The sequence below is a fragment of the Canis aureus genome, chromosome 27 (genome assembly GCF_053574225.1).
Source record: "Canis aureus isolate CA01 chromosome 27, VMU_Caureus_v.1.0, whole genome shotgun sequence".
Classification (NCBI taxonomy): Eukaryota; Metazoa; Chordata; class Mammalia; order Carnivora; family Canidae; genus Canis; species Canis aureus.
Window position 1 is genome coordinate 47,611,105 of NC_135637.1, and position 121,780 is coordinate 47,732,884.

Genomic DNA, 121,780 nt, shown 5'->3' on the forward strand with positions numbered 1-121,780 from the left:
AAAACGCAGCAAGGAAAGGGAGATAATATGCTTGACAGAGAACTTAAAATGAAGATCTCTGGAAAACTGTGTGGAGGTTCCTCAAAGAGTTAAAAATAGAGCTACCCTATGACCCAACAATTGCACTGCTGGGGATTTACCCCAAAGATACAGATGCAGAGAAACGGCAGGACACCTGGACCCCAATGTTTATAGCAACCATGTCCAGAATACCCAAACTGTGGAAGAAGCCTTGGTGTCCATCAAAAGACGAATGGATAAAGAAGATGTGGTCTATGTATACAATGGAATATTCCTCAGCCATTAGAAATGACAAATACCCACCATTTGCTTCAACGTGGTTGGAACTGGAGGGTATTATGCTGAGTGAAGTAAGACAATCGGAGAAGGACAAACATTATATGGTCCCATTCATTTGGGGAATATAAAAAATAGTGAAAGGGAATAAAGGGGAAAGGAAAGAAAAAGAGTGGGAAATATCAGTGAGGGTGACAGAACATGAGAGACTCCTAACTCTGGGAAATAAATAAGAGGTAGTGGAAAAGGACGTGGGCAGGGAGTTGGGGTGACTGGATGAAGGCACTGAGGGGGGCACTTGACAGGATGAGCACTAGGTGTTATGCTATATGTTGGCAAATTGAACTCCAATATTTTTTTTTTAAATGAAGGTCATAAAGATACTCATTGGACTTGGGAAAAGATGGAGGATCTCAGTCAGGCTCTCAAAAAAGAGATAGAAAACATAAGAAAGAACAATTCAGAGATAAAGAACTCAATAACTGAAATTAAAAATATACTAGACGTAAAGAATATTAGATGAAACTAAAAACAGATGAGCAACCTAGAGGACAGAATAATGGCAATCAAGCTGAAGGAGAGAGAAAAATGAGAATGACAAGTGAGAATAGAAGGGAATTCAGCAACATCATGAAGCATAATAATATTCACATTATAAGGATCCCAAAAGGAAAAGAGAGATAAAAGGGAACAGAAAATTTATTTGAAGAAATAATAGCTTAAATTTCCCAAATCTGGAGAAAGAAACAGAAATCCTCATCGGGGAGCCACAGAAAGCCCCAAACAAAATCAATCCAAGAAGGTCCACATCAAGATACATAGTTACTAAACTAAAATGGCAAAAACTAGTAAGAAAGAAGAAAATTTAAAGCAGCAAGAGCAAAGAAAACAGCTATATACAAAAGAAACTCCAAAAGGCTATCAGCCAATTTTTCAGCATAAACTTTGCAGGCCAGAGGAGAGTGACATGATATTCAAAGTACTGAAGGAAAAAAAAATGTTCAAGGAGATTCGTTGAGTGGTAAGGAAAGACTGTAAGCAGGAGTATGAAAAGTAGGAAACACAAAAGCAGTAAAGTTAAGTATATCTTTGAAAATTAGTCAATGGATTCATAAAATAAAAGGTTGGAAAAGTGTGACACCATATACCTAAAATGTGGGGGGAGAAGAGTAAAAATTTAGTTTTTAGAATGCATTCGAACTTAAGCAACCATCAGCTTGATATAGACTGTTATATGCATAAGATGTTATATATAAACTAATGGTAATAGCAAATAAAAAACCGGTAATAAATATGTTAAGAATAAAGAGAAAGTAATCCAAGTATAATAACTAAAGAAAGCCAGCAAACCAGGAGAGAAGAGAGCAAGAGAAGAAAAAAAGCAAGAGATGAACTTAAAAAAAATCATAAAACAAGTAACAAAATTACAGTAAGTACAAACCTATCAATAGTTTCCCCTGAATATAAATGGACTAAACACTGCAATTAAAAGACATAGGATGGCAGTATGGAATAAAACACAAGACCCATCTATATGCTGTCTGCAAGAGATATATTTTTTTACTTAAAGAGACCTGCAGATTGAAAGTGAAGGGATAGAAAAGCTTTTATCATGCAGATGGAAGTGAAGAGAAAGCCAGGGTTGCAATGTGTATATTGGACAAAATAATCTCTAGAACAAAGATTGTAACAAGAGATAAAGAGGATACTATATAACAATAAAGAAAACAAAACAGGAAGTCACAATTATTGTGAATATTTATGCATCCAACATGGGAACACCCAAATACATTAAAACACTGATTAAGAAACATGAAGGAGGGACACCTGGGTGGCTCAGTGGTTGAGCATCTGCCTTTGGCTCAGCGTGTGAACCCGGGGTCCTGGGGTGGAGTCCTGCATCAGGCTCATGCAGGAAGCTTACTTTTCTCTCTGCCTATGTCTCTGCCTCTCTCTGTGCGTCTCTCAAGAATAACATAAATAAAATCTTTAAAAAAATAAGAAAGAAACATGAAGGAAAAAATCAATAGTAATACAAATAATAGGAGATTTTGACATCCCACTTACATCAATGGATAAATTGTCCAAACAGAAAGTTAACAAGGAAACAGTAGCTTTGAATGGCACACTGGACCAGATGGATCTAAAAAAATATATTCAGAACATTACATCCTAAAACAGCAGCATAAACATTCCTTTTAAGGTCACATGGATTATTCTCCAGAATAGATCATATAATAGGCCACAAAACCAGTCTCAACAAATTAAAAAAGACAGAAGTCATGCTACACGTATTTTGTGACCACAATGTTACAAAACTAGCAATGAACCACAAGAAAAAATCTGGAAAGAAAACAAATATATGAAAGTTAAATGACATGTTATTAAACAAGGAATATGTCAACTAAGAAATCAAAGAGGAAATCAATACACACACGGAGACAGAAGAAAATGGAAACACAATGGTCCAAAATCTTTGGGATGAAGCAAAAGGTGTTTTAAGAGGGAAGTTTATAGGAATACAGGCCTACCTCAAGAAGTAAGAAATATCTCAAATAAGCAATCAAATCTCATACCTAAAGGATCTAGGAAAAGAAGAACAAACAAAACCCAAAACTAGTAGGATGGAAATAAGATTGTAGCAGAAATAAATGAAATAGACCTTAAAAACAATAGAACACATCAATGAAACCAAAAGCTGGTTCTTTGAAAAGATCAACAAAATTGATAAACCTCTAGCCAAACCCATAAAAGAAAGAGGGGAGGGTGGGATTCAAATAAGCAAAGTCACAAATGAAAGAGAAGAAATAAAAACTGACACCCCAGATATACAAACAATTGTAAAACAATATTTTTTTTTAATTTTTATTTATTTATGATAGTCACAGAGAGAGAGAGAGAGAGAGAGAGAGGCAGAGACACAGGCAGAGGGAGAAGCAGGCTCCATGCACCGGGAGCCTGACGTGGGATTCGATCCCGGGGTCTCCAGGATCGCGCCCTGGGCCAAAGGCAGGCGCTAAACCACTGCGCCACCCAGGGATCCCTGTAAAACAATATTGTGAAAAAAATCAATAAACTGGACAACGTAGAAGAAATGAATAAATTACTGGAAACATAAAACTTCCCAAAACTGAATCAGGAGGAAGTAGAAAAATTTGAACAGACCAATAAAGAGCAATGAAATTGAATCAGAAAACAAAACCTCCCAACAATCAAAACTATGGGACCCAATGACTTCACAGGTAATTTCCATCAAACATTTAAAGAAGAATTAATACCTATTCTTCTCAAACTATTCCAAACACTAGAAGAGAAAGGAAAGTTTCCAAATTCATTCTGTGAGGTCAGATTACCCTGATTCCAAAAACACATAAAGATACCACATAAAAAGAGAACTACAGGACAGTATTTCTGATGAACATAGATGCAAAAACCCTCAACAAAATATTAACAAATTAAATTGAAAAAATATATTAAAAAATCATTCACTGTGATCAAGTGACATTCATCCCTGGGATGAATGGGTGATTCAATATTCCAAATTAATCAATGTGATTCATCACACTAATAAAGGAAAGGATAAGAACCATATGATTATTTCAATAAAATCAGAAAAAGCACTTGACAAAGTGCAGCATTCATTCATGATAAAATCCCTCAACAATATAGGTTTAGAGGGAACATAAGAAAAGTCAAATATTGGGGATCCCTGAGTGGCTCAGCGGTTTAGCGCCTGCCTTCGGCCCACAGCGTAATCCTGAAGGCCTGGGATCGAGTCCCACATCAGGCTCCCTGCATGGAGCCTGCTTCTCCCTCTGCCTGTGTCTTTGCCTCTCTCTCTCTCTCTCTCTCTCTGTGTGTGTCTCTCATGAATAAATAAATAAAATCTTAAAAAAAGAGACACCTAAATTTATGAGGAATAAGTAAAAGTTCCACTATTTGCAGATAACAGATACTGTATGTAGAAAACCTTAAAGTCTCCACCAAAATACTACTAGAACTTATAAGTGAATTCAATAAAGTCTCTGTATACAAAATCAATATACAAAAGTCTGTTGCATTTCTATTCCCTAATAAGTAGCAGAAAGAGAAATTAAGAAAACAATCCCCTTTACAGTTGTACCAAAAATAATAAGATATCTAGAAATAAACTTAACCAAAGAGGTGAAAGGCTGATGAGATAAATTAAAGACAATATAGACAAATGGAAAGATATTCCATCTCCATGGATGAGTAGAATGGATATTGTTAAATGTCTATACTACCCAAAGCAATCTACAGATTAACTACAATCCTTTTCAAAATAGAATTAGAACAAATAATCCTAAAGTTTTTATGGAACCATAAAAGACCATGAGTAGCCAAAGTAATCCTGAAAAGGAAGAACAAAACTGGAGATATCATAATCCTAGACTTCAAATTCTATTACAAAGCAGAATATTCAAAACAATATGGTTCTGGCACACACACACACAAAGACACATCAACTGAACAGAATAGAGAGCCCAGAAATAAACCCAGGGTTATATGGTCAATTAATCTATGACAAAGGAGACAAGAATATGGAATGGAAAGAAGTCTCTTCAACAAATGGTGTTGGGGGGATCCCTGGGTGGCGCAGCGGTTTGGCGCCTGCCTTTGGCCCAGGGCGCGATCCTGGAGACCCGGGATCGAATCCCACGTCGGGCTCCCGGTGCATGGAGCCTGCTTCTCCCTCTGCCTTTGTCTCTGCCTCTCTCTCTCTCTCTGTGACTATCATGAATAAATAAAAATTAAAAAAAAAAAACAAAAAAAAAAACAAATGGTGTTGGGAAAATTGGACAGCTATATACAAAAACGAAGATGAAGGAGAAGGAGAGGAAGGAGAAGGAGAAGGAGAAGGAGAGAAGAAAAAGGGGAAGAGGAAGAGGAAGAAGGAGGAGGAGGGGGAAGAGGAGAAGGAGAAGAAATTGGGCCATTTTTTTTACACCATACACAAAAATAAGCTCAAAATGGATTAAAGACCTTGAGACTTGAAACCATAAAAATCCTAGAAGAGAGCACAAGCAGTAATTTCTCTGACATTAGCTATACCTACATTTTTCTACATATGGCTCTTCAGGCAATGGAAACAAAAGTAAAAGTAAACTATTAGGACTACATCAAGATAAAAAAAAGAGCTTCTGCACAGCAAGAAAAATACTCAACAAAACAAAAAGACAACCTACTTAATTGGAGAATATATTTGCAAATAATATATCTGGTAAGGGTAGTATCCATGATATATAAAAAACTTACACATCCACATCAAAAAACCCAAATAATCCAATTAAAAATGAGAGAAGACATGAGCATTTATCCAAAGAAGACATCCAGATGGCCAGCAAACACATGAAAAAATGCTCAACATCACTCATCATCAGGGAAACACAAATCAAGACCACAATGAGATATCACCTGACACTTGTCATAATAGGTAAAATAAAAAACAAGGAACAACAAGTGCTGGTGAGGATGTGGAGAAATAGGAATGTTTGTGCCCTGTTGGTGGGAATGCAAACTGGTGGAGCCATTTGTAAAATTCTGAAGCTCCATACTGTGGAGGTTCTTCAAAAAATTAAAAATTGAATCACCATATGATCCAGTTATTCCACTATTGGTCATTTACTCAAAGAAAACGAACATAATGTCAAAAATATATATACTCCTTGTTTATAGCCTAATTATTTATAATAGACAAATTACAGGAGTGACCCAAGTGTCCATCCATAGATGAATGGATAAAGAAGAATATGTTTATATATAAATATATATATAGGGATCCCTGGGTGGCGCAGCGGTTTAGCATCTGCCTTTGGCCCAGGGCGCGATCCTGGAGACCCGGGATTGAATCCCACGTCGGGCTCCCGGTGCATGGAGCCTGCTTCTCCCTCTGCCTGTGTCTCTCCCTCTCTCTCTCACTGTGTGCCTATCATAAATAAATAAAAATTTAAAAAAATAAAAAATAAATATATATATAGAAGATTAGATAGATGATAGATAGATAGATAGATAGATAGATAGATAGATAGATAGATAGATTTAAGCATCTGCCTTTGGCTCAGGTCAAGACCTCAGGGTCCTGGGATGGAGCCCTGAGTCAGGCTCCCTGCTCAGCAGGGAGCCTACTTCTCCTTCTCTGTCCCTGCCCCTGCTGCTGTGCTCTCTCTCAAATAAATAAAAAAAAAATCTTCTAAAAAGAGAAATAAAAAATAAAAGCAGATTGCTGACTTGGCTGGATAAAGGATGAAGGCGCCTAAACAGGGTGGTAGCAGCGGGATACAGAGACCTGGAAGGAGTCTCAACATGCATAGGAAATGAAATTAATAATCCTTAGGAGAAGGGGTGAAGTAGTAAGAATGATACCCAGCTTTCTGGATGTATGGGGTGGCCCCTATCTATGGAGATGAAACACACGGGAGGATTCCACTAGGGCTAGTAGGGTATCGTGAAATTCTGGGAGCTCACAGCTTCTGTTTTAGGATAAGCTTTAAGTGTCTTTGTGACATTTTAGAGACTCTGACAGAAAAGCAGTGGGAAATTAATTTCTATTCAGCACTGATCTTCCAAGCAGCTGCTATGTATTATACTCTGTGCTAGACACTCTGGATGCAGAATAGGGAGTAAGAAGATGCAGAAAAATAAAATAAGGCAAGCTATTTATTTATTATTTTCTAAGACAGAAAGAGTGGAGGGAAAGGGCAGAGAGAAGGGGAAAGAATCTTAAGCAGACTCCACACCCAGTCCAGGGCCTTAGGTGGTTCTTGATCTCATTACCCTGAGATCAGGACCTGAGCCAAAATTAGGAGTCGAATACATAACCCACTGAGTCACCCAAGCACTTCAAAATAAAGCATGTTTTCTTTTTATCTTTTTTTTAAATCTGTCCTCATGATTCCTACTATCTCAGAAGGTTGGAATAAGTAGAATGACTAATCCCAAATGTACTGAAAAATGCTATAAAAGGTAAAGTATAAAATTATGCAGGAGATGTAACCTAATTTGAAGGAAGGGGTCAAAGAGGCCTCCTTAAAACAAAAAATAGATCTTAAATTATAAATAAATGTCATGCCCACTTGTTAAGTTTTATTTTAAAATTTACTTTCAGAATATGACCCATCAAACTAGTAAGTTATTAAGCTTTGAAAGATGCTGTAGTTCATAAGCCTGGTGGCAAGAAATCGAAAGGGATGGGTATAAACTAACTTGCTTTTTGCAATTTAACCATTACCTAAGCTGTTTATGTGTCAAAAGTAGTTTTGAATGACTTTTATCAGTTAGTTGTATAGTTCTGAGAGAGTATCAAAGATGTTATTCAAGTAGTAAGAGATAAGATTGGAGCTAAATTCTTGGAGCTTTGCTACAGAATGTAAGTCACTGATTTGGTCAGATCGACATTGTGGAGTCCTGAGAAGTGTGTGAGCTGGTAATTGTCATGGTCAGAACTCTGACATAGAAAGATCGACTTGGAAAAGCTTTCCTGACAACCACATGCTAGCCTGAGGGTGTTTTGATGTGTTTTAAACCTGTATCCATCTCACACCATTGTCTAATATTATTTTTGTGGCATGTGGCACAAAATTTTAATTATAATTATACTTCCACATTCCTTACCAATTTGATCATTCATTTCAGAAAATTCATTAACAGTGCTTATCATGAAGGCATACACTTAATTTTATTATTGATATTCATGTAGAGATCTAATAATAAAATGCAACAGGTGTGTGTTGGAAGGGGCTTTCCCCCCTTAGTTCAATGCTCAGCAGAATATCAGGAAAAATAAAGGGTGTGCTTTCTTGTTTCATGCCCAGCTAACTAACCAGAGTTCCTCTCTTAAAAGGCATACATAAGACCTTCGAGTGAGTTCCAGCACCTCTGTACACAGGCCAGAGATGATGGGAAAGTAAAGATTCTGCATCTTTTCATATGTGGCCTATGAATGAATGATTTTTAGGACTTGTCATAAAGTCCTTAAGAGATCTAGGTCAGATTCTTGAGGATTCTATGTGGTGCCAAAGGTCATGAAGTTCAATAACGTGTTAGTATTAGCAAGGATCAGAGACCACTCAGACAAGAGTGACAGCTGTGTCAATTACCACACAGGTAGGGTGGAGAAAGTATGGATAGAGTATCAAGAGTGGAATGGTATAGGTGAAGACCTGGGGGTTTGGAATCATATAAAACCTCATGAAATTCTTGCTCTCTGATCAGGTTAGACCTGACCCTTTCTTGACTTCATCAATGGCACAGAGGACAGTTTAGAGCAAACTTAAATCTCCTAACCCCTTGTATATATATATTTTTAGATTTATTTATTTGAGAGAGAGAGCGAGAGCATAGGAGCACGCTAGCAGGGGTGGGGGCAGAGAGGAAATCTCAAGCAGTCTCTGTGCTGAGCATGGACCCCAACACAGGGCTCAATCCCACAACCCTGAGATCATAACCTGAGCTGGAATCAAGAGTCAGATGCTTAACCGACTGAGCCACCCAGGTGCCCCTAACCTCCTCTATTCTATATTTAATTATCCAGGACAGGAGGAGACCTGATTATAGGAAAATCGTTTCTCTAACCATGGGATTAGGGAGATTTCTATTTTTGTCACCTGTCTTCTTCATTTAAATTTTATACAATGAACTTATGATTCTTTTATAAACAGGGGAGAGATTAATTCATTTAAGATTCCCTCTGTCACTTAGCATATATAAATATTTCAAAAGACTCAAAATTATCTACAAGTCGCTTAAGGCTACTATAATGTTAATAAATTCCTAGGGGCAACATTTTATTTTTTGAATAGTTTAAAATCATAACCTGGACAGAGTATACTGTGACAATACAAATGAAATAGCAAGCGATTTGGAAGCATTATTAATAGAATGTTTTACCTTGGAGGGAAAAGAAGAAAACTGTCTCAGAAACAAAATTAAACGATAGTAGGTACCAGAACTCTCCATTTGATTGAAAATTCTAAAATTTTGTGTTTTAAAATGTGATAAATTATCTGGCTCTTCAGAGACTCACCCAAACTATGCAATAGAACAGTTACTAGGCAATGAACTTAAAGATCCATGATTAATAGAAATGGTCTCCCTGTTTTGAGAAGAGGATGAAAACAGCATAGTTTGTACACTTGTAACAAGAACATTAATATTTTTATGAACGTACAAAGATCTAACCATTATCCCTAGTGTAGATTTTAGGCCTCATCTCGATTAATCTTCACCACAATCATATGAAGAGGTTATTTACTCCCTCCCTGTGTTACAGATATAGAAACTGAGGCTTAAAATAAATGAATGAGTTGCCCAAAGTAGGGCACAAATAGTTAAGGAGTACAAAAGGGATTTGAACCAGGCTCTAATTCTTGACCCCACTATCTAAATCACTATTATCACTTAAATGTGTAGGGGGAATTAGTAGATCAAAAAATATGTTTATTTACCATTATTTAGGATCTTAAAAAATCCATTCATAGTTGAATTGGTGACATTTCAGTGACTGATAAGTTGGAAACTCTCTGTAACTTACATGTTTACATATAAAAGTATTCATAAGTCAATGATTTGCATATGTTCTTTGCTCAAGTCATGTTTCTTCTGTGACTTTTTCTGATACTCCACTATTCCTTCATTTCTTAAAGAGTATCTCAAACTAGAAGTTCTTAAATGAAAAAAAAAGAAGTTCTTAAATGTTCTTTGAAAATAGACCTGTTTTAAAAGTTGTGTAAAGATTGGAATATTCTCCATGAATCTGTAAATATACAAACAAACATAAAAACACAGTGCTTAGAATATTTCAGGTGGTTTATGGCTCCCCTGAAATGACACATAACATATAACTGGTTTGCCCAAAACACCTTCCCAAATTATGTGAACTCCTTCCCTAAAAACTGCTCAGGTTAAAAATACATATCCATTCCTATTTTAATTTTCTACCTGGTCAAGATTGTCTTTGCCTTTCTTCTCATGTTATTGTCATCCATTGGTATAAAGTAAAGATGTGAACAATGGAAAAGCATTAATCAAGATGAAGAAATAAGTATCTGAGGTCATCACCCTTGTTGCCAGACTCTTCAAAATGTATCCCTACTTTGTCAATTTTCTGAATATCTTAATATTATCAGCTGAATTGTATCTATCCAAAAATTCATTAGGCTGAGTCCTAAACTCCAGCACTTCAAAATGTAACATTTAGAGAAAGGGTTTTTAAAGAGGTAATTAAGTTAAAATGAGGTCATTAGGGTGGACCCTAATCCAAAATGAGTTGGTGTCCTTGTAAGAAAAGAAAATTTGGACACAGCCTAGTGCAGAGAAGATGATGTGAACAAAGATGGAGACGATGCCATCTATAGGAGAAGGAAAGAAGTCTCAGAAGAAAACACACCTACTAACACCTAGATGTTGGATTTCTCAAAATTCTGAGAAAATAAATAAACTTTTTTTATTTTAGTGTCAGCCAGTCTGTTATGACAGCCCTAACAAAATAATCCACTTAACAATTGATCTTTATGTCTCTCATTATAAATACAGTTATGAAAATTCTTTTTTGGATAACCAAAGCTCAGTGTTGAACTAGATAATAAAAGTTTGGTAGCTGTCTTTTTTGTGTTAAAGGATGATTTACTTCCCTCATTTCCTAGGCTTCAGATCTTGTACCTGATAGGATATTGAGCCTGAAGTATTTAAGGTTGTAATAAGCTTTAGGTGCTGAAATGCTTAATACTACTACAGAGAAAGTATCATAGTGGGACATTTTTCAGTGCTAATTTTGAATAGGAAATAGTTTTTTTCCATTGAAGATTTTTAAATAGGACTATCATCAATCTCTGGGCAGAGGATGCTGATCAGGATTGCGGAAACCCCGTTGGCCAAGAGCACAGAGAGGAACAAAGGCTAGAGCTTCATGTAGACATTCTTGACATCAGCCAAAGAGCTAGCATCCAGAATTTTGAAAATTATATTTGAATGTAGCAAAAACCTTTCTTACAAATTCCTCTCAAAAATTGTGCTAAAAGGGAGAAAAAATAAGACAAAATCAGAGGAGACACAGCATAAGAGACTCAACTCTAGGAAACAAACAGGGTTGCTGGAGGGGAGGTGGGGGGAGATGGAGTAACTGGGTGATGGGCATTAAGGAGGGCACATGATGGAACGAGCACTGGGTGTTATGTGCAACCAATGAATCACTAAACTGTACCTCTGAAACTGATAATACACTATATGTTAATTAATTGATTTTAAAGAAAATAAAAAATAAAGTTACTTAAATTCCCCCCAAAAAATTGTGCTAAAAGAAAAATTTGCTGTAGCAAATGCCTCTAGGTAAGTTATGCAAGTGTAAACCAAGTATTTACCTCTCATAAAAGACTGGCAGATAAACAGACATCTGAAATAAATAGTAATGAACAAGGCAATGTGTGATTCACAAGAGACAGAAGATAAATCTACTTCAGCATGGAAATATTTGCTTAATAACACTGGTTAAGGGGTATCATCTAATTTCAAGTAAGGAAAACCAGACTCATAACAAAATCTATTTATATCCTTGATGTGTTATTACATATATATCTGAGTTTTAAATAATATATAATTGTCATTAAAGAGGATGGCAAAATTATCTTCTCACATATTCTTAAAATCCCAAGACACCTTCCAAATATCATAAGAAGATGTCAACATTCTGTCTTGACCATGAAGGCTTGTGCCCATACACGGCAAAATCAGATAAGCAGACTTCTTCATGGATTCATATCTTGACAAATGAGATAGACAAAGCAGGGGGAAAATCACTAAATGCCTGAATATGCCTCTGTGGAATCTGGAAATAACCACTGTCAATTTCATAGAGAAATGGCCCTGTATATTATAGAGGTAATTTTATTAATGAATTTATTTTCCTTAACGTTAATGAATAACTTTGAGAAGCAAAATTTACTCTCCTGTCTCAGAAAATAATGTGCATCATTGCATATTCTGGCTTTACTTAATATTTTGTGCTCTTGAACATTTTTTCTCAACTTTTCACAGTAAAAGTTCTCTACAGTGGAAAATCCGATCAAGTTTCAGTTCAGTAACCAAGTTCTCCCATTCTGATCATTTCACCTTGCTCCTAGATGTACTTTCAACTCACTTCTAATTGCGTAAGAACTCCCACATTTCCTACCAACATATCTGTGTTTAATCACAATAATGTGATTGTTAGGCCCTTAAAAACTTCAATTTGTGATTTCTTTTTAAGCTTCTTACAAATGCAGATAGGATAATGACTTGAATTAACCTTCAAAATAAGATTTAAACATTTTAGAGTAAAGTTTATTTTTTATACATTTGAATGAGACACAATGACATTTTATTTTTCTAAAGATTTTATTTATTTGACTGAAAGAGAGCGTAAGTAGGTGGAGAGGGGTAGGGAGAAGCAGACTCTCTGCTGAGCCGGGAGCCTGATGCAGGGCTTGATCCCAGGACCTTGAAATCACGACCTGAGCTGGAGGCAGATACTTCACCAACTGAACCACCCAGGCTCCCGGAGACACAAAGACATTTTAGACAAAGCCTGAGCAAGCACTAATTTTGGCATAAATACTTTACAGTCAGTCTGAATTTGTTAAACATTTCAACTATCTCAACTTAAAGCTGAGAATTTCCCTGTCCACAACTTAGGAATGTAGTTTTTTTGCAAGTTTAAAGGAAAAAGGGTAACAATTTTTTACCAATAGCCAAAGAAGGAGGAGGATGTCGAGGATGGAAACAGTGACTAACACATACTTTATATTTATTACATGCTAAACATTATTCTGACATTTATAAATATTAAGCCATTCTTTCCTCTCAACAGCCCTGTGATGAGTAACTTCATTATTTTCCTTTTGGAAAAGAGGAAACTGAGGGAAAGAAAGACTTAATAGCCTACTCAAGTTCACAGCAAGAATAGAACAAGAAATCCTCTCTATTCCCAAGAAAATCTCTCTCCAGTGCCCTGAGATATCCTCTCTTCAGCTCCTTCTGCAGGATCTGCTCTCGTGAAACTCACTTCCCTTAGTATAGTGTCAAAGTCAAATCCCCTTACTATGAAAATGTCATTAATTGCAGAGTGAATCATAAAGGTAATAAGTTTTTCAGGAAACAAAAATAAGAGAAATAGCTAGCAAGTTTCCTTTGACAACAATTTTAAAATAATCTTGGTTTATGAAAAATTTTAAATGTAAAACCATGTGCAAAAAAAATGATGCAAGTCACATTTTGTATTTCCAGATTTCTTAGTGAGAAAAAATACGGGAAACTGTTGCTCTACTAGCTATTTGAATTAAGCTGCCATTTTGATTAATCAGGAAATTTCCAATTTCTTAGTACTTATTAAAAAGGACAGGACAAAATGGCAGAGACAAGGAAAGGAGGAAGGAAATGAAGAGGGTGAGAAGAGGAAACTACGTCAAGTTCCCAGGGGCTTCCCATTTCTGTTGCACAATAATCAAATTATACCATAATATTCAGAGTCATAAAGAAATAGTGACAACATAAAATCTTTTTAAAAAAGGGGGGGAGGGCAGCCTGGGTGGCTCAGCAGTTTGGCGCTTGCCTTTGGTCCAGGGTGTGATCCTGGAGACCTGGGATCAAGTCCCACGTCGGGCTCCCTGCATGGAGCCTGCTTCTCCCTCTGCCTGTGTCTCTGCCTCTCTCTCTTCTGTGTCTCTCATGAATAAATAAATAAAATCTTTAAAAAAAAAAAAAAAAGAAAGAAAGAGTGACAACAGTAGCAATATCTGAGAACTATTTGAATGATGACTCAAAACTAACAAAACTGAACCTTTAAGACAGACATACTCATGACTACATTAAACACTGGGTTACCATATTCTGTTATCTCTGGGGTGTGAGTGTGTGTTTTCATAACTAAAACAATATTTTCCTGTGAATTCTCCAGCTCTCACACATCAGTAAAAAGTTACTTTACTTAACTTTGGTGAAACCCAACTTTGCTTGGGGAGGCTGCTGGGACAACTCATACTTTTTTTGAGCTTTAATGTTCAGGAAAAGTACTAGTGACAATAGGTTATCTTATTCTACCCAATGTCTTTTCCTATTCAAACACTTCATTTTTTTTATTTTTTTTTTAATTTATGATAGGCACACAGTGAGAGAGAGAGAGGAAGAGACACAGGCAGAGGGAGAAGCAGGCTCCATGCACCGGGAGCCTGACGTGGGATTCGATCCCAGATCTCCAGGATCGCGCCCTGGGCCAAAGGCAGGCACTAAACCGCTGCGCCACCCAGGGATCCCCTATTCAAACACTTCAAAACAATTCTCAAACTCTACCCACTACTCCCCCAACACACACACACACACACACACACACACACACGCACGCACACACACATTTCTTTTGGGGAACTGTTTCTCCCACACCATCCATACTCATGTCATTCTGGCAGGGCTTCTAATCATTTTATCATATTCATTAGCCATTGTAGTTATTCCAGAGTTTGGGCTGATGTCTCAAGAAAGAAAGATCTACACCCCTTACCCCACATTTTTTATACTGATTCTGAGAAGGATGTTTTCTGTGTAAGGTCTGAGGCTACCTAATTGTAACAATGCAAGTTCGGGGCTATGTGCATCCATTTCTTCCCTTCCACCTGTTTCATATAGAATCATCTGTCGGCAGAAGAGAAGTTAAAGGATGAAAAGAGTTTAGGGGCAAAAATATTAGTCAACTGCCCTAAATTAGAGGGCACACAGCTCTCCACAAAGTACCTTCACTCTTGACACCAACTGTAAACTCTCGGTTTTGAAAACCACCCACATTTTGGGGGATGCACAGAATTCATAGGATAGGATTCTCACAGTTGTGTTTATTTATTTTTATTTTTTTATTGGAGTTCAATTTGCCAACCCAGTGCTCATCCCATCAAGTGCCCCCTTCTGTGCCCGTCACCCAGTCACCCCCACCCCCTGCCCACCTCCCCTTCCACCACCCCTAGTTCATTTTTCAGAGTTAGGAGTCTCTCATGTTCTGTCTCCCTTTCTGATATTTCCCACTCATTTTTTCTCCTTTCCCTTTTATTCCCTTTCACTATTTTTTATATTCCCCAAATGAATGAGACCATATAATGTTTGTCCTTCTCCGATTGACTTATTTCACTCGGCATAATACCCTCCAGTTCCATCCACGTCGAAGCAAATGGTGGGTACTTGTCGTTGCTAATGGCTGAGGAATATTCCATTGCATACATAGACCACTTCTTCTTTATCCATTCATCTTTCGATGGACACCGAGGCTCCTTCCACAGTTGTGTTTATTATAGGAAAAGGAGCCAGAGGGCAGCCCCGGTGGCTCAGCGGTTTAGCGCCGCCTTCAGCCCCGGGCCTTATCCTGGAGACCTGGGATCGAGTCCCACATTGGGCTCCCTGCATGGAGCCTGCTTCTCCCTCTACCTGTGTCTCTGCCCCCCACCTCTGTCTCTCATGAATAAATTAATAAAATATTTTTTAAAATCTTTTAAAAAGGAGCCAGATTAATATCAGCTAAGGAAGAAGTGCATAGGACAGAGTCCAGAAAGGTTACAAATGAAGGGTTTCTGTTGTCCTAAGCCCCAGAATCGGGATGCATTACTCTCCTGGCACAATGTTTGACAAGATGCACAGAGAATTGCCAACCAGGCAAGCTCACCTGGGCATCAGTATTGAATTTTTTTGGATCCTCATTATATAGGCATGATTGACTGTCCATGTGGGTGATCTCAATCTCCAAGAAGACTACACTATTATTACCTAAAGCCCCTCATCCTCAACATACACAGCAACTCACATTGTTGGTCATCCTGGCATGGCCACCCCCACCCTAAAACTACACAGGTGTGTTCCACCTCCACCTTAAATCACATTTCTAAGGCTACTCATATGATCTCCAGCAGATGAAGATATTCCTCTCAGGCATACATTCCAAGAGCCCAGTTATTACTTCCCAGAAACTGAACAAAGGCCAGACTTCTCTTTGGGCAAGGCTAAATTGTTTATTACCTAGAGGCCCACATACAGTAAGAAGTGAGAGAGAGAAGCAGAGAAAGAGAGCATTTTGGGAGTTCTGTATATCAGTGCTTAAAGACCATACTACTTCTATCATTCCAAGTTACATGTCAGCAAATTCCCTAAACAAGTCTCAGTTGGGTTTCTTTTACTTTTGAACAAAAATAAAGAGAAAGGAAAAAGTAGAGAAGGAGGGTATTTAATTGTAATCAAAGGTTACTGTGACATCCCTGCCCAATAATGGTATTTTAATATCTTTTCAGAAAGTTATTGTATAGTTGTCTGTCTGATGTACAAATAGCCATAACCATAAAACCAGTTAAGAAATATCTTGCATATAAGTTAAAAAGTGAAACAGAAATGAACTCCATAGATTTATTCTCATTATAAGAAAATAAAGTGTTAGCTACTCTTATCCATTGGACATTCCTCAGTATTTCTACCCAAAAAGTCAAGATTTCCCTGAATGTTATAGAGTCCTCCATGCTCCCAATAACTGAGCAACTGAAAGAATCCTAACCACTCATTGACCAGGTACCTCTTTACTGTTATGTTTATGGTCACATCACAGTGATGAAGTGTGGGAGTGGAAAAGCACCAAAGGACTTTAGAGCCATCCTAACTGGAATGCCTGAGAATACAGAGTTCGCTTTTAATCAGGGTTGTGTGTGTCAATCACCCGAGGAGATTCTGTAAAGTGCATATTCTTTAGGTCGCACTCCAGACTTTTTAAGTCAGTGGACATATGTGTGCTGGTAAAGCTCACTCAGTAATTTCACTGTCCTCCTCAAGAACACCTGCCAGGTATTAACTGATTTTTCTCTATGCAGGCATCTCAGCAGAGATACAGAAAAACTTCACTGTGGGACCAGGGGCACTTTCAAAAGCAGTAAGTGACCTAGTGGCCAGTGTGTTGTAAGCCTTCAACAAATGTGTCTTATAAATGAACAGATAATATATAACAGAAGTTATATGCCATTATAGGGTCATATGTCATTTATCTATCACAAGCTCTATTATGAATTTCCTTAATACACAAGCAAACAATAGAATTCTTGGTGCTGCCAGGTGTTTTCATCAAATCTAACGCTGGCTCTAGGATTGGGATCCTCTTCTCAAATGTTTGCATCCACAGAACATTCGAGATTCTAAGACACCTTTCAGTTCCACCTATATTCACTAATTATTCACTGTGTGTGATGTAAAGTAAAAGGACCTAGTGGGACGGGGTATGAGGTGACACAGAAGGCTTAAAGTTATAGGGCAGAGTCATGACCTCCAAGGTTTAAAGTTACAGGGCAAAGCCATGATCTCCAAGGAGCTTCCAAGGAAATCTCCAATTTCCTTCCACTGCCTGTGTCCACCCTTGCTAGATCGAGTCTGGCCGGGATAGAAGGCAAAGGGTTTATTTCCCAAAACTTCAGTGTTTTGATCCAGGAAGTGATGGTGGAACCACTTCTAAGTGAGAAGGCCAGGGTTGCTCGAATTCACCTAAGTGCACTGTAGTAGACAGAAAAATGGCTCTTCCAAAAATACCGATGTCCTAATTCCTGGAACCTGTGAATATGTTAGTCTACAAGGCAAAAAGAACTCTGACAATGTGATGAAGTTAAGCATCTTGACTTGAGAAGATTATCCTGAATTATCCAGATACTTCAGAGAGGCCTAAAATAGACACAAGGGTCTTTATAAGAGGGAAGCAGGTGGAGGAAAGTACAAGAAGATGTAAGGATGAGAGCAGAACTTTGACTAATTAACTTGGAAGAGGCAGGAGGGGTAATGAGCCAAGGGACACAGACAACCTCTAGAAGGTAGAAAAGGCAAAGAAACAACTTCTCTCCTGGAGCCTCCAGAAAGAACACAGTCCTACCGACACTTGCTTTTACTCCCATAAAGTTTGTTTTGGATTTCTGATTTTTGCAACTGTAAGATAATAAGTTTGTGTGGTTGGAAGCTCTTAGTTTCTGACATTCTGTTTTGGCAGAAATTGTAAATCAATCCACTTGCACAAACTCAGTCTTTAGAGCAAGAGGCCCGAAGTAGTATTCCACACTTTGAGGAAGCCCTAGGATGCCTGTGACCCTTCCAGTGTAGAACGTTGGGCCATGACGGGCACTCATTTATACCACTTGTAGGAAAATAACACCCTTTTAGTTTACACTTCTTCTCTCTCCCTCATTCCATATTTTCTTCTATTAACCAAAGCAGCAGAACAGTGAACAGCATGTGTTTGGTTTGTTTCCCAGTGATGTTTTGCCCACCATTCACTGGCCATTCTTTATTTTTATCTTCTTTAAGGGAAACGCTCCTCTTCAACTTCTGTCTGTGTTCTCAAGCTGCTGCCAGTCCTGCTATAAAGCTCCAGAGACAGGCACATGATGCTGTGTGTGTATAATCAGAACATTCTGTACCTTGGCCTACAAGGATCATAGGGATTAGCATGTGATCCCACTTAGTCCAGGGAAAATCGTCCTTAGACTTTTAGCTGGTGCCAAAGGAAGACTGCAGTGCTCGGGTTGCCAGGGACTTTCTTTATCCCTTTCTGAGAAATGAAAGTCATGCCAGGAAAAACCTGGGAAAAAGACAGGGAGCAGGAGACAGAGAAACAGAGAGACTGAAGCTCAGGTGCCAGCTGTGTCCAGACAACAGCACGTCTTTGAACTCCAAGTTAGGAACCACAAAATTCAATTCTTTTCTTGGATTAAACAAACGCCGAATGTAGGTTTTGTCATTTGAATAGCGAGAGACTGACTAACACAAGTGATACAAGTGCCCTCAGATCACAGCCGTGGAAGGCAGGTTCAGGGCATGGCTGTATCTCAGGAAGTGCAAAAGATGCCAGTTTCTCCATCTTCGGCTTCAGCCTTCATGGAAATAGTCACAGGCATCCCTTCCACAAATGAACAAGCACTTATTCATTGATGCCTGAAATTTCTTTACAGAATGAGGAGTTTTGCTAAACTAGAGATAACAGCTTATCATTGAACACCATGAGAGGGGAGAAATTTTTTTTTGAGGTCACACAAGAATTCTGTTTATTATGATAGCAAACACATTCATGGCATTTGACAAAACTCAGAAGTATCCCTGTGAGATGGTTTCAGATCTATGAAACTAACCCAGCCAGGATGAAGTCTTTACTTAGGGAAAAAAAAGAAGAAAGAAAAGAAAGAAAGAAAGGAAGGAAGGAAGGAAGGAAGGAAGGAAGGAAGGAAGGAAGGAAGGAAGGAAAAGTAATAAACAACCAAAAGATACACTTCACATAATAGCAAAATATAAAAATAGAAGCAAAGTGACAGAATGAAAAACACCGCAAAGCAATGGATTTAAGAAACTCTGATTCTATTCATCTCCCCCATTGAGAATGATCCTCTTTGTCCTCTCATAGTTGTAAATGTAAAACAGGTGGGAAAATAATTAAAGAAAGGCCTTGCAAGACTTCTAGGAGGTTAAAAGGAATTACTGAAAAAGTGTTCAAATACTTTATAAATAGTATTAACAAAAATATCTACTTTATTAGGCTTTTTGTCTTCCTTCAGTGAAGGTGTCCTTTGAAAATCACACTGATTCTTAATACTGTTCCAGATTCTTAGCTAGAGAGATGTTAGCTTTCCTCCAGAGCAACAGTCCCGGGGCACCCGATAACTCTGCTGAAGAAGGATGACATCAGAACTGAGAGGGGAGAAATTTATGGAGATTTCATTAATGTTGCCAACATGACTTTATCATTCAAACTTGGACGCTTTGGAAATGAAAAGGGACACTAATCATCATCATGGCAATACAGTCAGGCGACAAGCATCCTGGGGTACAGGCTATGGTCCTCCTACCCAGAAAGAGAATGGCATGCAAATTGCTTTTTGTGTCAGAGGCTTGAGTTCAGGTTTTGAACTCAAAACCTGCCTCTGTAACTGATGGGTTGTGGGCACTTTTATTCCCTCATTTCAAAGGAGTGGAGATAAAACTGCCTTAAATGTTGGTGTGAGGATGGAAAGCTCTTACTGAAGTGCTTACCAGCCACGAAGCCTTAGGCCGATTATTTTTCTCCTTATTAATTAAAATCTGAATTTATTAGAAGAAGGGAAGAAGAAAGGGTGGGTACTTCAGAGAGGAACTGAGACAACAGAGGATGAAAGGTGGTCCAGGGCTGCTCTAAACACCTGCTCAGCACAGATGTTTTGCCCGTGTCCCCTGTGGCCTCTCTTGAGGGCAGAGGGTGCCACCTGGAGGCTTCGCAGGTACACGAAGCTGCATTGGCACAGCTACCATGTCCCCAAAATGGGGCATTTTGTAGCAATCCCATCAAAGGAATTAATCGTTGAAACATGGGCAGTGTGCTCAGCGCCAACTGCAGGGAACTCTGGCACCGTTCTGACCCATTTAAATGTGATGTGATCATCTCGAGAAAGCTCCTCTCAGCAAGTCTCTGATTGCACTTTCATCCTCTTCACTGAGGTGCAAACCCCAGCTCTCCAGCCTGTAAGCTGTAAAACACTGTCTCCTAAAGTAAGGGCATATCAGAACTGTTAGCAGAACATACTGAGTTCCGACTTCAGTTCAACATCTGGCTCCCTAATTAGCCTGCGAACATTATTCGCCCTTAAAACCTTTGTTTCCTCAGCTATAAGGTGCGAATAACAGTAGTCCCTATCTCATAAATTGTTACGAGGATGAATGGGATCCTGGATCTAATGCAGGCAGCACACCACCTGCCTAATGGAACCCGTGCTCGGTGGCTGATTATTTTCTTTCCGGGGTCCCTCCCAGCCAAAACCTTCTACGTGTAAAATAATTTCATCTAAGCTAATACAGTGGAATTTATCTAGTTTTTACAATTTTTGTGGCCATTGGCTTAACAAGCCCAGCTTGCTCAACAGAATTCTCTTTTTTATTTTTCCTTCTTGGCTGACTTGATGTGTTAGCTTGTCAACTGCTGACGTACAGACTCATGACCTGCACCCCTCAGGACAACTATTTAGCATTGGAGCAAACCTAATTATACAACTAAGCTCAAATAAAACATCCAAGGAGAAGCCCATCTGCCTCCAAATAATCTCTGCCTCTTAATTTCATGCAGATCAGAATTTACAATGGAAATGAGATCAGTGCCTTGTGTATTTTTAGTTCAGATTGTCCAAATGAGTATATTTCTTTGGATTTAGCATGTACAGTATTTTAAACAAAAACAGTTATTTAATAGAAGAGTTCAAATTTCTTAATGTAGCTGCTCCTTTCAGCTGCTATAAAATAAGAAATTTTAATTATACGATGAAACATTTTCATTAGGAGCATCTTAAAAATATCTTTTCCAGTATAAAAGTTGTCTATTTGTGCTATTTCATCTCATTGCTCACTATTGAAAATTATTTGAAGTCCAATGCAAGTTACGTAACTTAAAATAGGTTGAAATAGTGAGTCAATGGGCAGCCCGGGTGGCTCAGCGGTTTAGCGCTGCCTTGGGCCCAGGGTGTGATCCTGGAGACCCGGGATCCAGTCCCATGTCGGGCTCCCTGCATGGAGCCTGCTCCTCCCTCTGCCTGTGTCTCTGCCTCTGTGTGTGTGTGTGTGTGTGTGTGTGTGTCTCATGAGTAAATAAATAAAATCTAAAAAAAAAAAGAAATAGTGAGTCAAAAAATATGAGGACCCAATTCAAGCTATTTAGATTTTTTTTTTCCTTTTTGCTCCAGCCCCCACTATTCCATCACTCAACATTGATTGAGCAATTAGTGTGTTCGATCTTATGGAGTTGGGCCTGCAAGGTTCCTTGTAAGCATAACTTTTAAAAGCATAATTTTTCTTTTAAAAAGTGGGAAGGAAAACAACACAAGAAATTTCAGCATTATTTTCATCTTTTCTGTTACATTTACTATATGGAGCAAACCAGTGATCACAATTTACTCAAAATATGAAAGAATTTCTGTAGTTTTTAAAAGTGTAGAGACAAAAGCTAGTCTTTTCAAATAAACTAAAAAAGAGAAAAATCAAGGAAAATTTGTCTCTTAAGAGAGAAAAGCCCTGCAGATACACAGAACTATCCATTTAAACTCAATTTTAGAAACCCATATAAAAAATGGAAGATCTGAAATTTTGAAAATTAACTCAGGCTAAGGATGCCTTTTTTCTGGGTTAATTATTTCTTTCTTTCTTAGATATGTTTAAAAGCTAACTATACAGAGCTTAATAAATATATGTTGTTTGTGCAAGTACTTTTCATTTATGTCCATCTGACTATGCCTTATTGTACATCCACCCCAAACCTGACATTAACCTAAGAAAGATGAAACTCTGGTGGTTAGCGGAAAAAACCCAAACTGACCAAGAAATGGGTGGAACTACCATCTAATGAGAGACCATAACGGATAGAAAGAATGATGACGTAAGCATGATGCAAAGTCTATGAAGGCACAGCCAGGGCCTTATGAGCCCTATGATCACATAGTAAGACAACTGACATTTGACTGTTTGGAGAACACCTGGTATTATAAAAGGCGTTGATTCTGAAGTCAAGTTATAAAGGTTACACTCCTAAGGCCCAGATTAATTAGAAGTCTATTCTAAACAAGTTGTTTGACTTTGTTTGACCTCAGACACCACTTACATCAGTCAGTCGGGGTAACTTTCTTTGAATTTTAACTCAAGGAACAAGGAGGGATTTAACTGTATCAAAGAGAAAAAGCAGCGGTGTTCTGAGGCCATTTACAACCTCTCTAGATGACATAAACTAAAGCAAATGTGCTGTTCCACAGTGGATCCCATGGTGGTTCTCTAATAAACCATTCAGTCTAGCAAAGCATATGTATTGATTAGGATGGAAACTGAATACAGAATACAGAAGTCATGGATGTGAACATTTTATGAGAACAGTGGGCCACTCCCAAAGACATTTCCCCAGATGTCTAGGATAATTGTTGGTTGTTTGTCATGAGAAGACTGAACTTTACTTGTAAAACATACCAGAAGATAAAACTTAGTGCTCGGCAAAATTCCAGAGTCCACTGTAATGCTGTTGTCATTTGTAAGCTTGTATTCACGTGACACTCCTGCTGTTTCCCGTAAGAGTCTTTCTGACTCTTTGGATGAGACTCAAATCCAATTATGTCTTCAAATAGCTGCCCAGTGGCTGTATCTGAAGAAGAAAAATCCTGCAAAATCATTTCTACACACAGTGGCTGCTATAAAACACAAAACTCCCATTCCTCTGATTTAAATTAGAATTTCCATTACTTTGTTCTCAACGTATAAATTTCCAGATTTTACCTAATACTGTGGCAGCTTTAAAATATACTTTACTTTTCTCATATGTCACCTAGGACTTATGTGATCCCTAAGAAAAGGAGAGTATGTGAATGTAGCTATATATTGCATGTTTGAAAGTTGCTAGGAGAATAAATCTTAAAAGTTTCTCATCACAAGAAAAAACAGTATGCACCTCTGTATGGAGAGGGATGTTAATGAGACAGGATGGTAATCGTTTCACAATATTTACAAATATCAGTTCATTATATTCTACATATGAAACTAATCTAATGTTGTATGTCAATTACATCTCAATTAAACAACAACAACAACAACAACAACAACAAGGAGTACGGTTGATTTGAGCACCCTTCCCATTGCTTCACTGCTCACCAGTTACCCTCCTGACTCACTCGAGCCAGCACACTGTACATCAGTGTCTCCGATGAAAAAATAACCATCCGCGGCAATATAACAATTGAGAAGGTGACTTATCCCATTTCAATTTAAAAAACTGTCTTTCACGGGCACCCGGCTGGTTCAGATGGTGAAGCCTTTGTCTTGGGCTCAGGTCAGATCTCCGGGTCCTGGGATTGAGTGTAGGGTCAGACTCTGTGCTCAGCAGGGAGTCTGCTTCTCCCTCTCCCTCTGCTGCTCCCTGGGCTCATTCTCTCTCTCTCTCTCTCTCTCTCTCTCCCAAATAAATAAATAAAATGTTTTACAAAAAAACTGTCTTTTAAGCAGATCACAGCTTTTCTCTGAAATACTTTTTTAAAGGCCCTGAAAGAAAACAGTTGAACGAAGCAAAAATAAAGTGTGGAAAACGGTTGTAAGAATAAGGAGGATAAAGTGTTAGTTCCTCTTCTCCAATTGTTTTAGTTCACTCCTTCATTTTCTATATCCCTACTGCCAAGCCAAACAGAAAAAACAAAAACTAAAAAATATTCCAGGAAATCTACCTCCCCAGAGCCATGTGCTCTGAAGAAACACTAAAATGTTTAGTTTTGTGCAAGAAAACATGAATGAACAAAATTTTTCAGTGCTTCTATCACAATGGCACCATGACATTGTACATCCTTGCCCTTACATCTAGAAATTCCTCTACTACCACGTCCACGAGCAAAGACGTTCCACCTTCAGAACTCAAACATTCAGTATCTCTTCTAGAAATGAGTTCTCAACACTCCATCAGGGTTTTCCAGGGCAATAAACTGACTGTGTTCACCCCCAGATCCATATGTTAAATCCTCACACCCAATGTGATGGCATTTGGATGCAGGGCTTTTGAGAGGTGATTAGGTTTTGAAGGCAGAGCTCTCAGGAATGGAATTAGCGCCCTCATGAAAGAGGCCCCAGAGAATGACCTTGCCACTTCCAACCTGGGAAGACCCAACAAAAAGGGAGCTCTCTGTGGACCAGGAAGGTGGCCACACCAACCAACAAATCTACAGGTGCCTGGGTCACCAGAGACATGACAAAACAAATTTATTTTGTTTGTAAACCACCTAACCTAGGTATATTGTTATAGCAACCTAAACAGATTAAGACCAGCAGTGAGACTAGAACTACTCATTTGGGCATCTTCAATCATAGCATTTGTATTATTTTATTACAATAATACATTCATTGTTATCTCTCCAACTAGATTATAAACTCTTGAGTAGTTTATCTTACCCATTTTTTCTACCCTAAAGTTTTACACTATACCTGGCATGGAGTTGGTATTCCATAATTATAGAATAAATTATACCCCAAAATGCAGTGAAGCCATCATAATGAGCAAATTTATATTCAACTTTTTATATATATTTTTATTATTATTTATGATAGTCACACAGAGAGAGAGAAAGAGAGGCAGAGACATAGGCAGAGGGAGAAGCAGGCTCCATGCACCGGGAGCCCGATGTGGGATTCCATCCTGGGTCTCCAGGATCGCGCCCTGGGCCAAAGGCAGGCGCCAAACCGCTGCGCCAACCAGGGATCCCTATATTCAACTTTTTAAAAGTATTTTTCAAAACTCATGAATTGTAAACATCTTCAAGGTCCTTTAGTTCTACCCTTTGTGTTATACACAAGAAATTTGAGGCCAAGAAAATGTACATGATTTGCTAATGGAATACTCCTGTTTGGGATTGATCTCCATTAACTACTACACCACATTTTCTTTCCCCTTGTCATTAGATTTGGAAAATCCTTAAAATAATATGGAAATTAAAATCTTTTTGTCATTTTTTAAGAAATATTTTCTCATTAAAAATGATTTTTTTGAGAGTTTGCCAAGAGCAAAGTACTAAACTAATCCCTAAGAAGTGAATGAAATGAAAAAAGTATAATAATCCATTGTCCCTGAGCTCAAAGAAGTAGTCATCATTGTGGCTGAATAAAAACTCTGCTTTGACTTGTATGCTGGTTTCTCTATAGCCATTATTGTAGTAACTAAGGGAAATTATCTGGGCATTTCTTCTTATGACATCCTTAAATCAATGTCATCATGTTTACGTGTCATAAATGACATAGCTATTTATCATTTCACATTACAGAAAAAGGGTGGAATGAAGGGGAGAAAGGAGGAAAAGACAGAGGAAGGGAGGAAGGAAAACAGTGAGTTCTTTCTTTCAAGTCTTAAAATAAAGACCTGGCAGGGCACCTGGGTGGTTCAGTTGGTGAAGCGTCTGCCTTCCGCTCAGGTCATGATCTCATGGTCCTGGGATGACGCCCAACATCAGGTTCCTTGCTCAGCGGGGAGTCTACTTTTCCTTCTCTCTCTGCCCCTCCCTCAGCTCGTGCTCACAGTCTCTTGCATACTCTGTCTCTCTCTCAACTAAGTAAATAAAATCTTAAAAAAAAAAAGACCTGGCATAGAAATTTATTTGTTTTTGTTTTAACCTGTTTTTTTTTATTTTATGTTTGTTTCCTATTTCCTGTTCCCTTACCTCTTAATTAATTTTTTTCTCGTAGCAATAACAGTTGATTATATTGCTACCCGTGCTGTCAAAATTTGTATACTTTTCCCCCCATTTGGAACTTCACAGTAAATATAATTACTTCCTCTTATCGATGTTTACTGTTGTGTTGAAGTAGCTCATTTATATGCATATTTCCTTAAATTATTTTCTTGCTTGAGATTTGGAGAGTAATTAGATTACATTAGTTTAAATCTACAAATATTAATTAAAAGAATAATTATAAAATATATTGATGACAACTCTTCCCTAAGAAACTTAAGTATATTTACCATCCAACTAATCATCCCAGAGAAATAACTCACTGCTTTCCAAAATCTGCAAATTATTGAGAAAAGAGGATATAAATATAATAATAGAATGGAATGGACTTGGAGAAAATCAGTTAGCATAATACCCCAAAATGAGAAAATAGTCAAAATGAGAAAAATAATTTAAAAGTCCATGACTTTTGTAACAAATACATTGAAGTGCATTAAAATGCCATAAATTTTATTGAATTTTAGTGTGAAATATGAGAATGATTAACATAGGAAAATAATTTAACCAAGTTCTCTTTAAGTCACAAACATTTATTATATACATAGTAAGCCCTTTCTTTACTACATATTATGCACAAAATTAACCCTTATGGAAATATTGAAGTTCTATTAACTATTGTAATTCTTTTAAAAAGTATTTAAGGGATGCCTAGGTGGCTCAGCGGTTGAGCATCTGCCTTTGGCTCAGGTTGTGATTCCAGAGTCCTGGGATGGAGTCCCACATCGGGCTCCCTGCAGGGAGTCTGCTTCTCCCTCTGCCTATGTCTGTGCCTCTCTGTCTCTCATGAATAAATAAATAAAATCTTTAAAAAAAAAAGTATTTAAAATAGGTGGCTGAAAAGTTCCTTGACCATAACAGTTAAGGAACATAGAATGTAATAAAATAGATACAACTAATGTCAGTGAGAAATGGCACACTATTGCTCTTCTATACTATTCTCAAGTTCCCTTTTTCAAACAAAAAGGACAATGCCCAGGGTGAGAGGACACCCATACATGAGACGATAATGTTGCTGCATAATATACTTCATTGAAAGAGGCTTGTGAAAGAGGCAATGCTCTGTTGTTCTTTTGTCCATGAAAATTCTTAAGATAAAATATAATGTTAATATTAACAAGTCAACCAGATGAGATTATTTCCTGGAATCATAGTTATGTATGATCGGTAACAACAGCATATTTTTCTTGTGAAAAAATATCACATTGATCCGGTATGACCTTAAAGAAATGGGATGAACTTTTAACAACTCTTCTACTCTGCTTCTAAATGGGCACCAACTTTTTACAGGCAGGGAAAGCTGAGAAAACTGCTCAGATTGCAGTAGTGCCCTAGTCCATGTGGCAAGGAGCAGGGAAAACAACAACCCGGAGGATTAAGAGAAGAGCTGTGGAAAACAGTGAGCTGCAGAGCCACCCCCGAAATCAGAACTGGGTCTCTTCAAGAAATAGTCTCCAACCTCAGAGTAGGAAGACTCAGCTAGATTTCAGAATTACTATGGACAAATGTCTCCTATGCAGTTTTCTTTCTTCCTTTTTTTGAATGGATATGTCTCTCATGATTATACTGCCCTGGGTGTATGTGGTATTAACAAGCTTGTCCATAGGTCTCTGGATTAAGAAGAACACATCCTGACTTAAAATATACCATAAAATACTGGACTCTTAGCCTTATTTTGTAATTGGATAAGATTCTGTGAGGACTTGAAGGGGATAAATGTATTCTACATATAAGAAGCAATAAATAATTTTGAACAAAAGATGGACTATGGCAGGTTGATTGCCTAATGCCATCAATTAATGTTGTCCCCATATCCACACACTTTGTCCTGTAAATTCATAATGCCTTCCGTTTCTGACTCTGAGATCAGCATGTGAGTTGCTTTGGCCAATGAGATATTTAAAAAAATCTACTGTAATCAGAAAACTAAAAAGCACATGTGCATTTCCATTTGCTATTTTACACAATGATGCTTGCTCTGTCTCTCTCTCAACCTCTGTCATCATCAAAGGAACAAGCAAGCCTGCCAGAAGTGTATGACAAGCACTTGGAAAAAAAAGCTGAGGTCGTTATAGACAAGTCAACAGCCAGCAGACAGCAAAACATGTGAGAGAACACAGCCAAGACCAGTTAATCTCAGCCCCGTTCAGCCCAGTACATTATACCAAGCTAATACATAGATTTGTGAGGAATAATAAAGGTGGTTGTTTTAAGTCACTAAGCTTTGAGGTAGTTTGTTAAGAAGTAATAACTAACTCAAAAAAAAAAAAGAAGTAATAACTAACTCATGTATCTTCACTGGCATCACCCGGGATTAAAGTTCCAAGCCCTATGGCTAACCGGGATTAATTATTAGACTATAACCAGTTTCCACGGAGTTTTGTTGATTCAAACCCGGATTTTGTATTAGACTATAGCCAGTTTCCACGGAGTTTTGTTGATTAACCCGGATTAATTATTAGACTATAGCCAGTTTCCACGGAGTTTTGTTGATTCAAACGAACGATATCAACACGAACCTCTCAGTCCGCTACCCTGATCACAGAATGTGTCCTCTACACAGAATAACCCATTCCATTATCAATCTCCTAAAAACTGTGAGAGTAAGCACTGAATTTTCCAAAGAAGATACTAGAGGATTGTTAGCAATGCCTGAAAACCACCCTCAGGGTGTAGATTATTTCCCCTAAGATTATTTCCTCTAAGAAAGAGGGTAAGACCATTTTTATGAACAGTCCAAAAGGCATCCACTACCTCGTATGGAAAGGATTAACAAGTCTTCGAACCAGATATAGCATGAAGGTTGAGAAGAGTCTTCTGAAGACTTCTGCATCTGCAATGATCTCTATCACTCTGGAGAAAGAGGGAGCCATTCCAAATGACTTTCCCTTAAACCTTAGGATCTAAGATCCACCTCTGACAATCACTTTCATTTGTCATTCTAGGATATATAGATCAAGTTTGCTAGGAAGTTTTAGAAGCACAGTAAGTGTCATTGCAGGTGCTGGAAATGTTCTCTCTCCCTCCCCCTTGTTGAAAGCTCAGAGACAGATGAACAAAAATGTCACCACCCATTAAAATTTCAAGAATTGGGGATGGTCTCATGGCAGTTCTGGAGAAATCCAAGGGCAAGACAGTGTGTGCCCATTTCTAGCCTCCAGTGAATTCAGTGATCCTGTCTTACTAGGCAAGGGTCTTTTTCTTCTTTAGAATTTACCCATAGCCTCATTTCCATGCCCAGAGCGGTCACCTACATGGGGACTAGTAGCTCCTTTATTATTATTCTTGCTCTCTCTTTGACCTCTGCCATCACCATAAGAAAAAGCCAGCCTTCTGGAAGCATGTATGAGGCATCTAGAAAAAAGCTGAGGTCATTCTAGACAAGCCAACAGCCAGCGGACACCCAAACATGTGAGAAAACAGTGCCAAGACCAGTTAATCTCAGCCCAGATCAGTTAACCTTTGCTACACTAATTTGAACTCATCCTACAATGAGACAAGCCAGTATTGTGCTTACATGGCATAATGTTTGGACCTGGAAAAAAAAAACTATCATATAAAACAGGACAGAGGTATGGACACATCCTTAATGAGTATATTCCATCCAAGAAGGGGTCATCAGGAGTGTTTCTTCTTATGGGGGTACCCTTAGTCTCCATCTACTTCATGGCCCAGGATACAGCCAGACTTCTGCCATAATCAAAGTCTCCAGAGACAAGGTTCTGATGAGACATATTACCATTGTTTCTTAGTCACTAATCACACCAGAGGGGCTGGAGCTTCCCTAATCATAACTTAAAATTCCACTGCCAAATTGTTAGAGTGCCTCTTGCCAAGTCCGATTTCCACCCCAGCTGAATTCTTGGCACTGGCCTAGAATTCAATGAGCAACAGGAGACTCACACACTTCTGTTACTGCTGTCTCCATAAATTTTCCCTGATAAATGCCGTTCCAGCACATTTAGTATGTGTGCACTCTTGCCATTTCCCCTCATTTCTATGAAATTTAGCAAGGTGAAATATATATCTGGGCAGGCATTCACTACGGCTTTCTAGAAATGGGCTGACCCCCCATCCAGGTGATACCCACCACCATTGAAGATGGGAAGAGTCCAATTTCAGCCAGATCAAAGTCCAAATCACCCAGCCTTTGGGATTTGTAGCTAAGGTATGCTCACAAGAACCAGCCCCCACTTAATTTCTAAACATAGGAAACTGATGGGGCACCAGGGTGGCTCCACTGGTGAGGCGTCTGCCTTTGGCTGGGGTCATGATTCTACGGTCCTGGGATGGAGTCCTGCACTGGGCTCCCTGCTCGGTGGAAAACTCTGAGCTTTCCTACTCTCCCTGCTCCTGTGCTCGCTCTTGCTCTCTCACTCTCTGTCAAATAAGTAAGTAAATAAATCTCTAAAAATAAATAAACATAGGAGATCGTGACCACTGAGATCACCTGAAATAAAATTCCTTAGCTGTGATTAACTGTTGAGAGAAGTCCTTCTGAGAAATTGTGTGCATGTGCAAATCTTTCTGTGTGCACACCAGCAGAGAGTGCGCAGGCCATGGTGACTAACGGTAGGCTCACACTGATGGCTTTGTACCCAACAGACTACCTGGAAGTGAGACACAGGAAGAGATCTTAAAATTGCCCAGTTACCCTATGAGATCAGTGCTGAGTCTGAAGTCGTAGTCTCTATGGCTTCGCTGTCCCACACCTCTGTGTACATAAAGTCACTCAAGAATCAGATGCTAAAGGAAAGTCAATGTCTCTCCAATGACACACTCTGCGGCACATGAATACAGGAAGGGTACTTCATACCATGGATCACTCAGCCAACCAATGAAAGTCCCTTCAGTACCCAAGAAACCCAACAGTAAGTATGTCTTTATGGGATTAATAGTTTTTCCTTGTCCCTTACCACATGCATAGTGAGCATACAGAAGACCCATCAGAGCCAGGTGTTTTCTTCTCTCCCTACCTCCATTTCTTCTTTCCCTTGTTCCTTGATTTCTCTTTCTCTCTTTTCCCTATATTTCATCTGCAATTTTCTTCTCCCTGAACACTCTGCTTCCAGTGATTTTTTTGCTTGCTTTCTTTGCCTTCCATATGTAAGGTATCCTCAAATGTCTGGTAATTCTTGCTTACCTCTTTTTGTATAGTGGTTCGATAAAAAGTAGATTAGAATTTCCATGTCCATGAGTGCGGTGTATTGATTATGAGCTTTTGGGGTTTCTTTTTAGAGATTTACATATTGATTGACATAACTAAAGAGAGAGAGAGAGAACAGGAGGGGCAGAGGGTGAGGAGGGAAAATCTCCAGCAGACTCCCTACTGAGCAGGGAGCCCAACTTGGAATTTCATCTTACGACCCTGAGATCACAACCTGAGCTGAAAGCAAGACACTTCACCAACTATGTTTCTAAGGTACCCCAATTACAAGCTTTTTTAAAATTAAATTTTAAAAACTTTAATTTCAGTATAGTTAATATACAGTGTTAATATTCTTTTCAAGTGTAGAAATAGTCATCAACAGATGTATATATGACTCAGCGCTAATCATGATAATTGTACTATTTAATCCCCATTGCTTATATCACCCATTCCCACCCCACCCCACCACTGGTAATCATCAGTTTGTTGTCTCTAGTTAAGACACTGTTTCTTTGTCCCTCTCTCTCTCTCTCTCTCTCCTTTGCTCATTTTTTTATTTCTTCAGTTCCACTCATGAGTGAAATCATATATTTGTCTTTCTCTGTTTTATTTTGATTGGCATAATACTCTAGCTTTATCCATGTCATTGCAAATGGCAAGATTTTGTTCTTCTTTATGGCTCAGTAATATATATATTACTGATATATATTATATATTAATATATATTAAAAATATATATTAATATATATTTATTAAAATATATTTAGAAATATATTATATATAATATATAAATATATTATATATTAATATATTATATTTATATATTATATGACCATATATTACATAATCATATAAATTATGTATTATATAAATGTGTATTAATATATTTAATATAAATATATATTAATATATAAAATATATAAAGATATATTAATATATTATATATATTTTTATATATAAAATATGTTCCTGATTCATTCATCAGTCCATGGCACTTGGAATGGTTTTGTGAAGAATGCTGCAGTAAACATAGTAGTGCATGTACCTCTTTAAATTAGTGTTGTATTTTTTGGGTAAATACCCAGCCATTACTGAATCATAGAGTAGTTCCATTTTTAACTCTTTGAAGAGCTTCCATATTGTTTTCCACAGTGGCTATACAAGTTTGCATTCCCACAAACAATGCACAAGGGTTCCTTTTTCTCCACATCCTTGTTAACACATGTTATGTCCTGTGTTTTTTACTTTAGCCATTCCGACAGGTGTGAGGTGATATCTTATTGTAATTCTGATTTCCATTTCCCTTATGATGAGCGATGGTGACCATCTTTTCATGTGTCTGTTGGCAATTTGTTTATCTTCTTTGGAGAAATATCTATTGACATCTTCTCATTTTTAATTGGATTACTTGTGTTTCTTTGGTGTTGAGTTCTATCTATCTATCTATCTATCTATCTATCTATCTATCTATCTACCTACCTATCTATCTATCTATCTATATTTTGGATACTAACCCTTCATTGGATGTGACTTTTACAAGTATCTTCACCCATTAAGTAGCTTGTCTTAGTTTTGTTGACTATTTTCCTCTTGACACAAAAGCTTTTTATTTTGATGTAACTCAAAGTTTATTTTTAGATTTTACTTCCTTTGCCTCCAGAGACATATCTACAAAAATGTCATTATAGCCAATGTCAGAGAAATTAGTGCCAGTCCTGCCTTCTAAGATTTTCATAGTTTCAAGCCTTACATTTAGGTCTTCAGTACATTTTGTTTACTTTTGTATATGAAGCTAGTCTGCTTACATTGTTTTACATGTGGCTGTCCAGTTATCCCAACACCATTTATTGAAGAAACTGCCCTATTCACACTAGATATTCTTTTCTCCTTTACTAAAGATTAACTGACCATATAATTGTGGGTTTATTTCTGGGTTTTCTATTCTAATGATCTATCTGTCTATTTTTGTACTGGTACCATACTGTTTTGGTTATATTAACCTTATAATATAATTTGAAGTCTGGAATTACAATGCCTCCAGTTTTGTTCTTCTTTTTCAGGATTGCTTTGGATATTCAGGGTATTTTGTGGTTTCATACAAATTTTAGAATTATTTGTTCTAGTTCTGTGAAAATGTTATTGATATTTTGATAGAGATTGCATTAAAATTGTAGATTGCTTTGAGTAGTACAGACATTTTAACAATATTCATTCTTCCAATCCATGATCATAGAATGTCTTTCCATTTCCTTGTGTCATCTTCAATTTTTTTCAGCAATGTTTTATACCTGTCAGATTACAGGTCTTTCATTTCTTTGGTTAAGTTTATTTCTAGGAATTTTATTATTTTTGGTGCAATGCCAAGTGGGATTTTGCTAATTTCTCTTTCTGCTGCTTCATGATTAGTGTATAGAAATCCAAGATTCCTATACATTAATTTTGCATCCTGTTTCTTTACTGCATTCATGTATAAGTTCTGGTAGTATTTTGGTGGAGTCCTGTGGATTTTCTATAGAGAGTATCATGTCATCTGCAAATAGTGAAAGTTTGACTTCGCCCTTACTAATTTGAATGCCTTTCATTTCTTTTTGTTGTTTGATTGTTGTGGCTGGGACTTCCAGTACTATGATGAATAAAAGTGATGAGAGTGGACACCTTTTTTTGTTGTTGTTCCTGATCTTAGGGGAAATCTCTCAGTTTTTCCCTATTGAATATGATGTTAATTGTAGGTTTTTCACTTAAAGCCTTCATTATCTTGAGGTATGTTCTCTCTAGACCTACTTTATTGAGAGTTATTATCATGAATGGATATTATACTCTGTCAAATGCTTTTTCTGCATTTATTGAAATGATCATACAGTTTTTATATTTTCTATTATTGATGTGGTGTATCACATTGATTGATTTGAGAATATTGAACCACCCTTACATCCAAGGATTAATCCCATTTGATTTGTCTTTTTATTCTTTTTTTTTTATTTGAGAGAGAGAGAGAGAGAGAGCATGAGCAGAGGGAGGACAGGGAGTGAGGGAGGGAATCTCAAGCAGACTCCACACTGAGTGCAGAGCCTTATGTAGGGCTAGGTCTCATGACTCTGAGATCATGACCTGAGCTGAAACCAAGAACCAAATACTTAATTGACTGAGCCACCCACATGCTCCTGATTTGGGTTTTATCAAATGATGAATGATTTTTTTCTAATGTCTTAGATTCAGTTTCTGGTATTTTGTTGAGGATTTTTTTTTTTTTGCATCTACATTCATTAAAGATATTAACTTCTAGTTTCCTTTTTTGTAGTGTCTTTATTTTGGTTTGGGCATGGGTTTCTTTCTTTTTTTTAATAATAAGTTTATTTTTTATTGGTGTTCAATTTACCAACATACAGAATAACACCCAGTGCTCATCCCGTCAAGTGTCCCCCTCAGTGCCCGTCACCCACTCACCCCACCCCTACCCTCCTCCCCTTCCACCACCCTTAGTTCGTTTCCCAGAGTTAGGAGTCTTCATGTTCTGTCTCCCTTTCTGATATTTCCCACACATTTCTTCTCCCTTCCCTTATATTCCCTTTCACTATTGTTTATATTCCCCAAATGAATGAGAGCATACAATGTTTGTCCTTCTCTGATTGACTTACTTCACTCAGCATAATACCCTCCAGTTCCATCCACGTTGAAGCAAATGGTGGGTATTTGTCATTTCTAATGGCTGAGGAATATTCCATTGTATGCATAGACCACATCTTCTTTATCCATTCATCTTTTGATGGACACCGAGGCTCCTTCCACAGTTTGGCTATTGTGGACATTGCTGCTAGAAACATCGGGGTGCAGGTGTCCCGGCGTTTCATTGTATCTGTATCTTTGGGGTAAATCCCCAACAGTGCAATTGCTGGGTCATAGGGCAGGTCTATTTTTAACTCTTTGAGGAACCTCTACACAGTTTTCCAGAGTGGCTGCACCAGTTCACATTCCCACCAACAGTGTAAGAGGTTCCCTTTTCTCTGCATCCTCTCCGACATTTGTGGTTTCCTGCCTTGTTAATGTTCCCCATTCTCACTGGTGTGAGGTGGTATCTCATTGTGGTTTTGATTTGTATTTCCCTGATGGCAAGTGATGCAGAGCACTTTCTCATGTGCATGTTGGCCATGTCTATGTCTTCCTCTGTGAGATTTCTCTTCATGTCTTTTGGGCATGGGTTTCTACTGGTCTTCTAGGGAAGAGGCCTAGCACAGTGGATATAAAGATAATACTGGCCACATAGAATGGATTTGGAAGTTTTTTTTTCCAATCTCATTTTTTGGAATAGTTTGGGAAAAATAAGTACTCTTCTTTAAAGGTTTGATAGAATTTACCTATGCCAAGCCCTGTTCCCCTGGGGTCTGGCAAGACAGCTCCTCTATCAAGCTTGCTTCAGAACTACCACAGCAGGCTCCTCCTCCAGAAGGTCAGAACAAGCCCCAATCTACCCCATGTCTCTAAAGTCTCCAGTTTTATAGGTCAGCAGGTGTGGCTGGGATAGAGCCCAGAGGGCACTGCCCCACTCCTGGAGAGAAGGCTACTGTATGGAAATGACAATCTAAAACATTTAGGACATGCAGCAGGAAGATCATTTACTCTTCTCAGAGGGCTTCCCTGAGAGGCAGCATTCAGGGAGTTCCTCTCCAGGGACAAAGTAGCTGGCTCACATCATTTCACTCCCTCACCCTTCAGCATGAACACAGAGCCACCTGCAGGAAGCCACACAGGCTACCTAACTCGTTTCCAACCAAGTCCCACACCCCTGATCTCCGGAAGGACTCCCCTTCTCAGTCAAGCTTGCCTCAGTCCCAGAATGATGGGCTTCCTCTTCAGATGACCAGTAAAAGCCTCTGCCCATAGCACATCCCCAGCCAGAAAGTCCTGCAGGGCTTCGGTTCTAGTGGAAATAGTCAGGTCTCATTTAACAAGCACACCAGAGCACACCTAATTGAAACCAACCACATCCTGTCCAAGGACAAAACAGTACCCACTGCAGGCAAGGAGAGCCTCAGCACATGACAATGGACAAGAGCAGAGCACCTGCAGCACACACCAGAGATATTCCCTGAAGTGCCAGGCCCTGGATACTAGATGACCTCTTCTTCATAAAGCCACTACTCTCAAAAACAGGAAACATAACTTTTTTCTAACACACAGAAGAAGGAGGTATTTAGATAAAATGCCAAAGGGACAAATTCATCCCAAATGAAAGAATAAGATAAGGCTATGGCCAGATATCCTATTAAAAGAGGTATAAGTAACATCCTTGATGGAGAATTTAAAGCAACAATCATAAGGCTACTCATTGGGCTTAACAGGAGAATGGAAGACATTAGGGGATCCTTATCACAGAGGTCCTAATTAAAAAAGAATCAGTCAGCAGTCAGAGATGAAGAATACAATAACTGAGATTGGAAACAGGCTTAATGCAATGAATAGTAGGCTAGAAGAAGAAGGGGAATGAATTAGTGACCTAGAGCACAACAAAATGGAAAATAAGGAAGCTGAGCAAAAGAGAGAAAGAAGAATTAGGGAACATGAGAATAGATTTAGGGAATTCAGTGACTTTACCAAATGTAATAGCATTCCTGCTATAGGGAATCCCAGAAGAAGAAGAGAGATAAAGAGCAGAGAAAATTTATTGGAAGAAATAATAGCTGAAAACTTTAATCCATGTTAAAAAGGGAGGGAAACAGACATCCAGATCCAGGATGCACAGAGAACTCCCATCAAAATCAACAAGAGTGGCCCACACCAAGACATATTGTAATTAAATTTCCAAAATACACTGATAAAGAAAAAGTCATAAAAGTAGCAAGACAAAATAATTCCTTGATGTACAAAGGGTGACCCATAAGGCTAGCTGGAGTTTTCTCAATAGAAACTCTTCTGGCAGACCAGGAGAAAGTGCATGTTATATTCAAAGTGCTGAATAAATCAATCAAATAAATAAGTAAATAATATCAGTGTGAGGGGAGAAATCACAACCAACACAACAGAAATACAAACAAGTAGAAGAGAATATTATGAAAGACTATATGCCATCAAATTGAACAACCTCAAACAAATGAAAAAATTCCTAGAAACTTAAAAAGTACCAAAACCAAAATAGGAGGAAATAGAAAACTTGAGCAGACCCATATCCAGCAAAGAAACTGAATCAATAATCAAAAATCTCCCAACAAACAAAAGTCCAGGACCAGATGGCTTCACAGGCAAATTCTACCAAATATTTAAAAAAGAGTTAATACCTGTTCTTCTCAAACTTTTCCAAAAAATAGAAAAGGAAGGAAAACTTCAAACTTCATTCTACAAGGCCAGCATGACCCTGATATCAAAACTGGATAAAGACTCTAATAAAAAAGAGAACATGGATAGGAAATAAAATCTCAATAAAATACTAAGCAAACTGAATCCAACAGTACAGTAAAAGAATCTTTCACCATAATCACATGAAATTTATTCCTGGCCTGCAAGGGTGGTTCAATATTTGCAAATCAATCAGTGTGCTACACAACATTAATAAAAGAGAGGATAAGAACCATATGATCATTTCAATAGATGCAGGAAAATCATTTGACTAAGTACAACATCCATTCATGATTCAAAAAAAGAATCCTTAACAAACTAGGGTTAGAGGAGACATACCTTACCATAATAAAGGCCATCTATGAAAAACCCACAGCTAATATCCTCATGGGGAAAACTGAGAGCTTTTCCTCTACGATCAGGAACAAGACAGGGATGTCCACTCTCGCCACTATTGTTCAACACAGTCCTGGAAGTCCTACCCTCAGTAATCAGACAAGAAAAAGATAAAAAGCATCCAAATAGGCAAGGAAGAAGTCAAACTTTTGCTCTTTGTAGATGACATGATGTTTTACATAGAAAACCTAAAAAACTGAACCAAAAATTGCTTAAGCTGATACATAAATTCAGTAAAATCACAGGATACAAAACCAACATATAGAAATCCACTGCATTTCTATGCACCAACAATAAAGCAGCAGAAAAAGAGATCAGGGAATCAACCCATTTACACTTGCCACAAAAACCATCAAGATAACCTAAGAATAGACCTAACCAAAGAGGTAAAAGACCTGTACTCTGAAAACTATTAAACACTGATGAAAGAAATTGAAGTAGATACAAAGAAATGGAAAAATATTCTATACTCATGGATTGGAAGAACAAATATTATTAAAATGTCTATACTACTCAGAACAATCTGCAAATGTAATGCAATCCCTATCAAAATACCAACAGTTTTCACAGAGCTAGAGCAAATAATTCTAAAATCTGTATGGAACCACAAAAGATGCTGAGTAGCCAAAACAATCTTGGGGAAAAAAAGAAAAGAAAAAAGAAAAGCCAGAGGCATCCCAATTCTGGACTTTATGTTATAACACAAAGCTGTAGTGATCAAGATAGTATGGTACTGGCACAAAAACAGACATATAGACAAATAGAACAAAAGAGAAAACTCAGAAATTGACCCACAACTATACGATCAATCTTCTTCAAATCAGCGAAGAGGGAGAGTTTGACTTCTTCTTTGCCAATTTGAATGCCTTTAATGTCTTTATGGTCAACTAATATTCGATAAAGGAGGAAAGACTATCCATTGGAAGAAAGACAGTCTCTTCAATAAATGGTGCTGGGAAAATTGGACATCCACATGCAGAAGAATGAAACTAGACCCCTCTCTTGCCCCATACACAAAGATAAACTCGAATTACAGACCAATATCCCTGATGAACATGGATGCAAAAATTCTCAACAAGATACTGGCCAATAGGATCCAATAGTACATTAAGAAAATTATTCACCATGACCAAGTAGGATTTATCCCCAGGACACAAGGCTGGTTCAACACCCATAAAACAATCAATGTGATTCATCATATCAGCAAGAGAAAAAGCAAGAACCATATGATCCTCTCATTAGATGCAGAGAAAGCATTTGACAAAATACAGCATCCATTCCTGATCAAAACTCTTCAGAGTGTAGGGATAGAGGGAACATTCCTCGACATCTTAAAAGCCATCTACGAAAAGCCCACAGCAAATATCATTCTCAATGGGGAAGCACTGGGAGCCTTTCCCCTCAGATCAGGAACAAGACAGGGATGTCCACTCTCACCACTGCTATTCAATATAGTACTGGAAGTCCTAGCCTCAGCAATCAGACAACAAAAAGACATTAAAGGCATTCAAATTGGCAAAGAAGTCGTCAAACTCTCCCTCTTCGCCGATGACATGATACTCTACATAGAAAACCCAAAAGTCTCCACCCCAAGTTTGCTAGAACTCATACAGCAATTTGGTAGCGTGGCAGGATACAAAATCAATGCCCAGAAATCAGTGGCATTTCTATACACTAACAATGAGACTGAAGAAAGAGAAATTAAGGAGTCAATCCCATTTACAATTGCACCCAAAAGCATAAGATACCTAGGAACAAACCTCACCAAAGAGGTAAAGGATCTATACCCTAAAAACTAAAGAACACTTCTGAAAGAAATTGAGGAAGACACAAAGAGATGGAAAAATATTCCATGCTCATGGATTGGCAGAATTAATATTGTGAAAATGTCAATGTTACCCAGGGCAATATACACGTTTAATGCAATCCCTATCAAATACCATGGACTTTCTTCAGAGAGTTAGAACAAATTATTTTAAGATTTGTGTGGAATCAGAAAAGACCCCGAATAGCCAGGGGAATTTTAAAAAAGAAAACCATATCTGGGGGCATCACAATGCCAGATTTCAGGTTGTACTACAAAGCTGTGGTCATCAAGACAGTGTGGTCCTGGCACAAAAACAGACACATAGATCAATGGAACAGAATAGAGAATCCAGAAGTGGACCCTGAACTTTATGGTCAACTAATATTCGATAAAGGAGGAAAGACTATCCATTGGAAGAAAGACAGTCACTTCAATAAATGGTGCTGGGAAAATTGGACATCCACATGCAGAAGAATGAAACTAGACCACTCTCTTGCACCATACACAAAGATAAACTCAAAATGGATGAAAGATCTAAATGTGAGACAAGATTCCATCCAAACACTAGAGGAGAACACAGGCAACACCCTTTTTGAACTTGGCCACAGTAACTTCTTGCAAGATACATCCACGAAGGCAAAAGAAACAAAAGCAAAAATGAACTATTGGGACTTCATCAAGGTAAGAAGCTTTTGCACAGCAAAGGATACAGTCAACAAAACTAAAAGACAACCTACAGAATGGGAGAAGATATTTGCAAATGACGTATCAGATAAAGGACTAGTTTCCAAGATCTATAAAGAACTTATTAAACTCAACACCAAAGAAACAAATAATCCAATCATGAAATGGGCAAAAGACAGGAGCAGAAATCTCACAGAGGAAGACATAGACATGGCCAACAAGCACATGAGAAAATGCTCCACATCACTTGCCATCAGGGAAATACAAATCAAAACCACAATGAGATACCACCTCACACCGGTGAGAATGGGGAACATTAACAAGGCAGGAAACCACAAATGTTGGAGAGGATGTGGAGAAAAGGGAACCCTCTTACACTGTTGGTGGGAATGGGAACTGGTGCAGCCACTCTGGAAAACTGTGTGGAGGTTCCTCAAAGAGTTAAAAATAGACCTGCCCTGCGACCCAGCAATTGCACTGTTGGGGATTTACCCCAAAGATTCAGATGCAATGAAACGCCGGGACACCCGCACCCCGATGTTTCTAGCAGCAATGTCCACAATAACCAAACTGTGGAAGGAGCCTCGGTGTCCATCGAAAGATGATGGGTAAAGAGGATGTGGTCTATGTATACAGTGGAATATTACTCAGCTATTAGAAATGACAAATACCCACCATTTGCTTCAACGTGGATGGAACTGGAGGGTATTATGCTGAGTGAAGCAAGTCAATCGGAGAAGGACAAACATTATATGGTCTCATTCATATGGGGAATATAAACAATAGTGAAAGGGAATATAAGGGAAGGGAGAAGAAATGTGTGGGAAATATCAGAAAGGGAGACAGAACATGAAGACTCCTAACTCTGGGAAACGAACTAGGGGTGGTGGAAGGGCAGGAGGGCGGGGGGTGGGAGGGTATGGGTGATGGGCACTGAGTGGGGCACTTGACAGGATGAGCACTGGGTGTTATTCTATATGTCTTTATTGAACACCAATAAAAAATAAATTTATTTTAAAAAATAAATAAATAAAATGAAAGAGCCTGTGAAACCCTGTGATCCTTGACTTTTGGTTTGTTTTGTTTGTTTTTTTACAGATGCAACGCCCTTGCTGATAGTCAGTCTGTTCTAATTTTCTATTTCTTCGTGTATCAGTTTTGGTAGTTTCTGTGTTTATAGGAATTTATCCATTTCCTCTAGGTTGTCCAATTTGATGACACACAGTATTTCATAACATTCTCTTAAAATGTCTGTATTTCTGTCGTGTTGGTTGTTATTTCTTTTCTCTCATTTGTGGTTTTGTTTGAGTCCTTTCTCTCCCTCCCTCTCTCTCTCTCTCTCTTTCTCTCTCTCTCTCCTTTTGTTGAGTAGGCCTAGAAGTTTAATTTTGTTAAACTTTCATAAAAATCATCTCCTGGTATCATTGATCTGTTCTATTGTTTGTTTGTTTTTAGTTTCTATTTATTTATGCTCTAATCGTTATTATTTCCCTCCTTCTGCTAGTTTTGGGTTTTGTTTTTCTTCTTTTCCTAGCTCTTTTAGTTGTAAAGTTAGGTTATTTGAGATTTTTCTTGCTTCTTGAGGTAGGCCTGCATTGCTAAACTTCCCTGTTAGTACTTTTGCAGCATCACAAAGATTTGCATTGTGTTTTCATTTTCATTTATTTCCATGTAATTCTGATTTCTTTAATTTCTTGGTTGACTCGTTCATTATTTAGTAGCATGTTATTTAGCTTCCATAAATTTGTGGTCTTTCCAGATTTTTTTCTTATGATCTTTCTAGTTTCATAGTGTTGTGGTCAGAAAAGATGTATGGTAAGACTTCAACTTTTTGAATTTTTTGAGACTTGTTTTGTGACCTAATGTGTGCTTTATTCTGGAGAATGTTACACCTGTATTTGAAAAGATTGTGTATGCTTCTGTTTTGGAATGTTCTGAATATATGTTAAATCAATCCAGTCATTGAAAGCCACAATTTCCTTGTTGATTTTCTGTTTGGATGATGTGCCCATTGATGTAATGGGGTAATAAAGTTCCACTATTATCATATAACTAATGATTAGTCTTTTCATGTTTGTTATTAGCTATTTTTTGAGTTTGAGTTCTCCCAATGTTGGGTGCATAAATATTTACAATTTTTATCCCTCTTATTGGATTGTCTCCTTTTTTATTATATAGTGTCCTTCTTTGTCTCTTATTACAGTCTTTGTTTTAAAGTTTAATTTGAACAGATGAATGACTGAACTCTACATCTAACACTAATGATACACTGTATGTTAACAATTGAATTTTTTTTTTTAACAATTGAATTTAAATAAAATAAGTTGGGCAGCCCTGGTGGCGCAGCGGTTTAGCATTGCCTGCAGCCTAGGGTGTGATCCTGGAGACCTGGGATCGAGTCCGAAGTCAGGCTCTCTGCACGGAGCCTGCTTCTCCCTCTGCCTGTGTCTCTGCCTCTCTCTCTCTCTCTCTGTCTCTATGAATATAAATTTTAAAAAATCTTAAAAAAAATAAATAAATAAAATAAGTTGTGCTCGCTTCGGCAGCACATATACTAAATAAAATAAGTTAAAAGAAAAGAATATTGGGATATCATCTTACACCTGTCAGAATGGCTGGTATCAAAAATATACGAAATAACAAGTTTTGGTGAAGATACAGAGAAAAGGGCACACTCTTGGTGGGAATGCAAATTGGTGCAGCCACTCTGGAAAAGTATCAAAGTTTCTCAAAAACCAAACCAAAACAAAACAAAACAAAACAACAAAACCTTCCATATGATCCAGCAATCCACTTCTAGATCTATCTGAAGAAAATAGTCTATTTTGTTTGATGTAAGGATTACTACTCTGGTTTTCTTTGACATCCATTTGCATGATTAATGTTTCTCTATCCCCTCACTTACAATCTGCAAGTGTCTGTAGGTCTGAAAGAGTCTCATGTAGGCAGCACATAGGTCTTGGTTTGCTTTGGTTTGGTTTTGGTTTGGTTTTGTTTTTTTCTTTCACCACTGTCACCCTATGTCTTTTGATTGTAGAGGTTAGTCCATTTACATTCAAAGTAATTACTGACAGATATCTATTTATTGCCATTTTGTTATTTGTTTTGTGGGGATTTTTTGTTTGTTTCTCTCTGATCCTTTCTTCTCTTGCTCTCTTTCATGGTTTGTAGGCTTTCTTTAGTGATATGTTTAGATTCTCTTTATTTATTGTATATCTATTACTTTTTTTAAAATTTGTGATCATCATCAGATTTATATATAACATTTTCTGTAGATAGCCGTCTATACAAAATTGATGGTCACTTAAGCTTGAATTCATTCTTTCCTCTTCTCCCTCCACTCCGAGTTTTAGGTATACAGTGTCATATAGTATATGCTTTATTTTGTGAAACCCCTGACTGATTTTTACAAATATACTCATTTTTATTGCTTTTTTGCTTCCAATGTTTTATGCTCTTATGGTCTTACCTTTCCACTCAAAGAGTCACTTTTAATATTTCTTGCAGGGCTGGTTTAGTGGTCATGAACTCCTTTAGTTTTTGTTTTTCTGGGAAATTCTTCATCTCTTCTTCTATTTTGAATTATAGCCTTGCTGGATAGAGTATTCTTTTTAAAAATTTTTTTATCTAAATTCAATCTGCCAACATATAGTATAACACCCAGTGCTCATTCCATCAGGTGCCCTCCTTAATTTCCATCACTCAATTACCTCATCCCCACACCTAACACCCCTTCCAGTACCCTTTTTTGCTTCCCAGAGTTAGGAGTCTCTCATGTTTTGTATCCTTCTCTAATTTTTCCCCACTCAGTTTCCCTCCATTTCCTTATAATCCCTTTCACTATTTCTTATATTTCCCATATGAGTGAATAGAGTATTCTTGATGCCAGATTTATTCCTTTCAGCACTCTGAATATACCATGCCACCTTCTGGCCTGCAAAGTTACTGCTGAAAAATCAACTGAGCCTTAAGAGATTTTCCTTGTGTGTAACTACCTTTTCTCTTTCTGCTTCCAAAATGTTTTCTTTATCGCTCCTTTTGCCATTTTAATTACTTTGTGTCTTGCTATGGACCTGCTTGGGTTGATTTTGTTAGGGGACCACTGCCTGTTGGATCTGAAAGTCATCTGTTTCCTTCCTCCAGATTACCAGATTAGAGAAGTTTTCAGGTTTTATTCCTTTAAAAAAGTTTTCTGCTCCTTTTCATTATGTTTCTTCTTCTGGGATCCTTATAATGCACGTGTTATTACACTTGATGGAGTCACCAAGTTCCCTAAGACTATTCTCATTTTGCATGATTTTTTTTTTCCTCTCATCGGCTCAGTTTGATTACTTTCTATTATTCTATCTCTAAGGTCATCAATTCATTCCTCTGCTTCCTCTAGCCTGCTATTGATCCGATCAAGTGTATTTGAAATTGCATTTGGTGTTTTTTTTTTTTTTCATCTCTGATTGATTATTTTTAAAAATCTCTTTGTTAAAGATCTCACTGATATCTTCCACTCTTTTCTCAATTGCAGTGAGTTTCTTTATGATCATTGTTTTAAATCTCTTTCTGGAATACTACTTATATCCATTTTTCTTAGGTCTCTTGCTGTGGCTTTGTCCTGTTGTTTCATTTGGGACAAATTCTTGTCTCTTTTCATTCTGTCTCTCTGTGTCTGTTCCTGAGTGTTTGGGAAGTGAGCTCCATCTCCTCTTCTTGAAGGTAATGGCCTTATGAATAAGACGTCCTGTAGTGCCCTGCAGTGCAGGTTCCCTGTCCCTCAGGACCTGGCAGTTCAGGGAGTGTCTCTTATGTGTCTCACGTCTGCCCTGCTGAGGGGTCCTGGCCACTTTTTCCTTCAGTCCAGTTGTCTGAAGAGGCTCTCCTTGCCTCCTGTGGGCAGTGCTGTTCCTGGCTGGGTGCAGTGTATTTTAACAAGACCAGTGTGCTGGTTTGTTTGCAAAATGAGACCTGCTGCCACTAGAATTTCTTCATTGTGGTGTCTTCCCTACCTTTCATTGTGGAGTATTTTCTGCTAGTCTTTGGGTTGTTTTCTGAGTTATTTACACTGATGTGAGTGTTATCTAGCTTTATCCATTGGACGAGGTGAACTTGGGTCCTCCTATGCCATCTTCCCAGACTTCCCCCAGTTATGAGCTTTGCTGAAATATTCTGATTCATTGGGGGAACTCTGATCTCAGCATTGTTAAGTCTTTTCTTCATAAGAAAAGACTCCATTCCAAATTATTTTATTATCCTATTTGGATGATATAACCTTTACTTCCAATTTTCTAGAAATCAAGTGAGCAAGGATACAGAGTCTCCATAGTCACTGTGTAAATTTTCACTCTGTCCTCATTTCTAGTATGTAAACTGTACCTCGCATTGTGCCTTTTGCTCTCAGTCTAGAGATCTGTTTATGCTCTTCAGAGAAATCTCAATAATAAATCTTTATAACTTTGGCAGGAGACAGCATGGCAGTCATTTAGGTTAAAGAATAGGGATAGGATATGGGTCTTGTAAACAGACCTTAAAACAAGGCTCCTCTCATTAGTCTTAACTTTATCCATCCTTCACATAGGTCTTGAATTCTAGCAATCCCAGAGCCTTTTGGAGATTCTAAGGGGGACATAGTTTGACTTTACCCATTGCCAGGTTAGAATCCAACCTTCTTGGACATGCTAAATCATCACAGTCATCATCTTCCTTCTGAATCTTCCTTCTTGTACTCTGTCATGGTCAAGCATCTTAAAAATCCTTTTCTTTCACTTTAGTGGTGTTTCTTTTTTTTAAGATTTTATTTATTTGAGAGAGAGAGAGAGACCGGGACAGAGAGGGTGAAAGAGAGAGTATAAACAAGGGGAACAGCATAGGAGGAAAGAGAAGCAGACTCCCCGCTGAGCAGGGATCCCAATGTGGGGCTCAATCCCAGGACCCTGATATCATGACCTGAGCCAGCAGATGCTTAACTGGCTGAGCCACCCCTTTCAGTGGTTTCATGAGAGAAAAGGCATAAATGTGTTTGTTCAAACCACTACTTTAAAGCGAACCAATCCAACTTATCTTAGAAAAAAGTTCTGGCACATTGGCAAAAATGTTCAGTGTCTTAAGCTCAGAGAAATGATGTGGTTGTAGTCATGCATTTCCCAGAATGCCAAGCAGGACAGCATGAAATATAATCATTTCAAAGATGCTTCTGAAATTCTTCCACAAAAACTCTATTTATTGGATCTGTTAATCTGTAATGTGTCCCAGAAGCCCTAGTAAAAGCAGAGTCCATAGACTTTTTTATATTAGAAGACTTAGCTTAGGGAGGGAAAATTTTCCATTATAAGAATAGTGATTAAATCCTGTGCCATGTGTACCAGTGTATCAGTGTCTTGAAAATCGAAATTACGAGGCACCAGTTGTTGGCTCTAACATTTAATATCTTTGCAATAAAAAATGGTACAAGATGTAGGACAGTACCGGCTGTGAATATATATGCATGGCTTTTGAATGGTTTTCAGTCACTGCAAACAGATAATTCTTGTTAAGTACACATGACATATTTCTTATGTAACTCTATGTTGTGGCCAATATGAAAGCTTTGAAGTTATACATGTTACATGAACTTTAAATATTTTGTTAGTAGGATTTCTTACTACAGGACTGAAAAGTAAAACTGGATTTGAGCAGTATGATCTTTATTTATTTATTTATTTTTGAGCAGTATGATCTTTAAATCCTGTCCAATTTGATCAAATAGCAGTTATTGTTATTTCAATGTAAAAACCTTCTCAAGTCTTTTTTTTTTTTGCAGCATTTAAAGCAACATCTGTTTGAACTTTTTAAAATCTGATTTCAAATTGATTTCCCTGATTTCATGAAAACAGCAAACCACACTTTCCAATCCTCAGTCCACAGGGGTCAGATCTTCAAATTATACTTGTGTCTAGCTGCCAATAAGTATTAAGTCAGCAAGAAGCTAGGTAAGAAAAATTAAATATTAGAGATGTTGCTTTTTTAAAGTATTGCTTTCTAGCAGGATCTACACTGGATCTACTATTTATGAAAACAAATAATAGGGCAGCCCCTCTTGCTCAGTGTTTTAGCACCACCTTCAGTCCAGGATGTGATCCCGGAGACCTGCGATCAAGTCCCATGTCAGGCTCCCTGCATGGGGCCTGCTTCTCCCTCTGCCTGTGTCTGTGCCTCTTTCTCTGTGTGCATGTAAAATCTTAAAAAAGAAAAGAAAAGAAAGAAAAGAAAAGAAAAGAAAAAATAAATTATAAATAAAAAGTAACTAAACAACTTTCCCACTGTTTTTAGAGATTAAACACTGTTGCTATAAGGCAAAGTCTTCACAAACGCTTTCAGATTAATGTTGCTATAATTAATCCTTATAAAGGTGGAATTACAACAAAAATATGAATTACATGGGACGCCTGGGTGGCTCAGAGGTTGAGCGTTTGACTTTGGCTCAGGTCATGATCCCGGGTCCCAGGATTGAGTCCCGCATCGGGCTCCCTGCAGGGAGCCTCCTTATCCCTCTGCCTGTGTCTCTGCCTCTCTCTCTCTCTGTCTCTTATGAATAAATAAATAAAATCTTTAAAAAATATGAATTACAACCATAGGAACTAATAAAGAAAGCACTTTAGTGGGATTCTACTTTATTGCCTTTGAGGCTTACAACAGATTTTAAATGTGATTCAATTTAAATTACAGGTGAATATTAGCAATCTTTATCATCCATAAATAGTCTGATGTTTTGATAAGGTTGAATGACCTATAACAAGTTAAAAAGTAAGGCTTTTCAAAAATTTAACATCGTCAATCTTGCTGACTCTATCCCGGACCTAGATGTTAATTAACACATCTTTTATTTTGATCTGCTCTTTATCTTTGTTGGGGTTTTAATATTCACTCACCTTTATTAATTTTATCCTGAATGCCCATACAACGTGTTCTAGATGGAAAACAGGTTATCATTGTATACTTAAAAATAATGACCACATGATTCCTCACATCAATTCTTGCCCCGAAGGTGATGCAATGAAAGCCAAGTCAGATATCCTACATAAATTTAAAAGTCTATATTACAGGTGGGTATTGGAGAAAATTTATTTTTTATCTGCTTATCTACAAGAGAAAGAGACAGTTACCGCCTTCTCCCTCCTTGAAAGGCAGGAGAAAAACCTTTGCTCTTTGGTGACAGGATGTAAAGGATCCTGAGATCTCACTCTAAACTTTTGGGATATAAATATATATCTCCAAGGGCCAGATAAAGCCAGTGTCTCTGGCTTTTCTGACCTAAGATGGCTCCACGATTCTGAGCCTTATCTTCCCTTAAGAGATTAAGTATATACCTCTGGAGTTAGAAAAACCTGTCTGGAGTTCTCTCAGTACCTATACAGTTGTGAATTAACTTCCCACATCTTGTTCTTAGCCTAGCCTCACAGGATTTCAGCGAAATTTATTCAAAAAGCTGTACGTCTACAGAAACACAAAAATATTTCTTCATATCTCACACTCTTGATAGCTCCAATTATTGGCACTATGAACTCTTTTTTGCATTACTGATAGTGTTTCTCACATAAGTAATAAACAAGCATATACAGTCCTTCCTTTAGAAAATTCATATGTTATACATGACATATTTACTTCCTATCATTAACAAAAAGTCATTTTTAACCTAATAAATCAAAGTAAGTTATCATTATCTTATTTTATCTGACAGGATTTCCAGACTTCAGAAGGAAATTTGTGAAATAATGCATAATGTTACTAAAGAGACCTTTTTAAACCTCCACCAGCAGGTTTTCCTCATTTTGAATCAGTTCATTTTTTCCTTTCACATGAATTTGACAATGACATGCCTTTTCTCTTTTTCTTTATTATAATTAACTTATTTCTGAATTTGTCATAACTATGACATTTTTGGAACAGCTAACATATTCTTTCTTTAATTAAGACTTGAAGGCTTATTCCTGCTCTTTTTAGCAGTTCATTTCATTACCTTTTTCAAATTTCTATGTGACTAAAAATTATATTTTCTAAGTTTCATAAAACTAAATTTACATTTAAATATAATTCATTTTGCAGAAAAAAATGACAATCCTTTAGAAGTATGGTTTAGTCTAGCTTCAAATGTACAGTTACAAGATTATGTCAAATGTATAAAATGGAGCATTTTTTATTAAATGTAATATATTTCTGCATAGTGCTACCCAAGCTAATCGAGTGATTACCTCTAATTCATGATTTAGCAAACTATGCCAGATTAGTCTTTGAAAGGAACTCAGTGCCAACAATAAGAAAAATATAAATATCACACAGTTTGTCCAGAAATGTTATATTTCACAGAAGGTAAAGAAGATGCTGATATATTCAATCTTATCAAACAATAGATCTTTGGCTGCAAATTTATCTTCTAATTTATCTTTAGATTCAACATTTGAAAACAATTAAGTGCTTTGATGTATACTTAATTAGTGTGATTCTAGTGGCTTATATAAATATACCAGTTGAAAATAATAACTTTTTAATAATCTTACCTGGAAACAAAATCAGTAGAATCAAAGACATGGACCTAGCTAAGTTTTATATGTCATATGTCTATTATATAAATGTGATCATGATAGAAAACAACATTTAAAACCAAGCAATAATAGGAGTCAATTATAGATAATCAAGTATAATACATAATTCCCAAATAAATTCAATAAAAAGTTTGCTATTTTCTCTCAAGTGAATGATACACTGACATTTACTTTTATAAAATGAGGATATCTTAGTTTGCAAGGAAGACATGTACAAACACTTATTTCTATTAAGTGGTTATTATAAGGATTTGTGGATATAGGAGATCATTAAGATGTTGGATGAGTAGTTGTCTGGTCCCTGAAATTTGGCTACATAGTTATCAAATCATCTGAACACCTGAAAAATCAACCAGAAATCAGAGGAAAGAACTGCTACAACTCTACAAATAGAAAGTGACCACATTTTGTAAGACAGGAGCTGCAAAGATGTGCATCTGAGGCAATATATCTGAAGGCAAACCACAGGGGAAGGGAGCTTCCATAAGCTGAGTACCAGAAAGTGTTATTAGCCACAGAGTGCAAAATGAGAAGGTTTAGAATTTTGCCTGAAAAGCGCCCAGGAGGCAAAGCAGAATAGTATCCCAGGTGGTACAGCATGTTCTCAGGATCCTAGGGGTAACAAAAAGAAAAGGGGTGTCTGAGTACAGTGCAGTTCCCAAGCACTGGAGGGGGAGGCTGGCTGAAAATAGTGAGCCCAGGTGCAGACTTTCTGTCCAGTGTTGCTGTAAACCCAGAACTGTTGCACAGTCAGGTGACTGCTCTCCCAGCGAGGGCCCAGCAAAAGGCAGAAGCAGAGACACCCCCCTCCTTCCCTGGAGGAGCAGCCTGGGTTCTTATCACAGGAGTCCTTAAGGTTTGGACACTCAGCATGGGATCCTGTGCCTGAGATAAAAACACTGGATCACAGGCTGGACAAACACAGAGATTGGATGGAAACCAGGAGAAAAGAGTGGTTGACTGCTTTTCTGGGAGGGCTCGCTGAGGAATGGGGGGCACAAACTTTCAGCTCTGGGCTAGAGCTTGGGGCAAAACCATTTTCACCCCCCACACCAGTTCCAAAGCTGCCTACACTCAACCCAGCCTTGGGGGTAAGGGTGGTGCCAGTTCCGCCAGGGAAGACACGTGAAAATCAATGCATGGGGTACCACCTGCAGAAGGCCAGCGGGAGATTCCAGCATACAGATGGGCGTTTGGTGGGTAAACTTTCACTGTGTACATATTTAGGTTTTTCTTTCTGTCGTATTTGGGATCTGTTTTTTTTTTTTTTTTTTCCTAAAAAACAAACCAAAATACACCCAGGATCTAGTTTATTATTCTGTTCAACTTCTGGCTTGATCTTATCTCTCTCTCTCTCTCTCTTTTTATCCTTTTCTTTTTATTTTCTTCTTGGTTTCTGTTCACTTCTGATTTGTGTAGTAAATTTTTTTCTGGTGTCATTATTGCTATTTTTTTGTATTTTCTCTCTCTTTCACCTATTCTTTTATGCAAATAATGATAAGAACTCAGCCCAAAAAAGAGAACAAGAGGCACTGCTCACTGCCAAGGATTTTTTTTTTAGGTTTGATTTATTTATTCATGAGAAACACAGAGAAAGAGAGGCAGAGACAAAGGCAGCGGGAGAAGCAGGCTCCATGCAGTAAGCCCAATGTGGGACTCGATCCAGGGACTCTGGGATCATGACCTGAGCCAAAGGCAGATGCTCAACCACTGACCCACCCAGGTACCCCCCTGCCAAGAATTTAATAAATATGGATGTAAGTAAGATATTGGAATTAGAATTCAAAACAATAATTATAAAGATACTAGTTGAGCTTGAAAAAAGGATGGAAGATACTAGAGAATCACTGGAGAAATAAAAGAACTAAAATCTATTCAGGCTGAAATTTAAAAATGGTATTACTGAGATGCAATAAAAAATGGAAGCTTGCCACCCCTGGGTGGCTCAGTGGTTGAGCACTTGCATTCAGCTAGATAGTGATCCTGGGGTCCTGGGATCTAGTCTCACATTGGGCTCTCCACAGGGAGCCCCCTTCTCCCTCTGCCTATGTGTTTGCCCATGTCTCTCCTGAATAAATATATAAAATATATATATATTTTTAAGTGGAAGCTTAACCATTATGATAAATGAGACCGAAGAGATAGTCAGTGAAATAGAAAATAAAATGATGCAGTATAAAGAAGTTTAGAAAAGGAGAGACAAACAACCAGTGGATTGTGAGGGCAGAATTTGATAGTTCAACAAGAGCATAAAGCAAGACAATATTAGACAATATTAGAATATTAGAATAATTGGGGTCTGAGAGGAAGGGCAAAGAGAGAGAGGGCCATAAAGTATATTTAAACAAATTATAGCTAAAGCGCTCCCCTAATCTGGGTAAGGAAACAGGATTCAAGACCAGGAGGCACAGAGAACTTCCCTCAAAATTAATAAAAATAGTTTGACACCTCAATATGTAATAGTGATTTTTGCAAATTTCAAAGATAAAGAGAAAATCCTGAGAGCTGCACAGGACAAGAGGTCCTTAACCTACAAGAGTAGAAACATTAGACTGGTATCAGACCTATCCACAAAGATCCAGAAAGGGCTAGTATGGTATATTGAGTATATTGAGTATGAGAAAAATAAGCAGCCAGGAATACTTTATCCAGCAAGACTGTCATTTTTTTTATACTAGCTGTGTAACTTTATTTTTTTAAAGATGTGTTTATTTATGATAGACATAGAGAGGGAGAGAGAGGCAGAGACACAGGAGGAGGGAGAAGCAGGCTCCATAACAGGAGCCTGACACAGGACTCGATCCTGGGACTCCAGGATCGTGCCCTGGGCCAAAGGCAGGTGCCAAACCGCTGAGCCACCCAGGGATCCCCAAGACTGTCATTCTGAATGGAAGGAGAGATAGCTTCCAGGCCAAACAGAAACTAAAAGAATTTGTGATCACTACACCAGCTCTGCAGGAAATATTAAAAGGGATCCTTTAAGTGAAAAGACAGCCCAAATGTAACATAGACCAGAAAGGAACAGAAAATCTACAGAAACGTTGACTTTACAGGTAATACAGTGGCACTAAATTCGTAACTTTCTATTGTTACTCTGAATGTAAATGAGTTAAATGCCCCAATCAAAAGACACAAGGTATCAGATTAAAAAAAAAAAAAAAGCAGGACTCAAGACTCACCAATATGCTGTCTGTAAGAGACTCATTTTATTTTATTTTTTAAAATATTTTATTTATTTTTTTTGACAGAGAGAGAGCACAAACACATTGAGAGGGAGAGAGAGCAACAAAGGAAGAGGGAGATGCAGACTTCTGCTGTGCGGGAAGCCCAGATGTAGGGCTTTCTCCAAGGACCCTGGTATCATGACCTGAGCTGAAGGCAGACGCTTAACCAATTGAGACACCCAGACACCCTAAGAGACTCATTTTAGACATGAAAATACCTGCAGATTGAAAGTGAGAGGTGAAGAACCATTTATCATGCTAATGGATATCAAATAAAGCTGTGGTAGCAATTCTTATATCACACAAATTGGATTTTAAATCAAAGACTATTATTTGCAAAGTATATATCAGATAAAGAACTAGTATGAAATATCCAAAAGAACTTATAAAACTCAACAGCTCCTTCCAAAAATAATCCAGTCAAGAATTGGGCAGAAGGCATGACAGACATTTCGTCAAAGAAGACCTACATGTGGCCAACAGACACATGAAAAAAATGCTCCACCTCACTTGCCATCAGGGAAATACATTTCAAAGCCACAATGAGAATACCAGTGAGAATACCAGTGAGAATGGATAAAATTAACAAATCAGGAAATGACAGATGCTGATGAGGATGTGGATAAAGGGGAACCCTCCTACACTGTTGGTGGGAATGCAAACTGGAGCAGCCACTGTGGAAAACAGTGTGGAGTTTCCTCAAGAAGTTGAAAATACAGCCGCCCAATGACCCAGAAATTGCACTACTAGGTATTTACCCCAAAGATACAAATGTAGTGATATGAAGGGGCACCTGCACCCCAATGCTTATAGCAGCAATGACCACAATAGCTAAACTACGGAAAGAGCTTTAATGTGCATTGACAGATAAAGAAGATGGATAAAGAAGATGTATCATATTTATGTGTGTGTGTGTGTATGTGTGTGTATATAATGAAATATTACTCAGCTTTCAGAAAAATGAAATCTTACCATCTGCAATGAAGTGGATATAACTAGAGGATATTATGCTCAGTGAAAATGGTCAACTAGAGAAAGATAATTATCATATAATCTCACTCATGTGGAATTTTAGAAACAAAACAGAGGATCATAGGGGCAGGGAGGAAAAAATAAGTAAGATGAAATGAGAGAGGGAGACAAACCATAAGAGACTCTTAATTACAAGAAACAAACTGAGGGTTGCTGGAAGGGAGATGGGCGAGGGGATGGTGTCACTAGGGGATGGGCATGAAGGAGGGCACATGATGTAATGAGTACTGAGTGTTATATCCAACTGATGAATCACAAAACTCTACCTCTGAAACTAATAATACACTATATGTAATTTAATATAGAATTTAAAATAAATAAATAAATAAATAAAGTTTTAAAAAATAATTTGGGGATATAAGAAAGGAAGCAAACAAGTTCTCTCAAGAAACAGAATATATTATGAGTTAATTTCCCAATATCTCTAATCTTAGAGGAGTTCTGATGGCTGAAGTATCATTATAAAAAAATTAAAAAGAAAGAAAAAAAGAACAACTCTAGCTACTGTGTTTTCTAAGACAGGTATCTACTATTCCCTAGACTCAGCCCATCACTATGGTGATAAATAAACTTTTTCCCTCTCTCTGTCTTTCTGCCCACCAACTATTCATTTAGCTAAGATGTTTGCTATTTAATTTTTTCTTATAATTTATAAAAAATTAGTTCAAGTCTTCAGGTACATGATTATTTTCTCAATTTATTTTAATTAAAAGATGTTAACACACTCAATATTCATCTCATTATAGTATGTTATCCTTGATTTTTTTTGTGTTCCATGTAGCAGTCAGTAACTCAGGCTCACTTCCTGGATGTTGAGTCCACTCACTCAACACACAATTGAAATCTTAATTTTGTTTTTTGTTTTGTTTTGATTTTTCCATAGGATCGCGTTTTCTTTCTCTCTCTTTTTTTTTTTTTTAAATTAGGTTTTGGTTATCATGGTCACTGAGAAGCTTTAACCATTTCTTTTACTGTTTCCTTAAGAGAGAAGACATTTATTTCCCATATTATATTCTTTAGATATTTCAGTTAGATACTCTATTTGTAAAAGTCATCTAAAAAATCGGCAATGATCAGACAATCAGATGTAGGCAGTAATTTCATTTTATGCACTACTGATTATAATAAATATTCCCTTTACTCTTCTCTATATAACACCTTGGTTGGGGGGTGTAGTGGGAGTTACAACACTTGTTTACTTGTTTATATTTTCTCAGTGTGACTGAACTCAAAGTCACCAAAAAATAAATAAATAAATAATGAATAAATAAATGTAATAAAATATCTGTGAATAGCAAATGAAAGACATTCTAGTCCAGTTCTGTTGCTTGTTGAATTTTAGTACCAAATTTATGAGAAAAAAATGTATTACAGAACTATTCAGATTATGGAGTGGTTCTCATGTACTTGAAGCAGGAAATGAAATTACTATCTCCATTTTACAGATGAAGAAACCAATATAGAAAAATTAATTAAATTATCTTCATCATGCACACAGTATAGACTGTAGAGCCAATCTTCAAACTCAGACAATCTGGCTCCACTGACCTGTTCTATGGAGGGTCTATGTCTCTCCAGCCATTTCAATTTCTCTGTTTTCCCTGGTTGTTTCTTTATCATGTTCCTCAATGGTCCAGGAAGTCAACACTCTTACCTTTCACTGTGCCCATGAAAGTGATTTAGGATATGACCACATTCAAGACAACACTTACTGAATTTTACATAATAACTGATTATCATTTAGCACAAACAATAGTTTGGGTTTCATTTCCATTTAAGTACACAGATATCTAGGTTTGATTTTCAAATTTTTCTATCTATGAACGTATAGACATGTAGGTTATGATTTGGAAGGTAAAGAAGAAATATAGTGATACAAAACAATCCCATAACTGAATATTAATGTGGGAGAATTAGAGGGTCAGCTTTTGCATATTCTAAAAATCATGAGGAAAAATCAGATGCTCATGCAACGATATAGGCCTACAGTCCTGTTCCTACTTTTATGCTATCAAGAAACTTCTATGCCATTCCATTTCTTTTTATTCATAATACTAATAAGCGTACACACAAACCCACACACAAAGAACATACAAAATATGTATACATTTTGCCACACAATAGCTCTCATTGATTTGAAATGTAATACTTATGTATTTGGACTCTCTAAACTTTGGATTTCTAGGTCTTGTTTAAGAGGTTATCAGTATTTTTTTTAGGTTATCAGTATTTTATGGAAGGTAATATACTGTTTAAATTTTTATACTGATACAATTAATCTCTAAATTTTAGAACATATTGCCTTCAAATACCATCATTGTTAATCTCCTGCTATTGCAGAATGACAACACATAACTTTTTAAGAAAAAGCATGTTATTATGGAAAATACATGGAAATAAGTTTGGGTTCTCACCTTTTATCCTAATACTGCTACCAACTAGCTACGTGAACCTTCTCTCTGAGCAATTTAGATAATACTATGATTTCATTTTATTAAAAATGAAACTTGCCTACAAAACATAATAAAATATATTATGTTATGATTATTAAAGTAATGCAGGACATTTGGAGAATATATAAAAGCATAAATTAAACCATTAAAAAATAAATTAGCTATTTTTAATAAAACAGAAGCCCCAGATAATCAAAAGAAAAATACAGTACGATAATATATACTTTTTGTTTTATCTTCCTCTCTATTTTCCCTATTCAGTTTCCCTCACTCTCTTATGGTACCTTTCACTATTTCTTATATTCCACATTTGAGTGAGACCATATGATAATTGTCTTTCTCTGATTGACTTATTTCACTCAAAATAATGCCCTCCAGGTCCATCCACATCAAAGCAAATGGTAGGTAGGTATTCATCCTTTCTGATGGCTGTGTAGTATTCCATTGTGTGTGTATGTGTGTGTGTGTGTATACCACATCTTCATTATCCATTCATCTGACAAAGGACATCTCAGCTCCTTCCACAGTTTGGCTATTTTGGACATTGCTGCTATGAATATTGGGGTGCAGGTGTCAACATCAGTTCCATTCATGTATTTTTATACATCTACCTTAGTCAACTCAGTTGCCAAAACAAAATACTACAGACCAGATGCCTAAAACAAAAGGAACTTATTATGCAAACTCTGGAGGCTGGGAAGTCCAAGGACAACCAGGGGATTAGGTTCCCTGGTCAGAGTCTCCTCTGGGCTTGCTGATGGCCACCTTCCCAGGCTGTCATCTCATGGCAGAAAGAAAGAGAAAGAAATCTTGTTGGTATGTCTTCTTATAAAGGCACTAACCTGATCATGATGGCTTCATCTTCATGATCTCATCTAAACCTAATTATCTTCCAAAAGCTTCATCTCCAAATGCCATCACATTGGGGGTTAGGGCTTCAACATATGGAGTTTGAGGAACACAATTCAGTCCATAGTCTTCTGTTTCTGACCCCTGAGTTCATGTCTTATCACTTGCATTCCATCCTAATATCCACAGAAGTCTTAATTCATTCCAGCATCAGCTCTAAAATCTAAAGCCCAAAGTCTTATTTAAATAAAACATAAGTCATATAAAATGAGTGAGATTCCAGATCTGAGGCAAGATTCCTCTCCAGTGATGCACCTGTGAAACAAGAGCTGTGCTTCTAAAATATAATGGTGGAACAGACATAGGATGGACATTCTTTTTCAAAATAGAAAAAGGGAAAGAAAGAGGGGTGATAGGTCTCAAGCAAGCCCAAAACAGAAGGTTAATTGCTAGATCTTGAAGCTTGAAAATAACCCTCTTTGGTTCTGTACTATACGTTCCAAACCCACTGGAGCAGGTCTTATTTCCCGAAGGCTCTGCTAGGCCATGGGCAAACTCCTGAGATTCCAAGAAGCTCACCTCCCAGTGTTCCAAGTGGCAATCGTCTCACCTATTGAAACCAAAACAGCCCCCTCCTCTCTCATACACACACACACACACACACACACACACACACACACACACACACTTTGAAATCATGAGGGCAGCTCCAGTGATCTCTAAATTCCTTGGTTCATTTTTCCCCTTGTCTTGGAAAAGCACACACAATCACATCCAAATAGCCCCATGGCCCAGCCCTGTCATATCTAAGAAGTCTGACAACCTCCCTTCACTTTATCCCGTCTCTGTCCCCTTCAGTTCAAATGCACAGTGTTTCTGATGGGATGACCCCATAATCTACTTATCAAGTGACAGTCCAACATCTTCGGTGCTGTCTTCCAGACACACTTTCTCATTTTCTGCAATATAAATAGAATTATTTATTATAATAATATAATAATTATTTATTATTAATTTATTTATTTGAGAAAGAGGGAGAGAGAGAGGGAGAGAGAGGCAGAGACATAGGCAGAGGGAAAAGCAGGCTTCATGCAGGGAGCCCGATGCGGGACTTGATCCTGGGGCTCCAGGATCATGCCCTGAGCCAAAGGCAGACACTCAACCACTGAGCCACCCAGGCGTCCCCAGATTGAATATATATATTTTAAAATAGTTAGTAGTTCTGATTTCTTTTTATTTAATAATTCCTTCTTCAATTTATTTTTTTCTTCATGTATTTTACTAAAAGCAGTTAGGAGGAACCAAATGATTCCTTCAACACTTTAACATCCACATTTCTAACTTGCACTTCAAAACTCTTCATTATCTAGCTCCAGTCATTTCCACATATTGAGGTATTTGTTACAGCATTGCCACACTTCTCAGTACCAATATTTTAATCTGCTCAGGCTGCTATATAACAAAATACCAAAGACTGAGGGGCATAAGAAACAGGAATTCATTTCTCCCAGTTCTGGAAGCTGTCTAAGATCCAGATGCTGGCCAATCCAATTCCCCAGTGAGGACTCTCTTAGGATTGCAGAAAGCAACCTTCTCCTTTTGTCCTGTCCTGGCAGAAAGAGAGAGAGAGAGAGGAAAGCTCTTTGGTGTCCCTCCTCACAAGAGCAGTAATCCCATCCTGAAGTCCCCTCACTCATGATCCCACTTAAATCCAATAACCTCTCAAAGGCCTCAACTCCAAATAACATCACACTATGGTTACTCCTTCAACACAAAAATGTGGGGACAAAATTCAGTTTATAGCAATGCCTAATAAGGCTTTCATTTTATTTTTTTCTCTTTTTTATTTTAAAACTTAATTTTACTTCATTATAAACATGTTTACATTCAATTTTAGAGGCATAAAATTTTCAGAAAGTCAATGGTATTCCTTAACCTCTTCAATCCCACTGCGAGTACCTAAAGTTGACAGGTTGGACTGCGTTTTGTTGTTGTTGTTGTTCCACGGGTTTTATATATTTTCACTAACATAGAGAATTATGTATACACTTCTGCAGGAGATTTTATTTAATTTTTTAATGGAATCATGATTTACATAGTTTTCTATAACATTTATGTACATTTAGTTCTCATTCTTTTTTAATAGTTGAATGATAATCCTTACTGTGAATGTAATAAAACTGCTCAATCTTTCTCCGTTGCCATTTAAAATAATTTCAAACGTTTTCAGTGTTGCTACTAAAAATCCTTATACACAATAAAAATCTTTATATACATATACTTAGAAGAATATTTTAAGCCAAATGAATATGTCTTACCCTTGTATTTAATGTACTTAATCTTTTCTCCAGTAATCAAGATGTATTTTATCTCTTGATGGATAGGTTAGGGGGTGATTAGAATTGCTCAAACAAGAATTCAAAGAGGGGGAATTACTATTGAGTTTCTTATACGTAACATAAAGCTGTTGAATCCTCAGCAAGGTAATAGATTTGAAAGATGTTTCATTCCCTCTATAGAGACAGACTAGAAGATTGGATTATAGAGTTCTATTATACACCCAGAATCCAACGGAGGAAAATATGAAATGTAGAGATGGAAACCCAAAGCTTTCCTCTTATGCTTCACTTTTATTGTAGAGAGAAAAGGGAAAGAAGAACGGGGGAGGGTTCCCTTTCCCCCTGGAGCTGAGCTTCCAGGCATGCTGGGAGGTAGGAAGATTTATTCTCTAACCTACAGATAGGTAGGGGAAAGTCCAAATTGTTGGGTCTGATGGCAAACTTGACTGGATTTGGTAGGGGAAGCTGGTAAGCTTTTGGAAAAAAAACCAACTGTGGCTATTTCACACATGACCTAAGGCGGTGGCACACCACCCATAGTAGAAGAGGTAAAATGGAAGCACTGTTCTTAAATTTTCAGTGGCCATATAGATCAAAAGACTTAGAAGATGATATCAGTATAGTAAAGAAAAGAATAGTAAAGAAGCCCAGAGGTATGGGAGGCCCATAAACCCTCAGAAGCCTAGAGTTAGCTTGAAGAAGCCACTTTAGAATTAGAGTCAACGCCTGGACCATCCAAATGTCCTTCAACAGGTGACTGGATAAACAAGCCATGGTCTACCTTTTAGCTCCCCAAATTCTAACACTGTTTTCTGAATCACCTCTCCCATGGCTTTACTATCTACTCTTACCCACTTTGCAGTAGCTCAAACTCACTCTGTCTGCCTCTTTATTTTATTAAAGCCACATTAATAGCAATATTCAATGAATTAACAAGAATCACTTTCATCCCTCATTCCTACCTGCACAATATTTTACATGGCCATGATTGAAGTGCTCTGGCTGCTACTTCTTCCCACATAATACAGCTGATATGGCTGACACTGAGAGTCTATCTGCTTTCCCAGCTGTCTCACTGTGATAACACAGCAGCCTCAGATCCATACATAAAACTGCACATTCAGTCACTTGCTTCAGAAGAAGAAAAATCACCTTATATCTCAAAGACCAAGAAAATAGGGATCCCTGGGTGGCGCAGCGGTTTGGCGCCTGCCTTTGGCCCAGGGCGCGATCCTGGAGATCCGGGATCGAATCCCATGTCGGGCTCCCGGTGCATGGAGCCTGCTTCTCCCTCTGCCTGTGTCTCTGCCTCTCGCTCTCTCTCTCTCTCTCTGTGTGTGTGACTATCATAAATAAATAAAAGTTAAAAAAATTTAAAAAAAAAAGACCAAGAAAATAAAGGTTTCTTTCTTAATAGAAAAGATTGTATATTGCTATTACGCAGCAAGCACTAGGTTGCAAAAGGACTTTACTATAGGAGACAACTAACTTTTAGGATCCATACTTTCTGCACCAATAAAATTAAAGTATGTTTTTAAAAGCATTAATTGAAAAAAAAATAAAATAAAAGCATTAATTGTTAATTATCAAGGCCAAATATATTAAGACAAAATGCCTCTTAAAAATGTATTGCCAGGGATCCCTGGGTGGCGCAGCAGTTTGGCGCCTGCCTTTGGCCCAGGGCGCGATCCTGGAGACCCGGGATCGAATCCCACGTCGGGCTCCTGGTGCATGGAGCCTGCTTCTCCTTCTGCCTGTATCTCTGCCTCTCTCTCTCTCTCTCTGTGTGACTATCATAGATAAATAAAAGTTAAAAAAATGTATTGTCAGACAAGGTATAACCTATTCTCAATATTATATTGTCAAAGGTGTTCGAGTTCACTATGGTGATATATTTAATTAGAAACACATTTTTTTATGTTTCCAGAGGTTGGATCAAAGATATTTTTTTTTTCAACTGAAAAATTTGCATTTTCTAGTTCTCCACTGTCTTTCTAAATTAACAACTGTTACTTAGGAAAAAAAAGTATAGTTTATTTAAAATGAAATACCAGCATATTTTAAGGCTTGGATATTGTTGAATATAGTCATTATTAAGTCAGCCCAGCATGGAGCCCAACACAGGGCTCGGTTTCATGATCCTGAGATCATGACCTGAGCCCAAATCAAGAGATGCTTAACTGACTGAGCCATCCAGATGCCCAACAAAGTTTAATCATTTACAATTTTCAAAATGCCAGTATTTGTTTAAAAAAAAACACTGTATTATCATCATATAATGTATTACATATAAGTGTAACAGATATAGTTTTTAATTTGGCATATACTCCCTCTTCTTGTATTGCCATTTGTTGCTGGTTGCTACTTGAGAAACTGGGAATCTCTGCTTAAAAAAAAACAAAGAATTTCTTGTAAAAGAAATAATCATAACATCTAAACCACCTTTTTTTTTTCCTTCCAGAGTTCAATGTTGTAGAATTTCTTTGAGAGCTTAAGGTAGTCTAAAATGGAATCATCCACAGGAAAGGATTGTGATACCTTCTTCCCACTGCTCCCAAAGAAGGGAAGCACCGGCACCCAGGGACCTGTTACAAACTCAGTATATTGCTGAGGTTGCAAAGCTCTTTTTCCAGCACTGTGGCGCTGTTGGCAAGCCCAGGGCTCAGGAAGTCAACAGGTTCCTCAAACCCTCAAAACCATATCTCACAGGGAACTAAACGGGTTAGGTGAGGAGGATCCTTTTCTTCCTTCTCCTTCCTACACCACTCAGACCACTGATGCTAGCAGAGACCCCATCTCAGAAGACCTGAGACTCTATTTCCCTCTGTACAATGCTGATTCTTTTCAGGATCACTTCTACCCAGGAGCAACACAGTCCACAACTTCCCTTTCTTCAAGTTTTCTTCTGTGAAGGACACTTAAAATGTGCTCTTTCATGGGAAGTTCTTTTTTTTTTTTTTTCTTTTTTTTTTCTTTTTTTTCTTTTTTTTTTTCTTTTTTTTTTTTTCTTCTTTTTCTTTTTTTTTTTCTTCATGGGAAGTTCTAAGAAGCCCCGACAGTGGTGTTGGGCAGACATGGAAGGGGTCCTTGCTTATTTTCTACTTGTTGGCAGCAAGACTCTGGCCAGAGACTTGGCCAAGGGTCCTTTTAGAAGCAAATATTCATAAAATGGCAGGCTGTAGCACCTACTCCAATAGATAGGAAGGAATATTTGAGAGTGAAATGTTGGGTTTAGGAACCTCAAAGATTATTACTCTAGACAGGCTATCCATCTGAAAGAGAATATTCTCTCAGATAAGGCTAAAAGTATGGAGCCACTGATTATTATTATTATTATTATTTTAAATTTTTGTTTATTTATGATAGTCACACACAGAGAGAGAGAGGCAGAGGCACAGGCAGAGGGAGAAGCAGGCTCCATGCACTGGGAGCCCAACGTGGGATTCAATCCTGGGTCTCCAGGATAGCGCCCTGGGCCAAAGGCAGGTGCCAAACCACTGCGCCACCCAGGGATCCCTAATATTATTAATGTAAATAGGATTTCATTTTTACCATAAGCTAGCACATGGGACATAAGTTTATAATAGTATTTCTTAACTCTAATTCTGCCCCATAATAAAGATAATGGGAAAATTTCTTGGCAGACAATTCATTGAAAACTGAAAAAAAAATAATTTTTTAAAAAGATTTTATTTATTTATTCATGAAAGACACACACAGAGAGAGAGACAGAGGCAGAGACACAGGCAGAGGGTGAAGCAGGTTCCACGCTGGAAGCCTGATGTCCTGGGACTCCAGGATCATGCCCTGGGTCAAAGGCAGGCACCAAAGCACTGAGCCACCCAGGAATCCCCTAAAATAATTTTTAAAAATATGCAACCACAGTATAATTAATTGAAAAAAGATACAGATATGAAATCAGAAAACTCAAGCTTAAATCCCAATTTTACTGACAACTCAATGAGATTTGAACAAATCACTTAAACTCTATAAGCTCAGATTCTTGGTCAATAAAATGTGAATGTGAGTTACTATTCTGAATGTTTTTTATAATATTTAAATGAGATAGTCAGCTCTTGAAATATATATTAGTTTTCTTATCTAGTTTTCCAATCATATTGTACTTCAAAATAATCAGCACTTTTTTTTTACATTTCATGTGCCATCAGTAAGGAAATGTGTTATAGTAACACTTAGTAGTAGATGCTTAATATTTATATAATAAGTTTTAATACCAGAGTTGGAAGCAGAATTACCTGGATACCCCTGCTATATTTACCAATGAAAATATTAACTCCTACTTTGGTCCAGATTCAATCACAATCTGAAGCAACACTGTAGATTGAACTCCTTCATGCTAAAAGCACACAGAGCATTGAGCCAAAGAGTTGTAAATCTTATAAAATCATATTAAGTGCGATTAAAACCGAAACCCATGTAAAATCAAGAAGTCACTGGTACACCCACTCTCAATATCACCATGATAGAAGCCAAATTTTTAGAAACTAAAATTTTCCTACAGAGTTGAGGATTTTAGACTTCAGCTCAGATTTGGGCTGGCTTAGAGGACAATGTGATATTAGTTCAGCGACCTTCATGCAAAAAAACCTGTGCCTTCTTCACTTAGCAAGGAAGAAGGAATTTAATTAAGGTTATCTTTTAATCCTTTGAGTTCCAGCAAGTGGTGGGAAACATGGAGGGATACCAGGACCATGGAGAGAGCCCAAACATGGAGAAAGCCCAGCATGAATCCAACTCTCCAACCCTAATCACATGCACAAGCATGTTCTCATGCCAACCCAAGATAGGAAAAAGGTCTGTTATCTGACCTGTTGGATCTCTATGCAATTGGAAGGGGAAAGGTGGTTAGAAATAAGAGAAACAGTGTGACAAATAACTGATATGTTTTTCTTTTTCCAAGTATTCTTAATAGATAAAGAAGGAAAGTAACTGCAAGTTTGCACTTGTTGCCTTAGGTAGTAGTGGTTTTTGTCTGTTTTAGTTCATTGATTGGTTTTAACTTGATGCCTGAGATGAAATTTACATAGCCAACAAACAATAAAATCCAGAACACAGGAGACTAAAATTAAGACAGTTGAAGTTTAGTGCAGAAGACAACCAATAGATAGGTAGATGATTGATTGATGGATAGATAGATACATAGACAGACAGACAAATGATGTAGAGATAACCACAAATATGCTACTTTCATCTACTGCAGACTTTTGATCATCACCCCCTCATCATGTTCAGCTAAAGGACACTGACAGAGCACCTAAGTTTGTATTTGCACAGCTTTCAAAAGGTATTTATTATATTCATCTTTTAAAGGGAGATAATGAAAACATTCATAGTGAAAAAAAGTTGATATAAAATTGAAAATGATGATGTCAATTCACTGTTCAATCTTTTAAGCAAAGAGAGAGCCTGAAAGTAACACAAGCCAAGAAGAGCAGAGGCAATCTATAGAAACAGGGACTTTATATGTAGCACAATGTCATTAAATTCATATCTTTCAATACTCTGAATGTAATGAGCTAAATGCTCCAATCAAAAGACATAGGGTATCAGGTTGGATAAAAAAGTAAGACTCACCAATATGCTGTCTGCAAGAGACTCATTTTAGACCCAAAGACACTTCCAGATTGAAAATGAGGGGGTGGAAAAATATTTATCATCCTAATGGACATTGAAAGAAAACTGGGGTGGCAAACCTAATATCAGACAAATTAGATTTTACCAAAGACTGTAATAAGAGATGAAGAAGGACACTATATCATAATTAAAGGGTCTATCTAAAAGAAGAATTAACAATTGTAAATATTATGCCTCTAAGATGAGACAGTCAATTGTATATATCAGTTAATAACAAAATTGAAGAAACCCATTGATAATAATACAATAATAGTAGAGGACTTGAAAACCCCACCTATTGCAATGGACAGATAATCTAAGCAGAATATCAGCAAGGAGACAATGGCTTTGAATGACACACTTGAACAGATGGGCCGCACACATATTCAGAACATTCTATCCTAAAACAACAGAATACACATTCTTCTCGAGTACACATGGAACAATCTCCAAAATAGGTCACATACTGGGACACAAATCAGGTCTCTACTGCTACTGAAAGATTAGGATCATTCCCTTTATATTCTCAAACCACAATGCTATGAAACTGGAACTCAATCACAAGAGAAAATTTGGAAAGACTCAAACACACGGAAGGTAAAGAGCATCATACTAAAGAATGAATGAGTTAAAGAAGAAATTTAAGAAGAATTTTTTTAAATTCATGGAAACAAATGAAAATGAAAACACAACTGTTCAGAATCTTTGGGATGCAACAAAGGCAATCCTGAGAGGGAAATAGATAACAATACAAGCCTTTCTCGAGAAACAAGAAAGGTCTCAAATACACAAGTTAATCTTACAGCTAAAGGAGCTGGAGAAAGAATAGTAGATAAGCCTAAACCTAGCAGGAGAAGGGAATCAATAAAGTTTAGAGCAGAAACAATGAAATAGAAACCAAAAAACCAGTAGAACAGACCAACAAAACTAGGAGCTGGTTCCTTGTTTGTGTTTTTACTTTTTAAAGATTTTATTTATTTATTCATGACAGATAGAAAGAGAAAGGCAGAGACAAAGGCAGAGGGAGAAACAGGCTCCTTGTAGGGAGCCCAATGTGGGACTCAATCCCAGACACTGGGATCATGACCTGAGCCAAAGGCAGATGCTCAACCACTGAGTCACCCAGGTGTCCCCGGAGCTGGTTCTTTGAAAGAATTAATGAGATTGATAAACCCCTGGCCAGACTTATAAAAAGAAAACAGAAAGGTCACAAATAAATAAAATCATGAATGAAAAAGGAGAGACCACAAGCAACACCAAAGAAATATAAACGATTATCAGAACATATTATGATAAATTGTGCTGGGGAAAATTGGACAATCACATGCAGAAGAATGAAACTGGACCACTTTCTTACACCATACACAAAGACAAACTCAAAATGGAAGTAAGATTTAAATGAGAGACAGGAATCCATCAAAATCCTAGAGAACAGGTAGAAACCTCTGACCACAATAACTTCTTGCTAGACATGTCTCCAAAGGCAAGAGAAACAAGAGTAATAATGAACTATTGGGACTGCATCAAGAGAAAAAGCTTCTTCACAGCATAGGAAACAGTTGACAAAATGAAAAGACAACCTACAGAATGGGAGAAGATATTTGTAATGACATATCAGATCAAGGGCTAGTATCCAAGATCTATAAAGAACTTATCAAACTCAACACTCAAAGAACAAATAATCCAATCAAGAACTGTGCAGAAGACATGAACAGACATTTCTCCAAAGAAGACATATGAATGTCTTGAATGACATATGAATGACCAACATATACATTAAAAAATGCACATCAGGGAAATACAAATCAAAAACCCCAAGGAAGTACAAGTCAGAACAACTAAAACTAATAAGACTGGAAACAATAAATCTTGGCAAGGATGTGGAGAAAGGGGAATTCTCTTACGCTGTTGTTAGGAATGCAAGTTGGTGCAGCCACTGTGGACAACAGTGTGGAGAGTCCTCAAGAAGTTAAAAATAGAGCTACTCTATGACTCAGTAACTGCCCTACTGGGTATAGACACCAAAGATACAGATGTGAAATGAAGGGGCAACTGCACCCCAATGTTCATAGCAACAATGTCCACAACAGCCAAACTGTGGAAAGAGCCTCGACGTCCATTGATGTGTGTGTGTGTGTGTATAGAGAGAGAATATTCATATATTGAACATTCATATTGAATTAATATATATTCATACATATATATATATGAATACTGTTCAGCCATCACAAAAATGAAATCAACCATTTGCAACAATGTGGATAGAACTAGAGGATATTATGCTAAGCAAAATAAGTCAATCAGAGAAAGACAATTATCATATGGTCTCACTCATATGTGAAATTTAAGAAACAAAACAGAAGATCACAGGACAAAAGAGGGAAAAATAAAACAAGATGAAATCAGAGAGGAAGACAAACCATAAAAGACTCTTAATCATAGGAAACAAACTGAAGGTTGCTGGAGGGGAGGTTGTTGGGGGATGGGGTAACTGGGTGATGGACATGAAAGAGGGCATGTAATGTAGTGAGAACTGGGTATTATATTAGACTGATAAATCACTAACCTCTACCCCTGAATCTAATAACACATTATATTTTAGTCATTTGAATAAAAATAAAAATAAAATAAAATGAGTAAAAATTATTTCTTACTCCTCCATATTTGTTACCCATTCTTCTCTTATTCACATATCCCAGTCCTGACTGGTTTTCTTTAATCCAGCCTGGCCTTTCCCACAACTTGCAGCTGACAACACATACCCCACCACCCTCATCTTTCTTTCTTACCTCCCCTCATTTTTAAATCTATCTTCTCCCAGGTTCAAGCTTCCTTTATGCTCCTGCATTCTATCTCCAGTTGGTTTTGGTGGTAATAAAATTTTTCCCTTCTCTCTTTTTTCAGACTAGTCAACTGATCTTCATTTTTCCCATATTGATCTGCAGTATTCTCTAAAATATTTTTCCTCTGATACTTTCCACTCCTGGCTGCTGCAAGGAATTTTACTCACACCAATTCAGGTATTATAACATAATAAAACCCAGGGCTATTTCCCATAGCCAGCAATCTTCAGTCAATACAGGGGAAGGAAGAAGGGAAAATCCAAATAAATCTTTTCATTTGCCAAAAGGCCTTTTTCTTCTAATTCCGAATCTGCAAGTCCAACATATTAATCTGGGTCAGATTTATTTGACTAGTGTCAGTATGCTCCTGGTGCAACACTGGCTATCCAAGTAACTGCTCTGCATAACCCGCCCCAAAGCCTCAGGTTCAGTCTTGAACATGTCTGACACTTGATTTTACCTTTCCACCATCAGGTTGAGCTCTGTGGGCTCCAAGCACTGTATGCTCCTGGTACCTGACTACTACATATCCTCTCATATCTCTGTGCCTTTGCAGGGGACTCTGCTGCAGACTAAGCCTGAACACAACTCAGCATTCACTGAATGTTCTATGTTTGGGACACTGTGTTTAGTCCTGGGGATAAGAAAATCACTAGGATTAAAATCCTGTTCTCAAGTAGGTCACAGTCTGGAAAAGGAAAATAGGTGCATCGAAAGTATGTAAATTACAAAAAGGAGTTGATATCTGACCCAAATATTGGGAGATGAGTAGAAATTTGTAGAAATCCAAATTCAATAGGCATTTCTCTTACTGTGCCTTGAGTTCTCTGAAGAATTCAACTTGATTTAATTCTTAAAACAAGGCCATCCTTTTGGTATAGCAGAAAATAGAAGTTATGGCTTAAGAGGTAAAGTAGAGTGAGCGATACTGAGCCATAATGAAGAGTACCTCTGAAAAGGCAAGGTCTTCCAAAGAAAAGAGATAGATCAGGAAATGGCCAAAAGAGCTGAAAGGTAACATGATGCTTTACATAGCTGTGTGCAAATGAGATTTAAAAATATATTTCAACTCATGATTTCTTTAATTGAGAAGAAATTGTACCATTAGAGAATCTCTTTTTGATTACTGTATTTATCCCACTAGCACTTTCTCTAACTAGGGATAATATTTATATTTGAGCAAAAAAATAAAAATTTTAGTGATTCTTTTCTAAAACCTTCAAGAAAACATAAATAAAGTGGTACATTTTTAAAATATGATTACTCATCTACAACAGGAAATATGATTCAAGTTTTTTATACTTAATACACGGATTATTTTATCAGATCAACCTGCATAGGCCAAAGCTGAGATGCCTGCCCTGCTGGGTGAGATATTTTGTATACAAGTTTATTGCCAAACTACCAACATAAAAGCCAAGACCCTTTAATGATTTCTTTCCTAATTTAAAACTGCTCACTCTGTTGAAGGGTTCTTACTTGATTCATATTCAGTTATTATCTGATTAGGACCATTTCCCTAACTTAAAGAAGAAATAAATCCTGAGCAAATTCAGTCAATTCTTATTCTGGTTCAGAAATCTTCAGTCTTGTCAGCCAAATGGCATCCCTTCTCCCATCTGTGTTTCTACAGTAGCTACAAAAAGCTTACCTGGCCCCACCTCTGGTTTTTTGAATGGTCCTGGGAATGGCCTCTGGTTAAAGCTGAGCCAATCAAGTCTTTCATCAAGGACTTGCTACCTGGCGATGAGGGAAGGGATTCAGTGAGCAAAGAAGCTGTGAGGTTTGCTGCTTGAGAATGCTTGATGCAACCTCTCCCACCAGGTAGGTGAAGTTGGCCTGCAGGTGAGAAAGTGGGTGGAACATAGGTGGAAAGTAAGGCTGCACATGGAGTGTGCACAACATTCCCCACCTTGCACCTGGTTTCATGGGCCCCTAAGGTTTAACTCTATCACTGGTGCAGGAACCCACAATTTTCCATGTTTGTTTTTCCATGTTTTAATTTTATTTTCTTTATTTACAGCCATAAGAGTTGTGAATAATAACCATTCAAACACTTAAAGGATAATTGTATTCATTATCACAAAACCTGAAAGTAAGTTACAATCTCATACCTTTATTATATAAGGTCACCGGTACTACGATATGTTATTAGATATTGTATCTATGATTTATTTTAAGAAATTGGCTCAGATGATTATGGAGGTAGAAAATCACAGGCCAGCAGGCTGAAAGCCAGGCAGTATTTGATGCTGCAGCTTTAAAGCAGAATTCCTTTTCCAGGAAACCCTAGTCTTTGCCCTTAAGGTCTTCAAATAACTGGATAAGGCCCTTTCATGGGGCCTTGTTATGGAGGGAAATCTGTTTTTTTTTTTAAGTCCACTGATTGTAAATATTAGCTATGTCTATGAAATTGGTGTTGGATCAAACAACCATGTACTTACTACAATCTGGCCAAGCTGGCACATAAGACTTACTATCATGCTGTCTTTATTCCACAAATATCTAAATAATTGGACAACTTTTAAGTATCTTTTTTTAAAGACTCATTTATTTGAGAGAGAAAGAGAGAGAGAGAAGGGGTGAAGGGTGAGGGGCAGGGGGAGAGAGAATCTCCAGCAGACTCCACATTGAGCAGAGAGCCTAACGTGGGGGCTCTATCCCAGGACTCTGAGATCATGACCTGAGCCTAAACCAAGAGTCAGAAACCACTAAGGCTGCATCATCTAGGCACCCCAACTTTTAAGTGTCTTTCCTGTTCCCTAATTTGGGTAAATAAAATATGTCCATAGACCTAATACTCTAGAGCTTTAAATTGAGCCTTATGATTCTGAAGCTAGTAATAAAGCACTCAGATAGTATTTATGCAATGTATAAGGTCAGCAAAAATCCCTGAAGTGAATTACATCCCTGTAGGCACAACAGGACCATCAGTGATTATTCTGAATATAAATATCAAGTATTTACTCAGTAACAGGTAAAAGCTTTTGTGTAATGTTGTTTTGCTGCTGAGCATTATAGGTAAAAACATGAATATTCCTTCTGAAATAATGAGGTGCTAAATCAGCATCCACCAAAAAATATTTTAGAGAATCGATATTCATTTATTTAATCTTGCTGCCTTTCCTAACCAACACCCGAAAGCAAGGTTACTTTAAAACATTTGATAAATAGTGTAACATCAAATGGGAAAATTAATCAGTGCTTTTCTTCTAACGCATAGCAATCCATCATGCATGGACGATTTCCTTTCTTTTAAAATGCTGCTTATGTACTACTGTTCAAATATTTACAGGTGTTCTTCTTTATATAGTGTTACTTGATCCATGGGGTGGATATTCAGTAGATTGACTTTGGATCAATAATTTAGCATAATAATCTTTAAATAATACAGCAAGACCAGAAAAAAAAGTCAGAATAGAAGTCAGGAGATGGATGTGCTTGTTTAGACCTTGGGCAAATTATTTCATCTTAAAATAGGTCAAGAACATTTGATGGAAGAAAAACTGGGTTTAAGTTCACACTTAAACTCTCGCTAGCCATACAATCTATGGAAAGGTTAGACCTTCATTTTTTCTCCACTGTAAAACTTTGATAGCTGTAGCAGCTTTCCAGAGTGGCCGTGAATATGAAATATGAAGGCATTTAGCACAAGGCCTGGCACAGACGGCATTCAGGAAATGCACACTAGTTTAATTTTCCTCTCTTGGTGTTAGTTTTTCTCATCACTATAATTTAGAGGATGGGCCAAATGACTCCTTAGGTGCAGTCTTCTCCCAAATTTGTGTGTTCTAAAGACTAATGATAAATTTATTTGCACTTTGAATAGTCAGTTCCATGAAGTTTTCTATTCAACTGTGCCCTTTTCAGAGAAGGCTTAGGATAAAGACCCAGCAAAGACTCCTAACGTGTCCCTTGTTAGGAGACAGTGCTATGGAAGATATTTAGTACTTTATTTATGACAGCAGGCATCTATCTTAACTGAATTAGTCTCTGATAACATGAAAAACATGGCTTTGTAGTGAGTTGCTTTGGAGCATGAATATGTCTGGATCCAGCTATTCCTGATTTTAACCAATGACTTATGTTCGCAAAATCTTAGTGCTTTTTCTATTAATCACCAATGTCTCTTTATAGATAGTAAAGCAGAAATCAAAGTTAACCAATTAGTCTTATAAATCAAGGATGAATGAACCTACCTCTTTGAAAATAACAAACTTGTCCAACTACCAGGGTGATGCTCTGGTCATGGTTACAAGAACTTGGGAAAGTTAAATTAAGAAAATCATTGTGAAATTTCTGTTCATGTCTTTTGCCCATTTCATGATTGGATTGTTTGCTTCTTTGCTGTTGAGTTTAAGAAGTTCCTTATAGATCTTGGAAACTAGCCCTTTATCATCATTTATCGTCATTTGCAAATATCTTCTCCCATTCTGTAGGTTGTCTTTCAGTTTGGTTGACTGTTTCTTTTGCTGTGCAGAAGCTTGTTATCTTGATGAAGTCCCAATAGTTCATTTTTGCTTTTGTTTCTCTTGCCTTCATGGATGTATCTTGCGAGAAGTTGCTGTGGCCAAGTTCAAAAGGGTGTTGCCTGTGTTCTTTAGGATTTGGATGGAATCTTGTCTCACATTTAGATCTTTCATTCATTTTGAGTTTATTTTTGTGACTGGTGTAAGACACAAAATTTCATTCTTCTGCACGTGGCTGTCCAATTTTCCCAGCACCTATTATTGAAGAAATTGTCCTGCTTCCAGTAGGAATGTGAACTGGTATAGCCACTCTGGAAAACTGTGTGGAGGTTCCTCAAAGAGTTAAAAATAGAGCTGCCCTATGACCCAGCAATTGCACTACTGGGGATTTACCCCTAAGATAAAGATGCAGTGAAAAGCCGAGACACGTGCACCCCGATGTTTATAGCAGCCATGTCCACAATAGCCAACTGTAGAAGGAGCCTTAGTGTCCATCGAAAGATGAATGGACGGGGATCCCTGGGTGGCTCAGCAGTTGAGCACCTGCCTTCAGCCCAGGGTGTGATCCTGGGGTCCCGGGATCAAGTCCCACATCGGGCTCCCAGCATGGAGCCTGCTTCTCCTTCTGTCTGTGTCTCTGCCTCTCTCTCTCTCTCTCTGTGTGTGTGTGTGTGTCTTTCATGAATAAATAAAAAACTTAAAAAAAGAAAGATGAATGGATAAAGAAGATGTGGTCTATATATACAATGGAATATTCCTCAGCCATTAGAAACGACAAATACCCACCATTTGCTTCAACGTGGAGGGAATTGGAGGGTATTATGCTGAGGGAAGTAAGTCAATCAGAGAAGGACAATCATTATATGGTTTCACTTATATGGGGAATATAAAAAAATAGTGAAAGGGATTAAAGGGGAAAGGAGAGAAAATGAGTGGCAAAAATCAGAGTGTGACAAAACATGAGAGACCCCTAACTCTGGGAGACAAACAAGGGGTAGTGGGCAGAGGGATGAGTGATGGGCACCGAGGGGGGCACTTGACAGGATGAGCATTGGGTGTTATAATATATGTTAGCAAATCGAACTCCAATATAAAAGTATACATATATATGAAAAAAAAAAAGATGGGGATCCCTGGATGGATGGCTCAGTGGTTTGGCAGCTGCCTTTGGCCCAGGGCACGATCCTGGAGTCCCAGGATTGAGTCCCGCCTCAGGCTCCCTGCGTGGAGCCTGCTTCTCCCTCTGCCTGTGTCTCTGCCTCTCTCTCTCTCTCTCTCTCTCTCTCTATGTCTCTCATGAATAAATAAATAAATAAATCTTAAAAAAAAAGAAACTCATTGTGATCAACTGCACATAATTTTCTAAGTGTAATCCCGCATTAATTTCCAATCTGAAAACAAATGAAGAAGTCACAAAGTGTTAGCTCTTGGAGTCCCTTCACCCATCAAGTAAAACCTCCTCTAGCCCATCTTTTGAAATTCTATGTCTGCTGAGATTTCCTCGTCCTGGAGACATAGGAGCCATGGAACAGAACCACATCTCTCACCCATGGAAGGTAGGTACAGTCTCAGGGTCACTCGCTGGCCCACAGACTGTGTCCTCCTGTCACTCTTGGGTATGTTCTTCTGAAGCTGCACCATGTCATATAGTCAGTAAGTATAGTCACTGTCCACAACTCTCAAATAAATTATGCAAACAAAATATGTGTATAGAGGGGCACGTGGGTGGTTCAGTGGATAAGTGTCTGCCTTCAACCCAGTGTGTGATCCTGGAGAGCTGGGATCGAGTCCCACATCAGGGTCCCTGCATGGAGCCTGCTTCACCTTCTGCCTGTGTCTCTGCCTCTCTCTTTGTCTCTAATGAATAAATAAATATAATCTTTAAAAAATATATGTATAGAAATGGAAATGGAGGAACAGTACATTTTAAAATGGTGACTTGTGATTTGAGGGATATTTGCAATATTCAGGGGGAAGGGGGCTTGTCAGGTAGGCCACCCTTCCCCTGGCCTTGATATTGATGGCAAAAAAAGTTTCAAGGGAAAGAGTTTCTTATTCACTATATGCTTCTGCTCTTGTGGTCTGTCTTTCTGAATTATTGCACAGCTGCTCCTAACCAATAGCACTTTTAAGTGTGGGGAACAAATGATCTCCCAATTTTGAAATGTCCTGGGACATTCTTTCCCAGAGTTCATTTCTCAGAATGAGTTAATAGATGTTATATATGTTTAAAGGGGGCAGTTTCCTGGGCATGTGCATTTAGTAAACATAAAAGTTTTGTTGTTGTTGTTGTTTTCTAGAACTTCTCAGAACCTAGAACATGCAGACCTTTTTTTTTTATAAATTTATTTTTTATTGGTGTTCAATTTGCCAACATACAGAATAACACCCAGTGCTCATCCTGTCAAGTGCCCGCCTCAGTCATGCAAACTTTCATTATGAATATCTAAGAAAAAGATAAAGAATATTTCCAAAGTTTATTTGGCCATTGTTGTGGGTTGAATCATGTTCCCCAAAAAGATTTATTGAAAGCTAAATCCCTGGTACTTGTGAATCTGATCTTATTGGAAATAACCTTTATAGATACTATGCTCTGAATTGTGTCCCAATATTTAAATGTTAAAGCCCTAACTACTAATGTGACTGTATTTGAAGTAAGAAAGTAACCTTAATTACTTAATTACTTAATTACTTAATTAAGTAACCTTAATTACTTTCTTACTTCAAATACAGTCACATTAGTAGTTAGGGCTTTAACATTTAAATATTGGGACACAATTCAGAGCATAGTATCTATAAAGGTTATTTCCAATAAGATCAGATTCACAAGTACCAGGGATTTAGCTTTCAATAAATCTTTTTGGGGAACATGATTCAACCCACTTATTTGAATTTATTTAAATCATGTAAAAATTTTATTCATGAGATGATTGGAAGTTTGAACACCAACTGGTATTTCATAATAATAATGAATCTTTGTTAATTTTTTAGGTGTTATTATGGTATTAAAGTTATCTGTTTTAAATAAAAAAAAAAAAAAAAAAAAAAAAAAAAGGTTAACTGAGTCCAGTAGGACTAGTACCCTTATAAAAAGAAGCACCAGACATGCTTCCTCTTTCTCTCTCCTTCTCCCCCTCCCACTCCCACCCTCCTCTTCCTCCTAATTCTTCCTCCCTTCCCTCTCCTTTTCTCTCTCCACCATAGGAGGGCACGGCAAGGAGGCACCCATCTGCAGGCCAGGAATAGCACTTTCACTAGACACAGAATCTGCCCATCCCTTCATCTTGGACTTCCCAGCCTCCAAAACTATGAGAAAATAAACTTTGGTTTATGCCTCCCAGCCTATAAGTGTTGTGTTATATCAGCTAGAGCTAAGACGCCAGTTCTAATCAAGCTACAATGAGGTCACACTAGATTACGGTGGGCCTGAATACAGTGACTGTGTCCTCATTAGAGGGAGGTTTAGACACAACCCACACAAAGGGTACATGACCTTGTGAACTTAGGGGAGGAGAATGGAGTTATGTGACACAAGCCAAAGAACATGAAGGATTGCTTCAACCAGCAGAAGCTAAACTAGGCAGGTGGATGATTAGTTTTGGAGGAAGCACAGCCCTGTTGGCACCTTGATTTTAGACTTGTAGCTTCCAGAGCCATGAGAGAATAAATTTCTGTTATATAAATCTATCCAAGTTTGTGGTACTTTGTTATGGCAGCCCTCGAAAATTAACTAAGCCATGGAAACACCTTGCTCTGTGGAAAAATCTAGAGAATTAAGAATCCATGGAAAAGTGTTGGGAAACATTGTCTTTAAGCCTACAACCCCTCCACACCATAACTGCCCTTTAAGACATATATTAGTTCCTTTAGGTTTACTCTAACCCACTTACACTCTCCCTCCTCTGAACTCTTATCATCCCATATCATTGGCCATCTTCTCATTGCTTTGTAATATTCTTGAATTATTTTATCTTAGTAAATCTTACAGCTGTCCTTGATGCAAGCTTGCAATTTGGGATTTAGCTCAACAGATCCTTACATGAGCATGCCAGTTCACTCTGCTCCCACGCACTCAGATTGTTCCATCTTAAATGCCCTGTCTTTGTTCTCTCATCTCCCACTCTCCACTATCCATTTCCATAACTCTAAAGTTTTCCAAAGTCCAACTGAACTGTCACTCCCTGAAATCCCTCAGCATTCCTAGTCAGAAATAAACTCTTCCATCTCTGAAGCCACAAAGCACGTATTCCTTTGATAAAGCACTTTTTACCGTGTTGTATTTGGACTGAATGAACTGGCCCCGTGTATCATTATCTGTGGAACATGAGGTCGCATCTGCTCATTTCTATGGTTTTGCTTTGCCGAGTACAATATGCAGGGTGGAGAAAAGCCCAGTGCTCTGGAACAGGACAAACTTTGCAGAAGAAAAGAAAACTGAAAGTGATGACTGGACACTTGTATGGCTAATTAGAGAGAAACATGGAAAACAGAACAAATGGCTAACTATCCACGTGAATTCACGATGTGCTATGTAAACTTCTCCAGCTCCTAAAGAAAACATCAGTAAAGTTTACGTGAATCACCAATGCAAGAATGTCCCTGTGTGTATGTGAATTGACAGATGAAGCAAAAAGCAAAGTTAAACTCTAAGATGGGTGAGAAGTAAAAATAAAGGTTATCAGCTGTGTTGAGGTTGCACATATTATTTACATGTTTTCTGTATAAACTGTAAACTACCAGAGGTTGCGGTAGTTTCTGAAGGAACTTTAGATTCCTCACAGTTGCTAGCATGATCTTATTGCATATTAGTAAACACTTTTAGTGTTCCCATGAGCTAGATGCTATAACGATAATTTGATTCTTGATGCATGAAGTGTTTGTAAGGAACAAAGATGGCTCAGGTGAATCACCCAAGTTATATGGATTATAAGTGGCAGATGAGGGTTTTGGACCCATACAATGACACCAGATCTTCCACACTTGGCCAGCTGTCCTGAGCCCCAGTGTGTAAGCAGCTGCTGAATAAGTGAAATGAATAAATGTTCAATGTTTATTAAATGCATGCTGATGGATTGATATTTAGGGCTTGTTCCTGGCCTTTTTAGATAAAATCATAGGAAAAGATTAGGTATTTTCCTCCAAATACTTTCATGGTAGAGGTAGAGTATTGGCCAAAAAGAGCAGTGGTTCTGATTCTGGTCCTCACGTTTATATTCCCTACTGGAATTTCTATTGCAGCCTCAACAAGAAGCTGCTAAGAATAAGGTTTACTTATGATATGGCATAATAAGCAATGAAAATGGGTAATGACTTAATTTCCAGCACAAATCAGAAGTCTGGAGTAAAACCACAAGACCCATGAAATCTAGCAGAACCAGTCAAGTGAATAATTATTTGACTACTTGATGCAAGGCATGGGGTGAACTCTGAGACATCAGTGATTGTCATAAGTTATCCATCTTCCTTTTTTTCCATATTTCAATCACTTCAATATTACTAAAAAATAGAGGATTGACGCAGGCAGAACATGCCCAGAAACTAAATAAATCACTAGTATAATGACTCAAAAAGGAAAGAAAAAAATTAATATAAGCCAAGAGAAATTTTGGATTAGTTCTGAAAGACAAATAATAATCAAAAAGAGGGATCCCTGGGTGGCGCAGCGGTTTGGCGCCTGCCTTTGGCCCAGGGCACGATCCTGGAGACCCGGGATCGAATCCCACGTCAGGCTCCCGGTGCATGGAGCCTGCTTCTCCCTCTGCCTGTGTCTCTGCCTCTCTCTCTCTCTGTGACTATCATAAATAAATAAAAATTTTAAAAAAATAATCAAAAAGAAAAATAACTTAGCTAAAAGCTAACTAATCAGATTAATTAATAACTCTCCCTGCATTAGATTATTTGTTCCAATAAGGATATAGCAAAAATAAAGTGAGGGGACACTATATCTTATCTGGACCTGCTTTAGAAAGGTTTGCATAAAATTGAGAAATTTATCTTACTGATAAAATACTAGAAACATAAAGAAGGAAAAATATTTTAAGATAATGGAAATATAAATTAAAAATTAGACTCAAAGAAAATTTAGATCCCACCCCCAGGTCTTATAGCTCTGAGTTTTTCACATTAATATTATTTTCTACACTTGTACAAAAATTAATAATTACATTTAAAATACTTTTTATTTTACTGGTTTAAGTCCAAGATGTTACAATTTTCATATAATGTGTTCCACAAATATTAAGGCCTTGTTTTCAGAGATATGGTTATTAAAAAAAAAATTCTAAGGGCACATGGGTGGCTCAGTGGTTAAGTGACTAACTTTGCCTCCGGTCATGATCCCGGGGTCCTGGGATTGAGTCACGCATCAGGCTCCCTGCGAGAAGCCTGCTTTCCCTCTGCCTATGTCTCTGCCTCTCTCTGTGTGTCTTTTGTGAATAAATAAATAAAATCTTAAAAAATAAAAAAATCTGAAAAGAGCAAAAAAGAAGAGTTGACTGAAGATTTTATTAAATAATGACTGGCACAGTGTTCTTGTCTCCACTTCCTGAAAATAAGATCACGCATTCTTGTTAAAGATTAGCTTTTTCAAAATAATGCTATCGTGAGACTCTAGAAGCTGGAGATATTGGGAGAATGTTAATCATAAGCACTCTCCAGAAGAACTAGACTCCCAGGGCAATCCTCCTTATCCAGAAAACCCTGCCTCGCTTTGTAGAGCAACAGGGATTTATTACCCACTGGACACTCACACTTCAAAATCTACTTAGATTCAAGAGGTGAGGCTGGCAGTCATCAGCCTAGGATCAAGTTAAGGACCACCTGCTGACTGTAGCATGGGTGAAGTCATTGCATGATCCTGGCCCTTCATAGTCTGAGCAGAAAAAATCTGAATTTTATCTCTTTATTGATGTTGGAGCCTCCTACATACCTTGAATATTTAGATACTGCAGTCAAACCTGTAACAAAACTATGTCTCTTCAGTTTTGTTTAATCCTAGGTATGTCACTGTTTTTGGTGCAATTGTAAATGGGATCAATTTCTTTTTTTTTTTTTACTGCCTCATCATTCATTGGTGTCTAGAAATCATGCTCCTTCCCCAATGTTGATCCATAAAGTCAATCCCAGCTTATAGGTTAGACTGCAAATTTGCCCATATTTAACAATGTTGTTTAAATTCTGACCTTTCCAAACTTGAAGCTATACACATGTGACCCAGACATAGTTTGTGATACAATGAAACAATTATTAACTGTACTACGACCCAATGTCACTCAATAAAGAAAATTACTATTTCAAATCAAATTAGTAGATAAGCAGCACCTTTGAGGTGCCCCAGGGTAAGAATGAGAAGACTCCTGACTGATACTTATAAAAATTCAGCTTCCTGAGCACGGTTCATCTCTAAATAGTCTCTAAATAGATTATTTTAATTTATTTGCACAGGTTTCATATTTGCATCCCCATTTTAGGCAGGATAGAACAGATTTTAAGGCAACTTGTATTAGGGAAATAACATGTGATTAATTGAATGAATATTAAGATAAGGTAAAAGAATGTTTCCCAGGCTCATAAACTCAGCTATATCTGGATACAGGTTTTACTTTATCTAAAGAAAAATGTATACCTTAAAGAGGATGACCTGCTCATAAAAAGAAGTCAAAAGAAATAAACGTGGTCAATATTTATTGACCTGAAAGTATAGTTTTCAAAATAATTGAAAACATGACTCTCAGACAAATGAAAAGTTAGCAAAGTTGACTAAAATTTACTAATTAAGGAAACAGCTAAATAGTATCCTAGTACAAAGAATTTAAGACAATGGATATTTATTTTAAATGGAAAAGGTAATGCTAAAATAGGATTGCAAAGTTAGATGTAAAACTGGTTAATATTGATGATGATAACAATTATAGTCCAAACAACATCCTACGGTAATTATTTAATTAGCTTCAAATATTGCTCCAAAAAAGTTCAAAAACTATCTGCCAAGATGATGTTTCAAAAAAGATGGCAACATAGGAGGCTCTGGAATTTCCTTTCTTCCATGGACATCTCAAATATACATCTACACACAGAGCAATTCTCTCTGAGAAAGATCCAGAAGCTAGTTGAGTGGCTCCTACATGTCAGGTAACTGAAAAGGAACTAGTATCAAAATGGATAGAAAAGGCTGAGACAAACTCTTGCCATCAATTATACCTCTGGTCCACAGTCATAAAGTCAGGAAAGAACTCCAATTCTCAGCTTCTCCCGGAGGAGCAAAGGGTTTGGAACACACATATAGCACCTCAAACTTTGAGTCTCCTGCTCAGGGTGATGGCAAGCAAAGAAACAGTTTTTAAATGCACACAGAATGTGGCTCACAGCTATAAACCAGGGCTCAGCTCCAGAGAACAGGCAAAAATGTCAACAAGGTCGGGAGAACAATGCACGAACAAAGTGAGAATTTTGACAAAGAGAGAAAATATTTTAAAAGAACTACCAGATAAAGTATTCTTGGTTGCATGTTCTTCTCATTTAGGACCCTGAATATATCCTGCCAGCCCTTTCTGGCCTGCCAGGTCTCTGTGGAGAGGTCTGCTGTTACCCTAATATTCCTCCCCATAAAAGTCCGGGATTTCTTGTCTCTTGCTGCTTTAAGGATCCTCTCTTTATCTTTGGAATTTGCAAGCTTAACTATTAAATGTCGAGGTGTTGAACGGTTTTTATTGATTTTAAGGGGGGATCTCTCTATTTCCTGGATCTGAATGCCTGATCTTTGTACACTGTGTCCTAGATGGCAGTAGAGTGTAGTGGTTAAGGGCTGAGTTCTGCAGCAAAGCCACAGCTGCCTGCACATCATGGGCCTGCCTCTTGTGTCACCCGACTGCTTCCTCACCTATAAAATGTGAACAGTAGAACTTTATCTACTTCTCAGCAATAACTGAAGGATTGAATCTAGTGTGCCTGGCACTCAGTTAATACTGATGATTATTATTCATCTTGATTCATTTTGATTTTTCCTCCATATTTCCCTTTAATGTCAAATGGTCAAAAGCCAAAAAAAATTTTTTTTAAATAAAAATTCAGGCCTTTCTCCTTTAAAAAAAAAAAAAAAGTACTACCAGAAATCTCAGAGCCTAGAATGTATGAACTGAATTAAAAATTTCAATAGAGAAAGTTGATAACAGATTTGATTAATTAGAAGAAATGTTCAGCAAATTTGAAGACAGGAGAGTAGAATTCATTCAATCGGAGAAGCAAAAACAAAGAAGTGAAAAAGAGTGAAGATGGCTTAAAGGATTTACATAATATCATCAATATAGTCATCATAGGGATACCAAAATGAGAAGAGGGAGAGAAAGGGGCAGGAAGTTATTCACAGAAAAAAAAATGGCTGGGGGATCCCTGGGTGGCTCAGCGGTTTGGCGCCTGCCTTTGGCCCAGGGCATGATCCTGGAGTCCCAGGATCGAGTCCCGCATCGGGCTCCCGGCATGGAGCCTGCTTCTCCCTCCTCCTGTGTCTCTGCCTCTCTCTCTCTATGTCTATCATAAATAAATAAATAAATAAATAAATAAATAAATAAATAAATAAATAAATAAATAAATGATTTTTAAAAAAAGAAAAGAAAAAAATGGCTGAAAATGTCCCTAACCTAAAGGGTAAAATAGACATTCAGATTTAAGAAGCCCAAAGAGTATCAAATAAGATGAAAACAAAGATATCCACACTAAGGCACTTTATAATTAAATTGTCACAATTTAAAGACAAAAGACTTGAATGTAAACCTGAAACCATGAAAATCCAAGGAGAAAATGCATGCATAGGGATAAACTCCTTGACACTGGTCTTCGTAATGATTATTTGGATTTGACATCAATAGCAAAGGAAAAAAGCAAAATTAAACAAGTGGGACTGCATCAAACTAAAAAGCTTCTGCACAGCAAAATAAACCACCAACAAAGTGAAAAGGCAGTCTATGGAGCAGGAGCAAGTATTTGCAAATCACATATCTGATAAACAGTTAATATCCAAAATATACAAGGAGCTCATAGAACTCACTAGGAAAAAACAACCCAATTTTAAATGGACAGAGGAACTGAATAGACGTTTTTCCAAAGAAGATATTTAAAAGTGGCCAAGAAGTACATGGAAAAGTGTTGACCAGCCCTCATCTTCAGGGAAACACAGAATAAAACCACAATGAGATGTCACCTCACACCTGTGAGGATCGCTGTTACCAAACAGAACAGAGATGACTCATGCTGCCAAGGGCACGAGGTAAAGGGAATCCTTGTACACTGTTGATGGGAATGTAAACTGATAAGGCCACTATGAAAAACAGCATAGAACTTTCTTAAGAAATTAAAATTCAGTTAATTAAAAATTAACTACCATAGATCCAGCAATCCCACTTCTGGATATACATCTCATGAAAATGAAATCATTAACTTAAAAAGGTGTCTGTACTCCTGTGTTCACTCCAGAATAATCCATAAATAGCCAAGACATGGAAACAACTTAAGTATCTGTCAAAGGATAACTGGATAAAGATGAGTGGGTATATACATATACATTACCCTGGAATATTATTTAGCCTTCAAAAAAGAAGGAAATCTTGGCATTTGCAACAACATGGATTAACCTGTAGGGAATTATGCTACGTGACAGAAGCCAGAGGAAAACAAATATTGCATGGTGTCACTTCCATGTCAAATATAAAAAAGAAAAAAACCTAAAACCATAAAGAGAGTAGAGTGGTGGTTGCCAGGGCTGAGGGACGGGGAAAAATAGGAGATATTGGTTAAGGGTACAAGCTTTCAGTTACAAGATAAAGTCTGAGGATCTAATGCCTGACACAGCATTTTAATTGTTAACAATGTTTTGTATTGTATAATTAAAAATTGCTAAGAGAGTCGAACTTAAGTTCCTACACACACATAAAAGGTAGAAAATCCATTGATATCTGCTCCCCCTCCATTGATATCTAATAATAGGTAAGACCAAAGTATGACCTTTTCCCAAATATCAATCTTTAAATATAAACCTGTTTCTAGGTTTCCGATTTTGTAAAAAAGAAATTTAAAAAAATTCCTACCTCATTGGAAGATTGTAAAAATTAAAGACATTACATATAAAGGGCTCAGAATCTGCCTCGCATATTATATTGTTTGCAATACATATGAGTTTTAATGATTATTTTATATTATTGCCATTATTATTAGAATATCATCATTTAATTATAATGCATGTTCAAGTCCCACAAACTCAGAGTACTGTTTATTATGACAGGATATACACAAAAATATATACAGGGCATTCACTTGAGCATCAGTTTGTTTTTATTCACTTGCTGGTTCTGTTTTTTTTTTATTCTTGCATAAATAATACTTCCTGTATTTGACATGTTTTGGTGACTTGATGAATAATGAGCATCATGTATATGGGTTCAAAGGTGCTCATAATACCTTATGCCATACTAATTTCTAATTCACCTCCCTAGAGAACTGGCTACTTGTACGGTATCTCAAATCCCACCTTTCATGTTGTCAACACCGTAGTATACTTGTTAAATGACAGGTCTATCATTAAGCCTTTACTAATTGGGACATAAATATGAAATATTTTTTTTTCCAATCACAGTTCCCCATGTGAATGGTATCAACTCCTCCTTTCAGACTCTTTAACTTGGACGTTTATAAATTCCCATTGTTTTGTTTTGTTTTTTTTTTAAGATTTTATTTATTTATTCATGAGAGACAGAGAGAGAGAGAGAGAGACAGGCAGAGGGAGAAGCAGGCTCCATGCAGGAAGCCTGATACAGGACTCGATTCCGGGTCTCCAGGATCATGCCCAGGGCTGAAGGAGGCGCTAAACCGCTGAGCCACCCGGACTGCCCAATTCCCATTGTTTTGACTTATCAACTCATGTTCACTTACTCTATAGTATTTCTATATATTCCTTGGAAATATCATTTTGCATTGTCATCATTCTAGCCAACGACCATGTGTTCATAATTGCCCACCCCTGTCTTGTCTTGACCTGTTTGGTCAGGCTTCCCTCCTCCCAACAGGTCTCTGCACTTTGGTCCACCACACCCCTGAGGATAAGAAAGGGTTTAAATGCAAAACATGCCCCTCTTCCCATTAATGGTACAAAGAGCCTGCTGACCATGAGGACACACAACTTACTGTCAGGTCAAACCCCATCATGCTGTCTGCTCATTCTCTCTCACTTGCCAATGTCCCTTCAAAGTTTCCACTAGTCGTGTTTACTTCTGTTTCATTCTTGCATGATTGCACATTTCTGAGATCAGAATGCTCTCCATATTGTGACATCCTTTTTGGATTTTTTGTGGGGAAGTGGGTTGTTTTTAATTTTTTGTTTAAATTCAACTTTGTCAACATGTAGTGGATTATTAGTTCAGGGGTAGAATTTAGTGATTCATCAGTTGTAAATAACACGCAATTCTCATTACATTAAGTGCCCTCCTTAATGCCCATACCCCATCCCTCCACCTACCTACCTCAGTTTGTTTCCTATAGTTGATAGTTTCTTATGATTTGCCTCTCTGTTTTTATCTTGTTTTATTTTTCCTTTCATCCCCCTCTGTTCTTCTGTTTTGTTTCTTAAATTTCACATATGAGTTAAATCATATAGTATTTGTTTTTCTCTGACTTATTTTGCTTAGCATAATACCCTCTAGTTCCATCCACATCATTGCAAACAGCAAGATTTCATTCATTTTTGTGGGATATATATATATATATATATATATATATATATACACATATATACATATATACATTCTATTATACATTCTATTATATCTATATATCTATATCTTTATCTATATCTATATCTATATCTATATATCTATATATATCTATATCTATATATCTATATATATCTATATATATCATGTCTTCCATTCATCAGTCAATGAACACCGGGGCTCTTTTCATATTTTAGTTTGTGGACATTGCTGCTGTAAACGTTGGGATGCAGGATCCCCTTCAGATCAGTATGTTTGTATTCTTTTTTTTTTTAATTTATTTTTTATTGGTGTTCAATTTACTAACATACAGAATAACCCCCAGTGCCCGTCACCCATTCACTCCCACCCCCCGCCCTCCTCCCCTTCTACCACCCCTAGTTCGTTTCCCAGAGTTAGCAGTCTTTACGTTCTGTCTCCCTTTCTGATATTTCCCACACATTTCTTCCCCCTTCCCTTATATTCCCTTTCACTATTATTTATATTCCCCAAATGAATGAGAACATATAATGTTTGTCCTTCTCCGACTGGCTTACTTCACTCAGCATAATACCCTCCAGTTCCATCCACGTTGAAGCAAATGGTGGGTATTTGTCATTTCTAATAGCTGAGTAATATTCCATTGTATACATAAACCACATCTTCTTTATCCATTCATCTTTCGTTGGACACCGAGGCTCCTTCCACAGTTTGGCTATCGTGGCCATTGCTGCTATAAACATCGGGGTGCAGGTGTCCCGGCGTTTCATTGCATTTGTATCTTTGGGGTAAATCCCCAACAGTGCAATTGCTGGGTCGTAGGGCAGGTCTATTTTTAACTGTTTGAGGAACCTCCACACAGTTTTCCAGAGTGGCTGCACCAGTTCACATTCCCACCAACAGTGTATGAGGGAATCCCTTTTCTCCGCATCCTCTCCAACATTTGTTGTTTCCTGCCTTGTTAATTTTCCCCATTCTCACTGGTGTGAGGTGGGATCTCATTGTGGTTTTGATTTGTATTTCCCTGATGGCAAGTGATGCAGAGCATTTTCTCATGTGCATGTTGGCCATGTCTATGTCTTCCTCTGTGAGATTTCTGCTCCTGTCTTTTGCCCATTTCATGATTGGATTATTTGTTTCTTTGGTGTTGAGTTTAATAAGTTCTTTATAGATCTTGGAAACTAGCCCTTTATCTGATATGTCATTTGCAAATATCTTCTCCCATTCTGTAGGTTGTCTTTGAGTTTTGTTGACTGTATCCTTTGCTGTGCAAAAGCTTCTTATCTTGATGAAGTCCCAATAGTTCATTTTTGCTTTTGTTTCTTTTGCCTTCATGGATGTATCTTGCAAGAAGTTACTATGGCCGAGTTCAAAAAGGGTGTTGCCTGTGTTCTTCTCTAGGATTTGGATGGAATCTTGTCTCACATTTAGATCTTTCATCCATTTTGAGTTTATCTTTGTGTATGGTGAAAGAGAGTGGTCTAGTTTCATTCTTCTGCATGTGGATGTCCAATTTTCCCAGCACCATTTGTTGAAGAGACTGTCTTTCTTCCAATGGATAGTCTTTCCTCCTTTATCGAATATTAGTTGCCCATAAAGTTCAGGGTCCACTTCTGGATTCTCTATTCTGTTCCACTGATCTATGTGTCTGCTTTTGTGCCAGTATGTTTGTATTCTTTGGATAAATATCGAGTACTGTAATTGCTGGGTCATAAGGTAGTTCGATTTTCAACTTTTTGAGGAATTTCCATACTGTTATCCACAGTGGCTGCACCAGTTTGCAGTCCCACCCACAGTGTAAGAGAGTTCCCCTTTCTCCACATTCTCACCAACATCTGTTGTTTCCTGACTTGCTAAGTTTAGCCATTCTGACAGGTGTGAGGTAATATCTCATTTTGGTTTTGATTTATATTTCCCTGATGATGAGTGATGTTGAGCATCTTTACATGTGTCTGTTGGTCATATGGATGCCTTTTTTGGAGAAATGTCTGTTCATATCTTCTGCCCATTTCTTGACTGGATTTCTTGGGTTTTGGGGTTTTGAGTTTGATAAATTCTTTATAGATTTGAAATGCTACCATTTTATCTGATATGTGACATACTCTTTTTTTAAAAAGATTTTATTTATTTATCTGATGGTGAGAGAACACAAGCACGGAGAGTGGGAGAGACTCCCCCCTGAGCAGGAAGCCCAATGTGGGACTTGATTCCAGAACTCTGGGAACATGACCCAAGCTGAAAGCAGACATAACTGTCTGAACCACCCAGGTGCCCCGTGACATGTTTTTTGAATAAAATCTCTCCTTATCTAAGTTGGCTTTGCTTTTATTTTATACCAGTTCTTACAATATTTCTTTCTGGGGCATATCCTTTATTAGATTTTATTATAGAATAAAAGAATTAATTAGGCAAATTAACTCTACTCTCCACTCTAATAAATCCATATTAAACTGTCTTTTCCCACCATCCTAAAATACTCTCATAAAAATTGCTCTAGAATATTTAACAACATTACACAAGACATATTAATGTACCAAATGTATGGTTTAATTTTGTTTTATGTGACCTCTCTGAGCTTTTGGATTATACTATACAATGTAGGGGAACATATTCTCTCTCTTTCTTTCTCTCTGTCTCACTTTGTCTCTGAAGAATACGATGTTAATTCCTGAGTTCTGGTTCTTTATAATAATCCCTTCATCCTCTCTCAATTTTCAGGTAATTGTCAATATACCCAGGCCTCATTCATTTGTGGTGTTCCTTCATCAAACATTTCTTGAAGCTTTATCATGTTGCCTAGCATTTAGATAGGAGCTACGGGTACTATTATAAACAACACAGACAACACAGGTCTTCATGTGGGGGTAAAAAATTACAGAAAGACTTGTACTTTTCTCTATTATTGTTAAATCTCCTAGGTATCCCTCTCCTTTTTAAGCTAAGCTCTGTTGCATATTTTAAAGAAAATTGTTTTTAAGATACTTCACAAAGGTTACTTCAAAAGTTCTTTTTGTCATCTACCATTAAATTAATTCTGCTTTATGATGAGTTGGCATAACAGTTTTCCTTGATTTGTGACTTTTATTCTTATAGATGTAACATTGTCACAATTATCATTTTGTGGAGTTAAAAGTGACAGAAACTAACAAAAAAGGTTAATCATAGCCTCACATTCAGATTCAGTTAAAGCACAGCTCAGGTGTTCAGATGTCATTTAGCATCTATCTTCCTGTCTGCTCTGATTTTCTCTGCAATAATTTTTATATAAGAGAATCTTTCCACAAAATAGGATAAAAAGAACAAAACCACTTCGATTATATAATCTATGAACCAAGCAAATTTCACTTAGATAAAGTTTATTTTTTGAAAAAAATCTGGGATTATATGGGCTATAAATTTGCCAATAAGATGTTGGCACTCTGGGAAAAAAAAGGAAGGAAAGAAGGAAGGAAGGAAGGAAGGAAGGAAGGAAGGAAGGAAGGAAGGAAGGAGAAAGAAAGAAAAAAAGAAAGAAAGAAAGAAAGAAAGAAAGAAAGAAGAAAGAAAGAAAGAAAGAAAGAAAGAAAGAAAGAAAGAAAGAAAGGAAAAGAAAGGGAAAGAAAGAAAAAGAAAGAAAGGAAGGAAGGAAGGAAAGAAAGAAAGAAAGAAAGAAAGAAAGAAAGAAAGAAAGAAAGAAAGAAAAATAGATATTGGTGCTCCAGTTAGTGGAGTGTGTGCCATTTTAAAGTCATGGGTGAGTGAGTTGGCATTAACCATGCTAGAGGCATGTTGACCAAGAGTGGAAGAGATGTAGTTTCAATGAGAGATGTGAGTCACTGTTAGGAGAAGAGAAATAAACAATCAGTGAAATGGGCACATCTGAGTATAGGGTACCAAGGTGACCCAGAGTGGACACTGCATATTGCCTTTTCCGGGATTGGTTATGTCACTTCCAAGAAAAAAGCCATAAAGATGTGTGAACTTCTACTTTTCTTCCAGATGAGCATGTGTTTTTGCACAGATATTGGTAACAGTATCTTCATAGGATGTAACAATATACAGGAGCTACAACTTTTGAACAAGTGTCTTGTGTGATGAAAATATCATTATCTTCATAACAGATTCAATACACAGGGATACTTGTTGGGACAGAAATGCTAAGATCACCCCTCCTGTTCTTAGCACTAGCGCTGCTATTCCTACACTCAATCTCAGGCCAACTCCAACTTCCACTTCAATGAGCGTCATTTATTTGCACTATAGGAGACATAAAGAAGGGTCAGAGCAAAGACAGAGGAAAAAAAGGCTGAACATACCTGCAGAACATCGCACAAACAATTTAATTTTACTTGTATAGGAGTTATATATACAACACTATTGACAGAGAATCCTGGAAAACTAGATACACATCAAATTTTGCAAGATCCTGAGTGGTGCAGATAAGGAACTGCTAATGATTTCTGAAGAGACCGTATAATGAGAACATCATTTTAGGAACAAGGATCTGAGAACAGCAGGTTGGTGGTAAGGGGAGAAACTAGAAATGGAGAAACGGGATCCCTGGGTAGCGCAGCAGTTTGGCACCTGCCTTTGGCCCAGGGCGCGATCCTGGAGACCCGGGATTGAATCCCACGTTGGGCTCCCGGTGCATGGAGCCTGCTTCTCCCTCTGCCTGTGTCTCTGCCTCTCTCTCTCTCTCTCTCTCTGTGACTATCATAAGTAAATAAAAATTAAAAAAAAAAAGAAATGGAGAAACAACAGTTTGTTAGAATAAAACTGAGGTTGAAGGGGAACCGAATGAGTCTGGTGACAGAGAAAGAGAACAAGACAAATATCAGAAAGTTAAAGAGATAATTAAAAGGATTTAAGAACTCTCTCCATTCCTTGTAGGCAAATTTACTCCACCAGAACCTTTTATTTAGAATATCCACCTCTGGATCTCACACCCACAACTCCGTCCACTGGAGTTTTATCCCTACTTCTACCCATGGTTTCTAAAATGTCCAATGATTGTCTTATTGCTCCAGCCAAGTTACCTTTTTGACTATTCTTCTGAGGCTTCACACTCTGCTCTTCCTAAGAGCTATCATGGTATAATATTCTCATCATTCTTCTCACACTTCTCTGAAGAATATTTTAATTCCACCACCTTCATAGAAGCCCTTCCTTCTGCTCATACCTTAGACTGCAAGTTGGCCTTGTTCTATAGCTGTTTATAGTTATGTTATTGTTTTTTCTGTCCATTCTTACTATTTAAATAATTATTGTATAATTTTATGTAAAACTCTATAATCTATATCTCTGTCTATATTCTGAACACTTTCTAATCTCTACATTGACAAAACACTTCTAAACGTGTCTACTGGCTAACATATACACTAGTACTTCACACTTAATAAATCTAAAACTCAAAACTTCAGATTGCTTAAAATCAGATTTTCCTAATTTTAATCCAGTCTCAGTTAATAAAACTACTATACATCTTGTCATGCAGGTCAGAACCTAGGAATGTCATTGATTAATCTTTTTATCCTAAATGAAATAAAAGATGAAAGCATGTTAATTTCACTTCCTACACATTGCTCCAACATAACCATTCCTCTCATCATTTTTCACATGGACTATGCTATAATCTAGTAATTGGTATTTAAGAATCTTGTTTTGATCAAATCAAATGTCTTCCACACCTAAACCAAAGAGATCAATGCAAAATATGAGTTTGTTCATACCACTCTTCCATTTAAAACATTCAAAGACTGTTTATTCCTTTTCGAATAAAATCCAAGACCAAGGTGTAAAATATCCTCAAAGAAGTGACTCTACTCATGTCCAAGACTCATGACTCATTACTTAAATTTAATTAATGAAAATGTAAGTGGATTTCTTTTCTTTATGATTTTATTTATTTATTCATGAAACAGAGAGAGGCAGAGACACAGACAGACAGGCTTCCTGCGGGGAGCCCGGTGCGGGACCTGATCCCAGACCCTGGGATCACACCCTGAGCAGAAGGCAGACGCTTAACTGCTAAGCCACTCACACATCCTTGTAAATGGATATCTTAAAGATCATGGGTTTATTCTTTAAATACTAGTAGAACTTTGAAAGTTGCTAGGACAGTAGATCTTTAAAATTCTCACCACAAGAAAAAAAAGGTACTTGTCACTATATGTGGTGATAGAAGTTAATTAGGCTAATTAGAGTGATCATTTCACAATATATACAAATATCAAATCATTATATTGTACATTTGAAACTAATATGCTATATGTAAATTATATCTTAATTTTAAAATACACTAGTATACATGTAACTCAGTAAATTTCAATTGTGATTTAGATTCATCTTTTTCTGCTATATTTTTAAAATTTTTATAAATATTGTTTATTCAAGAGAGATTTTTCATAAAGTTATATATCTAGCATATTTCCTCTTGATAGTCATACTTAAAATATATTTATATAACTATCTCAATGTTATTAATATTTGGGACACCTGGGTGGCATAGTTGGTTTAGTGTCTGACTCTTGATTTTTGGCTCAAGTCATGATATCGGGGTCATGAAATCAAGCCCTGCATTGGGCTGTGCTTTCAGTATGGAGTCTGCTTAGACTTCTCTCCCTCTCCCTCTGCCCCTTCCACTCATGCTCTCTCTACCTCAAAATAAATAAATAAATCTTTAAAAAAGAATTTATTATATTTATTCTGGATATGAAATGTACAGCTTTCAGAAACCATCAACTATTTCAGGATTATACTATTGCAATGATAAATATACATTTTACTTTAACATACAGAATTTCAACATACAGAGGCATCTGGGTGGCTGTGATGTGCCTTAGGGAAAAATATGAGTGTGACATAAGCTTTGTTCAGGCTGTTACAGCGCTGTTGTCCATGAGTTCAATGTTAATTGAATCAACAACACATACTAAATAAGATGTTTGTAAACAGAAACATACGTAAAACAAAGTCATGTGCTACTCAGCTGATGAAAGTGTGTGACCAGAAGCAATTCACAGGAACTTAGGAGTGATGGTTCAGTTATTTACTAATTTAGTGTTTGTGAGGACTTTATAGAACATAAGTACCTTGAATAATGAGAACTGGCTATAAATATTCTGCATTGTGCTAGATTTATTATTATTAGAAGTGAAAAAGAAGGTAGTGATATTTTAGAAAATAATCATAGGGGAAGAAGCATATTTTAGAGTGGAGGTAAGAAAACTAAACTTCTCTAAAGAATTTCCCAAAGAAGGAACTGAAATCTAAAGGATATGAAAAAACATTAGCCATTATTTTGGAAAACAGATGACAGACTTATTTCTAAATAAGATTCTGTTGTAACAAGATGCTAAATATAGGAAGAACTGAGGGGAGCATCCACCAGCAGGAGCCAGATGACCATTTCATGTTTATTCCTCATCACTGATTTTTTTTGACTTTATTGAGGAATAATTGACAAACATAATCATATATATTTAAAGTGTACATGATGATTAGATGTACATCTATACTTTAGAATGATTACCAAGATCAAGATAATTAACATATCTTCACTTCAGGTAATTAACACATCTATCACTTCACATAATTAACTTTTTTGTGTGTATATGTGGTAGGAAGGCTGAAGATCTACTCTCCACAACTTTCAAGTGTGTGACACCATATTATCAACTATAGTCACCATGCTGTACAGTAGATCCTCAGAACTTATTTTTCTTATAATTAAAAAGTTGTATCCTTTGATCTATACCACCCCATTCCCCCTCCCCTGAACCCTAGCAACCACCATTCTATCCTCTGTTTCTATGAAATCAGTTTTGTTGTTGTTTGTTTTTAAGATTTCACATACAAACAATATCATACAGTATTTGTCTTTCTCTCTCTCGGACTTATTTCATTTCCAGATTCATCCATGTTCTACAAAAGGTGAAATTTCCTTCTTTTTTTGTGGCTGATTCATATTTCATTGCATGTGCATGCCACATCTTCTTTATCCATTCATGAGCATGAGAAGGTCAAAGCAAGAGGCAGACTCTTCACTGAGCAGGGAGCCTGACTCAGGGCTTAATCCTGAGAGTCTGGGATCAGGGTCTTAGCTGAAGGCAGATGCCTAACTGACTGAGCCACCCAGGTGCCCCTTAACTCACTGATTTTTAAAGTTTCTCTTTCTACATGAGGACAGCCAACCACCACCACTCCCCATCCTACCGTCACTAAATAAGATTTATAAATCATTTCATTTACGGCAACTCCCTCCACAACACACAATTCAGGAAGGTGGAAAGTAAAACCTAGAAAAAGCAAGTGATGTTTTCCAACCTCCCACACTCAGGAACTTACCTCATCAAGGGTAGGGTGGGCTTGTTATTCAACCTAAATCAGAATTCTACCAATGGGTCTGGAGTCTTATTAACATATCCAAAACAATCTGAGTCCAAGCCCACTAGGAGCAAATCGTGGAGCCTGGTTTTTCCTAACATCCATCTAAAGAGACAAGTTTTAAAATATTTTTCCAGAAAAAAAATGTTGGCCAAAAGAAAATGAAAGTGGGCTTTTACATGCATACTAAAACAAAACAAATGCAAAATCCAAAAGATTTCAGGAGACCGGCAGAGAATTTTTTTTTTTTAATATTTTTTTTCAATTTTTATTTATTTATGATAGTCACAGAGAGAGAGAGAGAGAGGCAGAGACACAGGCAGAGGGAGAAGCAGGCTCCATGCACCGGGAGCCCGACGTGGGATTCGATCCCGGGTCTCCAGGATCGCGCCCTGGGCCAAAGGCAGGCGCCAAACCGCTGCGCCACCCAGGGATCCCCGGCAGAGAATTATATTAGAATTTAGATTCAAATGAAGGCACTGGTTATTATTTCAATCTTTTCATTATTTCCTCATCAATTTAACAGCTGATAACAGATTCAAAGCACTACATAATTAGGAGTTACCTGTAGACCCAAATTCCTGGCCAACAAATCAAAGTAATTCACACAGAGGTTTTCTTTCAAAATTAGTAAGGAAAATGGAAATTCCAACCATTGCATTACACCTAAATAACCGAGGAGTTACCATCTTCATGAGAATTTTGACTAAAATATTGAACCAGGAACCCACCAAGTTTTGTGTAGGGAAGCATTACAGCTACTTGTGAAATGTATATGCCGGTAATTCATTCTGCCTGGATTCAAATCTTGGTTTCATAACTTACTAGTTAGATGAACTTGCAAATGCGGACTGTGCGAGATGTAAAGCCAAAGAGTGCTAAATGTTAAATAAACATTATCCATTATTAATATATACTTTAAAAGCTTTTATCCAAATACACTGTTGGAGAAATATAATTTAAAAAACAAGTTTCCTCCTAGGGGTGCCTTGGTGGCTCAGTCAGTGAAGCATCTGCCTGCAGCTCAGGTCATGGTCACAGGGTCTTAGAATTGAGCCCCACATTGGCCTTCCTGCTCAGTAGGGAATCTCCTACTGGGAGTAGCTTCTCCCTCTCCCTCTGCCCCTCCCCTTTCCTGTGCACACACTCTCTCTCTCTCTCAAATAAATAAATGAAACCTAAATAAATAAATAAATAAATAAATAAATAAATAAATAAATAAATAAAAAAAATCTCCTCCTAAACCAGAAAATCTCTCCCTGAAGGCAGAAGACAATATTACTATTGAATAAGCATTAAAGCATAATATGATGCACATCACAGGACATCTGCTAAGAGATCGCAAAAGGCAGAAAGAAATAGCACCCTTTTATATTACTAATAAAAACATTCATTTACATACATGTTCTCAAAAACAAAAACTATCACTAGTCCTTAAGTTAGAGGACTTGACAGCACCATTTGTCACACACAGGTCATCCTAAATTCACCTGATAATGGGTGATAATATGTGTTTGCTAACTGTCTTTGTCCAGAGGAAAAACCTATCTAATATCTTTATGACAGTAGTTTCACATCTTGGAGGTAGGCACCTGCTAAAGTTAGGTTCTTATCTCCACAGTAGCTGGTGCTCTATCTTCCCCAATGGCTACATTTCAAGGAGGTGGTTCCCAGGTCCTTTTTTTTTTTTTTTCTTTTTTTTTTTTTTTTTTTTTTACCCCAGGCCCCCTTCTCAGGGAGAGATTCACCCACCGTGCCACTCCCAGATATGTAAGGCCACCCATCACTCTCGGGAGGCTCCCTGTGGGATGGCCAAGATGCCCCCCTCCTCACCTCCCACAAGTGGGCAGCACACTCACTTGTTTCGTTTTCTGTTTATTACTTGCAATCATGGTGTTTGTATAGGTTTATCTTTCCCAATTTTGTTTTCATACAGGAAACTCACGCAAGGTGCTGGGACACCCCGAGGGTGGGTAATGCTTTCTTGGGGGAGACCTGGTGAGGATAGAGGGGGAACCAGAGGGCTGGTTCCTGCCTGGGGCCTCCACCCTCAGACCTGCGGAGGCATAGGTGTTATTTAAAAATCGTTAAAGAAAATTTCAATTTACAATCTTGTTTTGTAAAGCTAGTAAGACACTTATTTAGCTTTTTAAAAAATTAATATACATTTCAAAGAGACAGTAAAAGACCTTGAAATCACAATTTTTTTAAGTAAATATTCTAGGAAAAGGGAAGGGGTGGGAAGACTCTTCCCTTATTTTCAGTTATAAGAATTAAATCTCTTATTTTTAATTTGCATTTGCCTTCATAATCTCAAAATTTGTAAAGGAACCAATATTGCTTATTTATTTAAAAATGTAGGGCAGCCCTGGTGGCTCAGCGGTTTAGCACCTGCCTTCAGCCCAGGGCCTGATCCTGGAGACCCGGGATCGAGTCCCATGTCGGGCTCCCTGCATGGAGTCTGCTTCTCCCTCTGCCTGTGTCTCTGCCTCTCTCTCTTTCTGTGTCTCTCTGTCTCTCATGAATAAATAAAATCTTTAAAAAAATTTAAACTAACATTCTACAAGGTTCTCCTTTCTGAAGTTCTATTTGATTTCTTTTATTTCTTTCTTTTTTTTTTTAGAAAAAAAAAATCAATGTTTCTGAGCCCAATAATAGCCAGGCCCAACTGTTACTCTTAAAGGTGGAATGAGTGTCATATGTTATTCAATTCAATTTAGCTATACATTAACTATAATTTCTGCAATTTTTGTCATGCTGCTTCCTATAGATATACTTTCTTATCTTCCCTTATTTTTTATGAGCGCTCTCATCATGGGCTCTGTGAGCAGTGCTGAGGGCCTCTTGGGTCTGGGAGAATGAGAACGTGAGGAGGTAAATGGGTAAAAGAATGAGCAGTTCCTGTCTTCCTTTCCACATTCCTAGAACATATTCATCGAATACATATTTCATGAGATTTCAAAATCAACACGAGATAGCTAATTTCTTTTGACAAACCTGCCAGCCCTTCTATTTCTCTCTACTTTGTACCTTGGCCTATCCTCCTGTGTCTATTAGGAGGTTCACAACTATATGTACAGAAATACTCACAAGAGCAAGTGCCTACACCCAGCTCTCTGTCTAAAATTATACAGGAAACTATTAAAATTCAATTTTAGGGATGCCCAAAAAAGCAAAGAAAAGTAAGCCGTTTGTACTAGAATACATTATTTTAAAACAGAAGACCCTAAACATGTTTAAATAGATTATGGAAAAGTCATTCATAACCTCCCCTTCCCTTCTTTTCTTCAACAAACCTGATAGTGGGATGATTTGATTTACTCATCAGCACTAATATCTGACTTTGGCAGGAACAACATCATAGTCAGAAAGAATAAACCGAAACTGATGCGGTATAGTTTGGAAAGCACATTGAGAATTACTTCTCTCAGCTCAGCCTGGAAATTTGCCTGAAATTATACCACTAGAGCTTTATTCTTTTAACTTTTTAGGAATACCAATTAAAATGTATAGACCTCAAGCAATGATTGCATGAGGTTACATTTGTGGTCATGTGATTCTTAGGGAGACCAATATCACAAGATATCTACAGCAATGAAGCAAAGTGGAGAAGCAATGATATAAGTGGGTTTTCAGAGGCAAATGCACTCCTTGGGTAAGTTCTGAGGCATATGCTTTATTTCTGATGGAAAGTAGCAGGAAACCCTCAATGAGACATGTGAGGTATCTAGCACATGTGAGGGAGATGTTTCTAGTATGAAAGAGGAGAAAACAATGACCATAACCCAACCTTGCCATCTATATCATTTTGCTTTTATGGATAAGGTAATTCAGAACAAAGTACGAAAGATATATGGTCCTTGTCCTTCTAATAGTCACACAGTCAGATGAGTGGGTTCTGAAAACACTAAAAGACAAGTGTACAGAGGATATAATTTTCACTATAAAAATAAAGTAATATTACTACATTTACCCTGTAGACAAAATGGCTTAAAAGATCACCTTATATTTTCCTTAACAGATGTTTCAACTACCTTTGGAAATATTCAAGATTTAAAGGAAGTTTTTTGTGTGCTGTTTTAATGCAAAATATTCCAGGTTCATCTTACACTTTCTGAAATTACCATTTATCCAGCCACACTTGGGTCTTGGTGGGAGGAAGGGAATAGGTTTAGAAAACAAGTTATAGACTCTAGGGGTATTTTCTGGTTCTGGAATTCATTACTGCTAGGCCCTCTCAGAACTATGAAAAAAACCCAGATACATATGTTTGTACATGCTTATGCATTTCTCTATTTTACACATATATAAAACCTTGATTTTATATATGTATAAATATATACAGAGATGAATAGCTGCAATTCTAAGCCAACTACACAGGATTCAGTCTAACCTTTCTCTTTTCCTTGTAATTATCATTTATGTTTTCCCCATTGTACAGATGGAGAGACTGAGGTCTTGGGAGATTATCCACGGTCACATGGCTAGTAAGTGGTAAAGTCAGAATTCAAATCCAAGCTTTCTCACTTCAAAGCTCTTCATCACTAGACTTTACTACAACTCTAACAACAGAAGCAGGAACACTCCCCTGAGAGCTCTGTCTCTAAATCATTTTGGATGATTTAGTGGCATTCAAAATGGCTTTAGGATGCCATGCCAACTACAAATTAGACCAAAAATTTGCCCAGTAGAAAACACAAAGTCCTGTTCCAGTTCTGGTTTACAATTGCAGAAATCAAGCAAGTATGTTCATCTTCAACAACCTACAGTCTGTTATTTCCTGAAAGTGTCCCTAAATGCATTACCATTGCAGTAAAAACATAGACATAAAAGATACACTAGTGTTTTTCTTGACTTCAAACAATAAAACATTTCACAGAATGAAACTACTCACTTGGAGAAAAAATTTCAGTCCTACTTTTGAGTTCTTCATGATCCAAGCCTTTCTTTTCTTTCAGCATTTCAGAAAACTATCTACGGCCAAGTAAGAATAGTAAAAAGCAAAAAAAAAAAAAAAAAAAAGGAATAGTAAAAAGCTGTCAACAATACCCATACTCATCTGAGTCCCTTGGCTTTATGTTCATGAACTACCATTTACATTTTTTTATTTGTTTCAGTCTTTATTCTTGGAATCCAATTCTTGGAATCTAGTAAATAATGTTCCTTTAAATATGTTGTAATGCTTTCAGAATGTGGCATAATAATTCAAGGAATGCTTTGCCAACTAAAGATGATAATTTTGCTAGAAAAAAATCTAAAATCATACTATTTACTCCAAGATATGCATATATATAAAGTTTAACATACATGTCATAAATAATAGATCACATATGGCATAATTCATACTTCATATAATTGAAGGAGCAATCCCAAATGAATTACAGATAAAAATAACTTAGATGAGCAGCAGTAATTCTTTAAGTTATTTCTTTCTAGTATGATTCAATCTGATATACTTGTTTCATTTAAGGAAAATAAGTCCTTTTCTGGCTTCCAAAACTTAGTTGGTATTAATAAATACTTATTTTCACTATTCAATCTGCCCAGGAGATAGTTTAAATAAAACACAATTTAAGATCATCAAAATAGACACCAGAAATGTAAAAAATTCTTACGAAGAGATAGATTTGTAACACTTGTCAAAATTTATACCTTATAAATGCATCCTAAAGAAATATTAACTCAGAACCTTTCCATTTTGGAAGAATGAGATAAAATCATAAAAGTGAGAGTCAAAATTGTTAAAATTGACAAGAGAAATTTTTCCTCCCCAAAGATTTAAATGTTCTTAAACTCAAATATAACCAATTCAATTCTTATGAAACTCATAAAAGAGCAGTTCCCATTAGAGAAGTAAACTTTTATTTATTATATGATATATTCTCTGAATTTGCTGGAGTACAAAAATAGGATCAGAGTTGATATAATATACATAGTAAATAATTCTAAATCTATGTCCCACTGACGAAGTCTGTTACCACTTCGGTTATGGTAAGTAAAATAATTCCAAGCGTGACTATCCAGCCCAAGTGAGATAAAGCCTAGTTAATACTGCTTTTCAGAGAAGAGACAGAAAATTAGATTGATCCACTGAAAGCCTTTTTTCCCTCTAATGTTGCTGACATTGCTTAGTATCCCTGCTGGAACAAGGATTCCAGAAGTCTGGCGCAAACATGAAACATGGAAAGCATGTCCCCAAAACTGGAGATGTAGAATTTAGAAGGGAGAGCCTACTTACTGCATTGTCAGTTTGATAGTTGAGGCTCTTTCCATTTATTTTAGAATTCTGGAATCACCAAGGTAAGACCTCACAGTATCTGTTGGGTGGGTAGAGGAATAGGAATGAAGCATCTCTCTTCCAGTAGTGACACTAGCTAGGTAAGGGAGGATTCCAGCACCAGGAAACGTGGAGCTCAGAACTAGCCTTGACCTCACTGCAGGGACAGGACTCTGGTTGTTAGTTCTTAGTCATCTCAATGTTTGCTAGACTGTTAGAATCCTTCCCTTGAGGCTGATAATTATATCATTAATACTCATTTCCTTTGCTTCATGTAGCAGCAATACAGAATTTTGGGAGCATTACTCATAGCCTGTTTCCTCCCCACCAGGTCTGAGTCACTGATGAAAATGTTCAGTCTGCCTCCATAGCCCAGAATATAAAGAAAGTTCTCTCTCACTGTGCCAGTATTAGCTTCCAAGATAGCTTCTTTCATGGCAAAAGTCCACACTGATACACAAGAGAAGGAAATTTCTTGAATCCAAGTCACTAAGACTAGATGGTTAAGATTAGCAGACCCCAACATGCACTAGCCTTAGAAAAAACAGTTTTGAGTGTAATATGGGAATAATAATAATGGTCTCATTACCTTCAAAGATTGTTTTGAGAGAATGAAATCAGATAAGACAGATTTAAAAAATCAAGGTTGAAATAATTATAGCATTACATTATCTTCAAACTCTTCTCATTTCATGATAAATATTAATTTTTTAATTACCAAACATTTGTACTTAATTGGTAAATTGTGTTTAAACTGACTAGGGGTGGAAAGGTTATCATTTTACATAGTACCTAATAAATTTAAGTAACAAAACCCACAAGGGCACATATAAAATTTATGGCACATGTTCCAATATTGGTGTTAGGCTTGCACTTACCACACTCACCCCTCTATTTCATAGTGTTGTGTTTCATTTTTCTCCTTTATTCCTTCTTTATTAATTCCTTGTTCCAAGTAGTACCCAAGTTATTGCTTAACTACACCAAGATCTTCAATAAAAAGGTATCTGGCCACTGAAAGAATATAATTTACTCCCAGTTAAATGTGGTAACTATTGTCTTTTCTGTCTATAAACCAAATTCACAAAACAAGTCCATATATGCGTAGTATTTTTTTTTTTTAGTGGAGAAGGAAAGATACACTCTACAAGTTTTACATTACATTACCTCCTACACAGCAACGTGGTAACTTTCATGTGAGAGTAAAAACTATTTACCAAGCAACTGATCCCAAGGTAAAATAAATAGTGTGCATTGGTCCAGTTTATAAATGTTCAATGTTCAGAACAAAGAATGTTTCATGGTAAGTAAGGCTAAAGTTCAAAGTGACCTCAGGAGGAGAGGTACCTACAGTCATTCTTCAGGAGAGATGGAAAGTGTTTGGGCATTGGCTGGAAATGCCAGGCATGGACATGGTCTGCGTGAAGACACTAACCAAAGTAGCTCTCAAAGCAGCAAAGGAGCTCAAAGGAGCTCTCAAAGGAGCCCTCAAGACCTGCTGATCCTTGGAGGAGACACAGAGAAGCAGGATGAACAAGCCACAGGCCACCAATGTCCCATTTAGAAGAAGATGTGAACTTTAAAGGCATCACGATGAACCTCACCCAGGAGAATGGGACAGCTCTAGATGGAGATGTAAACTGAAGAACTACAAGTCCTCTGGACCAGCTCCCCAAAGTCACTTCCCACAAGCCGGGCATTAGCTTCAAAAAAGACAATCTCCCAGGTGGAGCAAGAGGAAAAACTATGAAGAGAAACAAGAAAAATTTCTCAGGGCAACTACCCAGATGTGGCAAACGGACTTTAAAAGAGAGAGAGAGGGCAGCCCCAGTGGCGCAGCGGTTTAGCGCCGCCTGCAGACCAGAGCGTGATCCTGGAGACCCTGGATCGAGTCCCACGTCAGGCTCTCTGTATGATGCCTGCTTCTTCCTCTGCCTGTGTCTCTGCCTCTCCCTCTCTCTGTCTCTATGAATAAATAAATAAAATCTTTTAAAAAAATAAATAAATAAATAAATAAAAATAAAAGAGAGAGAGAGAGAAATAAAAAAAAATAAAAAATAAATAAAAGATAGAGACATCTTCAAAGCACAGGAATTTATGACTGCCTGTTTTCTTTTCTTATTCTCATTTTTAAATAAATATAGAAATGAATAACGACCAAAGCCAGAGTGATAGCAGTTAAAAACTAGTTCCACTTACAAATAGTAAGAATATTCTGAGGGTTATTTCTGTATAAACTTTGAGTCTTTATCTATTTGTTCTTCTTTATTAATATTCTCCATTATAAAATCAGTTAAACCAATGTGCTGGCATGTGTCTTGTCCCACATTTGTTTATACTGTGAATGAATCATGAATACTCATGATCTGAGCTGAAGTCAAGAGTAGGATGCTCCACTGGCTGAGCTACCCAGGCACTCCCAAACCACATTTTTAAAATATTATACTTATCCAAGAAAATAATCTAATTCACATATCAACTCTTCTAGGAAATATTTACTGAGACTCCAGAAAAACTTGATTTTTCCATTCTCTGGTTTGTGTCTATTGGACTTGTTGTCTATACCATGCTATGCCAACCAATTCTGTAACAGTCTATAGAGATTGGTCATCTGCCTTCATGTAGTCATAAAGAAATAAAAATTATTCTGAAGCTAAATAATATGCAATGTAAAAAAATGTAATATTAATTGTGGGTTGCTATTCAATAAATAAACATAGTTCTATGCAGATTTGAGAAAAAAAACTCCAAATATTCATCAACTTTGATAACCCATGATATATTATATGCAATAATGAATCTCTCTTATGGAGTGAAAATAGTCAAGTTGATAAAAGATGATCCTACGTCATTTTCAAGTGAAGTAACCCAGGAATTGTAAGGATCAGTTAAAGAGGCACCAGTAAAACCAAAGGGAGGATGTTTGAAGGAAGTAGCAGTCATCCAAATGAAAATTATACTTCATGATGGGGTTTGTGGAAAGGAGGAATTTAAGAAAAAGAATGTTTGGGGATCCCTGGGTGGCGCAGCGGTTTGGTGCCTGCCTTTGGCCCAGGGCACGACCCTGGAGACCCGGGATTGAATCCCACATCGGGCTCCCGGTGCATGGAGCCTGCTTCTCCCTCTGCCTATGTCTCTGCCTCTCTCTCTCTCTCTGTGACTATCATAAATAAATAAAAAAAGAAAGAAAAAGAATGTTTGAGGCACCTGGGTGGCTGCTAAGTTAAGTGTCAGAGTCTTGATTTCAGCTCAGGCCACGATCTCAGGGTCCTGAGATCAAGCCCTGTGTTGGACTCTGCACTGGGCATGGAGCCTGCTTAAGATTCTCTCTCTCTCCCTCTGCCCACCCCTCACCCCCACCACTCTCATTCTCCATCTCTACAAAAAAAAAAAAAAAAGGCTTTATTTCCAGTCTTCTCCCCAAATATAGTCAGTTAAGGAAGCATTTTCATGGACTTTTTTTTTTTTTTTTTATGATAGTCACACAGAGAGAGAGAGAGGCAGAGACATAGGCAGAGGGAGAAACAGGCTCCATGCACCAGGAGCCCGACGTGGGATTCGATCCCGGGTCTCCAGGATCGCGCCCTGGGCCAAAGGCAGGCACTAAACCGCTGCGCCACCCAGGGATCCCAGATTTTTTGAATATTAATATTTGTATTACAATTTGATTTTTAGTAGTCATTGGAAGAACAATGATAGTGAACATACATGTGAACATAAATGTGAAACATTGACCTTATTCATCTTACAAAAACTCAAATAGAAGGTAAATAATACATATATGCTGATAGTGTTCAATGTTTTGACCATGATGATCCCTTAAATATATACTTAAAGATACATATTCTTAAGGAGAAATACTCTTTAAATACAAGGAATATGGTTAAATTTTTATCTGCTATTTTGAAATTATATAAAAAACCATTTAGTGTATTTTCTTTCTGCACTTAGAAAACTCACAATTATAAGAACTTCAGCTGATATATGTGAAGTGAAAGTGTTGGTTTACGATGGATGTAGCCATTTGTCCTAAACAAGTCATCAAATGAAATTTAATACATTTTTGAAGAAAACATATTGCAATAATTATTACTTTGGGGAGATTTATGAATAGAGTAGTGTGTCTTGCCATGAATCCCTCCCTTTTTAGTGCTCTTTTAAAATGTGTTCCAAAATAATATCAAATGTAATTATGCCTATTCCTTTAAAACTCACAATACTGAGATAGTCACTTAGTAGATGCTCTTGGGTTACTTCAGGTGAAAATGACAAAGGATCATCTTTGGTCATTTTGGTTTGATTATTTTAACTTCATAGGATTCATTACTGCACATAATATATCATGGGTTATCACATGTCAATATTCTCTAATCTTTGAGAAATTTTAAATTCATTTTCTCAACAGATTAAAGGGAATCAAACACATTTTTTTCCACTTGAGCATGAAGATATTCGTTTCTTTCTGGGTTCCATTAGCCATTTAACAGGTATTTTCCCCCAGGAAAATAAAATCAATAAATGTCTATAATTTATTATGAAGTACCATGGCCAGATAAAATATACTTGAAGCAAAAGCTGAAAAAAAAAGTCTTACTAAAGAACAAAAGTTGGTTTTATAAACACTTTCTAGAAATGGCTATTTTTCAAAAGGAAATAGACTTCTAACCAATCTTTGCTAGCAAATCCAATGTTATTGCCTTGATGTCAGGGAATGTCAAAGAAATATTCATCAAAAAATAAAAAGAACAAAATAGATAAAATAGAATAGATAATCTGAAACAAAGTAAACAAAAGGGGGGAAATTGAAATCATAAATCAGAGCAAGAAGAATGAAATAATTGGGAACTGACAATTGAGATATAAAACACTGAAAAAGGGAAGTAAGTTCATATATTTCCTGACATGGTACAAAGGGCAACATTCAGAATAGAAACAGGCACTATTTTAATCAATCATTTGACAATGAGTTTATAAACAAGAATAGCAGGATAGAAAGGAACCCAAAGAGGGCCTGATAGAATTTAGGATGGCTTTCAAGATAGACCCAAAACTTTACTACTTTCTCCTAATTTTGAGAGTATTAAGTACACATTTCCCCTAGAATTGCATTTTTAAGTACACATTTTCCCAAAATAAAAAAACTAGAATAAATTCTACACATAGTAACGGCTCAATAAATGTTTGATTAAAGAATGAATTTAGAAGATCATTATATTTTATACATATGTTCATTCAAACAAGTGCTTGAGATGTTTCCCTAACTTTCAACTCCATTTTGCTGATGCTGCAAGAATCTAAATGATTGTGATCTTGACACGTATCAATAGCTCCAAAAAGGGTTTTTCTTTTCTTTTTTTAATTTTTATTTATTTATGTATGATAGTCACAGAGAGAGAGAGGGAGAGACACAGGCAGAGGGAGAAGCAGGCTCCATGCACTGGAAGCCCGATGTGGGTTTGGATCCCGGGTCTCCAGGATCGTGCCCTGGGCCAAAGGCAGGCGCTAAACTGCTGCACCACCCAGGGATCCCCCAAAAAGGGTTTTTCTATGTGGACTCAAAGAAGCACCATTTCACAATGTCTTTGATAAACTATACAAATAATGTCTAAGTCATCTTCATATCATAATATTTTTACAAAGCATGTTTTTTTCTCTATAATTTTTAGAATGTAAGTTAATAGGAGGCTAAAAATCTTGAATGGCAATTTTTCTTTATATTAGGAAATATTACTGTTCAATAAACAATAAACAAACCAAATAACAAAGGTACCCAGGGATTCAGTTATATTAGTTTCTGTCCAAGTTTTACTGTTAATTTTTTGTATAATTACAGGTGACTCACTTAACCTCTCCCTATCCTTCATTTCCTCATCAGTAAAATTAAGATTAACAAACTGTCTTAATTTGGGGTTACTTTGATAATTATGATTGCCACATACTTTTTAAAGATGAAGGCTGAATGAACACCATGGTTTTTCAATTTTCAATTCCTTCTTAATTTAAATTAGGCTTAGTTTATCATATGAAAAGATAGGCGTGAATCCCAAGAGATTTGTATTAGGGGAAATATGTTTATGAAAAGCAGCCATTTTTTACATGATTATATAGTATGGCCCACCAGTTATATACATGTAAAACTCCTGGAAATATTTCATCAATAAGCAAATAATTCCGGGTTGTGTCTTTGTGTTGCCTGCAGAATGAAGACTCTACAGAATTAAGCTTTATATCCACAGCAAAATCAGATGTCCCCAAGCCTGTTCCTTAATTATGGACTTGCCTTACCATGAAATTGAAGGCAAGAAAGGAAACAAAACTCGTATCCTGTTACTAATAACTGGTCTAATGGCCAACCTTCAGGCCATTTACCTCTAATCCCTTAGACTATAAGGGCTCCACTAACATATCAAAGAAGAACCCCATAGGCTTGTCTGAGGGTAAAGGGTGAAAAGATACAGGATGTCTGGTCCTGGAACAATGAAAAAGCATTAAAGAGAAGGATCAAATGTGTTTAGGGATCCCTGGGTGGTGCAGCGGTTTGGCGCCTGCCTTTGGCCCAGGGCGCGATCCTGGAGACCCAGGATCGAATCGCACGTCGGGCTCCCGGTGCATGGAGCCTGCTTCTCCTTCTGCCTATGTCTCTGCTTCTCTCTCTCTGTGTGTGACTATCATAAATAAATTAAAATTTAAAAAAAAAATGTGTTTATACTCCCTTGAGTCAACCAGACTTTTAGCCCAGCCCAAGGTACCTTGTAAGAGAGTCCTTGGGAAAAGAGGCAAGAGGAAGGAAGGTATCCATAAATTGTGTCTTCAGGTATCTTCAAAATAAGAAGAGAAAAGAACATGGAAAAAAGGATAAGAAAAGAAATAGGGTATGGTGTCCACTAAATTTGAGGGGGAAAAAAATCTGAGTCAGTGTCATCAACCAGAAATCCTGTCCTAATCTGGGAGCCAACAGGATGATGAAAGAGACAACAGAAACAAATTTCCCACTGGAACTAAACACAGTGATCAGAAAACAAGTGGATTATGTCTTCAGTGTCAGAGGAAAAGATAAAAAATACAAGGTGTAAAACAATTGATTTAAAAAAAAATGTGTTGATTGCAAGGACACAGAAGACATTGGGGTTGTTCCCTTAAACAAGCAAGGGAAAATCTGAGTCTGTTATTTTCAGCTATTTTGCTTCTGACAACTAAACCAGAGTGATCAACTTTACTATTATTATTATGACTGAATTTTATGGGATGCTAGGAACAAGAACAAAAAAAGCACTGAATTTTGTGGAAATATGACAAGGAAAGGGGACAAAAAAAAACGGGAATGAACTTCTATATTAAGGTTTTGATTAGAGCCATTTATTTACTTAACAGGTGGCATATAAAAACTGAAGCTCCATGACTTAAAACTGTAGGTTTTATAATAAATTTGGACACTTTTGTTTTCTATAAAGCATTTGCCTTGTCTGCTGAATCTGAAAGTAAAATGAACTTACTTAGTTGTGAGTTGATCTCACAAGTCTATTAAGTTACAACTTCTAGTTCTCCAAACTAATTATTATGAATCCTAAAAGCCAACTTTCACCCTGCTTGATGATTTAACATGCTTTATGATTAATTTTTCTACTTAGGCAATTGCCTCATCTTTTGAGAAGAAACAATTTAGCATTAAGCGACAGTGCTTTTTCTCATGTGGCTCTCTTTAATATCTGTGCCTGGATGACTCTTGCACTTCTTATCATTTCCACTACAGTAGTCAAATATCTGCAGAAATCTGGATTCTTTTATGAATTTAACAGGGACAGAGTTGGGAAAATGAATCAGTTTGACAAATGCATCTTTATTGGATTTTATGACTTATCCATAACTCTTCTAGAGACACTCTTCGGGAGATAGGAGAAATAAGCAGAGCATAAAAATATACCATTAAAATTCAAAATGTTGGATATAGAGTGAATATAAAACATCTAAGGGATTGTACAAGTTAGGGAGAAGAGTTAATAAAAATGAAAAAGATGAACAAAGTCCTTGGAGTCAGTTAATAATAGTAAAACAATTCAACACGAGGACAACAGGGTATGGATATACATGTTTATGATGAAATTATCTTTCAAGATGCCAAATTTAAATTAAATGAAACCAGCAAAAGATTGCTTCTTATATCCTCAAACTCAAGATCGATGGAGAAAGATAGTGAAAGGATTGATAGAAGCATATGTAGCATTTGTAGAAGCATAAGCTACTGCAAAAATTAATGGGGAAACAATGAAACTAAACGTTAGAGCTCTGCAGAGATGGAGAAGGTTCCAGACTCAGGGAAAATCACTCCTACCCTGATAATCAATAATGACAGTATTGTTTTCCATATGGAAAGAAAACCTGTGGTTTTAGTCATAGACTTATCATTGAAGTAAAGGCAACCAAAACAAACAAAAACCCCCAAAACCTGTCCTTTCATAATGATGAAATGAGTTGGTTAAATGTCTAAGGACCCTCCTGAAGATTTCCCACATGAGAAGAACCCTCTTCCTTTCTGAAATTTGTCCCACAGACGTCCGCTTGGATCTATGTTTTGTATAACTGCTCTAGGTTTTCTTATGCTCATACTAAGGCAGCGCGAAGAATCCCTGACTAGAATTTTTAAAACTCCTTTTCCTTATTGAATTTATTTTTTCTTTGTGAAAGTTAGTTCTGGGGGCACCTGGGTGGTTCAGTGTTGTCTAGTGTTTGAGCATCTGCCTTTGGCTCAGGGCGTGATCCTGGGGTCCTGGGATCGAGTCCTGCATCGGGTTCCTCACAGGGAGCCTGCTTCTCCCTCTGCCTGTGTCTCTGCCTCTCTGTGTGTCTCATGAATAAATAAATAAAATCTTTAGAAAAAAATTTTCAGTTAGTTTTGTACTGTTTGTATCTAATTACATTTCCAATTTTAAGCCTTTCTGATGGACGCAACAGACAAATCTGTAGTTAAATGTATATTTGTTATAAAATAAACCCGTTTTCTTTCTTTAAGTCACATTCAATGAACAAATACTTCAACAATACTCTAAAAGCATAGTTGCTTTTCAGTTATATCGGCAATATTAATAATTTTCAAACTAATTTGAGTTTAAGTTTTCTTTTATGCCCACCCACCAATTGTCAGGGGAAAAATATATGTAACATAGCAAGAGGGAAATTAGCCTATTATTTGCAAACCAATGAGTGTTGCATGCTAGTACTTGTGGAAAAGAAGGAAGAAGTCTGTTGTGCTCCTTCATGTGTGAATGCCTTCACTCCACAACAGCAAATGCACCCTCCAGAAGAAGGACTTCCGTTTATGGCTCTAATCAATTTTGTCCTTATGTTCTCTTCCTCCCAGCAACAGCTACTCCTTCTGACAGTCTCAGGACCACTGGATAACTTAGCACTCTCCTTTCTCCAACAGGATTTTCTTTTACAACCATAAGAAAAACAGCCCCTTTTAGTGGAAGACTCTGCTTTTCAGTGAGCTTTGAAATCATCCTTGTTAGGATTTTTACAGTTATTTGCACAGAAAACCCTTTCTTCATCCCCAAATCTCCATAACACTAGCCCCCTATGCCTGTGGTTTTGCCTTGTTTAATCTAATAAGAGACTTGTTTTTCATGTTAACACACCTTTCTCTAATTGTAAATAACCCTGTGCAGGGCACCCATCCCCCCTCTAGCATGATTTTATTCTACTTGCTGGGAAATTGATTCTTCTCTGGAGAAGAAGAATACTCCTATGAAAAGCAGTTAGCAATCTTTTAGATTTCGTTCCTGAGGTTCCAGAAAGCAAGCCAGTTTACCGAGAGCTAATTTGCCAAAAGTCATTTCACCCAGTATGTACTAAATGCCCAATTTATGGAACTTCCTCTTGACAGTCTCCCACAGATGAGGGATCCCCCTTTCGTAGCCTCAGCTCTCACCGTGTGGTAGAGAAGTAAATGCAATAAACCTTAAAAGACTCTTAGCAAAATAAAATGGGAGCCAGATAACTAAACTTTATAGAGATCTTCAAAAGTTTCAGAAATCAAAAAAAAAAATATATGCATTGCTCTAAATGTTATAAATGTTTAACGAAACGTGCAAATGTATCTAATAGGTCATTCAGAAATTATCCCAATTGATAAACTTGATTTTGGTGAGTTGAATTTAGGCAAATAGATTTATATTTGAAGTTTCAAGGTTTTGGGTGTGGGGGGGTATATATTATCAATCTATAATTTTGAGGTTATCTATGTGAGAAGCCAAAGTGAAGACGAGGTCATAGGGTTCTTACCCAGAATACATGCGTACACCACTCCAGGTATCTCCTAATATCAAAATCAGAGCCTCTCATTTCCCCCAGGGTGGAGAAGGAAGGGAAACAGGAGAGCATAGGGTACTTCCTTGCCCTTCCTCTGTACCTTGGGGACCACACAAGCTCCTTTCCTTGCTGTAGGAAGACTGTGTTCATGAGAACACTCATCTAGCATCCGCTGCTCAAACAACTTTCCCAGTGCAAGAAGCACACAACTAGCTCAGCTCTGGGGACAAGGCTGCTTCAGGTGAGCAGAGTCCACTGGAAGCCCCCTCCCCCTGGGAGGCCAACTGTCCAGCTGAGTCCCTGGCCTACTCTGCTGGGTCTTTACTCCAAAGGATCAAGTTTGTTCCCTTGCTGGCTTTCTCTCTATTCTCCTTCCACTTCTCTAGTATCTAAATCTTAGTTCATTGCACCTTCAGATGGTGCAGTCATGTGACCAAATGCCTAGTATATCTAACTACTCATCCTACCAACCAGCGACCCTCTGTACCCTGCGCACACCAGGGCCACCCATCATGAGTCCTTAGGTTTATTCATCCATTCATTTTTACACTTTGAAGGACAAGGTTACTGTCCATCAGTTGTTACTGAAAGAGGCAATGAATTTCCAAGGCCACAGGCCTCCGCTCTAAGAGCCTGGCTGCTAGAATTTGGCTGCTTTGTATAACATTTGTTTTGGGGACGATAGACATAATCCTCCTACTTCTAGGACAAATATATCTTTTTGGTACTCAATTAAGGTGTGATAGTACTTCCTAGAAAGATGAAAGCCAGGGTATCTCTCATCCAACCAAAAATAAATGAGCAAAATCAGCCCTCTAATACCAAAATGTCAAAATATTAGCACGAGAGAATTACCATATAGCATTAGGCTAAAAAACAGAGGCAAATACTAACCAAAAAAAAAAAAAAAAAAAAGATCTTTTTGGTTTGCATATGGCTTGCCATCTTCTTTAGTAATTGTTTTGGTTTGAATCTTTGCTTTTTCTTCTCCTCCTTCTTCTTCTCCTCCTCCTCCTCCTCCTCCTCCTCCTCCTCCTCCTCCTCCTCCTCCTCCTTCTTCTTCTTCTTCTTCTTCTTCTTCTTCTTCTTCTTCTTCTTCTTCTTCTTTCTCCATCTCTTATTTTCTGACCCAAATCATACCACTCTCTCCCTTATACTTATTTCCTGAGTAACAGGAAAAATAACAACAGGAATAGTAATATATGAGCCTAATGAATATCAGGCCATAATCTTCACTAGAGCCCTCTGAGATAGATGTTGTAGTTTTATTTGCTGATAAGCAAACAACAGCGCAGGAAGGATGTGTAACTTGCCTTTGGTCACACAGCAACTAAGACCAAAGTCAATGTTGGAAACTAGATGTATGTGAGCCAAAAGCCTGTGGTCTAAACTTGGTTTTTACCATCTCTCAAGACTATAAACTTGAGATCTTTTACCAACTTCCATAACACTGGAAGTAAATATATTTAAGGTAAAGTTTTTCAAGAATCATCTTTGTCAGATATGCTTTCTGTTTGCTCTATTACAGGTATGCTGCTCCAGCGAATGCACAATATCCCCCAGTGTAGTCCAATATAAGCCTATCCTATTTTTGAAATTGCATCTGAGCAGTGGATGTTTTTAGAGATAGTTTGTAATCAGCCAATGCTGGTGGCTCTGCTGGTTATGAGTGGTCCACTCTGACACCAAGAAAATGCACTCCAATTCCTTTGTTGCTGCAGAGCAGTAGCTTGGTGTAGAGCATCAACTCCATGTAGAGCATCAGTCAGAAAGGAAGAAGCAGCTATGTGACTTCCATGTCCATCCAGCAATCTCAAAGACAAGCACATGTTGAAAACACTATTTTCTGATCAACTTTCTGAAGCAGTCATAATAAGGCTTCTACTTAGAGTTTTTATTTCCCCTGGTTTGTTTAAGTGTTTCATAGCTTGGAGATGGTCACATCCCTCCCAATAAGAGAATCTGAAAGAACCAGGAGAGTCAGTAAGCGTGAAGTGGTTATGTAATTTCAATCTTTGAGGTTTCTGTTTCAGATTATTTGTGAGTGAAGGTTTGGTCCTTTTCTGAGCAACTGAGGCAGAAAATCAACATTCACTGTGTCTTCTCTCTCAAAAACTATTGTTTAAATAGTATTAGAATATGGTGCAAACATATCTACTCTTTCTTCAGGTTTGTTGGACCTGGGATTCTTCTTAGGTCATGGGGTTAAATATATGCATGGACTATAACTGATAAACTACACAAGTGTTATCAGAGTAAAATACTGGTATTTTCCACAACCAGCAATCAACTGTTATCAACAACGTCACATCAGCAGAAAAAACTTCTATCAAGATAGGCACAGTCATCTGGCAAAATGCCTAAGATAGCAGAGGAGGAAATAGAAGACGTGCAAATGAAGGGACCTGTTAACAGACAGGTTCTGGATGCAAGTGCCAGAGTAAGCATGAATGCAAGAAGAAGAAGAGATAAGAAAGAAAAAGAGGATTAAGGAGAATGGAGAAGGGTCTACATGAGGAAAATGAGTGCAGACTCTGGGAGAAAATATTAGAGACGTGATAAAACCAGCCCCTTCTGTAAATTCATGGTCCCCATCATCTCCTTTGTTAGCCTGGGAACATGCCCTCCTCATCGTAGAGGCTGGAGTGAATATCCCTCCGTTGTGAGGTGTCTTGTAGCCCACGACCCCTTCATCCCTCTCACGTGTGAACCCTGTAAAAAGGATCCTGGTCCACCTTCCTATTCCCAGCCCTTCCCTCTTGCTGCTCCGTGGTGCTGCCATGTGCTCACCTGCATCACCACCACCCCACGGTCTTCTCTACCCATCCCTATGATCTCTCAGTTACTGCCTTACTCTCGTCCTGCAGAATTTCACACTGTTGGCTCCTCACTTCCTTTTCAAAACTGCTCATTCTTGATTTCCTCTTCTCTCCATTGTCTTCTGATGATCTGATGGCTCAGTTTGTTCTTCAAGTCTTCCTGCCTCACCCCTTACATATTGTTTCTGACAATTCCACCTTCGACCTGTGTTATTTCCCGTTAGCTTGAGGCGTGGGGATCACCCGACCTTTAACTCTCACTATATTTCCGATGAATTCCAATCAGTGACCGTAGCCCAACCATGCTAGCTCCAGGTTGAACTGCGTATGGTACACGTCTACCAGTGGAATTGGCATAGGAAGCCAATTCCTTTGCCAGGTTCCTTCCTATTCTCTATGTAGGAGAGAAAGGAAGGATCAAGTGTCCTCAATCATCTGATTCACCAACATCAATGATTTCATGCCAACCAGAATTCAATTTCCTCTATCCCATCTGCAAGTGACCTAGAAAAGTTGCTTAACCCTCCTTGCTGTAAGTTTCCTACCTCCAGTGATTGCAGTAAGAAATAATGAGGAAATGCTTGTAAAGGTAAATAGCTCATTACTTGACACATAGAAAACACTCATCGTAATTATTAGTCATTCGTGTTTTAGAAATCGGGATGGGGAGGAGGAAGAGGAAAAGAAGCAAGGATACTATGGAAGTCTAATTTAAGTAAATCCATTATAATGCAGGTTTCATTTTGGGGATCCAAACACCATAAATCTGTAACCCATGAGTGAAAACCACTCAGGTATCATTATGATGGTCTCGTATCCAGTTCTGAGCTCCAGCATCTACATATCTCATGAGCACTCACACTAAGTTCCATCTGCAGGAAAGATAAAATTGGCCAAGCCAGGAGAATGTTTAGGACTCTCCAGTGTCCAAGACTCTGCATCCAAGTGATTAAGTTCCTCATGAAAGCCTTGATCCCCTTTCCTACTATTAGTGAAGCTCCACTTTCTATCCCACTGCGAAGTTCTCCCTTCCAAGAAGCTGAAGCTGATTGAAGTCAAAAGGACTTGGGTATAAGTGAACAGACAGCAGCTCTTTGCTCCCACTTTCTACCTTCTCTCCACCCAAGGGCTTTCTTCTCTCCTTTCCTTTGAAGACAGAGGTGCTGTACACTGATGAGGCAAGCCTTCAACCAACATCTGTGATGAAATTTGGAGAACTCATTTGGATTTCAAATACACTGTCTGCATTATCAGCCATTAGGTAATCTGCCAAAAATAATAAGAGATTCCTTTCCACAGAAAGAAGGCGCTAATGATTATCTTCAGATTTCTACCACTTGCTTTACTGTGATGTAGCTTGTCTCTTTTTGCTACTCCAATTTCATTTTCATGAACTCTGCTTTTTGAAGTTTTTGTCAAATAGTAAAAGATTCAAATAGAATACCATTGAAGAGAGCAGAGAACAGCAAAATAGAGTCATCACCAGCTCCTGATACATTAATTCAGGCTTCTGTCTTTGTGTTACATCCTCACCATCTTTCAGGAAGTAGAGAAAAGCACCTATACTCACACTTCCCAAGATTATGTCAGAGATAATGATCACTTGGATGATTTTCTCCTCATCTGAAGGGAAAGCTTCAGAAGCGTTCTATATTGCTACAAAACAATCAATATTGGGCAAAACTGAACTATTTGAAATAGCCAAAAAGAAGTAAGGAGTCAATTATTATTTTTTATAAAGATTTTATTTATTTATTCATGAAAGACACACAGAGAGAAAGGCAGAGACATAGGCAGAAGGAGAAGCAGGCTCCATGCAGGGAGTCCAATGTGGGACTTGATCCAGGACTCCAGGATCACGCCCTGAGCTGAAGGCAGACGCTTAACCGCTGAGCCACCCAGGCATCCCAGTAATGAGTAAATTAAACTGCATTTGGTCCCCATGAGTAGAGAGATGAACATGTTGCTTGTTTGAAAAGGGATGAGCAAGCAGAACAATGGGCAGGCACCAATACTGTGCTGCATTTGTCAAAGGCATGGGCTTTTGCAAACACTCAAACTGTGACCCAAATATGAAATGTGTAGTTTGATTGAAGAGTGGATCCTGTGAATGTTTTCTTTAGTGATAACTGGTCTATTCTCTTCTTTTTCTCTAATCTTAAAGGAAGGAGGGTTAGGATGCTTTTCCCGAACAGAACCAGTTGTGGCTTGATCTATCATCCCATTTAACCCAGCCATGGGGAATCCATCTTACTTGATTAATGAGAATAATAATATGCCACTCTCCTGGAGAAAATAAATGAAATTGGATAATGACCTATCATATGATGGTATTCTGCATAGAGTCCTGCTAAAGTAGTCATTGGAATAACACCTGATAATTAAAATGTGTCTCTAGCTTAAAGAGCATAATAGTAATTGTTTCTGCCCTTTACTTTCCTTCAAAGTTCAACTTTATTTTTTAATTTATTTTTATTTTTTTATTTTTCAAAGTTCAACTTTAATTTCACCTCCTCCGTGAAGCATTCTGTGATTTTCCTAATATTGACTGTGAATTTTTCTTCCTGTAAAGATCACACGATATTAATGACACCACTGATATGATTGTTGTTCATCCATTTATCAGCGGATGGACAGGAGGGTTGTGTTCACTCTTTGGCTACTATGAACCTTCATGTGCAAGTTTTTACATAGATGTATGTCTTCCCTCCTCTTGGGTGTGTGCTTAGGAGTGGAAGTGCAAGTGTGGTAGACAGAAACAGAGATCCTCAGATATGTTCACAGCCTAATTCCCTAATCTGTGATTACATTCAGGTAAATGGGAAGGGTTGCCCATGAAAGTAAGATTGCTAATAAATTGATCTGAAGATAGATTATCCTAGATTACCCGTGAGCCCAATCTAATCACATGTCCATAAAAGTGGAGGAAAGAGACAGAAGAGGCTGAAATAACCTATTATGAAAAGAATTCAACCTAGCACAGCTTACTCTGAAAATGGGGACGTGGGGAGGATGGGCAGGAGCTTAGGAATGCAGACAGCTTCTAGAAGAGGAAAAGCCGAAGGAAGTGGTTCACCCCTGGAGCTCCTATAGAAGACATGCAGAACGTGAGTTGTGTGAGAATTCAGAGCAGTAGGATAATAGTGTATGTACTTGATAAACCACCACGTTTGTGGTGATTTTTTTGCAGGGGCAATGGGGAATAAGACACAGGTAATACAACACCTGTAAGCATAACTGCAAAGGAATTGCTAAACTTTTTTCAAAGCAGCTGCACCATTTTGCATTCCCACCGACAGACAAGAGTTACATTTCTTCTTACATTTCTTCACCTCTTCACCAAAGCTCATTATTGCTGGTCTTTTTGAATATAGCTGTCCTCATGGGTATGAAGTGCTATGTTGTCATTTTGATTTTTTTTTTTCACATTTCTTTAGCAGGGGGAGGGAGTTTGTACTTTTTTCCTCTTAAACACCAGCACCAAGTATTTTTCTAGGAAATAAAAAAAATGTACTTTCAAAGATAAATAACAATTTAAAAAGTAAAAGTAAGCTTTTATAAAAATATGGAAAAATATCTAAACAATTTTCAAAATTTGTCACTATCAAGAGTGGACTTTATTGAACACTGTTTCCTGCAGGAAATCTCTCTGTGAGAGATTCACTGTCTTACTGGCCCCATCTCTTTAAATCTCCTGGATTCATACTCTCTTATGTAATGTTTCAGTTTCTCTCAATAAAGAGGGGTGCCTATTTTCCCAATCCTTGTTTCCTGGTGACTTGCCAACACAATGTGGCAGAGGAGGCAGCGTGTCCTTCTCAACCCTAGGACTCAGGAGGCTTTGTGCGGTGCTGTGTGTTTCTGTCCCTCAGCCATTGCTAGGAGGATGAGAAACATGTGGAGTATAACCAAGGGTATTTAGGCATGTGCTTCAAAACTTCCTGAGGTTTTTAAAGCACATTTCCCAGATTTAAATTGTCAGTGAAGTCTTTGACTAACCAGGCTTGTTTATTCGGTATGTTAAGTTACTCGGGAAGCCCAATAAGGATAGACCTTATTAATAGACCTTAATAAGTCAAACCAATAAGGATAGACCTCAGGTTATGTTTGGGTAAATGCTCTAATTATCCCAGAGATATGACATGCAATTCCTAAAGTTTTAATATGTTCTGGTAAAAGATCATCTCTTAACATTCCAATTATTAAAATGTTACATGTCACAGAAATACCGGGATTTCCTTGCCAACTATATATGAGCTCTCATCAGATCTTTAACCATGTCCATTTCAGAGTTTTTGTCATTTGTAATTGTACTTATTCTCTTGCAAAATGTGCTTCATCTTCAAGGGGATTTATAAAAAGGACTTTTAGGACAAATACAGGTTTTTAGTATCATTAAAATCATAAAGCTAAAATGGGTAAGAATTTCCAGAACTAACTAAACTGAGGAAGATTATAGTTTGTGACTCTTGTTTGAAACATTACTGATTCTCTAATCTTTGCTCTTCCAGAATCTCTAATCTTTGCTCTTCCAGAATCTTGCTCTTAAGATATCTATGACTTACAGAAATGTGATAGAATATTCATTTTTGAACAAATTGAAGCATTTAACTTTTCTCCCTACCTGAACTCTCTGAAATTCAAGAAGTCTCTGAATATTCCTTCTTCCATAGCAACCATGTCGTTTGCATAGTTCTCCTTGTAACAGGACACCCTTGGAAACATTGGTTATTATACCAAGGCTTTGACTGGAATGTCATATTTGAGAGAGAGAAGCATAGACTCAGATATGATCAGACAGCTTTAAGGAACTGAGGTTGACTTTGACACCTGGAGCCATAAGTCCCCTTGGAAATATTGGCCTGATACCTGGTTACAGAGATCCCAGCGGCAGGTGAGTAACGACTCTTATTCCTGGCAGGTACAGGGACCTCAGGATGCTTTGGGTACCTCGTGAAGAGGAATTCCCCCAAATCTACAGGAATTGCAGGCACATCTGATGGCAAGTACTGGGCTTGGCTTCTGGCCTGGAGAGGATACTGAGAGTTCAATCTAGATTCCTTATAAAAGATTCCAGCCAAGCAGATTCTGAATCTACATGATCAAACGTTATTCTTGCTGAGCTTATAAAAATAATTAGAACAAGTTTGTTAAAATTGGACTTGTTTCACAAACAAATTAGTCTTGATTTGGCTATCTCTGGAAATGAAAGTGATTATAGAGAAAAATTATGTTTCAGTAGCACATCTTTGTAAATATTAATTTTTTTCTTAAATATCTGGCTATGGCTCTCCAACTAAGGTTTCCAGTCTTCTCCCATCTCTTGACTTAAAGTCACTAAAAACTAAAATGTCTTTTTCCTAAAAGCTCTAAAAACAAATGATGGAAAACTTGTAAAATTTCAGAGAAATTGCCACAATAGCTCATGTATGGATAATCTTCTTGCTTGTTATTCAGTGGGGATAATAACAGGACCCCAGTGGCATATGATTATTTGAACTGAAAAATAGGATTCTCCAACAATTGTATAACTCAACCATCACCTTGACCAGTTCTATGTAGCTGGGATAACAAAATCGCTCCTTAAAAGCCAGAGTGTACCCCCGCCCCGTGGGGCTAACCACGGACTTGTGGAGATGTTGGATGATCCCACTTTCCTTATGATTGCATTGGATGATGCACTTGGGGATGTCCTCATCTCCTGAGACAAGTCTTCTTCCATTTGCCAGAGATTTCTTGTAATTAGGATATTGTTAACGCTGGACCTCAAACAAAGGGGGCTTCTGGATGGTTTTATTCCTTAGTCATATTTATCCTGAAGCAACCTCTATTGATATAAAATTGCAAATGGAGGCTTTAGCCAAGTGTACAACAGCCACCTTTAACCAGACCCAACTCGTGGTCACCCACACATTCAAAGGGTGGCCATCCAAAACCAAATTGCGTTTGATATTTCACCGCAGTTCAAGGAGGCCCAGAATTAAATGACTGGCTCCTGACAGGACCCAGTGGCTCTGTTCCTCTAACTTGTGGCCACAGCTTCCTCCAGGCTGGTAGGCCACTGGATTCTGTGTTTCGCCTGGATGCACAGATATATTATTAAAACCATTACCAACCCAGCCAACCTTCCAAATTTAAAACAACAGTGGTGACCCTCTGTATTTCATTGATTTGACCGCCTAGCATCCATCTTTGTTCCCTCTTTGGGACTGGATGATGTTGTTTGGAACATGGAAGCTCTTGATAAGTACACAGTCGAAGCCCTCAATGACACTAGGAATAGTATTTCCCTATTAAAGACTAAAATAATGCAAATACATAAAAATACATAGATTGGCATGAGATGCTCTAACTGCTATACGCAGTGAAACGCACGCTAACATAACAACAGGATGCTATGTGCACGTTCCAGATTACCGCAGAAATATTTCTGGATTTCTAACTGATGTGGATACTCAAGATGGTGCTTTAAGCAATCCCTCTCTTTCCTTTTGTGACTGGTTAAAACTCCTGGACTTCAGGAAAGTTGTGGTCAACTATCAAAGGTCTTATGCAGGCTTCTCTTTCTCATAATATTATTAATCTAATTTTGTTGTCATTTCCATTGTCTCCCTGCCTGGTGCCAAGACTTTCCCAGACATGACTTCCAACTACTCAGGGAGGCTCATGTGTGTTTTCCATGTGGGATCCAACTGCCTCTCTCATTCCCAACTCCCCGATATGGTTCCTGACTGACACACAGTGACGCACAGGCAGGGACCTCTCTTTGCCCCTGTTCAGCAGGAAGAAGGTACAGAAGATGAGAACTCCCGCCTTCAACAACTTTAATGATTTAAGGGTCAGAATTTTTCAGGGGGAAATGATGAGGGAGCAGAAGGCCTCTGAGGACCAAGCCCAGGCTGACATTCCACAAACTCCCACTCCCAGGTGGGATGCCTGTGATGTTCCCCAGCCCCCCCCCGCCAGCCCCCCCCCCCCCCCCCCGCTGGCTGCCCTAAAGCCAAGGGAAGGGACAACAAATACTTGTGTGAATCTTGACAGATTGTCTTCATTCAGCCAGCCTTCCCTTCCCCCAAGCTCGGTGGGGGTCTGAGACCACAAGGGCTCCTCAGATGTTTTCTGAGCTTGCCTTGTACTTTTTCTACATGTGCCTGCAGGCTTCTAAATTCCTCAGCACATAGAAGTGCTTTGAAATTCCCTAATGTCTCCAGGAAATCCTCCCAGGCTCTTCTTCTCTGGCTTTAGGATGGGCTGGGAAACATCTCAAGGACAGCCCCAAGCAGTTGCAAGTTGTCCCCTCCACTTCCAAAGCTCCCAGCAGCACCTGCACTTTTCCAGCCCGGATGAGGTCTGAGTTAGTGAAACAGAAACAGGTGCCTGTGTGGGAACTTCCGGTGAGAGCAAACAAGGCCACCGTGTGTGCACAAGGCAGGCTCTGCTCCTAGAACCAGGGCCAGCGTTCCCATTGGGCTCTCCATCCAGCTGGGGGGACAGGCTGGGGGCACATGGAAACATCACGGAACTTTCCTACCAGCTCGAAGTTGCCTTTTTCTGAATCCAGCAGTAATTAGCTTGGTTGCAGTAAACTTTGTCTCCTAGACTTTTGACAAAGTTGGCTATGACAGTTTCTGGATACTTTTCAACGTTTTTGTATTTTTTGTATTGGTTTACGGGAAGTAGGAGCTGCCTTTTCTGTCATTTTTCTGATGTCACTGACATCTTTTTTTTTTTTTTGAAAGGCAAAATTTTATGCCCAAATCATTTATTATTGTATGGTAAAAAAAAAAAAAAAATCTGTGAAGTCATCTGTTTCCAGGGATATTAAAATGGAAATACACATTTTCCACCCTGTTCAGGGCCATAAAAATAAAAGATAATAGTTACCAATCGTGCCCAAGTAACCTCAGAATTTTGCAATATTGACAGC

General features: G+C 37.6%; 1 long non-coding RNA gene across 1 annotated transcript; it reads right to left on the reverse strand.

Moving 5' to 3' along the window:
- Positions 1–58,752: 58,752 nt before the first annotated feature.
- Positions 58,753–100,859, reverse strand: LOC144299591 (uncharacterized). Its single transcript, XR_013366277.1, has 3 exons — positions 100,691–100,859; positions 70,537–70,625; positions 58,753–59,028 (listed from the first exon to the last, which is right to left on the reverse strand). It is a non-coding gene; the product is annotated as an uncharacterized LOC144299591 (long non-coding RNA).
- Between the last annotated feature and the right edge of the window lie 20,921 nt (positions 100,860–121,780).